The 118,188-nt window shown below is 51.0% G+C and overlaps 1 protein-coding gene across 1 annotated transcript; it reads left to right on the top strand.

Moving 5' to 3' along the window:
• The first annotated feature begins 41,090 nt into the window (after positions 1-41,090).
• TGM2 (transglutaminase 2) lies at positions 41,091-113,600 on the top strand. The gene is made up of 13 exons (XM_053247697.1): positions 41,091-41,321; positions 48,627-48,806; positions 64,551-64,793; positions 67,173-67,291; positions 77,983-78,111; positions 78,762-78,939; positions 88,567-88,702; positions 92,164-92,267; positions 95,932-96,171; positions 96,514-96,783; positions 107,181-107,341; positions 108,278-108,414; positions 110,259-113,600. The coding sequence occupies exons 1-13, from the start codon at positions 41,312-41,314 to the stop codon at positions 110,413-110,415; spliced, it is 2,064 nt and encodes a 687-aa protein (XP_053103672.1). The 5' UTR covers positions 41,091-41,311; the 3' UTR covers positions 110,416-113,600.
• The last annotated feature ends 4,588 nt before the right edge of the window (positions 113,601-118,188 follow it).

Here is a 118,188-nt window from a genome sequence, read left to right as displayed (position 1 = left end):
ATTTAAACATCATCCCCTCCCCACACACACAAACACACTGTGACACACAAAGATTTTTTTTTAAAAACACACATGGGTTTTTGAGGGCACAAACAGCAACTGAACTCACAAGAACATAAGAATATAAAACAGGTCTATTTATGCAAATATTCATTAACAGAAACATTCCAACATGCAATTTAACATATTCCCATCCCTCATATTTCTTTCCCCACTCCCCCCTCCCTCTGCCTCTCAAGCACCCAGCACAGGTCACAACCACGCAGCAACCACACCACCCGGGATAGGACTAAAGCAGCGGGGGGGGGCCCAGGCGGTATGGAGGCCCTGGACTTTGGCCCCGAAGTCCAGGGTTAAGAGCACCACTGGAGGAGTTGTCACAAGGCCCTCCAACTCCAGCTGCCCTTTGAGGAGGGAGGAGGAGCTGGAATTCTGCTTCACTGCTGTTTTTCTGCTGGTGGTATTGTGCGTTCCCGTTTCCTTTTAAAGGTTAAGTTCCTTCTGAGAATGGCATTCTTCAAGGCAGGGCATCACTATACCAAAGGAGTCGATCGCTTTGCACACCCCAGGCCGTGCCCACTCCTCTCGCCCTGCCTGGCTGCCTTGCTCAGCCTCTCCCCCATCCCGGCCCACTGCCACGTTCACCCCAGACGCAGTGCAGGCTGCTCCATTGCCTGCTTCCCCAGCCCAGCCACGGACCAGCCTGCAAGCCTGGCATTCACGCGGAGGGAGGGCAAGGTGAGGAGGCGTGAGGGCAAGAAGTGTCCAGCAGGCTTGTTTCCCACCCCCCACCCCACCTGGACAGGCCCCCACTGACGGCTGGCAAGAGCTCTCTGCCCGCTTGCTAGACAGCATTTTGCTAGACAGCCCTTTGGGGACCGGGAGCCATCTTATTGATTGATTGGCTCTTTCCCTATGTAAACCACTTTGGAAACGGTTGTTGGAAAGCGCTATACAAATATTTGTTGTTGTAGCAGTAGCATCATTTACTGCCATGCCTGTGCCATGAAGTGGTGAGTGGGGCAGTTTCACTGGACACTGCAAAATGTCCAGACTTGGCTAGTCTCATCAGGAGTGCCCCAGATGCAGAAAGTGATCCCACAATATGCTGAGGATACTGTGGAAGAAAACATGGTCTTTATGCTGTGTTTATTATCATCCAATTCTTGCTTTATGGATAAAAGACCGTTTCAGCTGGAAATGGGCCAGAGGGATCGAGTGCAGGTTACAAAGCTGACCAGAATCCCAAAGACCCCTTGCAAAGTTCAGAACATAGTCTTATCTTGTCAAAAGAGGAAATTACATAATTGCTTCAAGTTATATACATATTTAAATCTGTTAGCTGGACATTTGCACACATGTATTAAAACAAGGAACGGGGAGAGCTGGTCTTGTAGTAGCAATCATGACTTGTCCCCTTAGCTAAGCAGAGTCCACCCTGGTTTGCAATTGGATGGGAGACTAGATGCGTGAGCCCTGGAAGAGATTCCCCTCAGGGGATGGTGCCGCTCTGGGAAGAGCAGAAGGTTCCCAGTTCCCTCCCTGGCAGCATCTCCAAGAGAGGGCTGAGAGAGATTCCTGACTGCAACCTTGGAGAAGCCGCTGCCAGTCAGTGTAGACAATACTGAGCTAGATAGACCAATGGTCTGACTCAGTAGATGGCAGCTTCCGATGTTCCTATGTAAGTTACAGTGACAAACCATATTTATCCTGCATGATCTGATTGCTTTAGACAGGGTCATGCAAAGTATAGCTGCTGTCATTGTCTGCTAAGGATTATTTCAATTTCTAGAGACCCTTTCCCTGAAATCTATTTCAAGCCAAACCCCCAACTTGCCACTGCCTGCCTGCCTGCTTGTTTTCTCCTTGCAAAGCATTTCTGCTCAAAAGTTTTTGCATCAAACTAACAAAATGGCTTCGGTATAGTCAAGCAAGCGAAACGATTTCCACAATACCATAAAAAATAATTGAACCTCATGAGATTAGTCAATATCAAACTGACATTAACACAACATTCATTTTGCTGTTTTTGTGCTCAGCAATGAAAGGGAACGTACAAAGTCTGAAGTAAAATGTTTCTGGGACCCCACAATAGGATCCATTTTTCACTAACCTCCTATAACATTCTGGACTTTTGAAGAATCACCTAGAATATCCCAGGCTTCCCGGGAATTTCCTTTTCCTTGCACTTCCTAGGAATGTCCCTCTCATACACGCTTCATAGCAAAGGGTTGGGAGTGTGGGTGTTCCCTGGCATTCCGCCTAGTACATTCTTCCCTGGAGTCGACATGATCCTTGACTTCTTGTAACAGGAACCCCCCCCACCCCCCATTATTGTATCGATCTAAGTGAGAGGGCTGGCCATTGGGATGGGCATGGCCATGGGGTGTGGCTGTTAGGGGGTGTGTGGCTATGGGGCTGTTATGGAGATCACCTGCACTTCTGAATGGGTGACTGCATCACTGCTCCAAGCCACCAGGGGTTAGGAACATCGGAAGCTGCCATAGACTGAGTCAGACCCTTGGTTCATCTAGCTCAGTATTGTCTTCACAGACTGGCAGCCGCTTCTCCAAGGCTGCAGGCAGGAGTCTCTCTCCCAGCCCTTTCTCGTTGGAGATGCTGCCAGGGAGGGGACTTGTTGCATGTTCAATCCATGGCTGCAGCACATGCTCGGCATCTAGAAGGGCCCCAGGTCAATCCCTGGTATCATCTCCAGGTAGGGCTGAGAAAGACCCTGGAGACCTTCTGCCAGTCAGAGTAGGGTTAGGGTTAGGGTTAGGGTTAGGCCCCACAATGGGCTGACTCAGTATGTGGCAGCTTCATATTCATGTACTTGCACTCATAGCAAACTCATAGTGCCTATCGGACATTAGAAGCGATGTGGGTAGAAGACCCAATACAAGGGAAAGGTTTCGATTTATTCTACTTCTATTTGTTCTGCTGTGAAGGTGGGAGCAGCAGAGAGTGAGGTGAGGCCGGGAGCTTTCTCCGCTGCTCTGGGCAGGTGCCTCCATGGCTGCGCTTCCTTTCTGGAAGAGGTCCTAGAGGAGGGAGGGGGCTGGTGAGATTTGGGGCTCAGAGTCATGCATTGGAGCAGGCTTGTGCCCCATCGGCCACCCCCTAATGACCCCCCTGCTTGGACACTCCTTTAGTACACAAGAGTACATAAATGTGTACATTAAAAGCGGGGAAGAAAGGGGGCATGATCTCATGAGGACTGAGCATGCTCAGTAGCCCCAAGGGCTCCAGAATGTTGGAAGTGTCTGTTGGAAGGAAAACAGCCGCAGAGCGTGAGAGCAGCAGGGGAGGGCCTTGGCCTCTGGAGCCTTTAAGCCCTCTGGCATCCACCCTGGAGGAGGGCACTCACTCCGGCTGGGGGGCTGCCAACCTTCTGTTGCAGGTCAGTCTGACTTGTGTTTCTGTGGACTTGCAGCATTGTCCAAGGATGTCCAAATGGCATCTTGGGGGTCTCCTTCTGCGGTGGGATGAAGGGGCTAAATGCTGGAGTCTGCCAAGCCAGCAGCCAAAGGGAGAGGGCCGCTGGCCTGGAACTCACTGACTGGGGCTCTTGCTATTGTGCTTGCAGACCCTCTGAGCTGCGAGGAAGCCCCTCCGAGTTCCCTAGCACTGGCCAAAGAAGCTGCACAGTCTCTTGAGAGGAGGGAAGGAGAAGAAGACGACGACGATGGTCTACATAGTGGCTGTGTGCATTGCACTTGTATCGTACTGGGTTGTTCGGGTTTTGCTGTCATTCTTTGAGAGCCTGGTACTGTCTCCAAAGAAATGGTAAATCATACAGGTTGGTTGCTATAGTGCATGTTGCACAGTAACATGGATATAGAATTTTGGCTTTTGCCCAAGGACATTTCCCTATCAACATATAAAGTGAACCAGAATTGGAACTTGTGTACAGTTCATACCTTGGAGTGGCTGGAAATGGATCTGGTAGGACTTGACTTTTGATGTTCCCTGACCCTGGAATGGGTGTTCATCCTGCAGGAACATCCATCAAACTATGGACATGGCACTGTTTGTTTCTTAGAACCAGATACGTTTTACTGCTGTTAGTAAAAACTGAAGTCCTCAGAGGACTTTATGACTTTTCCATATTTCTAAATGTATTGGTCATATTTAATATTTACTGGATTTTGGTAGCCCAATACCCTTTCTTCTTTCTCAAAAGGTTAGGAATGTGGTTACTGTACTGTCGTTCTATCTTTCATCTTTCAAGATGCTCTGGGGAACACCATAAGCCAATCCTTTTTTTAAACACAGAGCATTAGACAGAAATTTAATAATAGTTTGGTTAGTTTTCATGACCAGGTCCATTTCAGAGGCTTAAAAATCTGGTGCACATGTGACAGCAGCAGATACCTCCTCCTTCCTCAAACCCCCCCACCCAATTATCTCTTGTCAGTTAAAAGATGCCAAATAAACTTTGTAGTATCAGAGAAGCAAACGTCTCCTTACTGTACTTGGCTTGTGGACGGGCCATGCCCATAGCTGCTGTCTGAGAAATGATGACTGTGTGACCATGTGGCTCTCCTTGTGCCATTTTGGCCTTTCTGCAAGTAGCCCTTTCACATCTTGCAGTAGGAGGATGCAGCAGTGCCTGTGTTGCCCTCCACACACGGGGAGCGTTGCACGGTATGTTGGCCCCTGAATTTTACCATATTGGCTTTTGCTCTCATTTCAGTGTGGCCCGCGTGACAGCGAGGGAGACTGCCCATTTCAAAAGACTGCCCATTTCAAAAGCCACACAGCAGCATTTGAAAGAGAATATTTTTGTGTCTCTTCCCCGCCCACGCACACTTGAGCTGAGTCCAGGTCAGACTTTTCCTTTCCATGCCCAGCACAGTGAATTCTTTCCCCTCACCCATCACTTCCTGCTCCCTCCACACTGCTTGCATTGGCGGCTTTTCGTGTGGATCCCAACCGCACACTTTAACTTGGGATCTCCAGCTGCGTCTTCAACATGGCTGGTAGTGTGTACTACACAGCAAGAACTCTGGCCTGTGAGATCACTGATGATGCACGGTAAGGAGTGGAGAGCAGAGCTGCAGAGCTGGCTTGCCATGAGGGGAGGCCGGCCGCTGGATCTGGCCAAGGTCTCGCTAGTCCATCATCCGGTTTCACCATGGCTAAGCAGATGCCTCTGGGAAGCCTCCCAGGCCAAAGATGAAGGCAACGGACACTGTTTTACTACTTTCCCCTCACATCCATCACGGAGGGGCACCAGAATAGAACACCAAAGGGTCCTTCACAAATACGTCCAAGGTAGGCCAGGACAAATCACATGAGCTGTTGTTTTGGGTGAAGAAAGATAAAAATTATCTGTGAAAATATACTTCTTTATAAAAAGAAGAGAAATGGTAAAGGGCACAATCTCTGAGAAGCCCCACTGGAAGAAACTTTGCACCGGCACCGGATAGTAGGTACTGGCTGACGTGCAGGATCTGCTGTCTGTAGCACCGAGGCACAGGAACCGGACAAGTGGACCACCGCGCCTTTCCCCCTGGATTTCTGACTGGAGAGGGAGGCGAGGTCATAGAAGAGTGTGGCCACTGCCTGGCCAGATGCTATAATGGGTTCGTTCCCCCCATGGGCCTTTTACACACAGCAGGCTTTAGCATGAGTTTACCGGGTGGCTTTACTACAAACTTGCAAACTTGTCACAAAAAACCGACAAAAATAGTACATTTTTTAACCCCGGTTATAAATCGGGCTACGCTCTAACACGCAGTGAAAAACCCAAATTGTGTGTGAAGTGCTCCCCAATAACTCGCAGGGACTTTGAGGTAAATCTGGCTGATATGTGAATGTGCACCCTCCGTTCTGGAGGAGATGTGAGTTAAAGGGCTTATAAGCCCCATGTGAAAAACTTCATGGCCAGTTAAGTCCTGGCAAAGGATTGCCTGTATTCACTTGCTGCTTAAACATGTCAAGAACACTAAAGTAAAGTGTGCCGTCAAGTCGATTTCAGCTCCTGGCGCCTACAGAGCCCTGTGGTTGTCTTTGGTAGAATACAGGAGGGGTTTCCCATTGCCATCTCCTGCTGCGCAGTATGAGATGCTGCCTTTCCGCATCTTCCTATATGGCTGCTGCCCGATAGAGGTGTTTCCCATTGTCTGGGAAGCATGCCAGTGGGGATTCGAACCGGCAACCTTCTGCTTGTTAGTCAAGCATTTCCCTGCTGCGCCACTACATCTACTGAAAATATGACTCATCCCAACTTGGAATTAATAAATACAGGCTGTGGGGGATGGGGGTTGCTTTGGAAAAATCCTCAAATTTGTGCTGGTGTCATACAGCTATCACTTTGAGGTCCAGCCCTTGGCCTTCCAGTCCTCCTCTCTATTCTTTTGTGCATGGTTGCTTCCTCCTCTTTCTCCTCCTGGCCCCAAGAGAAGGCCGCGCTGCCAAACTCCTCTGCACCTTCATGGATCCGGCCAGTATTCCCTGGAGCCAAGAGAAGCTGCCAGTCAATTTGTTCTGTCCATGCAACATCCATGCATGCCGGAGATCCTTGGCTTCAACCCGGAAACATTTTGGAAGGCTTCCCAGAGCTAAGAAGAACTCTTAGTAGGAATCCCTGGGTGTGGGATTTTGTGCCCCTCCTGTCTGCATAAATAGGCACCTGGGCTCTGGTGGAGAGGCTTGGATGCCAGCACTGGCAGCAGACGTGCACTTCCCTCTGATGTGTAGCTATTGTTTACCGGGCCTGCCTTGCATGGCTGCTGCACATGCTCTGCTGGCTTGCAGACAGAACCACAGTCCTAGATTTCCCTAAAGTTCAAGCGTGCCTCCTTCATACCCAGAGAAAGGCAGGCATGGGGGGGGGGATGATGGGATGTTCTCTTTCTGTTGTTGGCAAAGGGGAGACGTGTCTTGACTATTGCCTTCTTATCTCTTTCCCAGGATTCCCTGCTCATTGGAGCAGATGCTCATTATGGTTATTAGTGAAGAGGCAGCAGCAAGAGGAGAGGAGTGACAAAGATAAAAGGAAATGTGTTGGACTCTCTCTGGCTTCTGCTGCTTCGTTTTAGGCTTTGGATTAGAGGAGAAAGCTCCCTGGAGGTTTTTCACACATGGCTTTATGCCTCGGGGTATCTGAAGAGCGAATCTGCTTCACAGAAGATTTGCAAGATGTTAACTTGGGGGGATTCATTGGACAGCTCACATAGTTGATGGCTGCTCCACGCATCTACCTGGTCCGGGTTTTCCCTCCAACACAGCGGAAGAGGCGAGAGAGCTTATTAAAAAATAGTTTGACAGCTAAGAGCACAAGAACGAGTTGTCAAACAGCGGGATCAAACAGCACGATGCTTAACCCTTGCCTTTGTGAGTGACTGCCTTCATCACATAATGAAGGCAGCCCCCCACCACACACACCCCTAATGGAATCAGCCTAGACAACAAAGGACTTAGGTTACATCCATTCTGCATATCTAAAGCCTATGTCAAAAATAGCAAGACAGACAGTTTGCAGTCTGTGCTTGTGTTTAACTCTGGATTTCTCCCTCCCCCTTCCTCAACAGAGTATCACCAATCTACAGGAGAGCTGGTCTTCTGGTAGCAAGCATGACTTGTCCCCTTAGCTAAGCTGGGTCCACCCTGGTTGCATATGAATGGGAGACTAGAAGTGTGAGCACTGCAAGATATTCCCCTCAGGGGATGAAGCTGCTCTGGGAAGAGCAGAAGAAGGTTCCAAGTTCCCTCCCTGGCAGCATCTCCAAGAGAGGGCTGAGAGAGATTCCTGCCTGCAACCTTGGAGAAGCCGCTGCCAGTCTGTGAAGACAATACTGAGCTAGATGGACCAAGGGTCTGATTCGGTATATGGCAGCTTCCTATGTTCCTATGTAACACCTCAACCCCAGTGCTTGCAATTGCAAATCACTTAGAGCAGACCATACCCAAAAGAGCTGTCAAACTCCCCTTCTTTGAGTTTCGTAAAAACCCTGATTTACTGGCATGACCACCCCAAACATAACAGAGAAAACTGCAGGGCATATCACAAGCCCTGGGTTATTTTTCAAAAGCCTCTGAAACGAGAGGATTTTTAAAAACCGGACATACTTCAGACTAAGCCAGAATCCACAGCCTCCTTCCTCAGGAAAAGCCACTCTGCACATGCTCAGAGTCCTCAGCCCTGGCACTGGAGCCCAGTGAGCCCCGGATAAGCAGCACTCTGTTTGGAGACGTCTCGGCCTCCCTGAAGAATGTGTGCCTGCATGAGCCCAGCCCGGCATCCATTGAGAAGTCACCAGTAATTGGTCACTCATGTGAAGTCTCTGAAAGGCGACGCAGCAGCAATTCAGGGAAGTCATTCTGCTACGTTCCCCCGAAGCCCCTTGGAGATCCTTGGACCCACTCCACACACAAGTCGAGCTTGGTCTTGTGAATTCTAGCTTATCTCAAGTTATTTCCGGGTTTTTAAAATGCTGGTTCTAAGCTACTTTTCCTGAAAGCGCTGGAGCAAATAGGGAGAGGCACTGAGGCACATTAGCACGCGAACAGGGATATTCTCTTTAGAAATGCAGATATTGCTCTTTAGAAAGCTCCCTCCCCCCATTGGCTAGAAGGAAAACATGGAGGCATGCCATGTGAACCTGCATCAAAACAACACCCCAGAGCAGAGGGGAGGGGCTGCTTCCCTCAATGCCAGGAGTGTGATTCGAGGGGTGAGTGTGCTCACCCCGCAGCATGAAGCCCTGTGCAAATAACTCCCTGGAGTTTTACCTGGCCGTTTACTTGGGTCAATGGGCACATGAGCATGCCCTTTAACCCAGGTCCGGGGTCGTGTGTCTGCTTGGGTTACAGGCAGCCCAAACAGAAACAGAGCAGGGTGCCTAGAGTGCCCGGCTCATGGGGGAATACCCCAATGCACAAGGACTCGTCATTCGGTGCATTGTGAGATTCCTGGCCTCCAGAATGCTTTGTGGCTCACGGCCGTGCCTGTTGTGTGGACGCGCAAGCTGTGCAGCTCAGAACATCACTGAATCGTCTGAGGAAGGGGAGGTAGATGCTATCCTGCCTTCTCCCCCACCCTCCCTGACCCAGCAAAAGATTGTGTGAACAACCTTTGCCACTACTGTGAATGTTTATATACCACTTTTCAACAAAAAAGTTCCCCAAACGAGAAAGAAGCCTGTCCCCAAAAGCCTCACAATCTACAAAGCAAGGAGGGAGGCTGTGCTGGGGATGGATAGGGCCAGTTGCTCTCCATCTGCTCAATAAACCTCCATGTTCAGAAGCAATATACCTCTGTCCAGTGTACAACCAGGAAGAGCTGCTTCCTTCATCTCCTGTGCATAGCCTTCCCAGAGGCTTCTGATTGGCCACTGTAGTTTCCCACCGGGAATGCTGGGCTTAATTAAACTTAAGGCTTATCCACCAGGGCTCTTCTGAAAATAAAATACTTTTTACATTGAATGATGAAAGAAAACTGGAAGAGAGACTGAGCAGTGAGTCCTGAAATGCTGGGGAATTTGTGATAAATCCTTGTTTCATTCATTTCCAGTTCTCTGTTCTGGAGTCTTTATCCAGAGTGATTTATTTAGGGTGGGGAGAGGAAAGGACTTTCTAAGGGAGAAGGAAAGTCCTGCATCATGCAGAATAGATCCAGAAGAGGGAGACATGAGACCAGCAAAATGCCCTTTGGCTAACTCAGGACGAGTGTTCCAATGAGTAATAAGCCCCCATGTGACAACAAATGCAGCACCTCCTCTCCATCATTTTTAGGCAACAAAGTTGTGTTGTATGTGAACCTAACATGGTCTGCCTAGACTGAGTCAGAAGCAGCTGATCTTAAGGAGCTGGGAGGATGCCACAGGTTGCTCCTCTCTCTCTTATCCTGTGGCCCAAGAGCCACACAGCTCTCAGAACATAAGAACAGCCCTGCTGGATCAGGCCCAAGGCCCATCTAGTCCAGTATCCTGTTTCACACAGTGGCCCACCAAATGCCGCTGGAAGCCACAGACAGGAGTTGAAAGGGGCATGCCCTCTCTCCTGCTGTTACTCCCCTACAACTGGTACTAAGAGGCATCCTGCCTTGGAGGCTGGAGGTGGCCCACAGCCCTCCAACTAGTAGCCGTTGATAGACCTCTCCTCCATGAAGTTATCCAAACCCTTCTTAAAGCCATCCAGGTTGTTGGCTGTCACCACATCTTGTGGCAAAGAATTCCACAAGTGGATTATGCGTTGTGTGAAAAAGTACTTCTGTTCATTGGTCCTAGATTTCCCGGCAATCAATTTCATGGGATGGCCCCTAATTCTAGTGTTATGGGAGAGGGAGAAGGATTTATCTCTATCCACTTTCTTCACACCGTCCATTATTTTATAGACCTCTATCATCTCTCCCCACAGTCATCTTTTTTCTAAACTAAATAGCCGCAGGTGTTGTAGCCTAGCCTCATAAGAAAGGTGCTCTAGGCCCCTGTTCATCTTGGTTGCCCTCTTCTGCATGTTTTCCAGTTCTACAATGTCCTTTTTTAGATGTAGCGACCAGAATTATATGCAGTACTCCAAGTGTGGTCACACCATAGTTTTGTATAAGGGCATTATAATATTAGCCGTTTTATTTTCAATCCCCTTCCTAATGATCCCTAGCATGGAATTGGCCTGTTTCACAGCTGTTGCACATTGAGTCGACACTTTCAACGAGCTGTCTACCACGACCCCAAGATCTCTCTCCTGGTCAGTCACCAACAGAACATCTATCTGATGAATGGCCAACCTGGAGGCTTTACACACAGGGCTTCTACCCCGAATCTCCATTGGGAGAGAGAGTGTGTGTTCACACACCAGCCAAACGTACCCCAAAGGCCCTTCAAGATCCTTGGACCCACTCCACACACAAGTCGTGCTATTCTAGCTTATCTCAACGTATTTCCAGGTTTTTAAAATGCTGGTTTTAAACTACTTTTTCTGAAAATGCCAGAGTAAATAGGGAGAGGCACTGACACAGAATCATTAGTATGATAAGAAGGATACTCTCTTGACAAATGCAGTTGTAGCTCTTTGGTACTCTCCCCCTCCCCCTCCTATTGACTAGAAGGAAAACACGAAGGAAAACGTCTGAACTTGCACCAGAAGCAAACCCGAGAGCAGAGGGGAGGGGCAGCTTCTCTCAATGCTGTGAGTGCAGTTCGAAATGGCTCCGCTCAACATTTACCCCGCTGCATGAAGCCTTGTGCGAATAACTCCCAGGAGGCAGCATGGCTCTCAGGTGGGAAGGGAGAGAGGAGCAACCCAGCCGCCTCCTTTAGCACACACCCCTACTCCTTAGGAAAAGCCACTACTATCTAGAGCAGGGTTTCTTAACCTTGGGCCCCGCTGATGTTGTTTGACTACAACTCCCAGAATCCTCAGCTGCAATGGCTTTTGCTTGGGGATTATGGGAGTTTTAGTCCAACAACATCTGGGGGCCAAAGGTTAAGAAACCCTGATCTAGAGTACTGATTGTTCCATAACCTGCCCAATGGCCATGACTGATCTCAGGCTTTTGCAACATCAGAACAACTGGGGTCATGGTTTCTTTGTGAAATGCTTTGCACAAATCAAACCCTGAGGTGGGGGTGGATTCCAGGACAGTTGTGTTCTCTAGGAACACGTTGAGGAGAGTTCAGCATGATGCTGGCACCAATGTGATTGTTGAAATCACTCTAATGGCCTCCTGGAGGCTTTACAGACGGGGCTGTTACCCCAAATCTCCTCCGGAAGAGAGTGTGTATGTGTTCACATACCAGCCAACCCTACCCTGAAGTCCATTCAAGATCCTCGGACCCATTCCACACACAAATCCGGCTTTGTCTTCCAAATTCTAGCTTATCTCGAGGTATTTCCAGGTTTTCAAAATGCTGGTTTTAAGAGAGTTTTTCTGAAACCCCAGAGCAAATAGGGAGAGGCACTGATGTAGAATCATTCAGATGATGAGAGGGAAACACTGTTTTAGGAATGCAGATATAGGCTTTGGAAATCTCCCCCCCTCCACCCATTGGCTAGAAGGAAAAGACGGAGGCATGCAATGTGAATGTGCACCAAAAGAAAACCTGAGAGCAGAGGGGAGGGGCTGCTTCCCTCAATGCCGCGAGTGTAATTCGAAGTGGCTTCGCTCAGCATTTACCCCGCTGCATGAAGCCATGTGTGAATGACTCCCTGGCAGTGGCAGTATTCAGCAGCTTGGGCCCAGAGATGGCTCAGAATCCAGAGCAGCCCCAGATGATTGAGCTTGCTGTGGATGCCACAGTCATGCTGGAAGGGGATGCAGAAGAGTCAGGTTGCAGTGAGTGAAACAGGCATTGCAGGCAGGGGTGGCCCAAGCAATTACATAGGAACATAGGAAGCTGCTATATACTCATTGGTCCATCTAGCGCAGTATTGCCTACACAGACTGGCAGCGGCTCCCCCAAGGTTGCAGGCAGGAGTCTCTTCCAGCCCTGTGCCAGGGAGGGAACTTGGAACCTTCTGATGCTCTTTCCAGAGCAGCCCCATCCCCCTGAGGGGAATATCTCACAGTGCTCACACAAGTATTCAGTGCTCACACAAGCCCATTCAAATGCAAACCAGGGTGAGCCCTGCTTAGCAAAGGGGCAACATGCTTGCTACCACAGGGCCAGCTCTCCTCTCCTAATGTGCTGATGCCTCATGGGTAGGGGTCTGCATCTGCCTGGAGGGGCTGGTGCAAACCTTGGCCCCAATCTGGGCCAATACATGGCCACATGCAAACCTTGGCCCCAATCTGGAGAAAGTTGGCTGTGCTCAAGTAAGTCGCTTTGCAAGTGACAGAGAAGGAGTCATGACTCACAAAAGCTAGTCAGATGGATCTTAAAGCACAATGGACTTTCCCTGGGCGCTTTCCAGACTAGCTGCTGGAACAGCGGCAAAACGCCTCCATTTGGGCAAGTCACATTCGGGATGTAAACAGCAGGGGGAGCAGCCTCACAGCAACTAACAGCCCGAAAAAACAGCAACTTCCTTACGCCTGTACAACGTCCTTGCTCTCCATCGCAGCAATTAAATTCAAAACAATGCATTGGCAATGTGAATGGCACCCTGCTGTCCGCGTGGAGACAGCGGTGTCACGAAGCACACAGATACATCCTGACCCCGTTGTAGGGTCTAGTCTGGAAAGCGCCCAGGAGTGGGACCAAGAGTGACTTTTCAGCAACCGGTTGAGAGCCCTTCACAATCCCTGCTAGCATGCAGCGTGCACAGAACGTGGTGTGCGTCCCAGGCCCCCATGTGTGCACAAGGCCATCCCTGAGCGTAGCCCTGGGCATGCTGCACCACCAGCACCAGCAGCTTTGCTGAGGATCAGCCCAACCTCGGCAAGCAAAAGGGGCATCTCTGCACATGATGAGTGGCTGCTGCTGCTGCTGCTGCCATCATGGGGAGGGCCTCACGGATTGTCCCTTGGCTACGGCACTCAGGAGGGCCGATGGAGCACTACTCAGAAGGATAACCAGCCAGCAGCCTCCCTGGCTTGCACTGACGATGACTCTTGAGCAAAGGTCCTGGATTCTGCGGTCTTCCTTGCAGCATTATCTCTGCTCTGCCTGGGATTTCGGGTGAGTTTGCCTCTCCAGATAAAGAGCCAGAAGCAGATTAGAGCGTTTCCCATGAAGGGATGACAGACGGTTCTTTTTTGCTCCCATAAAGGGATTTTTAAAAAATCAGATTGAGGGAGGGAAAACAAGGCAGGCAGCACGATTGCTTTGCCCCTTCGCTCTGCAGGATTTCGCTGGTCGGAAAAGAGAAACCAGGAGGAGACGTCCTCTTACCACCCTTGAAGATTTTGTTCCTGGAGGTCAGGGAAACGCAGCTGCACCAATATGGCAGATCAGACTCCCTGAGCTCCAGGGGGATTTCCCTGTGCCCAAAGGCATGTGCCCAGCTGAGACCCTGAGCAGCAGTCCCTGGGCAGTCTCTGAGCAGGTTCATCTCAGGGATGAAGAGAGGCAGCGAGAGGGGGAGGGAGCGAGGGAGGGAGGAGAGGTCCAAGGAGGAAGCCCCAGGCCAGCTGGCCTCTTCCTGTGAGGATGCTGAGGGAGCAGCAGCTGCCCTTCTGAAGGGGAGGAACAGAACCACCATCAGTGGTCCTTGCTGAAGAAGTGCCTCCAGGAGAGAGCTTCCTGAGGGGGCTCGGAGGGGGGGGGGAGAGTCGTGTTCCTGCAGTTCTCATTGCAGGAGAGAAGAAGGCATGAGGAGCAAAGAGAAGCCACGGTGACCTTGGGCGGCGGGGGTGGGTGGGGTTGAGCCATCTCAGTAGCATCGCTCTGTTTCTGCTAGAAGGGGTTCTGCTGAAGCATCAGGGCGCTGTCCAGATTACACTCTGTTCAGCAGTGACATACTTTGGCTTGGCAGGATCATTTTGAAAATGTAAACAGCTTGCTCAGCCCAAATACAGCTATTTTATTTGTGACACACATGCAGCATTTGTGACTAATACGCAAGGATAAGATCCAAAAGTAGGCACTGGAAATGTGAACGGCACCTTGAAGACCATGCAGGGTCTGCAAGGTTGAAACACAGGCAGCACGGAAGCACACTTAACGGACACGTAGTGACACTGTTGTAGTGTGCAATCTGGAAAGCACCCAGGTGAGATATATGGGCTCATTCATGATTGTGCTAATTCCAAAACCAGTCAATGTAACTACTCTGGATGCGGAAAAGTCTCCACTTGATGATGTTTCCCTGTCAAGTTTCACACGATAAGACCATTTTATGAGAGCACCAGCTAGGTGGCCAGATCTATTTACTAATTACATTATTTCAGAATGTGATGATGTGTGATCTGACCCCATGGGGGAGGGTATCTTCCATGACCATTTTAGCCTGTAATTACTAATTTGTGTGTGATGGGGAGGGATCACCCATCGGTAACCCTTCCCAGGCCTGGCATCAGGGCAGCTGCAAAGGGCCCTCAGAAGGATCCCTTGCAGAATCCCAAGAACATAAGAACAGCCCTGCTGGATCAGGCCCAAGGCTTCTCTAGTCCCGCATTCTGTTTCACACAGTGGCCCACCAGATGCCACTGGGAACCTACAGGCAAGAGGTATGTGCATGCCCTCTCTCCTACTGTTGCTCCCCTGCAACTGGTATTGTGAGGCATCATGCCTCTGAGGCTAGAGGTGGCCTACAGTACTCAGACTAGAAGCCACTGAGAGGAGACCTGTCCTCCACGAATTTGTGTAAGCCCCTTTTTAAGCCATCCAAGCTAGTGACCATCACCACATCCCATGGCAGAGAATAACATAGATTAGTTATGCACTGTGTGAAAAACTACTTCCCTTTGCTTGTCCTAAATTCCCCAGCCTTCAATTTCATGGAATGACCCCTGGTTCTAGTGTTGTGTGAGAGGGAGAACCATTCCTCTCTGACCACTCTCTCTACTCCCTGCATAATTTTATACACTCCTACCGTGTCTCCCCATCATCACCTCTTTTCCAAACTAAAAAGCCCCAGATGCTGTGCTTGGCTCATCAGGAAGGTGCTCCAGGCCCCGATCATCTTGGTTGCTCCTTTCTGCACCCTCTCTAGTTCTATAATGTCATTCTTAAGATATGGTGACCAGAAATGTACACAGTACTCCAAATGTGGCCACCTCGTAGTTTTATATAAGGGCATATATATTTGTATAAGGGAAACTGCCTTATACAAGTACCCAGAATGAGTACCCAGAATGTTGGGGGGCAATATGCTAAATCATTGTAAACCGCTTAGAGAGCTTCCAGCTATAGAGCGGTATATAAATGTAAGTGCTATTGCTATTATAATGCGCCAGAACACTGGTCCATCTAGTTCAGTATTATCTATACAGACAGGCAGAGACTTCTCCAGGGTTACAGGCAGGAGTATCTCAGACTTATTGTGGGGGTGCCAGATAGGGGATCTGGGTTAGGGCAGATGCTCTTCCCAGAGTGGCCCCATCCTGTAAGGGGAATATATTACAGTGCTTACATATGCACTCCCATTGAAATGCAAACCAAAGCAGACCCTCCTTCGCAAAGGGGACAATTCATGCTAGATCCTTAGCATGAAATTTTCCTTCTTTACATCTGCCATGCACTGAGTTTACACTTTCAATGACCTGTCCACCAACACCCAAAGTTCTCTCTCCTGGTCCGTCATCGACACCTCAGACCCCATCAGCATATATGTGGTGTTGGGGATTTTTGTCCCAACATGCATCCCTTTATATTTGCTTACATTGAACCACATCTGTCATTTTGTCACCTACTCACCCAGTTTGGAGAGATCCTTTTGGAGTTCCTCACAAGCTGTTTTGGATTTCACTACCCTAAATAGTTTGGGGCCTTGCTGCTTACTCCAACTTCCAGGTCATTTATGAACAAATTAGAGAGCACTGACTGGTCCCAGTACAGATCAGGCCAGGGGTGTAGCTATAATTGAGTGGGAGGGTTCAAAGAACCCCGGCCATCCAGCTCCTGAGAGCGCCATAGCTCCATCCCTCCCTATTTTCTCCATTATCTCCCTCATTCTGAGGAGCCGCCAAAGAGAGGGGTGAACACGGGCCACCTCTCCCCTAGCTATGCCCCTGGATCAGGCACAGGCATATTCTCAGTATCCTCTGCCATGAAGACAGAGCACAGAACTCATTCAGCGTCTCTGCAATCTCCATATCCTGCTTAATAATCCCTTTTACTCCCTCATCATCTAACGGTCCAATTACCTGCCTGGTAGGTTTTCCTTCTGATGTATTTAAGGATGTGTTTTTTTAATTCCCCTTGATACATTTAGCTTAATATTGCTCAAACTCTCTTTTTGCCTCCTTTATTGTCTCCTTGCATTTCTTTTACCAGAGTTTGTGTTCCTTTCTGTTCTCTTCAATTGGGCAGGCCTTCCAGTTTCTGAAGGAAGACTTCTTCTCATTTATAGCTTCCTTGAATTTACTTGTTAGCCTTGCTGGCATCCTCCTGGACTTGGTGGTACCTTTCCTTCTTTTGGTATACATTCTAACTGTTGGAAGTGAAGGACTCTGCGCTGGCTCATGCCTCAGTGACAGTGAGGGACAGACTAGTGAGTCAGAGGGCTAGAGGGGTCAAGACATTGGTCATCCCTTCTCTACTGCTCTGACATGATCCCTTTGATATGTAGATCGCTACTCTCAGGGGCTTCCTTCCTTCCTGCCACTTCCTCTTCCCTTTTCTTCTCCTTTGCAACACCCACTCTCCTCTCTCCCTGCACCATGTGTACAGAGATGCAGAAACCATCCCTCTCCATCCAGCTAGATATATAGATTAGAGAGCCTATCTCTCCACTTTCCTATCTAGAATGGAGTTCACCAATAAAGACTACTTATATTGCTTTGAAACTATGAACTGGCTCCAAGTTTCTTTTACTCTCAGCATACACGCATGCCTAGTCAGACTCTGCTGTGTTTTGCCTCTGTGCACTCTGCTGTAATAGAAGGGTATCTCTTACCAGAGAAAATTCCCAACACTAACTGGGCTTCTATTATTGTGGTTTTAAATCAACTGCATGCATTCTGGAGTGAAGAGACTCTCCTGATTTTCCATTTCAGTTTTCTTTTCATCAAACTCCTTATTTTAGAGAAATGACCTCTTCTGACGTTCAAAATGTCGGTGTTAGACTTCCTTGGTGATTCTCTTCTTGCATATATTCTGAATTTGATCACACGATGGTCACTGTTCTCTAAAGGTTCCATGATGCTGGCATCTTGTACCAGGTCATATGCAGGTGGCTTCCTTTCCTGGTGCATTCTAGGGTGAAACCAGGCAAGGAAAGGTGGCATGTTGAAAGCATGTCAGTTTTAAGAGATGTAGGAGTCCTTCTGACTGAGGCCCTCAGCCTGCTGGGACTGCACCTCCTTAGGTTGCCTGGAAACACAGCCCAAACAGGTGGCAAACTCTGAAGAGAGATATGAACCATAACCAAAACTACAGCAGAACAAAGAGGAGATTCAAGAGAGATGCTCCCCCTCCTCCTCTCTGCTCTCAGTTTTCTGAAATCCTAAGTAAATTACAAGGAACTTGAGAAGAAGCTCTTTGAGTCTTTTCAGGCAACGCCTAAGTCTTGGCCCCCAGAACACAGCCTGTGCCAAGACAAATTCCTCCATCAATCCCCCTAGAGCACTCATTTCCCCAAAGCACAACCTGGAAAGTCACAACCTTTTATTAGAAATGCTCAGGAACAACCACATTTGATTTTCGTCTCCATTCATGGCTGAAAAGGGGAGGGAAGGTCTACTTTTTGCAACAAACCTTGTTATTGGTGAGGGCAGACCATTGTACCTGAATCTTGCTTCCTTCCATCTTGTGGCCCACTGTCCCAGGCAGCTTTCTCCTGGTCAAGCTCCAGAAGTGGAACTAGGCTGGGGAGAAAAGTGCTTGAAACGACGGAGCACAGAAAAGTGAGGTGCAGGAAGAAGCGTCAGGAGATCCCGGGGCTAGAACTGGCAACTCGGAGGAGCCCAGTGCCCGGCTGACTGCCCTGTGTGCGGAGCCCCGAGGCTGCAGTCTGGAACATCTTTCCTTGTAGGAGGTGCCAGCCCAAGATTCAAGGGCTTATTTGCAGGGGGTGGGGCTTGTGAGGGAGTTCAGGACAATGTAGGGGGAAGAAGACTCCACTGCATTCCTGGCTATGTTCAGAACTCCATTGCCTTCCTAATGCTGGGATTTCCAAATTTCAGAACCGACATATTTTATATAAAATGAACCATTTCCCAGGTCTTTGGTAATAGATGGTATTACCTAAGGCCATTTCCAAGTTGAGCTAGGTGGAGTTCACCCATCACTACCTTTCTTCTTCAACAACAAAAAACCAGCATTTCATTATACACATTAGAAAAAATGGGCAGGTGGTCCATCAAAAGCTATTAGCCATAATAGTTAAATGGAGTTTCCAGGATCAGAACCAGTCTGGAGAGGCTCTTGCTGGGGTCAGCCTTATGTTACTTTTTAGATTGTGAGCCCTTTGGCGACAGGGGACCATCTTATTTATGACTTCTTTATTTTTCTATGTAAACCACTTTGAGAACTTTGGTGGAAGAGCGGCATATAAATATGTGTCATTGTCGTAGTAGTTTGGCTTGGTTCAGTGGCTGAACTGGACTGGAACTGATCTAGCCAAGCCCAAAGCCAGACCAGACCAAGTTATTTATTTATTTATTTATTTATTTATTTATTTATTTATTTATTTATTTATCTATTTATCTATCTATTTATTTATTTATTTATTTATTTAACATATTTTTATACCACCCAAAACTTACATCTCTGGGTGGTTTACAACAAAATAAAAACAGAAAATAAAACATTAGTTAAAACAAAAACAAAAAGTTTAAATGGTTCTGATCCTGGAAACTCCCTGAGCCACTGGAGGGTTGCTGTACGGGGGCTGGATCAGCACTTTAAACAGAAGCCTCTTTGCTCAGTCCTCAGGGGTTGTGGCCTGGCTTGGATATACTTACAAAGGGGAATCCTTTTATATGTAAAGGGAGCATCCATAATCCTAACGTTTACGGCCTGGCCGGGGAGGGAGATAGCGGCTTCTGTTGGCCTCTGCACCTTTAGAGGAGGCCACAGCAGAGGCCACGGAGGTGGCAGAGAAGCATTGCAGTTTGCGGGGGCAGGGGGTGCTCCTCCAACCACCGCCCCACCTCTGGCCTCCCAAATGACAGCCCGGGCCGGCTGCAGCCCAGTTCGGGCCACAGTGCATGCACAGAGGCCATTTGTGTCGCCATGCAATTTGCCCCCTTTGGGAGGCCGGTCTGAACTCATACTGCCTGGAATGGGCTGGCTCGATGTTGATCCTGGCTCAGCATCCCTAGAACCCATCAGTGTATAGCTGAAATTGGGTGGGGTGGTTTTTTTTGCCCCAATATGCATCCCTCTACACTTGCTTACACTGAACCGCCTCTGCCATTTTGTTGCCCACTCCCCCAGTTTTGGAGAGACACTTTTGGAGCTCCTCACATTCTGTTTTGGATTCCACTACCCTAAAGAGTTTGGTGTCATCTGCAAATTTGGCCCCTTGGCTGCTTACCTGAACTTTTAGATCATTCATGAATCAATTAAAAAGCACAGGTCCCAGTACCGATTCTTGGGAGACCCCACTTCTTGCTTCCCTCCATTTAGAGAACTGTCCATTTATTCCTAACCTCTGTTCCCTCTCCTTCCACCAGTTGCCAAATTATACCTGTCCCCTTCTCCCATGACTGCTAAGTTTACATTATTGGCCACTATGGAGAACAGGATGTCAGACTAGATAGGCTTTCCTGGGGCTGCCATATGGAAAAGTGGACAGGTCTCCTGCAGCTTTGAAAGATGCACAGAACAAGGAATTTCAGGTGCTGCTTGTATGCAAGAGGAAGAAAAGCAGCACCTGCTAAAATTCCTTCCGGGTTGCTTGCAAAGGTACAGGAGATGTGTCCTCTCTCCCATATGGCAGCCCTTGGCTTTCCAGCAAGGCTCTCCTTCTGCTCTAAAGTGTGGCTTTACTCAAGGGAAGGAGGTCTTTGTCGGATCAGTGCCGAGATGGGTGACTGCCTGGGAACCCCTTGGATGCTGCTTTGAGTTCCATGGTGGAAGAAGGGGCAGCACAATACTGCTGCTGCTGCTGCTCCATCATCATCCAAATTCTAGCAGATTGAAGAGCACCAAATGTGGAAAAAGTGCGCTGGAAGCAGAATTACAGGAGCACTGTTAGAAAGGGCTGAAATCAGTTTTGCTGGGACGGAAACAGCACAAGGGGAGTTCTGGAGCAGCCCACTGCATATGGGTGTTCTCAGCAAAGGATGTTCCAGCAAATAAATGGCGTTACTTGATTCCGGGTGATGTTGCTCAGCTACACGGAATTCCGGGCAGAAGTAGGGACACCATCAGGAAGAGGTCCCCTGCCAAGCCCTGGTAATGCCGAGTCACTCCTGAACCGGCCAGAGGCAGCCAAGAGGCAGGCTTCTCCTCCCCCTCCCCATGGCAGCAGTAGCAGGAGGCGCTGAGTTGAAGGAGGCCCGGAGGTGTGCCCAGGTAATTTTGGAGCCTGGACCTAAAGGCCTTTGGAGCGCTCCTCCCCACTGGAGCACCCACACCACACACACACATACCAGCTGCAAGTTAAACATCATCCTGCCACATACACACACCATGACACACACAGTATTTTTAGCACAGGGGTTCTTGAGGGCACAAACAGCGACTGAACTCACAAGAACATAAGACTATAAAACTGGTATATTTATGCCAATATGCATTAGCAGAAACATTTCCACACACAGCTCAAAATGTTCCCATCCCACATCTTTCTTTCCCCGCTTGCCCCTCTGTCTCTAAAGCAGAGGTCACGCTCGGCATCCCGGTGTAGTGCAGGCCAGCGGCACAGCATGGCAACCACACCACCCGGGATAGACAAAAGAGGATTTGGGGGCCCCCAGGGGGTGTGGAGGATGCCCTGGACTCCAGACCCAAAGTCCAGGGGTCAGAGCGCCTCTGGGGAGGCCCATGGTGGAGAGAGCTCAAGAAGCGTTTCACTGAGGGAAAGCGGCAGCCCGCCCACCTCCTTCGGCCCTGACCATGTGGTTGGCTGTTCCTCAGGCCGTCTGGAGGGAGAGCTCAGCTGGCTTCTGCTCTCTATGCAAGGAGCTGCTCGGTTCGGCTGGCTTTTCGTCGCCTGCCTCACACGTTGGCTGCTGCAAGCTGGCTGATGTCATGTAGAAGGGCCAGCCCAAGCTGTGCCTGGAGAGGAAACGTGCTGGTGAGGGCGGGCATGCCCGCCAGGCCCTTCCACAGGACAGAGACCAAAACAAACTCCACTCCCAAGCTCGGCTACGGCTGAAATGCATTTGGGGGAGAACGAGCTGCCTTCTGTCCACATGGGAGTTTCCATACTGTGGACCTTCTCATTTCCATTTGTCCACATGGGGATGTGTATTATTTACACCCGCATCTTCCAATGTCTATGGATGATGAGTCAGAGACTGAGTTTTGGGACCCAGCTGGAAGTGATGGACAGACATGCCGAGAGCACCTCCTGACTGGGGGTGGGGGGGGGGAGGAGGGCGAAAAGATGCAGAGTCCATGCATCTTTTTCCCTACCAGGAGAAAAGAAAGGGAGCGGTTTTTAATAGACAAACAGCCCAGAGAGGAAAGATTAAACTCAACCTGCCTCTGCTTCAGGCAAATTTGGATTTTCAAACCAAATTCCACCCCACGTTGTAGATCAGCAGCAGCAGCAGCTGTGAGGAAGACGCTTCTTGCACGCAGCAGGAGCCCCAACAGCTGGATCGCTCTCACTCGCTCTCTCCACCCGCCCCCACCTTCCACCAACAGACTTGTCCGCTTGGTCTGATCCTGAAATGGAGCCCACCAAGTGGACGGGCTTGTTGGCGGAGAGATGCAGCTGCTTGGGGTTGTAGGTGGGGCAGAAGCAGCAAGGGGGATGGAGCCTGCTTGTAGCAGCGACTTCCCCTCATAGGGACATAGGAAGCTGCCCCATATGCTGGGGTGGGGACAGCAGGCAGTGGGGAGGGACACACACAGGTGCAGCAGCAGGGGTGGGAAGGAGGCAGCCGGCAGATGGGGCAATCCTGTGGGGACGGGGCCTGCTGACACTGCCTCATGGCACAGCCGCTGCCTGAGGCTGTTGCCTCACCTTGCCTCATGGAGGAGCTGTCCCATCCTTTTTGCATGGAAGAGGCAAATTCAATCAAATGAGCCCCCACCTGCAGGCTGACGACCTCCATGACAGCTAAGCCCCCCGGCACACCCTGGAATCTCTGCTTTGGATCAGGTCATATAGGAACATAGGAAGCTGCCATATACTGAGTCAGACCCTTGATCCATCTAGCTCAGTATTGTCTACCCAGACTGGCAGCGGCTTCTCCCAGGTTGCAGGCAGGAATCTCTCTCAGCCCTCTCTTGGAGATGCTGCCAGGGAGGGGACTGGGAACCATCTGCTCTTCCCAGAGCGGCTCCACCCCCTGAGGGGAATATTGATAACAAAGAAGCAGGCCACTGGGCTCTGACTGAGAAGTACTGTGGGTTGGGAGGAGGGTTGGATTCTCTACCAAATTCTCAAAGTTGCTTGCAACATGCCAGGCTTGCGTTCTCCTAATTTCATTTAAAATCACCAAATATGGATACTGTCACGTCTGGGTGGATTTGCAACTAAGGAAGGGAATAAAGCATAAAAGTCTTGCATTTAGCAAGTTAAGGCAGGTTTTGCCTTAACATTCAGGAGCAAGTCTTTTGAAAGGGTTTTCAAAAATTCAGTCCTCAACGTTGAATTTCAAATGCAAAATCTGAAAATATCTGAAACTCCAAACTCTGTTTTCAGCGTATTCTGGGTATGTGGAGAGGGCACTTACTTCACCATTGGCACATCACAAAGAAATGCCTTTATTTTATCATATGTCTGTACCTCCTGACACACGCATCCCTAGGCTGTGTACATCAGTTAAAATGCAACAAACATAAAAACAGAATAAAATGATCAAAACAATTATGATATAAAACCAATTAAAATTAATTAAAAGCCTGAGAAAACAGGTGCATCTTAAGGGTCTTTCAAAAAACAGCCAGAGATCAGACATACTGATTTTAACATTCTAATTTTACATTCTAATTTAGTCATTCTAATCAGACATTCTGATTTTAACAGGGAGTGCATTCCAGAGCCCTGAAACAGCCACAGTGAAGGCCCGGTCGTGAGTTGCCACCAAGCCAGCCGGTGGTTAGCTGTAACCGGACCTCCCCAGATGATCTGAATAGGCAGGAGGGTTCATGACAAAGAAGGCGCTCTTTTAAGTACCCTGGACCCAAGCCATTGAGAGCTTTGTAGGGAATAACCAGCACTTTGTATTTTGCTCAGAAATGTGTGGGATGCATTGGGGGCAAGCAAAGCCTGTACAAAAGGGATGGGCTCCACTTGAACCAGGGTGGCATCAGACTGCTGATGCTTAAAATCAAAAAAGTTTGCAGAGCAGCTTTTCCAATGACACCTGGGGGGTTGCTGACAGGAACTACTGGGAGGTATCTGATTCAGCAAGCAAAGTCCCCTAAAGTGCGAGGGTGCAAACGGTTTGGATAAAACCAAAGGTGACAGACTAGAACCAGAAGTAGAGCAGATGGAAACAAAAAGGTCAAATGACAGAAAGGGAGATAGCACATGCCAATGCCAGGTAAGAGACAATGTTGGAAGTGAAGGACTTTGCACTGCCTCATGTCTCAATGACAGAAGGGGACAGACTAGTGAGTCAGAGGGCTAGAGGGTCAAGACATTGGTCATCCCTCCTCTCTACTGCTCTGACACTATCCCTTTGATATGGAGATCGCTACTCTCAGGGACTTCCTTCCTTCCTTCCTTCCTTCCTTCTCCCTAACACACATGCTTGCCTCTCTCTCTGCACCATGTGTGCACAGAGATGCAGACAGCATCTCTCTGCATCCAGCTAGCTAGCTAGATTAGAGATGCTATCTCTCCACTTTCCTATCTAGAATGGAGTTCTCCAATAAAGACTCCTCATATTGCATAGAGCCAGTGTGGTATAGTGGTTAGAGTGCTGGACTAGGACCGGGGAGAGCCGAGTTCCAATACCCATTCAGCCATGATCCTTGCTGGGTGACTCTGGGCCAATCACGTCTCTCTCAGCCTAACCTACTTCGCAGACTTTTTGTGAGGAGAAACCCAAGTATGTAGTACACCGCTCTGGGCTCCTTGGAGGAAGGGCGGGATATAAAATGTAAAAAATAATAATAAATAATAATATTGATTTGAAGCGATGAACTGGCTCCAAGTTTCTTTTGTTCTCAGCAGACACGCATGACTGGGCAGACTCCTTTGGGTTTTGCCTCTGTGCACTCTGCTGTAATAGAAGGGTATCTCTTACCAGAGAGAATTCCCAACAGACATGAAGTTCTGAAATTCAGCACCAACAAAAGGAAGTATTTTTTCACACAGCGCATAATTAACCTATGGAATTTTTTGCCACAGGATGTGGTGAAAAGATGTGGCAGCTGTGAAAAAGGCAAATTCCATGCTAGGGATCATTAGAAAGGGGATTGAAAATAAAACGGCTAACATTATAATGCCCTTATACAAAACTATGGTGCGACCACACTTGGAGTACTGCGTACAATTCTGGTCGCCACATCTTAAAAAGGACATTGTTGAACTGGAAAAGGTGCAGAAGAGGGCAACCAAGATGATCAGGGACTAGAGCACCTTTCTTAAGCGGCAAGACTACAACACCTGGGGCTTTTTAGTTTAGAAAAAGGATGACTGCGGGGAGACATGATAGAGGTCTATAAAATCATGCATGGCGTGGAGAAAGTGGAGAGAGAGAGAGATTCTTTTCCCTCTCACACAACACTAAAACCAGGGGTCACTCCATGAAATTGATTGCCAGGAGGTCTAGGACCAACAAACGGCAGTACTTTTTCAAACAATGCATGATCCACTTGTGGAACTCTCTGCCACAGGACATGGTGACAGCCAGCAACCTGGATGGCTTTAAGAGGGGTTTGGATGACTTCATGGAGAAGAGGTCTATCAATGGTTACTAGTCGGAGGGCTGTGGGCCACCTCCAGCCTCAAGGGCAGGGTGCCTCTGAGTACCAGTTGCAGGGGAGTAATGGCAGGAGAGAGGGCACACCCTCAACTCCTGTCTGTGGCTTCCAGCAGCATCTGGTGGGCCACTGTGCCAAACAGGATGCTGGACTAGATGGGCCTTGGGCCTGATCCAGCAGGGCTGTTCTTATGTTCTTATGGTGATGGCCACTAGCTTGGATGGCTTTAAAAAGGGCTTAGATAAATTCATGGAGGACAGGTCTATCAATGGCTACTAGTCTGGTGGCTATGGGCCACCTCCAGCCTCAGAGGCAAGATGTCTCTAAATACCAGTTGCAGGGGAGCAACAGCAAGAGAGAGGGCAAGTCCTCACCCCCTGCCTGTGGGTTTCTCAGGGGAATCTGGTGGGCCACTATCTGAAACAAGATGCTGGACTAGATGGGCCTGATCCAGCAGGGCTGTTCTTATATTGTCAGCTGTAGTGATCAGCCACCCCTCCCCCTAAAGAGTTAGCCAGAAGTGAACCCTGTCTTAACTGACAGACTGGTGAACTCTGGGGCTCAGCCAATCAGCACATCAGGTGAATGGGACCTAGAGAGCTGTTGGGAGGAGGAAGGCAGCGATTTGTTAGAGAAGGACACATGTGGTAATGGAAGATGGCGGCAGAAGGATGACTGCAGCTCTTGGAAGATGGAATGGCAGGAGGCTTGAATCTCAACCAGAATTTGGTGAGTTCAAGGAGAAAGGAAGCCTGGGCTTTGGCTTCAGGAAGTTTAGTGTAGGGAAATGTTTGTTTAGTCAGACTTTGCATTAGAAGTTATATTCCTTTTTTGTGTGTTTTGCATATTCCTGATACTGTTTTTATTGTTCACTGGCAATGTAATTAAACTAAGAAACACAAGCCTATGCCCAACCCCAACTAGGGCGTTGTAAAACACTTTATAAATATTAAGGTGTGTCTAAGACAACCTACTAAGTATTTTTGAGTGTAACTAAGAAAGCTAGAAAGCCTCAGATGGAAGCAGTCTGTGTAACTGAAAAAACTTTTTTTAAAAAAAATCTTTTCTTTTCACAAGCCTCTCTGGGTGGGTTTTTTACTCAGGAAAAATAGGGGGGTTTCCTCTGGTGCAAACACATCCTCAGGCATTCAGCACCTATCAATTTCCTCACCACGTGTAGGCTTGCACATGGAAGATCTTTGTATTATTTGTTTGTTTGTTTGTTTATCAAATTTATACCCCACCCAAACTTATGTCTCTGGGCGGCCAGAGACATGTACATGTCTAGTGACAAAAAAAAGCGAGTTTTCCCTAGGATTCCACCCCAAGGCCAGGGAGGTTCAAACTCTGTAATAAAGAGGGACAGTGGTGGCCATTTTTGAACCTAGAAATAGTGCAGGGTGCTTTCCAGACTAGACCCTCCAATGGGGTCACGTTGGATCTCAGAAGTGTGCTTCTGCACTCTCTGTGTTGTGACACTGCAGTCCCTACGTGGACAGCAGGGTGCCGTTCACATTGCCAATGCCTTGTCTCGAATTTAATCACTGCAATATAGAGCAAGGACATTGTATATCCAGCGTAAGGAAGTTGCAGGTTGTTTGGGTTGTGAGTTGCTGTGAGACGGCTCCCCCTGCTGTTTACGTTTTCATTGCGACTTGCCTGAATGGAGGCATTTTGCTGCTGTTGAGCAGCTAGCTGGAAAGCACCCAGAAGAGTTTTAGGAAAAGCCAAGTCATTCAGCTCAACAGGGATGATTCAGCATTTTCTCTCCCTCACGGGAGCTTGCTCTGAGACAAAGTGTGTAATCCGCTACAGGGTGGCAGAGGTGGGGTATTGAGCAGCCGCCAGAGGGCCCCAGAGACCAGGTTTCCCCCCTCTGCTTGCCTTTTCACTCACAGAGTGAGAAGAGCAGACAGATTTTTGTTTGTCTGGTTGGTTTTTTGATCCCAAACAGGGATAGAGACCAGGAAGCCTAATTTTCTTTGTCTGTGAACAAAAAGGGATTGCAAGCAATTGGTAGCTGCCAGGTTCGATGGATAGCTAGGCCAGAATAGAGAGCAGAGAAGGGCCACTGCATGTTTTTGTAGTTTGGCAGGGGAACTCTGCGTGCCCACCCTGCAAAGAAGGCCACAGCAGGAAAAATGATGTCCCAAGCAGAGGAAAGGGCAGAAGTGAACTTGCTTTGAGACAAAGGCTTTAATCTGCTACAGCAGCCAGTGCAGTTCTTTTAGGATTACTGTTATATGGTCTCTTGGGGTTGTCACGGAGACCAGTCTGGCTGCTGCATTCTGCACCAACTGTAGTCTCCGGTGTACAAACACAGCCCCATATAGAGTGCATTACAGTAGTCAAGCCTGGATATTACCAGCATATGTACCATGGTTTTCAGGTCATTTCCCTCCAGGAATGGGCGTAGCTAATGTGTCAGTCAAAGCTGATAAAAAGCACCCCTGGCTTTTGCCACAACCTGAGAAACCAGAGAGAGTTTTGGATCCAGGAGCATTCTCAAGCTACATACTTGTTCTTTCTCTCTCAAGTTCCAACCCCCTCCACAGTCAGTACCTCCATCTTATTTAGATCCAATGTCAGTTTGTTATTCCCTCATCCAGCCCATTACTGCCTCTAGGCAGGCATTTAAGGAGGTTATTTATTTATTTATATTTACATTTATATTCTGCTCTTCCTCCAAGGAGCCCAGAGTGGGGTAAATAGTTATGTTTCTCCTCACAACAACCCTGTGAGGTAGGTAATGGTTATGCCATTACCTGATGAAGTTGATATGAAAAAAGAGGTTTGGATGACATCAGCATATTGAGAACATCATGCACCAAATCTCCTGATGATATGTCCCAGCAGTTTCATGTAGATGTGTCACAGATCACACCATGCTGCCACCACATATAACAGCCCAGTCTCAACAAGCCCCGTTATTTTTATGTTTAATTGCTGTAGCCAGGGGCGTAACTACCATTAGGCAAGGGGAGGCAGCTGCCTGGGGGCCCCCATACCTCGAGGGCCCCCCCAAGGCAAGTCACATGTGAAGTGAGTGTGTGTGTATCAGCGAGGGGCCCATTTTAAAATTTTGTCTCTGGGCCCACTCCAGCCTCGTTATGCCCCTGGCTGTAGCCAAGTAGACTTTTAGGCTTACTCTGGCTGAGTCTACTGAAAACAGCCTCCCAACTTGGGCTGTATTAAAAATTAAGTAGTGTGGTAAAAGCTTTAGGTGTGGGGTGGAGAAAACAGAGACAGAAGCTACAGATTTTTAAATACAAACAAGAACTTTACTTTGGAGGGAAAGTTCAATTTAGAACAGTAGTTCCTTTGGCAAATGTAGTACCAAAACAGCAACCCAATGAGCACAAGGGAGGAGAAAACCATGATCAAAGTGCATCGCAACTGGCCTGTCTAGCATTGGGCCCTAACTTCAGAGTCCCTACCCAGAGTCTTCTGCAATCACCTCAGCTTCTCCAGCAAACCCGGCTTGTCCCTTGTTTAGCCTGAGGTCCTGCTCTCACTTTACGGGTTTCAGTCCCAGACTGCTGGTGAGTGATTTAGCCCTCCAGAGAGAATGACTCTCTCCTAGTGATTTTTCAGCCCTCTTTATCAGCAACTCTTTTCAGTTCTTCTTTCCCACTCCAGCTCTGCAACTCTTTTCAGCTCTGATATCCATTTGATCTTCACTCTGACTCCTTCTGACTCTTCAGTTCTCCAACTTAAACTGCTGTAGGCAGCCTCCTTATATTCTCTAACTTCCCTCCCATTTTTCCAAACCATCCAATCAACTATCCAATCAACTTAAGTTCCCTCCATTTTTTAAAACATACCCAATAAAACCTAACTGTCTCTTCCCTCCAAAACCAAACTGTAAAACAGGAGCTGTGAACCTTTGACCCTCTAAGAAGCTTTCTTAACACAGGGAATAAGTAAGGCAATTGCAACATAAAATATTTTATACATAAAGAGGAGGTTCAGGCCACATTTCTTCACAAGATATTACAATTCATTGAAGACAGTATGGAGTCTTGTGGAACTCCATACATTAACTTCTGCTTTGCATTACCTTTGCAGAGCAACAGTCTCCAAGCGACACCATCTAGAATCTGCCAGTGACATAGGAACAGAACCACTATAAAACAGTGCCACCCCACTCTCTCTGGCAACCCAGAAAGATTTCATGGTGAATGGTATTGAAAGTCATCGAGAGATCCAAAAGGATCTATACAGTCACACTCCCTCTGTCAATACCCACTTGGAGATCATCCATCAGGCCAACCGAGGCCATCTCAACTCTGTTGCCTGCCCCAAAGCCATTTTGAAATGGGTCTAGATAATGAAGCTCTTCTCACGATCGGTGAGAAGAGCTTCTTAGCTCGCTCTCCCTGCAGACAATCAAAAGGCAGCCCTGGGCAGCCGGATCAGCTGCCCACATGCGGGGGCTGTGGGGATCGGGGGCCAGGCGGCCCCTGGAATTTCCAGGATGCCCCATGCAAGCAAGCGGGGCATCCTGGAGAGACCCCCGAGCCCAGAAGGCTGTTTGCATGCCGTGGCAACACACGAGCAACCAAATGAGGTTAATGGAGTGCTTGCTCAGTGGTTCTCATGATCCCTGGAAAGCTAAGCTCCCTTAGCCCGCTTTCCAGTGATCATGGGAATAGCCTCAATCTCTTTCTTCCAAGACTGACTGGAGCACCTTGCCCAAGCATAGAAGATTGGAGACAGGTCTATATCTGGCTAACTCTGAGGGATTCCGTGCAGGTTTCTTCAAGTAAGGTCTAATAATAGTCTCCTAAAGGCAAGGAGGCATCCTGCCCTCCTTCAGAGAGGCATTTATGGTATGCACCAGACCCACTCTGATAGTACTATTGGCAGATGCAATGAGCCAAGTTGGGTAAGGGTCAAGAGAACAAGTGGTAGGATGTACAGTCCGAAGCAGCCTGTCCACATCCTCAGGAGTCACAAACTGAAACTGATCCAATCTGATCCCATAAGAGGGATTGCTGGACTCCTCCCTAGGAGACTCTGCAATAAATGTGGAATCCAGTTATGAGATTTTTAAAAATCTCAATCTGAGAGATTTTATCCACAACCTGAAATCATTAGCAACATCACAGCAGTTGATCGAAGGTTCCAAATTCGAGTTCAAGGGGGAGGGGCAGAACCCTAGACAATTCCGCTGGGCATGAACTCATGGAAGTAATGTGGGCAGAAAAGAACTGCTTCTTTGCCACCTGCATGACCAGAGCATAGATCTTCAAATGTGCTCTGTGTTGTAATGTATTGGATTCACATTGAGTCTTTCTCCACTTGCACTCTAGTCATCTACTTTGCTGCTTCAGCTCCTGTAATGCTTCCAAATACCACGGTACTAATTACGAAGCAGGTCGGAGAGGGCACTTTGGAGCTATTGTGTCTGCTGCTCTCGTTAGTTCGTTATTCCAGGTTTGCCAACTTGAAACCCTTCCAAGGCTTATTGGAAGAGCTGGTCTTGTGGCAGCAAGCATTACTTGTGCCCTTAGCTAAGCAGGGTCTGCCCTGCTTGCATATGAAAGGGAGACTTGATGTGTGAGCAGTGTAAGATATTCCCCTCAGGGGATGGAGCCACTCTGGGAAGAGCAGAAGGTTCCAAGTCCCCTCCCTGGCAGCATCTCCAGGGTGGAAAGAGACTCCTGCCTGCAACCTGGGAAAAGCCGCTGCCAGTCTGTGAAGACAATACTGAGCTAGATAGACCAATGGTCTGACTCAGTATATGGCAACTTCCTATGTTCCTATGTTAATCCTATTGGATCCTATAACTTCTCAGGCGGACCAACCTAATAGGTCCTTCACCCTTGCAGAGATGAGTTGTGGCTGCAAATTCTGCTTTAACCAGAAGGTGGACTACCCCTGACAATGGAGAAATAAATGAGTTTCCACCCACACCACCCTGTTCAGAGCAAAATACCAAATTGAGCATGTGACCAGCATCAACCATTGGTCCCGAGACCATTTAGGATACGTCCACACTTGTCATGGCCACTATAAACTGAGCCTCTCCAGACAACCCAGTCTCAAAGTGAACATTGATTCCAGCACCATCTCTGTAACCAGGTCCGTCACATCAGTGAGGGACTCTGTTGGGCAGTGGGGAGATCAGTACACCAACAGAAGTCCCAGTCGATCCTTGGTCCCTAGGCTCAGGTACACAATGTAGGCCAATTACCCGACAGGGATCCTGGTAAGCGAGATGGTATTCTTGCAGACCCCAGCCACACCACCTCCCCACCCACCTCCTCTCACCTGCTCCACCACAGAGGATCCCGCGGGGATCTGGAATATGCTTTCCAGTTCCTGGTTCTGGAGCTGCAGCTCCGGTCAAGGCAGATGTGAGAGGGAAGGCAGCTATGTCTGCCCCACAGGGAGTCTGACACTAACATTCAAAGGGGCATATTAAAGGGGGGGCGCGCTGAGCTCTCCCTGCCTGACAACCCAAAAGAAGTCAGTTGCCCAAATCCCCTTTTGCATCAGCCCAGCTCCAAAGCCAGAGAGGAGCCAGACTGGAGAGAAGGGCCTGGCGTCAGGGACTGGGGGAAGAAGACGAGGCAGAAGAGGAAGCAGAAGCCATCTCCCTCCCCACTCATGGCCTTTTGATGTTAAAATTAGACCGGATTCACATGAATGGGGCACTCCCACGTTTCAACACAGTTTATGTTTATCCTCCAAAGCATGCAGTGCAGCGGATGCTTCTGCCCACATTACCCTCACAACAACCCTGTGAGGTAAGTTGGGCTGAGAGACTGTGGCTGGGCCAAGGGCACCCAGGACGCTGTGTAACTGAGTGGGGATTTGAACCAGGTTGGAGGCTGACCCCCCCCAACTACTACTCCACACTAGCTCTGAAGAAGCAGGCACGGTTGCCCCCTGCCCCACAACCAGGCATCTTGTCTGCCCCTTAGGAAAAAGCTCATTACTTATGGACCATAAGAAGAGCCCTGCTGGATCCGACCCAAGGAGGCCCATCTAGTCCAGCATCCTGTTTCGCACAGTGGCCCACCAGATGCTGCTGGAAGCCACAGGCAGGAGCTGAAAGGGGCAGGCCCTCCCTCCTGCTGTTACTCCCCTGCAACTGGGACTCAGAGGCATCCTGCCTCTGAGGCTGGAGGTGGCCTTTAGCCTTCCGACTAGTAGCTGATGATGGACCTCTCCTCCATGACGTGATCCAAACCCCTCTTAAAGCCATCCAGGTTGTTGGCTGTCACCACATCTTGTGGCAGAGAATTCCACAAGTTGATGATGTGTTGGGTGGAAAAGTACTTCCGTTGGTTGCTCCCAATGCCTGACAGGCAATGTCCCTGCCCAGGGAGTGGCCGCCTCCACTGCTCTTGCTGGCCACGATGGGTTAAGCGAGGTGAGGAGCTGCCCACCTCATGCCGACTTCTGCCAGGGGCAGCACATTCCCTAAAGTCAGGTGGTGGCCAGGGGTCCCAACCTTGGCTCCCCAGATCTTGTGGGGCTGCACCTCCTGCCATGGCCTTTAGGGGCTGCCCTGAAAGGGGTGAGGCTGAAGGCAGGGGGTGAGGGGAAGCCCCCTTTCCTTGGACATGAAACATCCACAGTCCAGACGTGTGCTGGAAGCCCCCTGTGGGGTCTAGGGCAGCCTGGAGTGTCTCCCAGGGAGGGAGAGGGCAGGCGGGAAGGAGGACAGCTGTCTCCAAGGAGCAGGGCACTCGGCTGAGTCCAAGCTGCATGGCCCCAGAGAGTGTGCAGAGAGCTACTCTGCCCAGTTGGGTGGAGGAAAGCTCTGTTCATGATGCAAACTTTTTATTTTTGAACTTCAACCTAACAACTCAGATATTTTAGCCTGCTGCCCAACAATATCCTAGGGCAGGATGACAAGTAAACCTTCCTGATCTTTTTGAATACTTGCTTCACATATCTTTTAGAGCCTGTAACTTTGTACATTCACTGAAAGAAACTAGGTTTCGAATTCTTGTTTTACCCGAAGGCTGACTGTGCTGATTTTAACTACTGTGCGTGGCCTCCCCACATCACCTGCTCAGGTGCCATGCTTCTGAAGAGGTTTTGGAACATTTTTGATATAATTTTGAGGTCACCCCTGCTTGGGACTAAACAGTGAAGATATTCCCCTGGCGAGGGTGGTGATGACAGCATTACTGATACGAGGCAAGGCGACAGCATCTGGGGCTTTTTAGTCTGGAAAAGTGGCGACTATGGGGAGATATGATAGAGATGTATAAAATTATGCACTGAATAGAAAGAGTGGGCAAAGATACAATTTTCACCCTCTCTCACAGCACTAGAAACAGGGGTCATCCCGTGAAATGGAAGGTTGGGAAATTCAGGACTGGCAAAAGGAAGTGCTTTTTTTTACATAACACATAATCTATGGAATTCTCTGAAGCAGGATGTGGTGATGGCCACTAGCTTGAATGGCTTTAAAAGGGGCTTAGATAGATTCATGGAGGACAGGCCTATCAAAGGCTACTAGTCCGGTGGCTATAGGCCACCCCCAGCCTCAGAGGCAGGATGCCTCTCAATCCAAGTTGCAGGGGAGTAACCGCAGGAGAGAGGGCAGGCACATCCCTCTTGCCTGTGGGCTTATAGTGGCATCTGGTGGGCCACTGTGTGACGCAGGATGCTGTGCTAGATGGGCCTCCTTGGGCCTGATCCAGCAGGGCTGAACTGATGTTCTTATGTTAAAGTAAAAAGGATATGACATTTCAGATTATACAACCTCATTCACCTTAGTATACCAGACCAGGAAAGAACATAAATTTATGCAATACATTTCAAAATCACTATTAAGAGGAAGAATCCATTTCTGTGAGTCATTAGTAACATTAATAGATTACAAAATATACAAAGATAACAACTTTTCTTGGTGTTTGAACCCCACTGTTCCAGCTCCAACAGACCCTTTCCCTTTAACTAAGCCTTTTTCATAGAATATATACTCGTATTTTAATAATTAGAGAGAAAAGGGGGGGGGGGTCCAATGGAAGAATGAGCTATATTTACTTGGGATTTTTGAAGGTAAATGTTTTTATAACAGTGTCCCTAATTTAAACACAGCTATAGGTAGCTGTCAATTTCTATGGGAATCCAGAATTTAATTACCGTATATACTAGAGTATAAGCTAAAATTTTCAGCACCCAAAATGTGCTGAAAAAATCAGCCTCGGCCTATACTCATCTATCTGCCCATGCTAAAATGTCCCCCTGTAATAAAGTACTGTACATACTGGTCACAATATACCCCACTGATGTCTCAGTTAATGTAATTTTATTGGCATTTATTTTGATTATTGAAACTCACCAGTAGCTGCTGCATTTCCCACCCTAGGCTTATACTCGAGTCAATCAATTTTTTTGGTTTCTTAGGTAAAATTAGGTACCTCGGCTTATATTCTGATCGGCTTATACTCGAGTATATATGGTATTGTCTTTTTGATGACTGGTGAAAGTCACTATACCTCAATTATTTCCCTGTTTTAAAACATGACTAATATAATGCTATTATTCCTTTGCGAATACCAAATGCAAATTCTATATCTCAAATGTTAAGTCGACTTACTCCTAGAGTAGCTAAGAAGAAGAAAAGATTAAAAAGAAGGAGATTAAGATGATCTTTTCTTTTTTCATTTAACCAGAATCACAACTTCCCTAATTTAACAGCCAATCTTTGAAATAAGACTAATTACTGAGCTTAAAATATTTTGGGTTTTAGCATTAGTAGGTAAGACCCAGCAAGTTCTACAACCAAGGCCCATAAAGTCAGTGGTCAATATAAATATGCAGCTAACAATAGTCAATCTTCAGTGTTCAAAATTCAGTATATTCTGCAGTAATCCTTGAACCCTATCTAAAAATGTTTAGACATTCATAAATAGTAATAAAAATAAAACTAATAGATAATCGTGTAAATACTGATATAGACCTTCAAATGAGAAAAAGCCAAATCTGAGGTGCGGATTTAACCCCTGTGTTGTATTGAACTTAATAAAAGGTTCCCAGGATACCAAGATAGTTTCATCTGTAGTATTCCGGAGACAGGCTGTCACCTTGGCCAAGGAAGCATACTCCCATAACTTGAGTAACCAATCATTCAGTGTCAGGAGACAGCTAGATTCTTAAGAGGGGCCAGACCCACAGCCCCTACCCCTTTGATAACTAAGCTCAGTCATCATGACCCCTCTAAGAACAATTGGGTTTTTTTTTTAAAAAAAGAATATATTTTTAATAACATTCATCATTGTGCAGTCCTATAAATATGTGTACACATTGAGGATAAATCTCATGGTGGCCAGTGGCATTTAATCCAAGGGAGGTGAGTATAGTCGGGGGTGACCATTGTGGCCGGGAATGATGCGAGTTGGAGTCCAACAATATCGGGGACCCAAGTTTGAGAACCCCTGGAGTACAGGATTGTGGGCTCAATTAAGAAGACACGGAAATTAACAAGATTTAAGTGAAGATGTCAGAGATCACAGTTCTTCAGGAAAGGCAAAGCTAAAATTTGACTCTCCTTTTTCTCCTGTAATCGATACTCATGGGAACATAGGAAGATGCCATATACTGAGTCAGACCATTGGTCTATCTAGCTCAGTATTGTCTTCACAGACTGGCAGCAGCTTCTCCAAGGTTGCAGGCAGGAATCTCTCTCAGCCCCCGATTACCTGATGTGCCTTGTAATCCCCCACCCCCGAGTTACAGTACTACCTGCATATACTTCGTAACTTGTGTGTTTCCAAATTCTTGTGTGTAAATCTTTGTAGATATATCATGTACAAACAACCACTTTGTATATAATTGTGCTTTGGCAACGTACTGTATGCTTTGGTAGCTTGTTGGTTCAATAAGAAAATCTTGTCCTATTTTTTTTAAAAAAAATTCTTGTCCTATCTTGGAGATGCTGCCAGGGAGGGAACTGGGAACCTTCTGCTCTTAGAGGCTCCATCCTCTAAGGGGAACATTTTATAGTGCTCAAACATGTAGTTCCCCATTCATATGCAACCAGGGCAGACCCTGCTTAGCTAAGGGGACAAGTCATGCTTGCTACCACAAGACCAGCTCTCCTCTCCTCAAAAGGCACTGAAGGACTGAGAAGCCAGTGTGGTGTAGAGCAGCCCTTCAAGTGCTGAACTAGGATTGGAGAGAGAGACCTGCCTTTCAGATTGCTCCACCTTGAAACTCACTGGGTGAGCTAGGCCAGTTCCTCTCTCAAACTAGCCTACCTCGCAGAATTGTTGTGAGAAAGCACACTGAGCAGTGACCTTGCATGTTTCCCACGGTGCCACCAGCTCCTGCTTTCTGAGAAGAACCCACTCATCCTCCCTCGCCACCACAACAGTAGTGAGCAGATTTTCCTTGGAAAGCAACAGCTGGGTGCTTTCCAGAGACTGCGAGGGAGGAAGTGGTGCAAAACCTGATGGCTAACCCTAACTGGCTTCAAATCGCCAATAAAGGGAATTTATTGCTTTCCCTCCCCTCCTGAAACAATCCCCCCCACTGTGAATTTGTGCAAGATCACCAGCGGGGGCGGGGAGTGGTGTTTTAAAAAGCCAGTTGCAGAGGCTGGAAGCTTTTGCGCAAGAACTCTGAGGGAAATAAAAATAAAAATAGCCGATTGCAGAGGTTGTAGTGCAAAGCCATTGGGCTTTGATGAGGGGAAGGCGGAGGATTTGCTAGCCATCCAGCCCAGGAACAATGTATACGATCCGCGTGGGAAAGCAGCAGCTGCTTTTCCTTGTGCAGCTGAGTGACAGCCAACCGTAAGCGCCACCGCCCTGGTGCACGCTCCATTCCAGAGCCCTGGAAAGAACCCCAAGCCCAAGACATGAAAAGCATCACTTCGCACAGAGACGGCGGTGGCTTCTCCTTGGAGAGTGTCTGCCTGACCGTTGGCTCAGAGGAGCGTGAGGAGGCTGAAGTCTTTTGGCCAGTAACAACCAGGGAAAACAATGCCGGGTGGGAGAATCAGAGGAAAGGGCGGGAGCACAGCCTCACCAGCCAGGGCTCCCTCTCTGCAGGGCTCCCCACCTCTCCCAAAACAAAGGTATGCCACTCACCAACACCACACACTCACTGGCCACACCATCCAAGCATCACCTGAGAAGACAAGCCCTCAGCCCGCAAGCTCACCTCCAGTGCTCTGGCAGGCCTGTCTGCCCCCCACCGGCCCCTCTTGCCCTGCCTCCCTCCTTGCCTCCCTGCAGACCCCTCCCCACGACACCTTGTGGGGAAATGGAACAAGCCTGCAAACTGTTCTCAAAACTGAGAAAACCAGGGCGCTTTCCAGACTAGCTGCTGAAACAGCAGCAAGATGCCTCCGTTCAGGCAAGTCGCATTGAAAACGTAAACAGCAGGGGGAGCAGTCTCGCAGCAACTAACAACCCCAAAAAACCAGCAACTTCCTAATGCCGGATATACGATGTCCTTGCTCTATATCACAGTGATTAAATTCGAGACAAGGCATCGGCAATGTGAACGGCACCCTGCAGTCTGCGGAGGGACTGCGGTGTCACAACGCAGGAAGTGTGGAAGCCCACTTCCAAGATCCTCTGTGACCCCGCTGCAGGGTCTAATCTGGAAAGCGCCCAGCTACTGTTTTGTGTGAGTCCCTGCTTGGCATGTGGCCAGAGGATAAGACTGTGCTGCGAAGGAGCGTAGAAACCAGCAGGAGCATCTGTACTGAGACTGAGACTCCACTTCCAGGAAAGCTTTGCAGATTCTGCATTTTATTGAAATCTGGAAGAACCTCTGGTTACCAAGTAGCAACAATTCTGATGAAGAATGTCTCAGATTAGCAGTCAATTCAATTCAATTCAATTCCTTTGATATCAGCAACTGATCTGATACCATACCATATGATGATGAACTCGGAGCAGACATTCTCAGTTCCACTTGCTAGCTCACCAGTGGTGAGTGCCGCTGGGCCTCCGGCAAGAAAGGCATCCACCCAACCCCACACAGAACTCCCCCCCCCCACAGGTCTCTTTTCCACTGCCATTTCTGAGAAGAGAAGAAAAAGCAGATATCACTCAAGAGCAGGAGGAGAGGGCTCCTGCTGGGTCTTGCCATCTCCATCTCCCAGCGCAAATGACAGGAGACATGACCAGCATCCCCTCCCTCTAAAGAGTTAACCGGAAGTGAACCCTTGTCTTGACCGACAGGCTGGTGAACTCCAGGGCAGCCAATCAGTACACGAGGTGGGTGGGACCTAGAGGGCTTTTGCCAGGAAGAAGAGAGTTCTTTGTTGGGAGAAGCTAGGCTGGAGGTGCTCAGGAGGACATGTGGCCATGGAGGCTGGCTGCAGGAGGATAACTGTAAGCCTTGGAAGACAGGATTACAGGAAGCTTGAAGTCCCATCTGGAGTTTGGTGAGTTCAAGAAAAAGGAAAGTTTAGTCTAGGGAAATGTTTGTTTAGTCAGACTTTGCGTAGGGAGCCCCTGGTGGTGCAGTGGTAAAACTGCTGCCCTGTAATCAGAAGGTTACAAGTTCGATCCTGACCAGGGGCTAAAGGTTGACTCAGCCTTCCATCCTTCCGAGGTCGGCAAAATGAGTACCCAGAATGTTGGGGGCAATATGCTAAAATCATTGTAAACCGCTTAGAGAGCTCCGGCTATAGAGCAGTATATAAATGTAAGTGCTATTGCTATTGCTATTTTGCTATATTTCTTTGGGGTGTGTGCTGTGCATATTCTGCATACTGTCCTATTATAGTTTACCTGCAATGTAATTGAAATAAGAAATACTAACCTATGCTCAATACACATAGGATGTTACAAAAGCCCCTTTAAACATTTAAGTGTGCATTATGACAACCTCTTTTTGTAACCTACTAAGTATTCTTAACTGCATCTAAAAGCTGAGAAAGCCTCAGACAGAGGCAGTCTGTAGACTACAACTGTTGTTTTTAAAATTCTTTTCTTTTTACAAGCCTCTCTGAGTTGGTTTTTAGCTCATGAAAAGTGGGGAACTGAAGGGGGATTTCTCTGGTACAAACACATCCTCAAATGTCCAGCAGCTATCAGTTTTCTCACCACGTGTAGGCTTGAATGGGGAAGATGTCTGTATCTATCCAATAGCAAAAGAAAGAGAGTTTCCCCTGGGATTCCACGCCAAGCCCAGGGAGGTTCAAGCTCTGTCGATAAAAGGGGGTGGTGGCGGCGGCAGCATTTTTAACTTACCGATAACACAGAAGAGTTTTAGAAGAAGCCTAGCCAGGCAGCTCAGCAGGGATGATTCAGCATTTCTTTCCCTCACATGAGCTTGCCCTGAGACAAAGGCTGCAATCTGCTACAGCCTGCTTCTCTCCTAAGTCCCCTGCTGGTGTGCCAGAAAAGGGTCTGCAGGAAGAGAGGGGGTTGCTGGCGAGCACAAGAAATAGCAGGCTAGTGAGCTAAGCCTAACTGTGTAGACTCCTGTCTGGGACAGAGTTCTGGACATACTGCGCAGCAGGGAGAAAGGGTGGAGCCGTTAAAGAGACTTTTGTGGAGCAAAGGCCACAAGGATGGATAAGATGGGGGCAGAGGGGGACACACTGGAAGCCACTCCTTGTCCGCTCCTCCCACTGGGAGTTTGTGTTTCATGCACAGCACCTCATTGCGACAGATTCCTGTGGCCAGGCTCCCTGCTTCTTGACCCCAGCAAACAAGAAGCCCATGGAGTTAGTTACCCTGATGTAAAGGGGAAAGAGAAAGGCATGTATTAGTATTCCACATCTTTCTCCATCAGATTAACAAGATACTGGCCTGTAATTACTTGGAATGCCCTGCAACCTGGAGATAAGGGAACTTTCCTCAGTCAGGCTGATTGACAGAACCACGGAAACAGGGGCAGGCTGGCAGCTGCAGACTGTTGCGTTCTGCCCTTGGAAATGGCCGGTGCCCCCTCCCCAAGCACACAAGGTTAATTGGACCAAGGGCTGGCTGCAATTGAAGGCACTCCAAGTCTGAAGCCCGGACGTGGTGCCAGGATTGTAGCTATAATCGAGAGGATGGGTCCAAAGAACCTGGGCCCCCCAGCTCCTGAGAGGCCCCCCAGTCAAACCGATGTTCTTCATTATTTCCCTTACTCCAAGGTGCTGCTGGCGAGAGGGGTGAACCCGGCCCCCTCCCCGCTAGCTACACCCCTGGGCTGAGCCTGACTTTGTGCTTGGCCTCCCCATCATCATTTGCGAGGCCCTTCCGAGTCCCAGGCAAGAAGGGTCCAGGGGTTGCGGAGGGAGGGCTGGGCAGGCCAAGGTGCCTCCACTGCTGCGCGGGGGCCCCACCATGCTCCGATCCGTGCCTTGCTGGGCCCTCCGCAGGGCAGGCTTGGGCGAAGGCAGCCCGCTCGAGCGTAGCGGGGGGGGGCGCCCTCCTCCCTCCGGCCAGGCAGGCCCCCTCCCTCCTCGCGGCTGGTCTCTGGCAGTTTGGGCAGGAGGACACGCGCCCCCCCGCCCGTTGCTGCTCCGAAGTGCGGCCCGCCCGAGTTCAGTCCTCGGCAGGAAGAGTCTCCCCCCCGCCCCCCGCGCGCCCGCTCCGGTCTAGCTCACTTTCCCCTCGCTGGCTACCCGGCATCCACCCCCGCCGCCACCCAGCGCGGACGGGGCGGGGGGCGGGTGTGCGTCCTGCAGGACGATATAAATGGGCCTGCGAGTGGGAGGGAGGTGAGCTCGCAGCAAGCGGAGACGGAGCGGGTCCGACCACTGAGCCCAGAGGAGGGAGAGGACGAGAACCAGGAGGAGGACTCCGCAGGGGCCGCCGCCGCCGCCGGGCAGAATGGCCACAGGTACGCCCGGGGGAGGGGGCCACTCCGCCTGCCTGGGGGCAAGTGCTGCTGGCTTCACCCCGGCCCGCCTCGGCTCTGCTGCCTGCCGCTTCGCTTCTCCGCGCGCGCGTCTGCTGCCTGCTGCCTGCGCGTGTCTGGCATCCATTCCGCCTGGAACGCTGCAGCAAGCGAGGCGCGCGCGTGCCGTCGGCGGAGTTCCCTTGAGGACGCTTTAGGCAAACTTTAACTGCCCTTGGGGACGCCTTTCCTGGCAGCTGCTGCCCAAGGAGTCGCTCGCCGTGTTTGGGGGAAAGGGAGAAGCCACCTTTGATCGAACGGCAAAGGGGGCTAAGGTGGAACCCAACAGCAGCACGCAAACGAGCAAAAACAAAACCAAAGTGCGCGAAACCATCTTCCACCAGAGGTGGGATGATTTCTAGGAGTTGTCTGTACCTTGCGTGTCTGTAATAATCGCTGCTTCTAAGTTTAACTGTTGTTTTAGAGCAGTTACACAAACGAGGACTTTTTGAAACAAATGCTTCTTCCAAGGAGGCCGGCAAGGCAGTTGCTTTAAAATGAAACATGTTTATTTATCTTAGAAGGTTCCTGGGCATCCTAGATTTCTCACAGTCCTCTGGGAAGTTGTGCACGAGTCCCACTGCAAGGACATTCCTGCGTTTATGCGCCTGCCTGGTTTTTGTCCTGGGTGCCAATGTTGTCCCAGGAAAGAAATCCACTTTCTCTTTTGCCAGGGCTGCTTAACACACTTGGAAGCTGACCGTCTCCTCCGTGGAGGCAGAGCCAACTCCGTGGAGAAGCTGGGAAAGTCTATGCCAAGAGCAACTAGATGGCTTGCTTGCTTGCTTAAGTGCCATCAAGTGGGTGTCAACTCTTAGCAGCCACATAAATAGATTCTCTCCAGGCTGCTCTGTCTTCAGCTTGGCTTTGAAGGTCTCTCAGTGGTGCCTTCATGGCTGTCGTCTTCGAATCCATCCACCTTGCTGCTGGTCATCCTCTTCTTCTCTTTCCTTCCACGTTTCCCAGCATGATGAACTTCTCAAGGGAGTTACTTACAGCAAGGAAAATGCTGGAGGATCCCTGCTGCTGGGGGTTGTGTGCTGTTTCCACACTACTAGCAGCTCAGTCCCTTCTTCGGTCTTCTCACTTTTAATGGGGAATCCACACCGACAGCGCTGTGGTTAAATTGCTGCGTTCCAGGGTTTGCTGTGTTGTCCTCCCACAGACCTGATTTTCCCCCCTTTTCAGATCTGAGTTGTGGTGATTTCAAAAAGTTAAATCAATTGAAGTGCCAGCCTGCCCATTGTGGACTGGCACAGCTACTGAAAGCCATTGGGGTTCTTGTGCCTTCAGTTAAAAGTTTCCAGTTTGTAAGTCCTGACCTTTTAGTACTTCTTGCTTAATGTGGCAATGGGAGGACTAATCCTCAGCCTGTGAATTATTCCTTGAACAGCCCCTCTTTATTGCCCTGATTGTCAGTTCCACTTGCTGTGGCAGAGGGAAGCTGGTATGACTTTGTTTCCTACATTTTTCCCTTTCACACAAGCACTCTTCTCTTGTGTGCTCTTGTATCATGCTTAATAGAAAGGGCAGTAGGAAGGGATTCTACCAGGGTTCACTGGAGAGAGCAGATATGCAAGATCGAACACCCTTCTCCTTAAAAGGCAAATCTCCTGACTTTGCCTTTGTCAGTTGTATCATCATTTGAGGTCTCCTAAACAGTGTTCTTTTCAGTGGATATCAGCTTTGCACAAATTAAGTTTGCTAGATCAAAGCAAAATTGTTGGCAAATCAACACTCCTCTTCTGAAGTCAAAAGAAAATAAGTCTTGCAAAACCTGAGCTGCCAGCTCACAGTATAACCCTCGCAAGACCTCAGCTCCTTTGAAGTAAATTAAAATTAAATTTATGAAGCCTAAATTGCTGGATAGGTCTGCTCTTAGGTTTTTCTAGCAGATGTGCAAGACACTGAGGTTGTTCTCACAACCTCATGCGGCCACTGGGGAGACTGCGGAGAGGAAGGGGACCTGGTCGTGCGGGCTTCCTTCTGGCACGAAGGACAGCCCACACAGCCAATCACGGCAGGAGGGAGGGAGGAGCTTCCTCCCTCAACTCTGGTCATAGTGGACGCAGCCTACAGTTCTGAATTTGGATGACACGCAGGCTGCGTGGAACCTCGGGTAGGGGTGATGAAACTCACTACAACCCAAGGGCTCAGTTTGGAGTTTAAAAATCCAAACCTCGAGTGGGTCACCTCACGAAACCAGAGTTGCACACATTCGGATGTCACTGTGAGACAATTTCTGCCCCTTAAACTCTGGTTCCATGTTACGTGCAAATGTGGTCTTTGTCGTGGAAGCACAGCATTAGGTTGGATGTTGGTAATAAGTGGTGGTGGTGATGATGTTGACAGCGATGATTACATGATGTGCAGAGCTACATCAATTGAAGTAGCCCTGCAGTGCTGCAAAAGGGCTGGAGCTTTATAGCATTCCAGTCTCGATCTGCGTCCCAGCAGCAGTGGAATGCTGTGCAACCCCCACAGACATGTTCCTGGCAGCAGGAACGGATTTTGCAGGGATGGGAAAGAAGTAAAAATTATGCCCAGCCCCCTCCCCACTGCCACTGGGATGCAGAATTAGGCTGGAGCACAATCAAGCTCCATTCCTTTTGCAGCCCTGCGGGGCTACTTCCATTGAGGAAGCTCCTCTGCACATGTCGGCCACTATTGTGGTTGTTGCTGCTGCTGCACTGTGGTTGCACTGTGGTTGTTGCTGCTGCTGTTATTGAAAGGTTTACCACCACAGGCTATAGTTATGGCCACTAACTTAACTTTTTAAAAGGGTAAGACAAATGCATACCTTACCCAACTGGAGGTTCCAAAGCACAGAAGGGCGTTCACTTTGGCTTGCTGTCATGGCCTCCCTTCAGCAGTGCTAGAAGGCCATTATAGAAAGACCTCGTTTGCATAGTGACTATGCCCCTGTGGCTTAGGGCAGATCGAAACTACTGAGCATGTTCTCCTCTACTGCTTGTTCTATAGAGACATTTGCGCCTCCCTCATCCTTCCATTGCTAAGCAAGTATCCAGGTCATCCGAGCCAATTCTACAGCTCCTTGCTACTCTCCGACTCTTGAGCCTGCCATCACATATAGCGTCGTCAGGTACTGTGCGGCTGCGATCAGCATTCGTCGAGGGGTGACAGGCAGCGGGTCCTATCAGCCTTAATCTGACCCTCGGTGACTCTGGGCAGGCAATTGCTCACGCACCTTATCGACTTTTTATCTATTCTCACTTTTAACATGTAATCACCCTTATACTTTATGCTGGTCTGTGACCGTAATAAAGGTTGATTGATTGATTGACAAATGCATGGTAGAGGAGGAAGAGGAGTTGGAGTTGGTGGCATAGAAGAGGTCTGTCCACAGCTATTTGCTCTGTGCTTTGATATGGAAGCGGCATCTTCAGGCAGTCTGCTTGATGCTAGTAGGTATTGGGTGTATTGAGCAGGGGAGGGGGGAAACACAGACAGGAATGGCTGTCACCCCTGTGCCATGTTTGTGCACACCGGCCTGCTGCTGGATGGAAGCAGAGTGTTGGACTGGGTGGACTTTGCTCTCACATTCATGTCTTAGAATCTGCAGGAGAGCAGAATGATCACCTGGCAATGGGCCAGCTCCCCAGGTTTTAACCAGTTTGACTCAGGAGGTTCCCCAAGCAATGAAATAGCCCTACTTATTTCTGAGCCACTCCATCCTACTCCCGAAGACCCCTGGGGCAAGAGGATCTTCAGCAGTGGGTCGCTGCTTACCCCACCAGGCACTTCCAGGGCTGCAGACTCTTTCACTCCTTCTCTTCAGATTGATGGAGAGACATTGATGTCTCCACTGACATCAGTCTGGAGAATTAATCTGAGCTGGAGAAGAATCCAGGGGCTCCTAATGTTCACCTCTCCTTTGAGATGAGTGTCACCAGGCCCCTGAAGCTAATTTCTAGGACTGAGCCCAGCAAATTTCGCCAACCTCTCTACTCCCATCTAAGCGTGGAGCTCTGAAGTGCAGTACGATGGATTCACTTGAAACCACCCATCTGTTTTCTTCCTCTTTCTCAGATCTGCTGGCGTGATCCATTTGTCTGTCTTCCTGCATGGAATGATTGCACTTCTCTTGAGAGCTGTCAGTGGCTTAAGTGTCACTAGACCGGAACAGTGCTTAATGGTGCTGCCAAATTGTTGCCTGCCCAAGAACAATGGGGCCTGTTATTGCTCGGGCTGTGGGCCCTCCCTGGCGATGAGCCTCCCTAGCGATGAGTGACATTGTGTGTGCTGTGGGTATCATAGACAAGAACGTGCTTGACAGTTCACAGTCCTTTTGCTGGCAGATCCAGGTTTGCTCTCTCCAGCTTCTCAGGAGAGGAAACAGTAAAACCACAAACCGTTGCCTCATCAGCCTGAGGCCCCCTTGAGATCCGGAGTCAGAAGTTCAAGAGTGCGGCTGTGGGCTGACTTGGAAAGGACAAGCCTTTGAACGGAGGGATTTATCCTCCATTATCCCTCCAATCTCTCAAGAGCAGGAAGGTCTGGCAGGGCCATTTGTCTGTGTATCCTCCACTAAGACAGGTGTCCACAGCTTGTGACCAGCTTAAAGGTATCTCTCAGCCACGTGGGCGCAGGAGGAGCTTGAATAGCTTCCTAGTTCTGCTGCCCTTTCTGTGACACATGTGGGTTGCCACTTGCCAGGCATCCTGGCTGCCGGGCTGTTTGTCTTGGCAGGTCACAAGTTGGACAGACTTGACCTTGGATCACGGAGTCTGGTGGTGCTGTGCATGGATTAGGAGCCCATTGGATGGATTGGATGCTGTCTCTTTGCTTTCTCCTTGTGCCACTGAGCCCTCTTGACAGAGAAGGGCATTGTTGACAGGTCCCTTCAGATCCCGACCCACCTCTCATTTGGGGAGGGGGTGACCCCCACATTATTTCATTGATGAATTGCTAGAGCATTCTCCTGCCCACTGCCAAGTGCAGCCTGAATTAATTGGCACGCTCCAGTAGCTGACATTCTGACTAATGAGGAGCTGGAGCTCTGTGAGGAGTGTTGATGCTGCCGCTGAGTTCCAGACTAACACAACACCAGTGTTTCGATGGGAGGGCAAATTTCAACAACTTCCTCACCCCCCAGAAGTGCTCTGTGCCACCCAAAATACATCCCTGAGAGCTTTGTGACCCTCAGAGACATATGTTCAAGTTGGACAGAGTGCTTCTGGGGGAAGGGGGTGGTGGTCATAGAAATTCCACCCACCTGCATGTGTGTGAGCGTGGTTTTAGTCGAATCCATCAGTAGCACTGCTGCTTTGTTTGCAAGCATGTGAGCCAGTTTGCATTTGGATAATTTTTGCAGCTTATTCTATTGTATATTGTCTTTAAATGCAGAATTGGGAATTTAAACTTGTGAAATCTTCCAAGGGGTGGAGAATTGTGCAGAGAGGCATTGCAAAGGTATTTGGTGTCCTAGAAAATGAGCCAGACAGGGAGAGCCATTAAACTTTACTTTGTGCCTTTTCCCAAAGGAAGGTTAAGAGGCAACATGAGTGTAGTTCCTGCTAGAAATGAAGCACGTAGAGGAAAAATAACAATACACAGTTAATACACAGGGTGATTAATGCTTGGAAGGAGGAAGGCCAAGAAGAGGGGGTGGATTCTCTTAGAAGAGGCCCTCTCAGCCTAACACAGATACTGTGGCCACAAGTGTGCTAATAGGCTTGAACTTGCAATGAAATTCCCTGGCCCAAGATTCAAGTACCTTATATTTCCCTTCACAGGGTGGAAAATGTTCACGTCTCCTACTCCTCCACTGAAACTCACAGCCTTTGGAGGCTGCTTTTGGTTAAAAAAGAACATGTTGGGGGAAATTTAATAGTATACTTGTGGCTGTGAGTGTAACATGCAGTTAGGCCTTACTGGCTTTAGAAGCATCTTTGGCCTCTTCTGAAAATGCAGAACTAGATATTTATTTATGTATTTGTTTGTTTGTTTAATTGTTCAGTTTATATACCACTTTTCACTAAAATAATCTCAAAGTGGTTTACAATATAATTAGAACAATGCACAATTAAAGTATAAAAGTGCAGATAAAATACATATAAAAATAATATCTATATGTAATAATATCAGATATTATAAATATAAAAATTAAAAACCTATTTTTTAAAAAGTAATACATAAAACACAAAGGAGCAACAGTAAAAAACAATACTTTCATTTAAAAGCCTGGGTGAAGAGCCACATCTTTACTTGTTTCCTAAAAACTGTCCTGGAGGCTGCAGAGCCTATGCCAGCCAGGAGAGCATTCCAAAGCCTGGGGGCCATGACTGAGAAGGCCCTGTCCCACGTGCTTGACAGCCGAGCTTCTCTGACTGTTGGCATGTGGAGCAGAGCCCCCTCCAACCATCTTGTCAAGTGTGCAGCAACCCTTGGGAGCAGGCAGTCCTTCAGATATCCAGAGCCCAAACCATTAAGAGCTTTAAAGATCAAAACCAGCATCTTGAATTGGACCCAGAAACAAATTGGCAGCCAATGTAGCTCTTCCAAAATGGGTGTAATATTATCCCAGCGGGCAGCTCCGGATAAAATCCTAGCTGCCTCATTTTGTCCTAGCTGCAGTTTCTGCTGCATATTCTTCAAGGGCAGCTCCATGTAGAGCACATTACAGTAATCCAGCCACAGTGTGACTAGGGCGTGGGTAGCAGTTGCCGGATCTGCCTTCTCGAGAAAGGGACGCAGCTGGCACACTAGCCAAAGCCATGCAAACGCACCTCTGGCCACCTCCTCCACCTGAGCTTCCAAAAGCAGAGCCAGGTCCGGCAATACCCCCAAGAGGTGCACTTGGTCTTTCAAGGGGAGTGCAGCCCCTGTGGCTTCCATAGTCCTGGGCACTCTAGTAGTTTGTTTCTGTGCTGTATGGAGGACGGGAACTGACTGTCGAGGAAGCTGTTGTATTTTTGGTTGAGAAACAAACCTGCCATTCTCCTAGTGATCCCTGACTGCAGTTCTCAACCTTGGGTCCCCAGAAGTTGTTGGGCTACAACTCCCAGCATCCCCAGTGGCCTTCAGCCACTATACCTGGGGGTGATGGGAGGTGTATTCCAACAGTATCTGGGGGCCCAAGGTTGGGAATCCCTTCCCGAAGGGACTTGAAGACAGAGGTAACCCAACCTGCAGCTGCTTCTTTGACAACTATCATCTACTGGACGCAGTCACAGCATTGCTGTCTGCCTTTCGAAAACTGTGCACAATTCCCTCTTGGTCTTGCAGATCTACAGCTGCAGGCATGCGACCTGGAATGCGAGCGCAACAACCAGGACCACCGGACATCTGACATCGGCTGCCAGCAGCTCATCGTACGGAGGGGGCAGCCCTTCCTCATTACGCTGCACTTCGCCGGGAGGGGTTATGAGGAAGGCGTGGACACCCTCACGTTCACTGCGGAGACAGGCAAGTGCTCCTCTATTGTGTTGTTCTTATTTATTCTGTGCATGTATATACTGCCTCCACTTGCGGTTCTAAGTGGTTGTCTGTAGCAGGCAAGGAAAGCGGCCATCCTGTGGAGGTTTAGGCCTGTGTACTGTAAACCCATCCATTTTGGTGTGCTTAAGCCTGCTGAAGGCCACCTAATGGCACTGTGGGGCAATGACTTGACTAGCAAGCCAGAGGTTGCTGGTTCAAATCCCCACTAGTACGTTCCCCAGACTATGGGAAACACCTACATCGAGCAGCAGCAACAAAGGGAGATGCCGAAAGGCATCATCTCATCCTGTGTGGGAGGAGGCAATGGTCAACCCCTCCTGTATTCTACCAAAGACAACCACAGGGCTCTGTGGGCGCCAGCAGTCGACGGCACAACTTTACCTTTTCCCTTAAGCCTGCTTAACTGCGCATAAGATAAAGCTGTAGACTTCATGCAAAAGAAGAAAAAGGATGATCGTGATGAGGGGTTTGATGGCAGAGTCTGGAGCCAGTCTCAGCACCTGCATGGAAGCTCTCTCTCCCTCGGAGATGCTGACTGGGCCACAGGCCCTGAAAGAAGGTCTGGATCTGGGCCAGTTGTTCAACCCTCACTGGTGCAAGGCAGAGCTGGATTTAAGAGATGCTGCTGAAAACCTGACGGCTCTGGAGCCCAGGGTGACTGGTTGCTGCTGGGGAATTTGCCACGAGGCATCAGTCATGTCATGGCTTAAAACTTCCCAAGCTGCTCCTGGAGCACAAATGGACAGACAGGCCCAGCCCAAGCAGAAGCAAGGGTTGCTCCCAGCAGAAAACTGTCTGGTCCATGCATCTGATTATTGGCCTGATGGTGAGATCCACCGCCCCATTTAAACCAAAGTGCCATTCAGTAGCAAAATCAGTGTACGATAAAGCATGACAGGGGCTGACATACCTTGCAAGGGTACTTCAGCCCTGCCATGTTGCATGCCCGCAAGTTGCTCCAATTACACAAATCCAAATTTGTGTATTTACACTGGAAATAAGGGGCTCACTCTTGTGTAACATCCTATGCACAATTTGTGCAACTTGCGTGCATACAACATTACTAGGCAGATGTACCCTTGCATGGTATGTCAGCCAATAGCAATAAAAATGCCCAGTCTAAAAAAGGATACACCACAGCAATTAAAAAAAACAACCCTCCACAAAAATCCAGTATCAAGACTGAGGCCAGCACGGCACTCAGGAGAGCACCCTAGGAGAGCATTCCACAGTCTGGGCCCAACCACCGAGAAGGCCCTGTCTTGCATGCACGACAACATGCATGACAGCAGTTTGCCTACAGTTGCCACCGGCTCATCTGGTGGCTTCGCAGGGACAGGCCTTTTCTGCTGCCACCCCAAGACTTTGGATGGGATGCACTCCCTGCTGAAATAAGAGCCTCCCCATTTCTGACAACTTTTTAAACGTCTCTAAAGTCTGATTTTTTTCACCCAAGCTTTTTAACTGTACTGTGGTTTATTTATTTATTTATTTATTTATTTTATTTTACGTTTTATATCCCGCTCTTCCTCCAAGGAGCCCAGAGCGGTGTCCTACATACTTAGGTTTCTCCTCACAACAACCCTGTGAAGTAGGTTAGGCAGAGAGAGAAGTGACTGGCCCAGAGTCACCCAGCTAGTTTCATGGCTGAATGGGGATTTGAACTCAGGTCTCCCCGGTCCTAGTCCAGCACTCTAACTACTACACCACGCTGGTTTTGCATTGTTTTAAAATGTTTTAAGTGGTTTTCATTTTAATCTGTTTTATGCTGTTGTAAACCACCTGGAGACAGAAATTTGGGGCGGTCTACAAATTTGATAGACAGACAAACAGAGCTTCTGCAGGAGTTGGTGGTTCATATCCCACACAGCATCCCATGGCTGTTTTGCACACCACAGGCATTGCTGCCTGTTCCAAATGCAAGTTGTGCAGGATGCCAAAATTGCACAAGAGAATGACATGGGAGAATGATAGAGGTCTATAAAATCACGCATGGTGTGGAGAGGGTGGACAGAGAGAAATTTGTCTCCCTCTCGCATAACACTAGAACCAGGGGTCATCCCATGAAATTGATGGCCAGGAAATTTAGGAAGGAAACAGAAGGGAGTACTTCTTCACACATGCATAATTAATCTAGGGGATTCTCTGCCATGGGTCATGGGATATGGTGACAACTACCAGCCTGGGTGGCTTTAAGAAGGGCTTAGATAAATCCATGGAGGACAAGTCTGCTGGGCCTCTCAGTGGCATTTGATACCATCAGCCATGGACCACCTCTCAGGTATTTCATCTACATGAAACCACTGGGAGAGGTCATTAGGAGGTTTGGAGTGAAGTGTCAGCAGTATGCAGGTGTCACTCAGCTCTACCTTTCCCTGACATCAGATCCTAGGGAAGCCGGGGATGTACTGAATCGGGGGCTGGAGGTGGTGATGTCTGCTCTTCAACATCTGTGGCTGCTTTTAAAAAACAGCTAAAGACCTTTTTATTTGTTCAGGCTTTTACCCCTTAGGGGCTGTCAGGTTTCTCAGCTTTGCTGCATCTGTTTATCTTTTTTATTGTTGTGGGGGGTTTTGCGGTGGGGGGGGGCTTATGGTTTTTACTGTTTAACTGATTTTAAGGTTTTCAGTGTGATCTTTATGAAATTTTATTGTATTTTAACTTTTGTTAAAAAAAACATGGTGTAATTTAACAAGTTAAAATACACTGAAAGGGGGTATAAAAATTGAACAGTCAGTCAATAGCTACTAGTCTGTCAATGGCTACTAGTTGGAGGGCTCTCGGCTACCTCCAGCCTCAGAGGCACGATGCCTCTAAATGCCAGTTGCAGGGGAGCCACAGCAGGGGAGAGGGCAGGCCCCCCTCAGCTTTTGCCTGTGGGCTTCTTGGAGGCGTCTGGTGGGCCACTGTGTGAAACAGGACAAGGGACTGGATGGGCCTCCTTGGGCCTGATCCAGCTGGGCTGTTCTTATGACTGCACCCCATTTTTTCCAGTGGCCGCAACCCCAGTAGCAGCGGCTGGTCCTAATGAATTGGCTTGGGGGGGGCGTGATAGAGGAGGCTGCTTGGGGGGCTCCTCTCTCTCCCCTCCCCCAGCTGAGAGCCGTGCTGCTGCCTGCAGGCTGGCCGTTCGCACAGAAAAACCGGTCTCATCCTTGGTAGTGCTGCTGCTCCTGGGACTTGCAGGGTGCTTTTATCGGGAGAACCGAGCACCAGGTGACAAGAGTGCAATGGATATAAAAAGGAGCCCTGTTGCTCACAGAGGGGAAGGAGCAGCCCTCCCACAGCCCCCCCCCTCGCCAAGGCAAAATGTGGCCCTTTCTTCCAGCAACAGCAGCAGCAGCAGCAGCACTCTCCTCCCCTTTTGGTTTCTGCAGAAATATCTGCTTCCTCCATACAGTCCAGTTTGTTTGTTCAGGATCTCCAGAGCCATTGGCCCTGAATGTATGTTGGAATGTGAAGTTTCAGGAGGACGGCTCCCTTTTCCCGTCAGGAGTCTTTGAATCCCCACATCAAAGTCAGATCTCCCTGGCAAGAGGCGCCATCCGCATTGCCCAGGACAGAAGAATATGAACAATAACAGAAAATAATAAGAGGGGGGAATAAAGGTGTGGAAGAGCTGAGCGGTTTCAGCACAGATGGAAGAATGTCTGGCAGGCATGGAATGTGGAGGGGGCACAGTGATTTGGGGGGAGGTCAGTGCTACTCCTTGGATCCAGCTGTGGTTGCCAGGAGCATTTCCAAACAGCAACTGAACACAGCTTTGGTACACTTCGGCCAGGGTGGGGGGAGTTCATATGAAGGAACCATTTACAGTGAGAAGATGCTGTTCATACAGCCAGTGGCATTATTCAGCTTTGCTCCTGGTGATTCACATACAGGTGAAACTCGGAAAATTAGAATATTGTGCAAAAGTCCATTAATTTCAGTAATGCAAATTAAAAGGTGAAACTGATATATGAGACAGACGCATTACATGCAAAGCGAGATAAGTCAAGCCTTAATTTGTTATCATTGTGATGATCATGGCGTACAGCTCATGAAAACCCCAAATCCACAATCCCAGAAAATTAGAACATTACATGGAACCAAGAAGACAAGGATTGAAGAATAGAACAATATCGGACCTCTGAAAAGTATAAGCATGCATATGTATTCAGTACTTGGTTTGGGCCCCTTTTGCAGCAATTACTGCCTCTATGCGGCGTGGCATGGATGCTATCAGCCTGTGGCACTGATGAGGTATTATGGAAGACCAGGATGCTTCATTAGCGGCCTTCAGCAATTCTGCATTGCTTGGTCTCATGTCTCTCATCCTTCTCTTGGCAATGCCCCATAGATTCTCTATGGGGTCAGGTCAGGCGAGTTTGCTGGCCAATCAAGCACAGTACACTGTATACTTTTCAGAGGTCCGATATTGTTCTATTCTTCAATCCTTGTCTTATTGGTTCCATGTAATATTCTAATTTTCTGAGATTGTGGATTTGGGGTTTTCATGAGCTATACGCCATGATCATCACAATGATAACAAATTAAGGCTTGACTTATCTCGCTTTGCATGTAATGCGTCTGTCTCATATATCAGTTTCACCTTTTAATTTGCATTACTGAAATTAATGGACTTTTGCATGATATTCTAATTTTCCGAGTTTCACCTGTATAATGCGCAGTAACTGATCCGCAGTTACTGCGCATTATATGCATCCTTTAAAAATAGCACTTTGGTGCAGTGCTGGAAACAGCTTAACTTTAGGCAGTAAAGTAAGTTCCTGCTGCAGTGAAGCTGCCCATCTGGGAAACTTCCAGAACTAGCTGTGTCTAGTAAGTTTTTGCATAGAAAGGCAAGAGACACGCAGCCTCCGAAAGACTCCTCTTGAGGAGACATGGCTGAGCCAACTTGGGCCACCTTTGCCCATTGGCTGCACCGGGGTGTGTTTGGTTCGGAATCCAGCAAAACCTGAAGACGGGTTTTAGCAGAGCCTTCCAAGCAGAGGAAAAATTGACTTCAGAGCTGATAACAGACACAAGTGACCATACTTGGGAGAAACATCCCGCATCAAAGAGCTCAGAGAAGAACTCGCAAAGAGGGCTCATTCAGCTGGCAGTCGGGCTTGTGGAGCTGCTTCATCCTGGGCCAGACTGATCACCCATAAAGCCCGGTACTGTCCACTCGGGCTGGCTCTCCAAGGCCACCGGCAGAGGGGGACCTTTCCCAGACCTGGGGAATGTCAGTGTGCTCCACCGCGGAGCTCAAGGAATGGCGGGTACAGGAAGTAGGGAGGCGGTCTTGCAGTGGATGGTCGGGAGGTGGTCTTGCAGTCTTCCTCGTCCCAGAGTACCTGTCTTTTCCATCCTACTGGTCTGTACTGCCTCTGCTTCCCTCAGTGGACCATTCAGCTGCATCCCTCGCCAGGACTCCCCCCCCCCCCCCGACCACCATTCCCAACAACACCTTGCCATCTGACCTTTCCCCTCCGGTTGTGCCTTTTGCCTCGGCTTCCTCTTTCCCCAGCTTCCCCTACCCCCTTCGTCTTCTATTTTATGACAATCCCCTGGCCCATTTGTCAGGTTGGCACATGAGACCACGCTGTGTTTATTAAGCAGCTGGACGGTGTGCTCCCCAACCACCTCTGGTCAGCAGCAGTTCATCCTGAGGGGAGAAGGGAACACCAGACCAGGTGCAGCTGCCTCTGGATTCCAGAAGCCCAGTTGCAGCTGTTTCTCATATCCCACCCGGCCCCCACATTAGGGGTGTGTGAGCAGGCTCAAATTGAGCCAGGCTTGAGTTTGAGCCGGCTTGACTTGAAGGGTTTGGGTCGAACCAAACCGGGCCAGTTCGGTTTGAGCCAGTTCAGAACTTACTGGTAAAGGGGAATCCGGTAAGGGGGCTTCGCTAAAGCTAGTTGGAGCAGGAGGGGAGTACATTTTTATCTTAAAAGTGCTGCTAGCAGTGGCTACGGTGTGAACAGTGGTGGTGGTGGTGGTGGTGGTGGCAGCAGCAGCAGTGGCTCCTCCCCAGCCACAGCAGAGCAGGCAGGTCTGGTTCAGGCCCAATTTGGGCCTCTTCATGTGCATGGAGGTAAAAAAAAAGTGCCTCCATGCATGCCCAGAGGCCATTTGCGTGACCATGCAATTTGTGTGGTCATGCAAATGGCCACTGCGCAGGCGTGGAATAACTCCAATGATGAGCCCCACCAACTAGCCGACAAATGCCTTCAGTGTCGTTGGTTCTTCTGGCTCTGAGCCACCATCACAGACTTCCTGGGGATGGGAAGCAGGGGCGGGGCGGAAGGTTCCGCACTCTTGGCCCTCCTGTTATCTCTGCAGACCAGGCAGCTGGTGGCGAAGTGGAGAGGAGGGCAGGGGAGGGAAACAAAGGGAGGAAGCCCTCCGGCTGGCCTTTCCCACAGCGCTCAGGGAGGCCGGATGGCTTTGCAAGACGCAAACCCCTCTCCCCCCACCTGACCTCAGTTCGGCATCGCGCCAGATGAAACAAAGAAACCACAATGTGCCCAAGCAGGCACAGCTGACACATGTCAACACTTTGTCCAGGGTTTTGTGCATGACCTCGAGAGTGCAGCGTCCGGGGTCTCTGTGCTTGCTTCTGATTTAGACAGAACAAATCCCCATCCTGGTATGGCTTGACTCTGGCAGGGAGTCTCAGCCTGGCACCTTCCCCTCTGCAGCATCATGGTTGGCCTCCTGAGAAGGAGCAATGCAGTGCCATCGCTGTAGATGGACGGGGGGTGGGGAGTGGGGGTGTTGCAGGGCTGAGGGGACACAAGGGGCCAGTTGGGTTCCACTGGATCCTATGAAGCTGACTTTAGCTTGGCTTCCCAGCTTGGAGCAGGCAAAGGGCGGGAGCTCTCAGGCAGGCAGGCAGGCAGGCATTCCCCACTGTTCTCCGCTCTGCAGAGCGGCTTTGCCTCCTGGTCTGACCTCACTCAGTAGCAGCTTGTCCCCAGGAGCCGGAGGGGGGCAAACGAGGCGCAGCTGCCTCTGCTTCCCAGCGGCAACTGGGTCGCTGCTCTCTCTCTCCCAGCTGCCCGAGAGCTGTGCGGCCTGAGATGGATGGCCCGCCTGCAGGCAGCGTGGCTCTTGGGAGGGGCGGGGGGGAGAGAGAGAGGAGCTGCCGGCACTGCCTCCTCTGGCGCCTCCCTGGCTTGTTAGGATGATGAACTGCTGCTGACCTCCCCATGGCGTTTTGCCAGGTAAAAGAGAAAACCACAATATATCCCCAAGCAGATCACAATGGTTCATACCAGAGCTTTGTCCAGGATTTAGCACAGGACCTTAAGAGGACAATATTTTGGGCCCACATGCCTGTGTCGAAGCTACTCCCAGACTGCCGGAGTGCGCTCACCACATCTCCTCCTCCTCCTCCTCCTCCCCACTTCCCAGCCTGCCTGCCACCGGGTCCCTCTTGTCCTCAATGCTGCCAGCACTGCAATGGAAGGAGAGACATTTCTTTACACTTCTTGAGATCTGGGAACTTGCTATATTATTATTATTATTATTATTATTATTACATTTATATCCCGCTCTTCCTCCAAGGAGCCCAGAGCAGTGTACTACATACTTGAGTTTCTCTTTCACAACAACCCTGTGAAGTAGGTTAGGCTGAGAGAGAAGTGACTGGCCCAGAGTCACCCAGCTAGTCTCATGGCTTAAGGGGGATTTGAACTCGGGTCTCCCCGGTCCTAGTCCAGCACTCTAACCACCACACCACGCTGGCTCTCCTATATGCACAAGAGTCACTGAAAACCAAATCGCCAATAACAGAAGATAATATGTCCATCATATCCACTCGCAGCAAACTTAACTGGTTGAGTGCCCTTCGCTCTGAAAGTGAAGTGGGGACACCCAGGGATATGGTATGGTTTCGACATATTTGGGTGACTCCATAGGTATGCAGAAACATGTAGGTTTCTAAATTAAAGTTTAAAAAATGGCCCTGGGACCATCTAGGGCCTCAAAGAATGTTGAGGGCACAGAGACTTTAAAAAAAAGTAGAGTAACTCCTTTGGTTGTCTGGAGAGAGGGAATATTTGGCCCCATTCACACATTACAGGAAACCAGAGTTAAATGGGGCAGAGGTTGGGGCAGAGGTACGTTCAAATGCATGGAACCTGTGCCCCATTGGAAAAGCGACCCGAGGTTTCCCTCCCCAAACTCTTATTTGAACCCTTGGTTTGCAGTAAGTTTTGCTGTTCCTACCTGAGATTAGCAGCCGGCTGCTGCATGTCTGAATGTAGAGGATTCTCTGAAACGGGAGTTGAGGGAGGAAGCTCCTCCCTCTCTCCATTGCGATTGGCTGAAGCCCGTCAGCCAGTTCCCACAACCTCTCCCCACAATCTCCCTAACTGCAGGTTGGGTCCTGTGCAATATATCCAGATGCAGACAGGTAAGCGTGCATATTGAGGGGGGCAGAACCATGGGACCATTGGACCCCCGTTGTGTGCGAATGTGGCCAGTGGCTGCTGCTACTTTTTGACTGAGGGGGAGGGGACATGCTGCTCCTGCCACCCCACCCAGGGCCTTGCTAAAGCCCCCGATTTCTTCATCGTTTCCCAAAAGTTGCTCTTACTCCAAGTCAGACAAATTGTGTGAGTTGAAATCTATGTTTGAGAGCAGTTCAGACAAGAGTGTTGAAAGTGTCTGCTAAAGTGTGTGTGTGGCATGCGGGGTAGGGGGGAGGTTTGGGTGGGAAATGAAGGGCAGGGAGTGGGGGGTGGGATTGGCCTGTTCAGATCGCCAACAGCTTATAGTGGTATTCTGGAGCAAGAGGGAATTAGGCTTGGTTTTTACACATGTGCTGTGTTTGCTGAAAATAAAATTTAAAAATTGGTTTAATTGGTAGCTATAATTGGTAGCTGTATAATACCCAAAATTGGTAGCTGTAATTGAGCAAATGGGTTCAAAGACCCCGGGCTCCCAGGTCCCTGAGGGGCCCCCAGCTCCATCCCTCCCTGTTTTCTTCATTATCTCCCTCACTCCAAGGGGCTGCCAGAGAGAGGGGCGACACGAGCCCCCCTTCCCTCAGCTACGCCCCTGCAAGCACCCCGATTGATCAGGGCCGTCTGGCCAAGGGCAGCTTCCTTCTCCACATGCCATGTTAGTGAGCAAACAGCCCGAGGATGGGTTGGGATTGAACGAGACTTGACCGAACAACCCAAGGCTAATTTAAGACGTGCAGCAGACGACCCACTGGACGGCATTTCGGCTCCTCTGTGGTTCCGTTGGGCTTGCACAGATCATGGAGAGTGACAGAAACCATTTGGCCTTGGGATGAGGGAAGCAAACACCTTGTCCTTGGGGGGGAAGAAAGTGGCTCGCTCCTAAAGCCCCGCAAGCCGATGCCAGCCCCACCCTTGGTGCGGGAACCTTCCCCTCCCAGCTAGGAAGAAGCAAACAGGATGGCCCCTGATTTCTCCGCCCAGCGGAAAGGGCGTCTGTCTCCGACGTCTTGCACACCCCGGTTCCAGGAAGTTTGCTGCAAACCTGGAGCTGGGTCCCGTGTCAGGCCCACATGCCTGCCTGCCTGCCTGCCCCACAGTGGGAGAAGAGAAGCATTCGTTGACAAGCCCTGGGGCGGGGCGGGGGTGATGCTCTGCTCCGGCCGCTCAAAACAAACAGTGCCTGTGGACACAGCCAGGCCCGGCCGGTCCCAGAGGGTCCCCCGCCCTGGAATTCTGAATTAGCAACTGTCTGGCTGAGAGGAAAGGAGAGCTTGCTGGCCCTGTTTGGGAACGAGGAGGAGGAGGAAGGACAGTGATGCCCGTGTCCAGTCCTGGGGGAGGCTGAGTCATGGCTTGGGCGGCTCAGGGCAGGGGGCCGAGGCCGAGCCCCTGCTCTCCAGTCCTGCCAGCAGCATCCCAGCAGCGAGGCTCCTCCGCCCAGGACAAACGCTCTCCTCCACATGAGCTCATCGTGTGTATTTTTGGCCACAGAATCCGACTCCTCAGCCGGGGAGGGGAGGCCGGGAAGGAGCTGGCCTGGAGCTGAGGCCGCGGCGGCGTCACGTTGGCAGCACAGAGAGAGCACACCGGGTGGGAAGGGAGGCTCCCCAAGGGCCCCGGCTGGGAGGAAGGAGGCCAGGTGGGCGGAGAGGGCAGGCGGGCTGGCCGGCCCAGAGCCTAGCCCTGCCGCTTGCGCTGCTCTCCCTCCTGGGTGGGGTCTCCGGAGAGCAACTCTCTCTGCAGGCCGTCAGCATGCGGGCTTCCCCTGGACCAAAGGGGCTGCGGAGGGCAGCGCCTGAAAGGAGCCCTCTGTCTTGCCGGCATGCCGTGGGGCACCCACTGGGGGGGCTCCCAGCCTGGCGGCTGCCGCCTGTGGAAGTTTACAGCGGGACAGAGGGAGGCCTTGTGTTCCCCTCAGGGCCCTTGATGGGGAGGGGAAGCCAGCCGCCCCAGTCGGCCGAAGCAGACCCAGCCCTGCGCACGGCAACCAGCCGCAAGGTTTTCACGGGGTGATTGACTCGGGAGGCCACTTTCGTTATTTTTATCCTCCAGTGTGGAGCCAGGAAGCTGGTCCCTCCTGCCGAGTGGCTGTTGCGGCCCTTCATTGCCTCGCCAAGCAATTGCGGTGTCTAGAGTGGGGGGACAGGCAGGATCCAGCATTGGGCATTGCAGTCGGATGCTCTGGGTCTCAACAAGGCCATCGGTGATGTCTCACTTTTGTTTTTTCCAAACCTCCCCGGCTGGAATTGAGGGATGCCCTCGCGTAACCCCGACTGACGTCTGCACTGAGCTGCTTCCTCAGCTCTGTACTGACGGTTTGCCTTCTTGCCAGGCCTCTGCCGTGTATCTGCCCCTGTCTCTCTGCTCCGTATGCTGCACTTGGAATCATCTGTCCAGGGCTAACCCTTCCGCACACTTTGCACTTTAATCCCTGGCTGCAGGTCTAGCCTGTTGAATTGATTGTATGCTGTTCTGCAGCTGCTGCTGGTGGTTGCTGATGTTGCTGCTGCTGCTGCTGCTATCATTATAGTTAATTCTCTTCGCCAGCCACCAGACATGCATCGGGATGTGGCAAGGCTCTTTGAAGCTGATTGGCTGGGCACCGGTTGGCCTCTTTGAAGCTAATGGCGGCAAGGAGAGGCAGTGGCGGCCGTGCTGGGGAGGCGGTGGCCGGAAGGCAGGCGAAGCGGTGGCCCTGGCCGGGAGGCGGTGGCAGGCCCGGCCGCGGCGGAGAGGCAGCCACACGCCCGGCCACGGCAAGGCGGAGCATGCATGGTGGCGGCAGGCCCAGCTGCAGCAAGGAGAGGCAGGCGAGGCGGCGGGGCTGGCCATGGCCAAAAGGCGGCGGGCCTGGCCGCAGCGGGGGCAGCAGCGAAGAGGTGGTGGCAGGCCCAGCTGCCAGGGTGAGGAGGTGTGCACAGTGGGCTTCAAAGGGAAGGGGTGATTCTCAAAGATCACACCTTCTCCCACTTGTGAGACTTCATGCAGTGCTGGTCTGGATGGGTGTGTCTCTCTCTCTCACTTGTCATTGCACCTGGCCCATCCAGAAGTCCTTTCCTTTTACACTGAGGGCAGGCAGGCAGGCAGGCAGGTCTAGCTGAACTTGCTTCTTCAGGCACGTGATTCTGTCTCCCTTGAAAGGTTTCCCCATCAGTTTTCTGCTTAATCTGATCAAAGCTCCCAAACTATGAGCAATCCATACAATTATGGGGAGATGGCAACTCCAGCAGTGCATGGATTAAGACAGGGCTGACTCCAAAGGGGAGCAAGGGATGGCAGCAGGAGCAGCCCACACAAATATTTCCTGCTCCCCCTTTTGCTCCCCTGCCCACCAGACTGGAACTCTACAGAAAAGTGTCGCACCATGCCGGCATCGGCCCTCTATGGCCCCATAGCTTGAATTCACTACTTTAAGAGGCCTCCACTGTTTAAAGGAGCCCCATCCACTCTCTCCTCTGCTCCAAACAAGCAGCAGAAGCCAGTGCAGCCTGGTAGGCAGGGGGCTCCTCCAGCCCCCCAGGAGCCAGGCCAACCCTTTTGCTCCCAGGAGCTCACCTGGATGAAACCACGTGTGCATGTAGGGGGATGGAGAGTCATCTCCTCTGCAGATTTCAGCTGGCCTGGTGCTGACCTCTCTCCCCACACCAGCCTCTCCTGCCTCATAGTCTTGGACCGGAAGAGAAAACTGGCCTGGAAAGAAGGTTTGGCCTCATCCAAAAAGATAGCATTTTCTAAGAGGACTCTGTCCCATTTTTGGAATAAGTTGGAAATGTCAAGCAAACATCATTAATAAGTTACATAAAGTGACAACATTCATTACCTGCCCCCTAGACTCCTTAAGGTCTAGCCAAACCCTCGCTCCCCTAATGACGGTCTTTGCCGCCCCCTTGGCTCCCTCCTCCCACTAGATGTCCTAGTTGTGCCTGGATTCAGGAGAAGCATCTTACGGTAGGTCCACACTAGCCAGTGGAAGACGCCCTTTCCCCCCCCACAGGAGGGCCTCTGAAGACAGCAGAGCAGGGCTGCCACTGGTCCATGGCTGAGTAGTGCGCTCAGGTGCAAATGCTATTTCAGCTGTTTAGAGCCACCGTGTGGAGCTGGTCTCCGTGGCCACCATGATTTCATGGTGGCACTCCACCATCTGCTGCAGCCATGTTGACAGCCCCCATGCTGAGGCATTGCAGCGTACCAAGGGTGTATCCAGATGGGCATTGCTCAGTTGTAGAGACCCAAAGCCAGTGAGTCAAGTCACCTCCAGCCAGAGAAGGCCAGCGCCTTCTATGCTTGCAGCCGCCTTTGCTTGGGTGCAAGATTCTCCCCCAGACCCAGGTCAGACGGGCTCACCCTCACGAGCTGGGGTGGGGTGATGGTGGTGCTTCTTGGAGCTCGGTTCCTCCCCCCCCCTTCCATCCCACCCTGCTGCCCCAGAGGTAACGAGAGCCACGCTAGCCTGCATGGCTCTACCTGAAAAATGGCCAGCCTGCAGGCAGCGCAGATCTCATTCTTGCGAGGGCAGGGCAGGATGGGAGGGAGACCAGCAAACAGAATTCCAAGCACAAGAGGCCACTGTGCCTGCTTCCCCCGCCCGCCCACCCCGCTCGGCTCATATGTGCAGGCTGGGAGGACAGGCATCTTTCTTCTTCTTCTTCTTCCCCAAGAGCTGACCTGGAGTGGTGAGGTGAGGTAGGCTTGGTGTGGAAAGAGCTGTATACGGTTGCTGTGCTCAGAGGAGGCCGTGTGGTTGTGGGATGCCGGATGCCAGGAGGGGACCGGGGGCGAGGCACGGCGGCACCTGAAGTGCGCCGATGAAACCACCGGGCCATTAGAGAGTGACGGTGCACAAAGCACAGCTTTGAAAAACTCCCTCCTCCTCCTCCTCCTCCCTCCGTGGCTAACCTTGCATCAGACCCTGCCCTTGTTTGTAGCGGGGCCTCTCTGGGTCGGCTTGGAGCAGCAGGACACACCACTCCTGTGTGTGTGTTTGTGGTGCTCTGAGCTCCAGGAGACACACGGAGCGAGCGCAAAGCCCCCTCAGTCACCAGAGGAGACCAGCCCGGAGGCTCCTCTCCTCACTTCCCATCAATCCCCTTCAAGCAGCTGCTCACTCGAAATAAACACTCCGCCATTGGACCATCGGAAGTTCGGCCTGGAAGGCATCCTGGCTGCCCACCAGCCCCCCTCCTCCTCCTTCCCCTCAGAGCAACGGGGGGGGGGGGACAAATGCACATGCCTGGCGAATCGAGGCCTCTCTCATGCCACCTGTGCTCCTTCCCAAAGGCAGACTCTTGCAAGCCAATCTATCCCCCCCCCCCGATTTGCAAGATTTATGCTACTGTCTCGCCACAGAAATACCCTCGAAGCATACAAAGGTGAGAGGTTTAAGGCAACCACCACCACCACCACCACCAGCACAACCAGTCTTAACAACTAACTGGCAGCAATGAAGCCGCCGCTGCAGGCAGATGCAAAGCCAAAGGCACACCAGGGTGGCAAGGAGTGTCCCCTTGTCTCCAGAAAGAGGCAGGGAAAGTGCCTGGGGATGATGGGAGTTGGAGTCCAGCAAGACTGGGGATTCCTGTATTTGAGAGAGATGCTAGGAAAACATCCTTCTTCTAGAATGGGTTCAAAGTAGACCTCAGTGGCTGCAGCGAGTGGCAGGCAGTGCACTCTGTGGGCCCCCTGTGGATCATGACCATGGGCAGGTGGGATGCTTTGACCACCAGAGACAAGATGCCTCCATTCCCCACTGCATATCTAGCCCGAGTCATGAAAAACGTTAGCAAGGCAAACATTGGGGCAGAACAAATGTCCAGTTCAGACATTATGCTGTCGGAGTGTACAGATGTTTGTACACTTGCACATGTGTTTGTGTGAATGACTATTCCTGTGTTGTTTTAAAGGTGAGCCTGGATGATGCAGACCCTGTTAGAGGTTGTTGATTTTTACCCACAATAGGTAAAACAGCAGAGCACTAAGGAATGAGCACACACTCCACTTACAGAGTAGGTAGCAGAGGACGGTTTGGATACTGCAGCTATTTAGAGAAAACACATGGAGATCCTTGTGTGACTAAACACTAAACATTTATTGGTTAAATACACTTAGACAGGAAAGACCTACTTCTAATCTAAAGGACTACATAGTGGATAGGTAAGGAGAGAGAGAGATGTTTCCATCTGCTCTCTAGGAGGGAAAGGAAGGATTGTGACTCAGCACAGGAAGTCATAGGGTAGGGACAGATAGGGAGACCCCGACTCACTGTCTCTACTCCCAATGCCCCTAGTGCTCATTAGGACAGTTGGTGCAAAAGGTCGATGCACTGGAAGTTCATCTCCAACAGACCGTGCAAATGCATGGTACAGATGGAACCTGCGTTCAACACAGCATGTGAATGACTGTCCCTGTGCACACTACACACTCATATGGATGTTGAACATAACATGTGAATGGACCTAGAGACAGTCATTTATCAGAAACAAGGACCAGGAAAGTAGAACTGTCCCTGGAACCTTTTCAAGCTTAACGAACCTTCCAAAGCGGTTTCCAAAAAAGCTTAAATAAAGAGCAACACATCAAGCAACATGTTTAGATCTTTGCACGGTGAGCTCTTTAGGCTCACCTCTTTCGGATCTCCCTCCCTGCCCCCTCAGTGCAAGATGGTTGCTCTGTGGTGGTAGGTGGGGGAAGGAGGGGGCCACCTCCACTGGGGCAGGGGTGCTGGATGGGGGCAGCTTCCCAGCCTGAGTCTCTCGGTCTGTCTCTCAGAAGGTGGTCCCTGGTCACTCATATGCTGCTGTCAATCATGTTGGTCTTAATCTTGCGCATAATTTGGATTTCCCCCCCAAAGCATAATATGTGGGATTTTAGCCATAGATAAACGGTAGAGATGGGAGATAGGACAAGATCCCCCAGATAGCAATAGCACTTACATTAGCACTTACAGATGACCTTGTCAGCCCCGCTCCGAAATTGTACCTGCTCTGTTCTGCACTGTTTCTAAGCATCCAGCTGCATCTGCAAAGAGCTGTTGTCTCAAGGAGTGCCAAAGGCGTGGGTGGGGGCTGGATGAGGTCAAAGAGGATGTGTCAAGGTTTCTCTCCAGAAGTTTCTGGCAATTTCCTCAGCTGGTTTTCCCACCACACGAACACATCCTGCACAGCATCACCTCACTGTGTGTCTGTGGATGGGATAAGTGGAGTTAATCCCTGCACAGAAGCGTTAACCAACTGGTTGGTTTCTTCTTCCCCCACAGGGCCTTGCCCCATTGAGACCTCAGGGACCAGGTCAGCCTTTCCTCTCTCTTGCTCGCTGGAACAGGCCGCCTGGAGCTCAGCAGTGGAGAGCCAGGATGGGGCCTCCCTCTCCGTCTCCCTCTCCTCCCCGCCTAATGCCCGGATTGGCCGCTACCGCCTGACCATGGAGGCCTCCACAGACCACCAAGGCTCCAGCTTCCCCCTTGGGGAATTCATCTTGCTCTTCAACCCTTGGTGCCCAGGTAAGATGTCCACAGGCTTTGCCAAGCCATTGGGTGGGGCTGGAGGCCCAGGAGGAGCCTTCCTCATTTTCCATGCCCACCACCTTTCCTTTTGCATCTGAGCAATGGTGCATTTGGAATTATTGGCTTCCAACGCTTTGGAATCCTGCTCCCAGTTTTGGTTGCTGCATCTCAAAAAAAGATATTGTAGATCTGGGAAAGGTGCAGAAGAGGGAACAAAAAGGATCAGGGGGGCTAGGGGCTCTTTCCTTACAAGGAAAGTGTTTTGGCCTTTTAAGTTCAGTGTGGGGTGGAGTTGACTAAGAAGTGATATGCTGGAGGTTCATAAAATTATACATGAGGCAAAAAAGGTGGATAGAGAGAAGTTTCTCTCTCTCGTAATGCTAGATCCTGGGTTCATCCAATGAAATTGATGGTGATGGGAATCAAGGCAGAACAAAGAAAGAACTTCTTTACACAGTACATAATTAATGCATGGAACTCACTGCCACAAGATCTAGTGGTGGCCGCTAGCTTAGATGACTTTAACAGGGGTTTAGACACATTCATGGAGGATAGGGCTATCCATGATGATTATACAGAACCTCCAGGTTCAGAGGCAGAATATATCTGAACATCAGATGCTTGAAACAAAAAAACAGGCGATCAAGGTGATCTGGTTGACATACTATACATAGAGGCTATTTTCACGATTGCAGAAAATCTGGCTAGCCTCCACTAGCCCAATTTTCTGCAATCGTGAGAACCACCTGGCTCGGCTGCGAGCCCGGTGGTTCTAGAGCGGGTAACCTGCTCAAGTACCCCTCCCCTAAAACCAGGTTTGCAGAGCGAGTGCTCCACAAACCCGGGTTTTTTATCGTGAGTAGCCGTGGTGCGGCTCTGTGCCGTGGCTACTGACGAGGAGACCCCTGGAGGGGAGGTGAAAAGCCACCTCCCAGCTCCGGGGGTCTCGCCAGCATGCCCTGCGCACTTGCGCAGGGCATGCTGGAGCTTCCAGGGGCCCCCAGAGACTGGTACTGGGACCAGTGCTCTTTAACTTGTTCATAATTGATCTAGAAGTTGGGATAAGCAGCATAGTGGCCAAATTGACATATGACGCTAAACTACAGTGGTCCCTCGACTTACGAACTACTCGACATAAGTATTTTTCGAGTTACAAATGGCAGTTTTAGATCCGGTTTTAGATGCAGTTTTTTCGACTTACAAATTTTTAGATGGGGTTTCCTCGACTTACGAATTTTACATGCGGTTTCCTTGACTTGCCTGCCTGTTTACTGCCTGTTTATTCTTGAAAAGAAATGTTCCTGTGCAGTTTGCAAGCCTTACTGGGGGTCTGGGTCTTTTTTCTAGGCTCCGGAACGCATTAATCCGTTCCCAATGCATTCCTATGGGAAACCGCTTTTCGACTTATGAACTTTTCGACTTACAAATGTGCATTCGGAATGGATTAATTTCGTAAGTAGAGGGACCACTGTATGTCATATGGGTAATGAAATCCAAAATGGAATGGGAGGAGCTCCAAAAGGATCTCTCCAAACTGTGGAAGTGGGCAACAAAATGGCAAAGACGGATCAATGTTAACCTAGTGTAAAGTGATGTATATTGAGGCACCACCCACCCCACACTTCACATATATACTGATGGGGGTCTAAGCTGTCAGTGACTGACCAGGAGAGAGATTTTGGGGTCTTTAGTGGAACGCTCATTGAAAGTGTCAACTCAGTGCACGGCAGCCGTGAAAATTCCATGCTAGGGATCATTAGGAAGGGGGTTGAAAATAAAATCGCCAATATTAGAATGCTTTATACATATCTGTGGTGCGGCCATATTTGGAGTACTGTGTGCAATTCTGGTCACTGTATTTTAAGACGGACATTGTAGAACTGGAGAAGGTGCAGAAGAGGGCAACCAAGATGACCAGGGGCCTGGAGCACCTTTCTTATGAAGCAAGTTTACATCATGTAGAGCTTTTCATTTTAGAAAAAAGACGACTGCGGGGAGACATGATTGAAGTGTATTAAATTATGCTTGGAGTAGAGTAAGTGGACAGAGAAATCTTCCTCCCTCTCTCACCATCTTAGAACCTGGGGTCATCCCATGAAACTGAAGGCAAGGGATTTTAGAAAAAGGAAGCACTTTTTCTCACAGTGCATAATTAATCTACAGCCCTCTTATCCACGAGGGCCAGAGCCCCACTCTGCTATTGCCCCCACCACAGCAACTGCTGTCCAGGTACTGTGCCTCTGGGCATATGACTACAGCCCCCCCCCCCCCCACCATGGGCGATGCATATGCCACGTACTGTGAGATGCCCCTGGGAGATCTCCTCCAACCCATCAACTCAGAGCTCTGCCATCTTCCTGCTTTCTCTCTTCCCAGCGGATTCCGTCTTTCTCGAGAGGGAAGAGGAACGCAACGAGTACGTCCTCACTCAGCATGGCCAAATCTACCAGGGCTCAAAGGAGTACATCTATTCCATCCCATGGAACTTCGGGCAGGTGAGTTTCTCTCTGGCCCTGTCCTGCCCTTTTGCCGGGAGCATCTTCTGCATAGGTGCCAACCTCTAGGGTCGCCACCCGTCCTTTATTTGCAGGGACATCCCTTGTTTCCGCCCCACATTGTCTTTCCGTTATGGGATGCCATTTGTCCCATATTTCCAGCGAATGGGAAGAACCTATGGCTCAGATCAAACCGGTTATTTTCACTAATGATGAAATAATTAATGAGCTCCAACTCCCTCCCTCCCTCCCAGAGTACTCTGTGGTTCTGGTGGGCTGCAGGCTTAGGGTTGTCATCAGTCCCATATTGGGGACATTGACAAAAACGTTAACATTAACAGCCCTCATTGACTGGCTAACTTCACATTATCCAGGTATCTGGATCATGAAAATCATGCAAGTAGTCAAGCAATGACTACTAGATGGTGAACATGTGTGAAACCTCTTTTTACTGGCTTCTCTTTCTAGAAAGCAAAATTACATCACACCCAGTTTGGCTAACCATGGTTATATTGATAAGCAGAGGAGAAGCATTCTGTGTTGTCATTTATACCATAGTTTAAGTGGAAAGTGGAAAAACCACACACAGCTCTCAAGCTCCCAGTGACTCCTACGCAGTCCCCAGCTCACGTCCCTTATCCAGGCAGTGGGATGTTGGCAACCCTACCAACCCCTGGATATGAAGTCATGAGCTACACAGAAGCCCGGTGTTCAAGGGCTCCCCACTGACACAGGGCAGGAAACTGCAGCTGAAGCTGTGCCCAGGAAGTGATGTCACGATGGGCAATAGACCGCCTTGCTCATAATTCATGATCCGTAGCCTCTGATAGACTTATCTTCCAGGGGATTAAACACATTCACGGAGGATATGGCAACCAGTGGTTACTTATCACAATGACTGGATGGAACCTCCACATTCAGAGGCAGTATATCTCGGTATACCAGTTGCTGGAGAGAAAGAACAGGGGAGGCCTCTTGCCCTCCTTCTCTGCATGTGGGCTTCAGTAGCAACTGGTTGGCTACTGTGGGAAACAGGATGCTGGGCCAAAGGGATTTTTCTCTCTCACCCAGCAAGCTGCTTCTCATGTTCTTATGACTCATGCGGGACAGACTCTGCAAAAGTGGTGTCAACTGTTTTGCTCAATCCACTAGTGCAGGGATTCTCAAACTTGGGTCCCCAGATGTTATTGGACTTCAACTCCCATAATCCCCAGCCCCAGTGGCCTTCGATTGGGGATTATGGGAGTTGAAGTCCAATAACATCTGGGGACCCAGCGTTGAGAATCTCTGCACTAGTGAGAAGCATAAAATAATTAAAATTAACACCTTTCAATGTTGTTTATTTTACTTATGTATTGGGGATTCCTCTCCCTTTCCAGTTAGAGAAAGCATATATCAAAACAAACCAAACAAACAAATGAATCTTAATTTCGATCTTCGACCAGAATAAATGTTACAAAACAAAACAAGACAAGAAATGTAAATCGCATGAGTAAATCCCAGGGGTCTCAAACAGGGCTGGCGAGATGCTGTGGTGCTGGGTCTACAGCTCGGGTCCCCTCCAGCCTAAAGGCCTCTGGCAGTTGAGGCTGGGGGTGGTGGGAGTTGCAGCCCTGCAGCATCTGGGCACCCACATCTGCGAGCCCCAGAGGAGAATGAAAACGCATCTACAGGAATAAGAAAAACAGGAACCACACAAAACTAACCATGAGCACCAGCCAGCCCAAAAACCTTTGCGACTACCTGGGTGCTTTCCAGACTAGACCCTGCAATGGGGTCAGGACGCATCTCGGAAGTGGGCTTCCACCCTTCCTGCGTCGTGACACTTCAGCCCCTATGCGGACAGCAGGATGCCGTTCACATTGCCAATGCCTTGTTTCGAATTTAATTGCTGCAATATAGAGCAAGGACGTCGTATATCTGGTGTGAAAAAGTTGCTGTTTTTTCGGGTTGTTAGTTGCTGCGAGACGGCTCCCCCTGCTGTTTCCGTTCCAAATGCGACTTTCTCGAACGGAGGCATTTTGTTGCTGATGAGCAGCTAGTCTGGAAAGCGCCCTGGAGGCCTGACGAAACTGCTGAGTCTAATAAGACTGGGAGCAAAGCTGGTTATAACGTTTTTCGTTGTCCCCTGAACACTTTGTTATTAAAAAGGCTAAGGGTTCCATGAAATGTGAGTTTGGCAGATCCAGGATTGAGTCTTTTGTGGTTAACCATAGCAGCGGGGCAGCCCAAATCCCGCTGCAGAGGGGGAGATCCTGTCACAGGTCTCTCACTGCTGCAGTCCGTTTGGCCCTGAAGTTGGGAACAAACTTTACTTAATACTAGCTGGGCCAGGCGCAGAGCATCTGCGCCTCTAGTTTGACCCAGCCATTTCCTCCCGCCTGTTGCCACCATTGCTTTCTTACCAGCCGCCCGTCAGCGCTGACTTTCCCACCCGTCCGCCAGCCACCTCCACCCGGCCAGCCCACCACCACCTCCTCCTGCCGGCACGGCTTTGCCCACCAGCGCAACTCCACTGGCCGGCCACCTCCTCCTGCTGGTGTGGCTCCACTGGCCACCCACTTCTGCCCACCATGCGGCTCCACCGGCCGGCTGCCTCCTCCCACTAGCAGGACTTCGGCTCCTTGTCCTGCCGGCGCGGCTCCACTGGCAGGCCGTCTTTGCTGTTTTCTTCCCTGTCCCCATGGCTGTCCAGCCGTTCTCCAAACTCTCGCAAGAGCTGCCACACATGGGACTAGCCACAGCTACATCTTAGAGAATTAAATATATAGATGGTACAACTCTTAGAGGTTCTCAAAGTTTGGCTCCCTGATCTTGTTGGACTACAACTCCCGTCATCCCCAGCCACAAGCCATTGCGACTGAGGATGATGGGAGCTGTAGTCTCATAACATCTCGGGATCCAGGGTTGAAAACCCCTCTCTTATAGCAACTGATCTCCAACTGCTTGCTGCTTGGGGCTCATCATCATGGCAGCCACGCAGCGCACGGAAATCACTCAGAGACACCTGCTGGACCTCACTAGAGAGATGGCCTCTAGTGTTGGTGGTGTGTTTTTATCTGTTTAACTCTATAGCTCACCTGTCTCAGAAAGAGCACAAAGAAACAAAAAAGGATATATCATGTTTATGGCTAAGGTTTTAAGGTTTAGAAGAGTAAGAGAAAATTGCTATGCTGTCAAGGTTTAAGACAAATAAGAATATTTTTGATCTGGGTGGTTTAAGCAGAATGTTCCTAGTCACTTTCTGTTGTTCACACATATTGATTTTGATGTCTGATGTATCTTCTTAATTACGATATATTTCAAAGCTCAAGTATGAAGCACTCCATCAAATCCATTTCAAACAGTTAAATTAAAAAACAAAACAGGCAGATATGAGTGCCTACTGTGAGGGCCATGCATGGCCAAAGAGATCATCCCACAAAATAAGCTTCACAATTTCCTTTTATTCTTTTAACAAACGCTGGTTCCTGCATCTGAAAATACTGATTCCGGAACTGATTCTGAAATGCTGAGTCTGTGAAAATGCTAAGTCCTGAGGGGGAGGATGAGGAAGTGGAGGTTTGTGTGTGTAGGGATCAAGTGGACATGGGTCATCAACAGACAGACTATAAATCACAAAGCCCAGACGTGGCCAAGGAAAAGTCTGAATAACTCAGATACCAATGCTCACTGGAGTCTACGTAATGTCGTTTCCATCATCAGCACCCGTGTGAAATTCTGCACAGACAAACCTTCCTGGGGCATATGTGAGTTTGGAGACAGTTTCACTGCCTTTCTGGTAGGACCGTGGGAAGCTGGATCTTCTCGTAATAGAGCCACAAAGCTGAGAGGAATTTCTCTCCCCCAGGGCCATCCAAGCAGAGGGCAGGAGATCTCCCTCCAAGATTCAGCAGTGCTGCAAGTGCTCTTAGTGGATGGAATGAATTTAGAAAGACAGAGAGGCTCTTCACAAGCACGTGCAAAACCGGGCTAAGGGAGCCCAGCCCAGTTTTGCATGCACATGTGAACCACCAGGATCGTGCCCAATCCCAGCGGCACCATGGCAGAAAACCCACCTATGGAGCCCCCTCTCAAAACTGGATTTGGAGATCGAGTGCTCTCCTACCCCATTTATGTGATCGTGTGTCAGCCGTGGCTGCTTGATAGACTTGGGGAGGGGAGGGGGGCTCCCCATAACACACTGCACACTTGCGTGGTGCATTATTGGAGCTCTGTGGGGTGCAGAGGGGCACATCTCGCCACCCCGACCCTCGGAGCTGCCAGCAGGAACCGGTGCTCATCTGGGTGGGCGATCTGCAAGTACAAATATTTATTCATTACATTTCTATACCACCCTATCCAACAGCTCTGGGCGGTTTACAAAACCAGAACCAAATGCAATCATTTAAAAATCAAACTTAAGACCACATGACATCTAAACAATTCAAACACAGTTTAAAACAGTTAAAACAGATTTTAAAAGCTTGAAAGGCTCTCTTAGAGGCCTATAATGTTTCTCAACCTTGAATTTCTGCATGGGTGTGTGTGGGTGTGTGTGTGTGCATTCCACAACCCAGAGCAACTCCAGAGAAGGCCCGGTCCCGAGTTGCCACCAGACACACCAGTGGCAGCTGGGACTGGACCTCTCCAGATGGCCTCAACGCGTGGTGGGGATCCTGCAGAGTAACGAGCAGAATACCAGCTTCCCTATTTAGTCAGGAGAAGAGCAACTGAAAACCACTAGGGAGAAACCCGCCACATCAGAAGTCACTGGATCGTCTGGCTTAGCCCGATAATGGTCAAATGCGTGGGAATGAACGTGGCCACTTCTGATGCCAAGCGAAATAAGGGTGGCCCTTCCATGGGGCAAGGTGGGGCAGCCACCGCAAGGGCTGGATTACTGGGGTGTCGGCAGTGGGGCAAGATGCTTCACCTGCCTGCCTCTGCCCGCCCCCGCCATCTGAGAGCCACTCTTCAAGGCCTCCACTCGGCACTGCCCCTGGCCCCATAACGAGCGGGGGGGGGCAGCGGAAGAGGAAAGGGGGGGAAAGACACCCTTCCCTTATTTCCTCTTCTGCTCCCTCCCCCCTTCTGATCTTGAGGCCAGTGGCCAACGAGGGAGGAAGTGAGGAGGGCCTGGGTGTGGGGTGGTGTGGGGTGGGGTGGTGGGGGTATTGCTGCCACAAAGGAGGGGGAGAGGAGGCGGCTGAGGGTGTGGGTGCACACAGGTGCCCACCCAGAAAACCAAGTGGCAGCTGGAAGGGGGCCCTCATTTGGCATCCTGCCTTAGATGCAGGGTGCTTCTGAGCCATCACTGCAGCAAAAAGTCTAATTTTTGTGCCCTTTAAGTGAGCTGAGGGGTTTTCGTGGCGTTTCTGAAGTGTTCGATGAATTGAGAACCGCCATATCACTATGAGATGGTGACCACTGTGGCAGAGGCCCAAGGAAGGAAGAGTTTGCCAGGTGAGGGGAGGCAAAGCCAGCTAGCCCGCAAGCCCTCTGCCCGCCTCTCAGGGCAGGGAGAGCTGAGCTGCTGGGGGCCTCTCCCTGCCCTGGGCGGCCCCAGCTCCCTGCTGCCCCCATGGGGCACCTGCTGTTTGGGCCGAGGCTTCACTGCCCCACGCACAATCCCTTCAGCAGCATTCATTGTTTGGAGGGGGGTTGATGGAGCTGGGATAGACAGAAGTAAAGGGGGGGCAGGTCATGGGCATTTGCGGGGCGTGTGCACATTGTGACGATGCACACAAGAGTCCAGCACGGATCCTCACACCTCAGTTTGGAGCTTTGGAGTGTAGGGACCCCGGGAAGGGAGTCTAAGCACACACAAGGTTTTATAAAGGCCTCCCCCGCAAGGAGGTTTTCCCGGAGTCAGGCAGAGGAAGGCTGGGCTTGTCAGAGCAGCTGAAGCTGGGCTGAGCCTTTGCCAGGCCCAGCAAGCATCTCCTCCACCCACAGCACTTTGGTTGCCAACTTGTGGTTTTAAAAATACCCAGTCAGTGGGTGGGGCCTGATGAGCTTCCGCTGGGTGAGGAGGGGGCAGAGGATGGTGGATCCGGTGGTGGAATCCAAAGGGCTCAAAATAACAGGAGTATCCAACACAATGCCTCACACTGACCCTGAGGCGGAAATACCAACAGTAGGTGAACTGCTGACAGGCGTCCTTTCCCCGTAAGAGCGTCCTGCCTTGTGGCTGACAACCTTCCCCATCTCCTTTGTTCCTTCCATGGGGTCAGACTCAGGAGGCTGCTCCACAGAGCTCTCCGGCCTTCTTCTCGGCGGTTTCTTGGCAAGCTGAGCTGAGCTGCACAAGGCGCCCCCGATAGGCACTGCATCCGCCTCTCAGGCTCTCCTGGGTTGGAAGATAAAGGCTGCTCCTGCATGCCCAGGTTGTGGCTTCATGGGGTGGCAGCCTTTAAAGGCAAAGTGTGCCGTCGTTGAGTCGGTGTCGACTCCTGGCGGCCAGAGGGCCCTGTGGTGGTCTTTGGTAGAATGCAGGAGGGGTTTCCCATTGCCATCTCCCACACAGTCTGGGAAACATACCTGCGGGGATTCGAACTGGCAACCTCTGGCTTGCTAGTCAAGTCATTTCCCCGCTGCAAGGAAAGGTCTGTTGTGCCTGTTCAGGCTGGACTCTGTTGTCCTGTCGCCTTCATATGTTTGCCTTCCTTGAGCTGCAGAGCCTTGAGGAAATACACAAAACCTCCACCCCCCAAGTCCTTGCCATGCCTTTGTGTACTCCGTAGGAGAAATCTCTCGGAGGCCGATTGCCAGACATCCTGCGACTCAGCCTGCCGGTGGCAGAGCTCAGCAGCACTCACGTAAAACCTCATCCCAGGAAGCAAACTGATGGGGAGGACAAGTTTATTAGCAGCCATCAGCCATGCAAGCGAGCTTGCGGTCTGGAGGAAGTCTGCCCTTGAGTGAATGACGCCCGGTGTTAAAAAGTACTTCCTTTAGTTAGCCCTAGATTTCCTGGCAATTAGTTTCAGGGGATGGCCAGGGAATACAGGGCCAACAAAAGAGAGAGCCAGCGTGGTGTAGTGGTTAGAGTGCCAGACTAGGACCAGGAAGACCAAGTTCAGATCCCCATTCAGCCTCATGAGACTTGCTGGGTGACTCTGGGCCAGTCACTTCTCTCTCAGCCTAGCCTACTTCACAGGGTTGTTGTGAGGAGAAACCTAAGTATGTCGAACACCGCTCTGGGCTCCTGGGAGGAAGAGTGGGGTATAAAATATAAAATAAATAAAATAAATAAAAGGAAGGCATTCCCCACACAGCAGCACATCATTAAGTTATGGAATCCTCTGCCATGGGATGTGATGGTGGCGACCAGCTTGGGTGGCTTTAAGCAGGGCTTGGACCAATTCATGGAGGAGAGGTCTATTGATGGCGACTAGTCTTGATAGTTATGGGCTACCTCCAGGTTCAGAGGTCGGACTCCTCTGAATGCAGGTGGCAGGGAGCAGCAGGAGAGAAAGGCACGGCCCTCCTCCTGCTGTGGCTCCCTGCAACTGGCATGAAGAGGAGAAGGGACGGGCCTTACTCTCCTGCTTGTGGGCTTTTCGGAGGCATCTGGTGGGCCTCTGTGGAAAACAGGATGCTGCTGGGCAAGATAGACCTTGGACTTGATCCAGCAGGGCTGTTCTTAGGCAATATGAGTTGCTGGGGGCAGCAACAGGCCTCACTCCCTGCTTGTGGGCTCTCCTGAAGTATCTGGCTGACCACTGTTGGGAACAGGAAGCTGGGCAAGATGGATCCTGGAAATGAGTTCTAAAACGTTAGCAGGCAGGAAAGCAGCACAGGACCTGTGGACCTTCCCCCTTCAGAAATGGCGCCGGTGGCAGTCAGGGTCTTGCCTAGAAGTTAAAACTCTTATCCTTGAGCTCCAAACAAGAAAGCACAAGGCGAAGGCAGCAGCAGCAGCTCATTCTAAGGAGCCGAGGCAGGGGGGAGGGTGCCCAAGGAGGGGCAGCTGCCTCTGGTTCCCAGCAACTCCACTTGTGCCTGCCTCTCTCTCTCTCTCTCTCTCTCTCTCTCTCTCTCTCTCTCTCTCTCTCTCTCTCATCCCACTCGATGATTAACGAGAGCCATACTGCCTGTCTAGTAGAGGTGCATGGCCTAAGCTCTACCTGATGAATGGCCAGCCTGCAGGCAACATGGCTTCCATTAATGCTGGGGTGAAGCGAGAGCCGCTGGGAACCCGCGGCAGCTGTGGCTCATCTGGCGTCCCCCGGCTCGTAAGAATGAGCTGCTGCTGCTGCTGCTGGGTGAAGATCTGCTCCCTTCCGGGTGATTTAAAGATCGTGTCTAGTGGGTGGCCCCCATTTTCGTTCATTTGTTCACTAGAATAAATGAAACGGGTCAAATGCCTCCAGGGTGGAAAAATGAGTATCATCTATCCAGTGCATTAGAAAGCGGATAAAAAATGATCACCAGAATTATTTTATTCATTTTTACATTTATACCCCACTCTTCCTCTAAGGAGGCCAGAGCTGTATACTTGTTTATGTTTATCCTCATAACAACCCTGTGAGGTTGGTTATGCTGAGAGATAGGTGACTGGCCCAGAGTCACTCCATGAGTTTCATGGTTGAATGGTGATTCGAACCCAAGTCTTCCCAGTCCTAGTCCAACACTCTAACCACTATAGTGGTTTGAGGTCAGGGTTTGAACTCAGGTCTCCCTGGTCTTAGTCTAAGATTCTAACCACTATACCACTCTGGCCAATTAACCTGCTAGATATCGCATCTAAGATGAATACTCGATTTCTGCTCCATAAACTGATAAAATGAATTGAAACCCATTTGGGTTATCTGTGAAGAACAAGGAAGTTTTAAGAGGGGATTTAGCAACATTGATCAATGTTTTACCTTTAATCATATTTTTTAGAAAATATACCAAAAAGCACTCTAGGCACCATTATACAGCTTTCACTGATCTGTCAGCTGCCTTTGATTTGGTCAGGAGAAATAGATTATGGGGAAAATTGCAAAGGACAAATGTTGACTGTAGAATCTTATGCTTAATTGAGGAGCTCCATAGTGGTATGCAGATGAGGGTTAAAGCCAGTGCAGACATTAGGCCTGTGCACATACCTAAAAGTTGGGATCGGCTCCAAGCCAATCTAATCCAACCCTGAAAATGTTGGTTCGGAGGCCTCCGGACCCATCTGAAATTCGGAGTAGGAGTTGGGAATACCTAAAATAATAATAATAATGATAATAATAATAAATCAAAATAACTGCAAATACCCACTGTAAACCTGGAACAAAAATAACACAACAGCAGAGAGTCACACGGAAGTGATGTAACAACAGAGAATCCAAGGAGAAGTGATGTAATCAGAGAGTCTCAGGAGAGACCTGGAAATCGGTCACATGAGTTTAAAATGGGATAAAAGCTTTTAAAAATGTGTTTTACAAATCAGATTTAAGCACAGGCAGACGGGCAGGAAGAAAAGAGTATGGCCCCCCCCCCGCCGCAATTGCTGGAAAAAGAGAACGGCTTCTTCTTCATCAACCCCACCACCAGTTAAGATCATCTGGGGAGGTCCGGTTGCAGTTGCCACCAGCTCAGTTGGTGGCGACTCAAAACCGGGCCTTTCCTTGAGTTGCCCCTGGACTCTGGAATGCGCTTCCTAATGAAATTAGAGTTTCCCCTTCTCTGAATGTTTTCAAGAAGGAACTAAAAACATATTTGTTTAGTCAGGCTTTTAGTTTATAGTTTTAAAGCTTCAGTTTATAGATTTTTAAATTGTATTTTAAATTGTTTTAATTATGCTAATGTTTTAATGTTTTTTATATTGTGAACCACCCTTGGACTTTTTTGTATAGGGCGGTATACAGATGTAATAAATAAGTATGCAAACGTAATGAATAAGAAAGAAAGAAAGAAAGAAAGAAAGAAAGACTTGTCCCTCCATTTGGAGCTCTGGAAAGCTCTGATTGGGGAGGGGGAGGGTTCAGAGAAATCCAACCCAAACTAGACTGGCCAAGTTCGGGTTTGGACTCTCTCTGAATCCCTCCAATTTTGGCAAAATTGAACCATGTCCAATTTTACTGACCTGACTTTGCACAGGCCTAGCAAGCAACTTCCTGACTGCAGCCATTGCTACCATAAGAGGAGTGGAGCAAGGCTGTATTTTGGCTCCAACGTAATTCCATATCTGCATTCATGATAGAACTAGCTTCAGTTAAGCACCCAGTGTCTGTAATTATTAATACAGGAAACTTTTCATTTTAATGTACACAGATGATGTCGTTTTAATTTCTCTTTCCCAGTGGAGACTTAAAAACCTTTTCGGTAGATTCCGTGAATACTGTGAACTACAGCAGCTGACACTAAACTACTCTAAGACCAAGGTTATGATTTTTGGCAAACGTGGCCCAAGACACAAATGAAATATAGATCAGCATGAAACTGAGCAAATGCGACCCTTCAGATATATTTGTGTTCTATTCAATGGAAACAGCACAGGGAATCCATTAAACAGTTGACAGGTTTTGTCCATTATACTTAAGTTTTACTGGAATGGTTTGACTGAAAACTCTTCCGATGTTTCATCTGAGCAGGACTCTCCAAATTCATGTCACGGTTTTACACCAGGCAACATTTTGCGGTAGCTCTCTCAACTACAGCTTTCAGGAATGAGGAATACTGTATTCTACGCCCCCCTCCCGTAACATTACTTGGTCCTCTTCTTCCACTAGTTTGAAGATGAAATTGTGGACATCTGCCTCCAGCTGTTGGACACCAACCCCAAGTTCCTCCGGAACCAAGACAAGGACTGCTCCCGTCGCAACAGCCCTGTCTATGTCAGCAGGGTGGTGAGTGCCATGGTGAGTTTGGAGCTGAGTGGGGAGGGGCAATGGGTGGTCCTTCAGACACAACTCTTCAGGGCCCTGAAAAGACTCTCACCATCGTAGCAGTGTGTGCTTGTCCCACATGCTTGTTGACTTCCCCCCAAAAGAAAATGTCCTATTCTCAGAGTGACTTGTGTTCTACACTTTAAATTAAAGGAACACTTTAATTCTGCAACCTGTATAAATTATGGTAATTGAGGAAATCACTGAAATTCTCATATTTTGCATAGTTCATTCTGCAGTTTGTCAAAAAAGGCACAAGATTTGTTTGGTCCTCAGACTGAAATTTAAAATTGAGATGTGAACATTATGCAATCTGAAATTTTGGATTGTGAGAATTCGGTCAAATTTCAAATTATTATTGACTGAATTCAGAGTAACTGGCCCTATCCACCCCCAGCACAGCATCCCTCCAGTGGCTGTTGCTGGTGTCTAACGTGCTTCTTTTTAGACAGTGAGCCCTTTGGAGACAGGGATCCAACTTATTTATTTATTATTTCTCTGTGTAAACTGCCCTGAGCCATTTTTGGAAGGGCGGTATAGAAATAGAATGAATGAATCTAAGTAAACTGTCCCATTGGTCCTGAGTCTGAGGCATGCCCCCTCTCTTTTGTCTTGGGATGCAGGTGAATTGTAATGATGACCAAGGCATCGTGTTTGGGCGCTGGGACAACAAGTATGAGGATGGAGTGAGCCCCATGACCTGGAATGGGAGTGTGGACATCCTCCAGAGGTGGCGGAAGTATGGGTGCCAGCCCGTCCGATATGGGCAGTGTTGGGTCTTTGCTGCTGTGGCCTGTACAGGTGAGAAATCCACACAGGAGACAACTGTGCTCTCTCCTTGGCTCAAAACGTAATTCCTCCAGGCATGAGGCCCACCGGTGTTTGAGGCTCAATTACCATTATCAGGAGCTCAGTCATTCTTCCCTCTACCTTTCTTTTTCGACCAAAGCCAGCCCTGCTGGGCCAGCCGCACATGATCAGAATAGCGAAAGTGTAGAGGCAGGGTAACACTTTCCCTTCTAGAAGTTGTCCAGCTCAAAATCCCCAATTTTTCCCAAGTCAGAGGAAGAGAGACAAGAGAAGGCCTGGGGCCTCACTCCCTCATATGTTTTCCCCACATGGGGATCAGAGCAGCTTGGAGAGGGGGTCCCTAAGCTTCTAAAGGACTGGAGAGGTTAAGCCCCCTCTCCCCACTTGTCCCCCTGATCTGATCTGGAGCTTGCCCAGAGCTGCTTTGGGTGAAGAGAAAATACGGAAGGGAAAATCCCAGGGCCCAACAGGTCATGCCGTTTGAGCCTCACTCCGGCCTTTTTCTGGACATGCAGCCAAATCTGGGGGTAGAAAGGACTGAACCACTTTAAACTGCTGCTAAGACATCACATTTCTAATATACCCCTCTTTAAAAAAACAAAAGCAAAACCCTGCAAATAAAATGCTAGCACATCAGCTAGAGAGGCTTTGGCCTGCCCCTCTTCTTGCTGTCCTAATTTTCTAGCTGCGGGAAGTTCTTTTTCTGGGGTAGGGAACAATCCTTCACCTGTGGCAGTGCTGAGTGTTTTCCAGATGACATGCAGCAACAGTTTCTCAACATGTCTGCTGTGAGCCCCTCCGCATTTCCCATATTTCGACATTGTGGTCACTGCGCTGTCACCAGGGTGCCATCCATATTTCTGATGCCTTGGTTTGGGTTTTATAGATGGGTTTGGGCCCTGTAATGGTGTTAAACGGTTGCAGGAAAGCGCTGTGTTTTTCCATTGTAAGGAAGTTTGTCCCGTGTTTGATGTGTTGCTGCATGGCGTTGTCTGAATGGTTTGCTTGGATTTGCCGGTTTTTACAGCTCCTTTCCGCCCATTCCTGAAATAAAGTTGCCACTCATGTAACATTTTTTAAAAAAAAATTCAATGCGAGTTCTTGTGCAAAGGTGCAACCCACAAAGGTGCAAGGGTGCAACTTGTTTCTCATCTGCTTTCGGCTTTTGATTTCGATTGCTCAGGCTTTTCATTAAGACTTGGGTTGTTGTTTTTTGACACATTCATGCTGTGGATTTGTTGGCTCATTCAGCAGAACGAGGATCTGTTGATATATAAAGGCACACCATATATTTTTCTTAATATATTGTTGCCTTGGTTTTTCATTTCTGCTTTCAGCCCCCCAGATTTTGGTCACATTTGTCTCTAGAATTTGAAATGTAAAGCCAATTTTTTTTCTTTAAAAAAAATATTCTCTCTCTCTCTCTCTCTCTCTCTCATGTATTTCCACTCCGTTTCATTTCCACTTTTGTCCTTGGCTTTTGATCCCATTGGTCTCATGCCCCTCATGTTTGGTGCTTCTGCTTGCGCAAAGGAGAAAGTTGTTGCACCTTTGCACAAAACCACCAAGAATTTTTTTTTTAAAAAAGAGTTCATTTCGTCAGCAGTTCCCCAGCCCCCCTGCAACCCTATTGTCTGGAAATTGGGGAGGGGAGGGGCAGTGATTGCGATCCAGGTGGAATATGGACACCTCCTGCCTGGAAAATCCACTGCAGTGGCAAGCGGCAACCAAAACCCTGTCATGTTGCCTAGAAAACTGCATCAAAGCTGCTGCACTTGCGGTCTCAAATCACTGCCTAATTCCGTTGCACCTTGTAACACTTTAACCGCTGCAAATCTTGTAGCCCAGAAAATGCCCTGCCTCAATCAGTCGGGATTTTATTATTACCAGCTACCTACAGAACAAAAGCAATGCGTGTTGAACATCAGCGGCTGTGTAAGAATGGCGATGGCCCCCACGCTCCGCAGGGTAGTGCGGGCAGTTCTGACTCTGAGCCGCCTGCGCTGCTGCAAGGCCCCCTGAAGTCAGTGCTGGCCGTTTTGCACAAGAGCCCCAATAAAGTCCACTCTGTGAGTGTCACGTACATCCCCCCCCCCGCCAGTGTAAGTAAGGCTCCTGAAGTGCAGGGCTGCTGCTACTTTTAGTATTTGTGCTCTTGTGCAAGACGGCTGGCGCTTCCTTAGGAGCCTGCAGCAAAATGGGGGCCTCAGAACCGCTCACATGGCACTGGGGAGCATACTGGCCAATATTTCAACAACTGGGAACTGTCCGACATGAGTCCCATCCAGACAGGCGGCTCAAAGAGGAGAGCAGATCGTCCGGACTTAAACAGAGGCGTCAGCAAACTCTCCCTGGAGTCACACAGAAGCATGTCTGAGAGAGACTCTGTCTTGCCAGGACTGTAGTGGTTGGGGGGCCGAGATGCCTCTGAAATGGCCTTCCAACGCCACAGAGGGCATCACCTTGAGCCTCGCCCAGAGAAAAGCTTTTCTGCATTTTGTCCCGGTCAGAAATCTCAGCTAAGGATCCCAATCCTTGGCGCCTGACAAACTCAGAGCATGGGCCAGCAATGAACAAGGCTGTTGAGAGGGGGCTAGCAAGCTCTGCTACTCACCCTTCCCTTCACCATTGGCAGCTCGTCCTAAAGAGACGGGGCGGGGGGGTGGGCGGGGGTAGCATCAAGTGAGACTCAGCTGCCTCTGGTTCCCGGCAGCCTGATTGTGCCTGTTTCTCCTGCCCTGCCCCGCATTAATGGGAGCTGCACTGCCTGCAGGGTGGCCATTCATCAGGTAGAGCTGTGCAGGCTTAGCCTGCGTGAATGGCCAGCCTGAAGGCAGCATGGCTCTCATTAATGTGTGGGGTGGGCAGGATGGAAACACAGATGCAACCAAAGTTGCCATGAACCAGAGGCAGCTGTGCTTCTTTGGCAAGCCCCGGCTCATTAGGCAATGTCCGTGCTAAGAAGCAGGGCTGGGACAAAGCCCAAGCAGTCTGATTTTCTTCAAGGAAGAAATAAATCAATCTACTCAAGTAAGATAAGCAAAGGAATTCACAGCATGATAGGAACAGAGATGGAGCCAAAAGGATGATGTGAGTCTTCCGGCCAGGGCTGATCAGAAGTTTGCACTGCTTGCACTGAATCCCATGTTCAGAACCTCCCCATGAACACATTTAGGGGTTAGAGATGGCTGCACTTTTCCTATATTGGAGTCCAGGCCCCAAATCCAGACTGGAACCCCATGGAGAAGGTGGGATGCGAGCTTGGCCTTATCAGCCTGGAGGGTGGGAAGAAAGAACTTGACATCCCTTGCGGGGCGGGGGAGGGAATGAGCGGAGAACCGTCTTGTGAGTCTACATCTCTCCGAGCCGTGAACTGAACAGCCAAATATGTGTTGGGGGCTCTTTGTTCAATAGAAGGGACCGTCCAGTTGCCATTTGTACAGCCAAGACAGCTCGCTGCCTGGGGAAAACCAAAGCATGGGATTTCTCATAGCCGACAGAGAGTTGACCCTCCCTGCAGCAGCCTGAAAAACCAGTGAGAAGATGACTCCAGCCGACCCGGCTTGGAGATAGCAAGACAGCGTCCAGCTCATGCACACGACCCTCGGGAAAGCAGGAGCCGGCCTGCCTTCCCTGGCAGTTGGGCGGTGGCTGTTCCTGGCTTTGCCGTGCCCACGCGCTCTCACAGGAGTGGTGGTGTGGCGAAGGCAAGAGCTGGGCGTGGGAGGACTTCCCCCTCCCGCATCCCAGGGTGGCCCACGTGACGAGTGCGGCGGCTGCTTGCATCAGAGATGCTCAGCATGGCTGCTCCCCCCCCCCCGCTTGCTGGCTGAAGGGGTGGGAAGCCACTGAACCCGGCAATGATCGTGCGCATGATTGCCAGCCGGGGTTAAGCGAACCACCAGGTTCCTTTAACAACACAGGTTTGCTGAACCTCAGCTAAACACTGGGATCAAGAGCAGGGCTAGGCACCGGGGCAGCAGCACTGGGGTTGAGCTCAATCCTGCCGCTTCACACGCGCAGCCTAGCTCTGTGTGTGTGTGTGTGTGTGTGTGTGTGTGTGTGTGTGTGTGTGTGAACAGCCTCGCCAGCTGCATAAAGAAGAACAGCCAATTGGAGGAGGGGCATCAATCTTGCTAAGAACGTGGGGCAAATCTGCAGGATAGAGCCAAGTCAATCGTGGTGAAAGCACCCCTTGGCCCTCCACGCTGCAGGCCCCTGGGCTGTGGTGCTCTGCTCTTCTTGTTGTGGGCAATTATTTATGGAGCAGAGTATTTTGGGAGCTCACTCACTCCCATTGCAGCAGAAGTTAACAGGGTCTCAGGGGCAACAGCTTGTGAATGATGAACATGGAGATTCATGTAAGGTTGAACGAAATAATCTACTTTATTCAGAAGTCCATGATGATAGGAAAGATCTGTGTCTAGCTGCTGGCTACATAGTGGTGGTGAGAGAGAGAGAGACTTATAGAAGCCTGGGGCTCAGAGAGAGAACTAGAAGCACTGTGGGAACCAGAAGAAGAAGAAGAAGTCAGCCACTCCCAGGAAGTTTCTGAGGACATTCTGTCAATAGAAGGGATATAGAGGCAAAGATAAACAGGCAAGTAGGAGACCCTCACTATCTCTACTCCCCAATGCTCCTAGTGGTCATTAGGGTCACTGGTATGAAAGGTCAATGCCATCTGGAAGTTTTCCACACCCAGCTTTTAACCCGCATCTCCTCTGGAATGGAGTGGGTGCGTTCACATATTGGGCAGATTTACCCCAAAGTCCCTGAGAGCTCTCGGGGAGCACTTCACACACAATTCAGGTTTTTCACTGCTCATTAGAGTGTAGCCCAATTTATATCCAGGTTTTTTTTTTTTTTTTTAAAAACAACTTGTTGCATCAGGTTTTTTTTGGCTAGCATTGAGTTCTCAGTAAAGCCTCGCAGAAAACTCACGATAAGCCTGCTGTGTGGAGAACTCCCAGGAGCTGGATCTCCAACAGTTGTGGTATCAAGACCTTATCAAGAACAGTTGTGGACATCTCCATGGAAAGATGTCCCAGTCTGTATCACTGCACATCCTCTGCTTTGGAGCCCTGTGGGATGGAATCCTGTGCACACACTCGCCTGGGAGTCAGCTCCATTGTCCACAGCTGATGAAACATGCGTAGGATTACTCTGGCACACCTCTTTTACTACTCAGGACCCACTACTGCTTTATTGCCTACTAACTGGGCAAAGAGCACCTTTATAAAGTGGCAGCTCTCTTATATTTTAGCAGAGGGGGGAGCCGTTGTCTCTGTTCAGCCCAGGATAATGGCTCTTGCTTCAAGACTTGGACACTTGGGGCAGCAGTTTTGGGAACCAAATTAATGTCGTTTCACAACTGCACAGCAGCTGGTTATCTCAGATGACCCTGGAGAAGGTCCTGAATTTAATCTAGAGAGCGCAATTGTGCCTGGAGACAATGAGAGAGGAGCAGACACACACTCCCACCCACCCCATCTGGTCCAATCACCACCAGTCTGTTCTCCGCTGATTGCTGAAGTGGGGGCCAGGCGCTTTCAGCTGGCCCCACTTGGCAGGAAACTGCAAACATGTTTTTTTTTAAAAAAATGCCTTTGCAGAGTTTCCTAATTTGTCTCTCTTGCTGAGCCCATGCTCTGACCCCATGTGCCGAGGAAATGCAATGAACGAATAAGGAATACGCTGTGGAGAGTTGGCTTTCTGAGGAGACAGCAAAATAATTCAACTGGCATTAGATAGGAGGCGTGTATAAGAGAGTTTGCATTCCTCCTTTAGCAAAGTCCCCTGCTAAGTCCAAACTCTGATAGAAGACCCTGGCTTCACAAGTGCTTCTCCAGCTAGCTAATCCATACATGTGGAGATTAGCCCTGTCAAATCGAGCAGGGCGGCTTCTAGATGAAGCCGCTTCTACGCGAAGTGCTTAGCCGAACAGAGATCCTTCATTCTCTCGCTTTTAAGGAGAATCCAGGCAGCTTTTTCAAAGGTTAAAACATAAATGTACTGTCAAACTGTACCATACACAGATGGACAAGGGTACTATTGAGGCTTTCCTTTTTTATTCTTCTGTATTTTCTTATATTAAATTCTTTTTCCATTTTCATTGAAGTTTTTCAGGGCTAGTGGCTCTTGAAATAGTATCTTCTTCCTTCCCTTTTATTATAAATGGCTAATCCATTGCTTCCTGTTCAGTTGCACTGGCCTCCACATTTTTGAATTACCCAGATTTAGTCAATCCTTGTTCGTGACTCTCTCTGTGTGCTAATTGCTGGTTTAATTGCTGGTTTAATTGCTGGTTTCGTCTTTGTAGCCAGAGCACTTTCTCATTTTTTAAAAATTAAATGTGAGTGGACAAGGGGCAGCTAAATCGAGAGTCAGAGGTCACTTTGAAAGAAACAAGCGAGGTGGAAACTGCTCCTTGAAGCGGCAAGGAGAAGGGGGAGGGTTGCTGTAACCAGGCCAGCCTGTGGGCAGCGCGGCTCTTCTGAATGTGGGGTTGGGGAGGGGAGGGGAGAGAGAGGAGCCAACGGAGCTCCAGGAAGGAGAGGCAACTGTGCCTCCTTTGGCACCCCCATCACCACCACCACCACCAGCAGCGGATCATTTGGATGAGCCACTCTCCTGGCTGTAATGGAGAGAACACTGAATGACCATGGCAGAAGGATCATGACCATGGAGATGGGCACGGCCGGGTGTTTGTGTGGAACCGCCATGTAAATTCTGCTTCCAGCGGATTGCAGAAAAGCCTGCCCAGCGGCACTAAAGGGCCCCAGTGTGGGAGCAACCCTGAGCAATGAAAACAGCCCACGGAGGAGGACCCATTGGGGCCGACCTATTTCCCCAGCCCTGACTTTGCCACCAGTATGCAAAGTGTGAGAGGGATTTGCAGGGAAGACTCTACAGGAGGCTTGACACACAGGGCTTCTGCCCCGAATCTCCTCCGGGAGAGAGTGTGTGCGTCCACACACCAGTCAAACTTACCCCGAACTCCCTTCGAGACCCTTGGACCCACTCCACACACAAGCTGGGCTTTGTGGTGCAAATTCTAGCTTATCTTGAAGTATTCCTGGATGTTTAAAATGCTGGTTATAAGCGACTTTTCCTGAAAATGCCGGAGCAAACAGGGAAAGGCACTGCCATAGAATCATTAGCATGATAAGAGGCATGGTCTCTTTGGAGATGCAGACCTTTCTCTGCAGGGAACTCTCCTCCCGCACCACCACCACCACCACCACTGGCTAGCACTGATGCCTGCCATGTGGACTTGCACAAATGAAACCCGAGAGCAGAGGGGAGGGGCTGCTTCTCTCAATGCCACGAGTGTACTTCGAAGTGGCTTCGCTCCACATTTACCCTGAAGCCTCCAGGGGAGTGGGATGCTTCAGCTGCCGTCTACCCACAGCTTTTCCTCTGCAACCCCTCCCCTGGCTGGCTGCCCCCTCTCGCCCTGGGGAAACAGAGCTGAGAATAATGACACTGGAATCAGACCATGGATCCATTGGGACCAGTACTGTCTGTACTGATGGGCAGAAGCTCTCTAGGGCCACAGGAGGCACAGATCATTCCCAGCAACTCTAGGCCTGCTGTTTTTGCATTAGTGCCAAGGTGCTCTTGCACGACTGTGAGAACTCAACATTACAACGTGTGTGCAATGTCAGCCATCGTCAAGGGTAAATAGCTGAAATGATACTCTGTTTTGTTGAATATACATGAAATACCAACTGTAGTAGAGTAATCAGATGGCAACAAAATATTGTATTCTATGATACATGTCTCATCCTTTCTATGCATGTTGTGATAAAAATGAGAGAGAGAGAGAGAGAGAGAGAGAGAGAGAGAGAGAGAGAGAGAGAGAGAGAGAGAGAGAGAATCCAAACCAATGCAAATATTGGCAGATATGCCCGCTGCATCCATTTCTTGAGATGAACGACCTCAGAACAGTGATACATATGCTGGTAACCTCCAGATTTGACTACTGCAATGTGCTCTATGTGGGGCTGCCTTTGTAGGTAGTCTGGAAACTGCAGCTGATACAGAATGTGGCAGCCTGGTTGGTCTCTGGTCATTTTTATCTTTTTATTGTTAAATTTATACCCCGCCTTTCATTAAGAAAATCTCAAGGTGGCATCAAGAAAATCTCAAGGTGGTCATCTCAGAGAGATCATATTATTCCTATACTAAAAGAACTATATGGGCTTCCAGTAAGTTTCCGGGCAAAATGCAAGGTGCTGGTTATGACCCATAAAGCCCTAAACAGCTTAGGCCCTGGGTATTTAGAAGATCGTCTTCTTCGCCATGAGCCCCACCATTAAGACCATCTGGGCACTTTCCAGATTTGCCTCTACAATAGTGTCACTACTTGTCTGTTAAGTGTGTTTCCGTATTGCCTGTGTATTGACATAGCAGTGTCAAGGCCTGGCCAACTGCCAGGGAAGATCACGAGACAAAGTGAAGCTGCTGAAACTGGATACGGCTCGGGAAGTTCGTCTTGACCGGACTTGGCTGCACACTGTCGACACAAGGGATGACGAATGTTGCTTTTCAGCAGTGAGTAGGTGACATGATTTATAGTGCAAGCCGAGAGCTCCCAGCTGGCAGGAATTCAAGGCTTATCAGCCCTCTGCAATAGGCGTTTGCTTCTCCTAATAGTCTCCAATTGATCCCTGCGTCTCGTGACACGCCGCTGTTGCAGAGTCAGCGGGGGCTGGTTGCATAGTTCTTCTTCCGATTGGTCTTTCACGATTTCTGCTGCCTCAGGTTGTTGCGCCTGTTCTGAATCATTAGCCACAGCTGTTTCATGAACACTGACAGCCGGGCTCTGCCCCTCAGACACTCCTGCATCGCCTGGAAAGTTGACAGCTTCCCCTTCCTCCTTGCTGTCCGAGATCAAGGGCGTGACAAGCAGTCCCTGCGCTTGCCAGCAAGGTGTGTTCACTTTTCCAATGCCTTCTTTCGGGTCTTAGTGCTGCGTTACAGTCCTACAATGTTGTTTAAAAAATAGCTGTATTTTCCCATTGTAGGGAGTTTTGCTCAAACTGGAAAAAACTCTCTCCCTGCTGGTGGCTTTGTGTAACACCCTTTAATCACATTGTCAATTCCATCCCACCAAGCCTAAGCATTTTACGGTGGTTGTAGCCTGTAATCTGGAAAGCGCCCTGGAGAGGTTTGTCTGCAGTTGCCACTGGCTCATCTGCAGTTGCTGCCCGGAGACTCTGGAATGCACTCCCTGCTGAGATGAGAGCCTTCCCATCTCTGACAACTTTTTAAAAGTCTCTAAAGACTCCCCCCCCCACCCAAGGTTTTTAACTGGACTGTGGTTTTAAATTGTTTTAAGTTTTTGATTTTAAATCTGTTTTATGTTGTTGTAAACCACCCAGAGGCATATGTTTGGGGTGGTCTACAAATTTGAAAATACACCCACACACACACGGGCGGTGCCTTGATTTCCTTGGGTTTGCAGTCCTTGGGGCAGGGAGAGGATAAGCACACCTCTCCCCCCCCCCGTCCACCGCTTTCCCATTCCACAGGCTGCGAGGTTGGGATGCCGCAGCATTCAGCCACAGTTCATGCCAGTGCCTGACTGCCTTTCCACTCTCCCTGCTTCCCTAGTGCTCCGGGGCCTCGGAATCCCCACCCGCGTGGTGACCAATTACAACTCTGCCCACGATACCAATGGCAACTTGATCATAGAGCAGTACTTGGACGAGAACGGGAGGTTGCAGCAGGGAAACCGGGACCTCATATGGTGAGTGGGTATGGTGGGGGGGGGGCAATGTTCCCTGGAATAGGGGTTCCCAGACATTGTTGACTACAGCTCCCAGCATCCCCTGCTGCAGTGACCTTTGGCTGGGGACAATGGGAGTTGTAGTCAGCAACATCCGGGAATCCCTGTTCCAGGGAATACTGGTGCAGGCTGATCCAGCATACAGGTGAAACTCGGAAAATTAGAATATCGTGCAAAAGTCCATTAATTTCAGTAATGCAAATTAAAAGGTGAAACTGATATATGAGACAGACGCATTACATGCAAAGCGAGATAAGTCAAGCCTTAATTTGTTATCATTGTGATGATCATGGCGTACAGCTCATGAAAACCCCAAATCCACAATCTCAGAAAATTAGAATATTACATGGAACCAAGAAGACAAGGATTGAAGAAAAGAACAATATCGGACCTCTGAAAAGTATACAGTGTACTGTGCTTGATTGGCCAGCAAACTCGCCTGACCTGACCCCATAGAGAATCTATGGGGCATTGCCGAGAGAAGGATGAGAGACATGAGACCAAACAATTGCTGAAGGCCGCTAATGAAGCATCCTGGTCTTCCATAACACCTCATCAGTGCCACAGGCTGATAGCATCCATGCCACGCCGTACTGAGGCAGTAATTGCTGTAAAAGGGGCCCAAACCAAGTACTGGATACATATGCATGCTTATACTTTTCAGAGGTCCGATATTGTTCTATTCTTCAATCCTTGTCTTCTTGGTTCCATGTAATATTCTAATTTTCTGAGATTGTGGATTTGGGGTTTTCATGAGCTGTATGCCATGATCATCACAATTATAACAAATTAAGGCTTGACTTATCTCGCTTTGCATGTAATGCATCTGTCTCATATATCAGTTTCACCTTTTAATTTGTATTACTGAAATTAATGGACTTTTGCACGATATTCTAATTTTCCGAGTTTCACCTGTACACTTAGGAAGGATTTCAGGCCCTCAAGTCTGAGAGCCTTTGCAATGATGAGGTTATGTGGGTTCAGATCCCATACTCTGGCCTTGGAGGAACTGGGGCAGGTACCTTTCCGTATGTATTTAAAAGCTTTCTGCCCTGCTTTCATAAAATCTCAAAACAGTTCACAACTTTAGAAAATTAAAACAGCCAGGAGCATTTTCAGACAGCAGGCTTTACTGTAGGTTTGCTGCGAGACTTTACTGTGAGTTCAAAGTTGCCCAAAAAACTGAGGCAAAAAGTGGATTTTTTAATCCTGGATATAAACTGGGCTACATCCTAATGCACAATGAAAAAGCCAAATCGTGTGTCAAGTACTCCCTGATAGCTCGCAGGGACTTCGGGTTAAATCTGGCCGATATGTGAAAGCACGCCCTCCATTCCAGAGGAGATGCAAACTAAAAGCCCTGTGTGAAAAAGCTCCAGGCAATAAAACGGTAAAAAAAATTATACAGTCAACAGTCAGTTACAGCAATACAAGCATCCATCCAGAAGGCAGCAGAGGCACCTTCCGAGAGAGAAGGCCCCTCCAAAGAGGAGACGGACATGATTCTGGAGGTGCAGGTAGCAGGAAGTTGGATGCTGGATCCTGGTCATGGCAACAGCTGTTGGTGACATTCATGACCAGGATCCATAACCAAGTTGCTCTGCAGCATTGCAACCACCTCTGGAAAGATCTGACTGCAGTTTGAAGTACTCGTGTCTTTGTTTGATGCTTCAAAAATACAAGAGGTCTGAGTGGTTACAAACCTCTTTTACATGCAAAGTGAAGACATCAGTGAGAGCAATTGAAAAAACAGAAATGCAAGGAGATGCAAAACTGAGTAGTAATTATTGACTGATATACAAAGCAAGAGTGTGCCAGCACAGCAAGAGAGCAGCCTAACAGAACTTCCCAACTAACTGCTCCAGTGCATTGGGGAGAATTTTGGACACCCTCCCCTTCCCCAAGAAGCCCTCTGTGCCACCAAAAAAATATGTCCCTGAGGGCTGTGCAACCCACGGGGACATCTTTTTGGGTGGCACAGAGGGCTTCCTGAAGAGAGGGAGGGTATCAAAACTTGCCCCTTCCCCACTGCTCCGGTTCATCCTTGCTCTGACTGTCAGTGCCAGCAAGGGGAAGGAATAGGTCCTTGGTCCATCTGTTGCAGTATTTTCTACACTGACTAGCAGCAGCTCTCCAGGGTGTAATAGAAGGGTTTTTCGCCACTTTACTTGGGAATGCTGCCAAGGAGTGAACCTGGGACCTTCTCTATGCAAAGGGCCACTGCACTATGGCCACTCCCTCTTGTATGATGCGGAACTGAAATGGGCCACTTCACTTGCCTGACAACCAAGAGAAGCAGGGAATTGGAGAGGAGAGCTGGCCTTGTAGCAAGCATGACTTGTCCCCTTATCTAAGCAGGGTCCGCCCTGGTTGCACATGAATGGGAGGCTAGAAGTGTGAGCTCTGTAAGATATTCCCCTCAGGGGATGGAGCCGCTCTGGGAAGAGCAGAGGGTTTCAAGTTCCCTCCCTGGCAGCATCTCCAAGATAGGGCTGAGAGAGATTCCTGCCTGCAACCTTGGAGAAGCTGCTGCCAGTCTGTGAAGACAATACTGAGCTAGATGGACCAAGGGTCTGACTCAGTCTATGGCAGCTTCCTATGTTCCTAACCAGGTGGGTGTACTTAATGCCTTTATAACCAGAGCAGTTGATACCATATTCACCCAAATAGAAGGTGAGACTGAATAAGAGGATGCCTCCTTAAAAGAGGGGTCAAATACAAGCCGTACCTGTATTTATCCAAAAGAAAGGGCCTCTGAATTTAAGATGACCGCCGCCCCCCCCCCCCAATATTTGACAGGAAAGAACCGGGGGAAACCCCTCATCTTGGATTCGGGTAAATACAGTATCTTGCGACAGAAAAAATAGGAAAGGAAATTGTATGCTTTTATGCCACTTGGTCCCATTCCAGATTAGCAAAGCCTTAATTCTGGTGCCCTATTAATGGTGGTTTATGGGATCTGCTGCTGAGACTTTGGCTACCTCATGTTGATGTACTGAATGTCAACTATTGTACTAAGCACAGGGGGCAGGAATTCCTGCAGACTGCATTTCAAGCGTTCCCACCTCCAGCCCCTGTACAATTAAAGGCTGTCCACATTGAATGTTTCTGCTTTTGATGTGCTAGATACTGATAAAACCAGAGCCTTCGTCAGCCAAGTTTTTGCTGTCGGTTATCTTGTACCGTTAGTGTGCCTGTATCTGGCAAACCCTGGCATTTATCAGAAAGCACCTAAAAGAGTATTCCACAGGTGGAAGCCGGGAGTTTATCAAACGGGGGGGGGGGGGCCTGTGGAGCCGCTCTGGAATGCTGCAACCTTATGAAGGGAAGCATGTGCGGCATGCAGCTCCTGGAAGGCAGGGAGGGGAAGCATCCCAGTGATATTCATTCTCTCTCTCTCTCTCTCTCTCTCCCTTCCACAGGAATTATCACTGCTGGGTGGAATGTTGGATGGCCCGTCCAGATCTCCCAGCTGGCTATGATGGTTGGCAGGCTTTGGACCCAACGCCTCAGGAAAAGAGTGAAGGTACTTGTGCCCAGCAGTAGGCTGCTCTGGCCCATAAGCCATGAAAACACTGGGAAGGGTCTGTGCTAATTTCCAGAGATACAGGCCAGACAATCCATAGGGTCTGTGCTCATTGTCAAAGATGTGTTCCTCCAGGGGCCTTTTCTTCACCCCATATTCACAGCGTGGGGTGCATCTTCTCACAAAGCATGTAGGAGGGGTCACTAGGGATGTGCAAAAAATTTCGGGCACAGATCGATCTGTGCCCGAAATGAGCAATTTCAGGTGATTTGGGGCTGAACCGAATCACCCTCGATGTCCCCCGATATTTTGGGGGGCCGAGCCGAATCACCCGAATTTCGGGGCCAAAAAATTCGGGTGATTCGGCTCATGACCGATTTTGGGGGATTTTTTGAAGTTTTAGTGACTTTGGGGCAGTTCGGGGGCATAGAAAGGGAACTGGGAATCAGCCCTTTGCCCAATCCTCCTGAAATTGGGGTGGTAGCTTCCACCCATTCGGCACTACCACCCCACCCCAAAATTTTGCCCCTGGGCCCTTTCCCCCCGAATCAATTCGGATTCAGATTCAGATTAAATCTGAATCCGAACCGAATCAAGGGTGATTCGGGTGGCCCATATTTGGGCACAAAACAGAACAGGGGTGATTTGGTTCGGGTCCCGAACCGAATCACCGAAAATCTGAATTGCACACCCCTAGGGGTCACATTCCTGAGACAGCACATTTTGGAAGCAGTTCTTGAGCAGACAAGGCTCAGACCAGGGGAGCTTTGCTTCCTGGAGCTTTGTGGACAGGAGTTTGCAAACTGATATCAAATGAGTTTTGTGTGGAGTTTAGTGGGAAGCTGTGTGGGGAGGTACACAAGCTGTCCCCCTTTATCACAAAGGAGACATCCAGAATGAAAAGGTGAGTACTTCCACACTTCCTTGGAGGACAGAGCTTAAAACCTTTAAATAGCTTACAACTAATTAAGACCTAGCTTTCTGGTTTAAAAAAACCCTATATATATCCTAAATAGCCAATAAAACTAGTTGTTAAGGTAGAATGCCGGCAGGGGAGTGGGTGCTTCCCAGTGTACTGCTTAGTGTTGCATGTAAGACTGTCTGCCTGAGGGGCAGACGTCGTGGATCTGTGCTTGGTGCAAAGAGCTCCTGGCCCTCAGGGAACAAATTAGTTTCCTCAAAGCCAGGTGGCTGACCTGGAGAAGCTGGAGGAGACAGAGAGGTATGTGGGTGAGACCCTCAGGGATATGATAGAAGCATCCCACTCCCAGGCTGACAGCTCCTCTGCTGTCATGGAGAATGAAGATCTTGGGGAAGGAGGACATTGGTCTGAGGAAGAGGGGCATGTTCCCTTAGAAGGGACCCCTCCTTACTCCTCCAGGGGGTGGGGGCCCCCTAGTACTGGGTGATTTGATAATTAGGGGCATAGAGAACTAGGTTTGTGGCCCATGTGTAGACCACATGATGATTTGCCTGCCTGGTGTGGAGGTTGCAGACACCACACACTGCCTAGATAGGCTATGAGGCAGTACTGGGGAGGAGTCAGCTGTTGTGGTACATGTTGGCACCAGCAATGTTTGGAAATGTAATTTGGAGGTCCTAGTAGCCAAATTTTGGCTGCTAAGTAGCATATTGAAGTCTAGGACCGCCAGGGTATCGTTCTCTGAAGTGCTACCTGTTCCATGTGCATGGCCACTGAGACAGGCGGAGCTGAGGGGTCTCAATGCATGGGTGATACGGCGGTGCCAGGAGGAGGGGTTTGCACAGGGATACATTGGGGGGCAGGCAAGGCCTGTACAGAAGGGGCGGGCTCCACATGAACCAAGATGGAACCAGACTGCTGGCACTTAAAACCAAAAAGGTTGCAGAGCAGCTTTTACAATGACACCTGGGGGGTTGCCGACAGGAACTGGGTGGTGTCTGGTTCGGCAAGCAAAATCCCCGAAGGTGCGAGGGTGGAAACCTTTCAGATAAACCAGAAAGGGACAGAGGAGAACCAGGAGTAGAGCAGATGGAAGCACATCATGGCAGCTGCTGGTCAAAAAGGTCAAATGGCCGTAAGGGAGATAACACACGCCACCGCCAGGCACGAGACTCGACGTATAGGTGTTTATATACCAATGCAAGAAGCCTCTGAGCCAAGATGCACAATTAACCTATGGATTCTCTGCCACAAGATATGGTGACAGCCAACAGTCTGGATGGCTTTAGAAGGGGCTTGCTTGCTTGCTTGCTTGCTTGCTTGCTTGCTTGCTTGCTTGCTTGCTCCCCAGCCTCAGAGGCAAGATGCCTTTAAATACCAGTTGCAGGGGAGCAACAGCAGGAGAGAAGGCAAGCCCTCACCTCTTGCCTGAGGGCTTTCCAGAGGCATCTGGTGGGCCACTGTGTGAAATAGGGTGCTGGACTAGATGGGCCTTCTTGGGCCTGATCCAGCAGCAGGGCTGTTCTTACGTCCTTATCTTGCTGCTCTGGACTGGCCACATTTCCAGGTCTGAGAGGAGAAGAAAGCCATCTGCCTCTCCTTGCAAAGATGGACGGGAGGGGGGCTGATGAGGATTCCATGCGCCAAGGACCTGTTCAGGCCATTTGTAATGCAACAAGCCAGTTTTGTGGGATCCAGATGGCCTCTCTCAGGGAAGAGCTGTGGCTCCAGGGCGATCACAGTTTCCCAGCACTTAAGCCACAGGACCATAGATGGGAGGAGAAGATGTTTTCACCCAGCTTAATCCTGCGGGCTGGAGTGCTGCCTGGAATGTGGCTGTCACACATCACTGATGACAAGCCACACAATTCCCACACTCCGTCTTTGAACCATTTTGGGACCATTGAAATTTTTTCTAATTGCCGTCGTCATCATCATCATCCCTACAAGGACTGACCTCTGTCTCTTACGGTACCACTGCAGTGCATGAGCACCCATATAGCCCTTTGGAAAGGAAGAAAAGAGGGGACACCAGCAAGCCATTCCTGCCCCAAGAACTAGGTCTGGCCAGCAGCAGCTCATCCTAAATAAACTAGGGGGTCACCAAATGAGGTGCAGCTTTCTCGAGAGGAGAGCTGGTCTTGTGGTAGCAAACATGACTTGTTCCCCTAGCTAAGCAGGGTCAGCCCTGGTTGCATTTGAATGGGAGACTAGAAGTGTGAGCACTGTAAGATATTCCCCTCTGGGGATACAGCCGCTCTGGGAAGAGCAGAAGGTTCCAAGTTCCCTTCCTGGCAGCATCTCCAGATAGGGCTGAGAGAGATTCCTGCCTGCAACCTTGGAGAAGCCGCTGCCTCTGGGTAGACAATACTGAGCTAGATGGACCAAGGGTCTGACTCAGTATATGGCAGCTTCCTGTGTTCCTATGTTCCTGGCAGCCTATTTCTCCCATCTCACCCTGCCCCCTTGTTGACAAGAGCCATGTTGCCTGCAGGCTGGCCATTCGTCTGGTACAGCTGTTCAGGAGCTCTACCGGATGAATAGACAGTCTGCAGGCAGCGCAGCTCTCATTAATGCAGGGGTGGGGCAGGAGAAGCTGCCAGTGCAATGGACTAGGATGAGCTGCTGGTGGTACGGAGGTTGATTCTGGCCTCGTTGCTGGAGGTTGGGCCAAATGGCGGCTTCCCTCTATAGGCTGCTTAAAGTCCATGCTGCATGTTGGCCATACTTTCCTCTCCCCAGGAGTGTATTGCTGTGGTCCTTGTCCAGTCAAAGCCGTCAAAGAGGGACACCTCAAGTTGAAGTACGACGTCAAGTTTGTCTTTGCCGAGGTCAATGCAGACGTGGCTTATCTGATGCTCCAGAGTGACATGTCCCGAAGGAAGACCATGTCCTCCACTGTGGTGGGCAGGAACATCAGCACCAAGAGCATTGGCAGGGATGCCAAGGAGGACATCACCCACCACTACAAGTACCATGAAGGTACCAGAGGAGGACGCCTGGAGGCATCGGGGGGGCATGGGAGGGCCAAGGAGCTCACGAGGGTCATAGACATTTAGAAACGACGTGGATCCCCCCACCACGGCCACATCTCCCTCCCTCCATAAGAGGGCTCCAGCACATGTGCAGAATCCCTCTTGGAATTTAGCAGTGCAGGGAGGCATGTGATTGATACAGAGCTTAGCTAGCCCAAAGGCAGGCATCTGGCAACGTAGGGGAAGGGCCAAGGGGCTGTGGGGAGCCGGGCTTTGGGGCTGTGCAGCACCTGGCACACACCGCGGGGGCCCCACAGGAGGTGTGACGGTTGTGGCTCCCTTTTGGCAGGTTCCGAGGAAGAGAGGGAAGTGTTCACCAAGGCCAAGCACCACAAGGTCCCCGCACCAACCGAGGAGGGCTTGAAAATCAGGATCAAAGTCTCAGAGGGGATGAATAACGGCTGTGATTTTGATGTCTTTGCCGTCATCAACAACAACACGGATGCCGAGCGGCTCTGCCGCCTGATGTTTGGTGCCCGCGCGGTCAGCTACAATGGGACGCTGGGGCCGGAGTGTGGCTGCAAGGATCTGCTCAACGTCACCCTGGAGCCACATGCAGGTAAGGACAGAAGGGGACTGAGGAAGGACCGCTCCTCCTCCTCCTCCTCCCCCCTTCCTTCCTCCTCCCTCTTCCTTCCTCCTCCCTTTCCCTCCTCCTCCTCCCCCTCCCTCCTCCTCCTCCCCTCTCCCTCTTCCTCCTCCCCCCCTTCCTTCCTCCCTCCCTCCTCCTCTCCCTCTGCCCAGGATCCCTCTTGAAAGCCAGCCAGCCAGCCAGCCACTCCTCCCTGCAGGTGCCCCCCATCCACATGAAATTCCAGGGGTGGGTGGGAGGTTTACTGCAAAGACATAAGGAAGCGGGCTGGGCCTGGCCAGAAGGCACCACATCCGGCTTGGCAGGGAGACAGCCAAGACCCCCTCCTCGTTGCTGCTGGGCGCTTTCCAGACTAGACCCTGCAATGGGGTCAGGAAGCATCTCAGAAGTGGGCTTCCACACTTCCTGCACTGTGACACCGCAGTCCCTACGCGGACAGCAGGATGCCGTTCACATTGCCAATGCCTTGTCGCGAATTTAATCCCTGCAATGGACAGCTAGGACGTCCTCGTATATCCGGCGTAAGGAAGTTGCTGGTTTCTCGGGCTGTCAGTTGCTGCAAGACTGCTCCCCCTGCTGTTTATGTTCTGAATGTGACTTGCTCAAACGGAGGCAATTTGCTGCTGATGAACAGCTAGTCTGGAAAGCGTCCTGGGGAGGGAAGACGGCTGAAATGAGATCCTACTCCATTTCTGAGTGGAGGTATTTGTTTCCTGGTAGTATTTCTACCCTGCCTTTTGCACAAAATAAAAAAACCCTGAAAGGCAGTTTTACAATCAAGACAACGCTTAAAATGCAATAAAAAGCATCTATGAAAAGCAGCCAAGAAAAGCAGCAGTTAAATTTCAAGGAAAGTGGCAGGTAAACCGCCATCAAGAGCCTTTCAAGGCTCGAGCGAACAGGCTGGACTTTGCCTGGTACCTCGTCTAGTAAGGTCAAGTGTGCCATCGAGTCGGTGTCAACTCCTGGTGCCCACCGAGCCCTGTGGTTGTCTTTGGTAGAATACAGGAGGGGTTTCCCATTGCCATCTCCTCCTGGGCAGTCTGAGATAATGCCTTTCAGCATCTTCCGATATCGCTGCTGCCCGATATCGGAGTTTCCCATAGTCTAGGAGACACACCAGTGGGGATTCGAACCAGCCACCTCTGGCTTGCTAGTCAAGTCATTTCCTGCTGAGCCATTAGATGGCTAAATGGCACTTTATCTCATGCCTGCAAACTGGGCAAAGAGGCACCTTTTTAACGTGGTGATTCTCTTTATTGAGCAGGGGGAGAGTAACTGACCCCCCTCTCCGGCCCCAGCACAGCATCCCTCCAGTGACTGTTGCTGGTGTCTAGCTCATGTTTCTTTTAGATTGTGAGCCCTTCGGGGACAAGGATCCATCTTATTTATTTATGATTCCTCTATGTAAACTGCTGTGGAAACTTTTGAAAAGCAGTATATAAATTGCTCCCCATCCGCCTGTGTTTTGCCCCAGGGCTCAGCTCCACAGTAATCTTTGCCACAGCTCCATTTCCTCTCCTTTAACATTCTTGCTGGGCTTTCTTGGGGAGGGGAAGAGAGTTGCAGTCATGAGGCATCAAGAGCTCAGACGGATTCTTGGAAGAGGAGCAGCACATAAGGAGGAAGGTTGCCAGTGCAGAAACAGCAGAAGACGACACCTCTGAGGCAGGGATACCCAACCTTGGGTCCGAGATGTTGTTGGACTACAACTCCCATCATCCCTGGCCACAATGGCTGAAGCCCATTGATGATGGGAGTGGTAGTCCAACATCGATGTTGGGAACCGCTACTCTAATATTGCTAACTAGTTTTGAGTTCAGACTCATTCATGGGCACTGTAGTCCACACTGGAATTACTTTGCAAGAGGGAAAACGGAGCCCTAGAGAAAAAAGCCTTCATTCAAAAAGTGTGGGGCCTCATAAAGAGCAGGCAGCATCCTGGTTAGTTAGTTATGGGTAAGCACCATTGAAATCAAGGAGACAAGTTAGTCATGGCGAACTGAAGCTCCGTTCAGTTTCCATGGGACTGAGTCATGACACACCGGCTCCAGATGCTGCCCACGATCTTTATAGTGCGTCTTCTCTTCTTGGGTCTCTTTCTTTTTTCATGACGTTTCCACCCTTATGGCTGCCAAAGGGAGCTTTAACATGTGTGGACAGTGCCAGGGAAAGGCGTGCCTGGAGACATCTGAGCAAGCCTTCCAGCGGTCATGGGGTTCAGTGCTCTCTCCCACATCGAGCAAAAGCAGAAGAACCGATTCCAAACCTGCACGCATATTCCAGCATGTTTACTTTGAATCATGCTGCATCCCAGATCCTCTCTTCCCTGGAACCGAATTGGGGTGACACCACTATGGTGGTATTTCCTGGCGTGCAGATTTTTTTGCATGGAAAGGACCACATGGGGATGATAGAATAATGGAAAGACACTGTGTAGAACTGGAGGGGGATGGTGTGTCTGGGTCTCCATGTGGGTGAGGGGTTCATGCAGGCGCCTAATAACTTTGGAGGCTGTCCTTAGAGGGTATCGCTTAGGGAAGGACAACAGGGATCCATTTGGAAAGCAGGGTGCAGGCAAGCCATGCCCCAGGCAGGCAGGCCATCTCTCAGCTTCCTGCTGAGCTCCACCTCAAGGTTCTAGACGGTGATGTCAGAGTCTTCTTCCCCGTCGCTGTTGGTGGGGATTCTCCTCCCAAACATCCCATCTCTCCAGGTAGCCCCTCTACAGCCAAGGTTTGCCTTCCTGCCAGGGGCCCCAGGGCGCTTTCCAGACTAGACCCTGCAACGGGGTCATGACACATCTCTGAAGTGTGCTTCCACCCTTCCTGTGTCGTGACACCGCACAGTCCCGACGAAAGTGCCAGGGTGCCGTTCATTTGTCAGATGCCTTGTTTCGAATTTAATCGCTGCGACTTAGTGCTATGAAGTTGTTTATCCGGCGTAAAAAAGGTGTTGTTTTTTCGGGTTGTTTGTTTTCACAAGACTGCTCCCCCTTCAGGTTTTACATGTTGAAAGTTATTTTCCTGAATGGAGCATTTTGCCGCTTTTGAGTGGCTAGTCTGGAAAGCGCCCAGGAGTGGTTTTGGGCAGAGGGGGCAGGCAGGAGATCAGGATTCTTAGCTTTTTTTTTGAGGTGCATACACCCAGCTTATTTGAAGGGCAAAGAATAAGGTTCTGATCAATCAAATTCAATATTGTTAAAATGGATTTATCACAATTGTACATTCGGTTGAACTGAAAACTAGAAACCTAAGAATGTGTAACTGTTCAAAGTGAAGTACTACTACTTACAGATATTTATTTACCACTTTTCAACAAAGTACTCAAAGTGGTTTACATAAAATGATGGTGGTGGTGGTGATGAGGATAACAACAATAATAAAAAGATAGATAGATCCCTGTCCCCAAAGGGCTGACAATCTAAAATTATGAACGTCACAGAACCATGGAGTTCAGGGATGGGACGCTCTTTCTATGATCCGGCTGATTACCTGTCTCATGAGCTTCTGAGAAGGAAGGGGAGGGTAGCACTGTACTGAATACAGCCTTTGGTAGAAAGCTCTAACCTTTGCATATATTCTTGGGAGTCAGATATAATCAGCGGAGGCAGGCAAAGATTTCCCATTTCATACCTCTGCCTGAGAGCAAAGAGGCAACTGTGAATTTGCAGGCTTCTGCTTCTCTCCCTGTTTACAAATCTAAAGGTCTGCTGAAGAGAATGGAGGCAGAGATTTTTCTCTGAGTAAGAACAAGTGGTTGGGATAGTTTAGAACTAACCACGTGACCCACCCACCCTTGTCATTTAAAGCTAAAGTTGTGCCGTCGAGTCGGTGTCGACCCCTGGCACCCACAGAGCCCTGTGGTTGTCTTTGGTAGAATACAGGAGGTTTTTCCCTTTGCCTCCTCCTGCGCAGTCTGAGATGATGATGCCTTTCAGCATCTTCCGATATCGCTGCTGCCTGATATAGGAGTTTCCCATAGTCTGGGAAACACAACAGCGGGGATTCAAACTGGCAACCTCTGGCTTGCTAGTCAAGTCATTTCCCCGCTGCGCCATTAGGTGCAGGCTTACCCTTGTCATTTAGTCCTCCAAAAAAGTAGGAAGGCGGATTAGAACCACAGTGGGCAAAATGTCCCTTGGGCACTTCTGGAAGATCTCTGGGTGATCTGTGGCATTTTGGCAAGGGATTCTGACACCCGCTTGTTTAACAAGAGCAAAACCGGAAAGGCCTTTGAAATAACGGCAATGATACAATATGCTGCTGGAGCATAGAAAACATGGGCTGGGGGACCAGGAATGGGTCTTTATGGGAAAGGACAGCAGCCGATTAGATTCCTGCGCTGAGCACCTGCTCCAGGAGGCAAGCCGGAGTCTTGGGGCCTCTTCATTTGCAGCCCCAAATGCTCTCAGTGGGAACTGTGGGAGCTCTGGCCTCGTTGGTGCCTGCCTGCCCTCCCTGCCCTCTCTGTGCCCCTGTGCTCAGCGGCAGCTGCTCTCAGCCTGCATGCCCAGTGTCTCCGCCCCTGCTGCTGTTTGCAAGCTGCCTCTCCGTCTGGTGGATCCATCCCAGGCTCTGGAGGTCTAGGAAAGAAACAAGATCAGGCGCGGTGGGGGGGGGGCGGGGATGGGGCTGAGTCGTGTCACTGCCCGGCTACAAGGCTGCGGTTGCTTCACTTGCTCTTGCAGGTGCCCAATGAGTCTGCAGCTTGTTTGCTTGTGCACACTTGTGCATGGCTTGGGGCGTTTCCCTCCCTCCGTCTGGCTGGCTGGCTGGCTGACTCCTGTGGGCTTCGAGAGACGTTCCCTTGGGCTGGCTTGCATCGGGTGGCAAAGCAGTGAGTACTTGGGCCGGAATCCACACCCTGGCCAGCGCAGTCTGTGCAAGCGGAGAGGGGCATCCCGCCCCCCCCCCCCCAGCTGGCCACTTCTTGTCCTTTGCAACTCCAGGCCAGTGATTGATTTGATTTGACTTGATTGATATGCTGCCCTTCCCAAAGGGGCCCAGGGCGGTTTACACTTAAACCAGAAATACAGAGCAATTCAAATCAGGAACCAGCTACAAGCAGATTACCATTATGATTCACACTGAATATCACGAGAAGCCTGCCAGGCGAAAAAGAAGGGAAGACGTGTGGCCCCATGTGGCTCGTGGGTGCCCCAGCAGCTGGGGCCTCCGTCCAGGCAAGCCAGGAGCTGGCACTGGGGAGCGATGGGCACATTCCTGGTGCCAGCAGTCACGGCATGCCCGGCCTGAGGCCAAGCCGCAGAGCTCCGCAGTCCTGCCAGCGGCCTGCCTGGGAGGGGGAGAGGGGAGCTCAAGGGAGGCTTGGTTCCCTGCGGCTGACTCTGGCCCCCGGCCAGGCGTGTCGCGCTCCGCACATGGCTGAGGTGGGGGTGTCCAGACAGGCACGGCTTGCCGGGATCCTGCCTGGGCAGCAGCGTGTTGTGCAGACAGGCGTGCGAGAGGAAAGGGGGCCGGCAGGAGCCGCCTCTGCTTCCCAGCAGCAGCTCGGGTGACTTGACTCCTCTGCAGGCTGGCCATTGGTCCGGTAGAGCTGTGCGGTTAACTGCCCAGCTCTCCCTGATGACTGGCCAGCCTGCAGACAGCACAGCGCTCGGGTGGGGCAGGAGAGAGGGGAGCAACTCACGCCAACCCTCTTTGGGCACACACACACACACACACACACCCCGGGCTGCTGCACCCCCCAGCTCAGTGTGAGGCGTCAGGAGGGCCGCCTCGTTGCGTGCCAGTCCAACACGGAGTCGCTCTCTTCAGGCTGGGACTGTGGAGAAGAGACACACTGGGAGAGATGACCCCCCCCCCCCGCCCCTGCCCCACATCTGAGCCCTCTGGAGATGGCATGATGAGGCTCACTGCAGCATCAGCCCCGGGGGGGGGGCCAGGAGGGTGGAGGCATGGCACCACCATTCCCCGCTAGGTCCTTTATTCTCGAAGAAGAGCTTCTTTGGCGGGGGGGGGGGTGTTCCCCTCCCTCCTGCTTCCCCAAGTGGATGGCCATTGGCCTGCAGTTCCCTCCTCTTCCCCACAGGAGGCAGGCTTCCTCTGGCTTTGCCAGGGGCATGTAAAACCTGCTGCTGCGGCCAGGCAGGTGGGCTCCATGCCAGAGTCCTCTGCTGAACAAAGGGGAATCAGAGGCCAGCAAAATGGGGGCTGGAAGAGGCTGGCGGAGCCTCCTGAGTGAAAGCAACGCCCCCTCCCCTCCCCCCCCTCCCGCCGCGCCCACATTTGCGGTCTGGAGTGGGGCGCAAAAGCCGGCTCGGGCAAAGCACAGGCTGTCGTGTTCACGTCCCCGCAGGGACTGGGGCAGGGCAGGCTGCGAAGGCTGGCCGAGAGCCGCTTCTGAACGGCTGGTCTGAGCAGAGCCCACCCACCGGAGCAGGCGGCTGCTTGTGCCCAGGAGGGGCCGCGCTGAGGGCCCCCCCCGCCAGAAACACAGCAGCCCCCCCCCCCTTGCCTGCTGGCGCCCATGGGCCAGCCGGGCCGATCGGCTCAGGGCTCTTCAGAGGGGCGCAGGGGTTCGCAGTCTTGGCCCCCAGCTCCGGCCATGGTGGCGGAGGATGAGGGGAGCTGTAGTGGAACCCCGTCTCGGGAGGCCCCGGTTTGGGAGCCCTGTCCCACTGCTGCGTGCCCACCACCTGGGGACCCCGACCAGGAGGGAGCTCCTTCTTGGGATTCCAAGGGCCTGTTGATGTCCTGGTCTGCGTGGTGCTTCACAGAGAGTGAGGAGAGAGGTCCCTGCCCCAAAGGGCTTCCTTGTGCTGATTTTCGTTAGCAGCCTGAAATCCACACCAGATGGGAAGCAGAGACGGAGCGGGGAGGGTCTGGGGAAGAGCTTTGCTTGGCCCCATGGGATCCTGCTGGGTCCTGGTCAGCAGCTGCCTGCTCTCTTTCCTGTTCCCCATCCAACCTGGCCCCCTGCCCGAAGCCTCCGGAGTTGGCTGAGCACAGGGTGCAAGCAGGGCACGGTGCTCCTTGGCGCTTGCTTTGGGCGGCGGCGGCTCTGATCCGTGCGCTTGGCTCCCCTGCAGCCTGCCTCTTCCTCCCCCTCTTCTGCTGCTGGCTGTGGATGCTAAGCGGCTCTCTTTGGCCAGCTGCTTTGTGCTGCTCCTGGCTGGGCCTCCTGGTCTCCGCAACACCCACCACCCCGAGCAGGTCAGCTGCCCATCCAAGCCGGCCCGTCCCTTTGAGCCCCTGGAGATGGGCCCAGCACAGACCGCGCAGCGCCTCACAGGCAGGCCGGGACTGGTGCGGAAAGGGACGCTGCTGGGCCCCTGCCCCCCCCCCCCCCGCTTCCTCGCAGAACAGAAACTGGCCTTCTAGGTCATTCGCAAGGGGCAGGGCCATCGGGTTTGGGGCACCCTCCGCCAAGCGTGACTTGCCTCCCCCCCCCCCGCTGCTGTCCAGCCAAGCGCGGGGAGCCCTGGCGTGTGCAGCTGGAGCCACAGAGGCTGCGCTTGGGCCGGGCTGAATGACCAGCCCATGCCGGTTTGAGGATACCAACTGGGAGAGAGTCCTCAGTCTGTTGTGGGGGTCCACTCCTGCCTGTGGGCTCCCCAGAGGCATCTGGTGGGCCACTGTGGGAAACAGGAGGCTGGACTCGATGGGCCTCCTTGGGCCTGATCCTGCAGCGGGGCTGTTCTGAGGCTCTTCCACTCTTAACCCTGATGCTGCTGTGGATTTGGAAATCCAGGCTGAGCCCATTTCTTTTGGGAAATGAATGCTGAGGCGGGCAATTTGTATTCAAAGGAAGGAGTGCAGCTCATGAGACCAGCCATTTATTGGGGGCTGCTGCTGAGGAGGTGCAGTGAGCAAAGACAGCTGTGCATGGGGGGGGCAAGATGTGCAAGCCCTTTGGGGAGCAGCAGGGGGCAGGATGACACCTTACATGCTTGCACCACTTGTGCAGTGCTTCAGGGGGGCAATCCAAGAGGGAGAGGGGGGATAATGGGCCGCGCAGTCTTCTGGCACTCTTTCTGCGGGGCCCACTGAATTGGTGCCCTAGCTGACCACCTAGTTCTGCCTAGTGGGCTGGCCGGCCCTGCACAAGCAGAGAGAGCATCATCCTGATCAAGTGATCAAGTCTCCGCTGGAGCTTCAGGGGTGTAGCCAGGAGGAGGAACCCGCCCTGCCTGCCTCCCAGCCCCTCCGCCCCAGGGTGCATGTCAGCAGACCAGGATGGTGGCAAGGAGCACATGGACTGGAGTGAACTGGGTGCCTGCCAAGGATCCTGCATCCTCAGCCCAGCATTTGTCATTGTTGCTCAGGCACCAGGCACTGGCTCACGCACCCCACACACACACCCGGCCCCCGCATGGCCTTGGTTTTCTCAGGTAGCCAAGAATTCTGGATTGCACCCCTGGAGAAATGCCCTCAGTGCTAATCAGCTCCTGGGAGGAGGGTCAGAGTGTCTTCACATGGTCAGAATGCCATCTCTGCCTTTGCCTCTGAACTGCTCCGGCTTTTGGTCTCCTCCAGGACTTCTATTTTTAGTCCAAGCCTGAACAAAAGTAGCTGAAGAAAGGAACCATGGGAGTGAAAAGAGAAACAGCAGACTCTCTCCGCCTGACCCTCATGCTGGGCATCTTCTCACAGATATGACATATTTTTTTCCATCGCTGGGAAGGAATCCAATGCACTTTGATCCAACATGTTCTCTCTTCAGCGGAGCTATTTTTGACGGCACTCTTGCATTGGGGGGGAAGCAGAAACCTTTTACAAGTTCAGCCTTTGCTTGACCTGCCTGCGTTAAGTGCTTCTCGCCTGAAAAGCCATTAAGAAGAGTTTGGGAAAGATGTGCAACCCAGGGTCAAGTTCCGCAAGGAAACAAGGCACGTCTTAGCAGAGGCGAGATGCAAGCCCAGGGTCTGGGCGAGGTGACCGTCAGGGCTTCTGATTCCTGCCTGGCGCCTCCTGGATGCTGCCCCACTGCTTTGCAAGCCATAGCAGCTCATCCTAACAAACCAGGGCGCTTTCTAGACTAGCTGCTCATGAGCAGCAAAATGCCTCCGTTCAGGCAAGTCGCATTTGGAACGTAAACAGCTGGGGGAGCAGCAGTCTTGCGGAAACTAAAGGTAAAGTGTGCTGTCAAGTCAATTTAGACTCCTGGCGCCCACAGAGCCCTGTGGTTTTCTTTTGATAGAATACAGGAAGGGTTTACCATGGCGTCCTCCTGTGCAGTATGAGAGGATGCCTTTCAGCATCTCCCTGTATCGCTGCTGCCCAATATAGATGTTTCCCATAGTGTGGGAAACATACCAGCGGGGATTCAAACCGGCAACCTTCTGCTTGTTAGTCAAGCATTTCCCCTCTGTGCCACTTAAGCTGACTTTTGCAGAAACTAACAACCCGAAAAAACAGCAACTTTTTCACACCTGATATATGACATCCTAGCTCTATATTGCAGTGATTAAATTAAAAACCAGGCATTGGAAATGTGAACGGCACCCTGCTGTCCGCATAGGCACTGCAGTGTCACAACGCAGGAAGTGTGGAAGCACACACTTCCAAGATCCTCCATGACCCCATTGCAGGGTCTAATCTGGAAAGCACCCAGCAGGGTGCCATAGGAAGCAGCTGGGCCTGCTCTCCCCCCCCCATTCAAGAGCTGCACTGCCTGCAGGCTGGTCATTCGTCAGGTGGAGCTGCACGGTTATCCTTGGAGCTCTACCTGACAAATGGCTGGCCTGCAAGCTGATGCTGGGAAACAGAAGTAGCTGTGCCTCCTTTGGCACGTGCACACGCACACACACATACAGACAGCCCAGCTTCTTAGGATGAGCTGCTACTGCATTATTGGTGGTGTTGTGGGCAAAGTGCCTGCAGATGCCCAGCTGGCCACAAGGAGGGGAGCCTGGCTGCTGCTCAGAATAGCATCTCTGCCTCCTGGGGGCATCTGTTCTCAGACAACGAGCGATACGGAGTCCTGGTGCTCAGGGGTCCCCTGCTTCCAGCAAGCAGCCACTGTGAGGAGGAGCACGGGCAGGGAAACGGAGCCGGGGGTGTCACGTCATACGCCGTCTGCTCCTGGGCGTTGGTGCGGGATGTGGGAAGAAGGCGGCACTTGGAGCTGGCGGCCTCGCCATGCCTACAGCTTGTCCTTGAGCCTTGGGAACAGGGTGCCCCTCTGGACAGGACGGCCAGCTTGTGAGGCTTTCTCCGGTGGCGGTCTTGGGGCTGGCTGCTCCAGTCCATGGGGCTAACCTGGGTTTGCACCAAACAGGCCAGCATCCCGTGGCCACAGCACCTCTTTCCTTTCCTGGGGGATGCTTCTTCCAGCTTGGGAAGGGAGCAGGAGTCTGCCGCCCAGCTCACATGGCCTCCCTTCCCTTGCCCTGCCAGAGAGGATGATCCCCCTGCGCATCCTGTATGAAAAGTACGGCGACTGTCTGACGCAGGACAACATGATCAAGGTGATGGCTCTCCTCACGGAGTACGAGACCAAAGAGGCCGTCCTCAGCGTCCGGAACATCCATGTGAAAAACCCAGATATCAAAGTCAGGGTAAGGCCAGCCTGGACTGTCCCTGCCCAGCCCACACAGAGTTGCCGGGAAGGTGGCAATGTATTGCCAGTTAAGGCAGTGAGGTAGCCAGGCCGCCTGGGCAGGATCAGGGAGGGAGGGAGGGAGGGAGGAAGTTAGTTTCACTACAAAGAAAATGAATTTCAGCGTCTTAGCTGTGCAAGTTAAGCAACATCCACTTCTGTTATCCATGGCAGAGGGACAAGGAGTTATTTTGACTTACTTCTCTGGGCTACAGTCCTTGACCAAAGGGCTTGGCCACTTGCCACGGCCTCATGCAGGCTACCTTGGCCGCCTGGATCTCCCTGGGCTGCCGATCATGGAAGCACGTTCCCTCATGGTTATAGCAAGTCCTTCTGCAGACTACCGCTGAGTTTTGAGTTTAACCATGAGAGGGGGCTACTCCGGGGTGGGACTTCCTATCCACTTTCGGAGTTGTAACCATGAGCGACATGGTTGGGAAGGAAAACATCTGAATGGGGCTACTGTTTCCCCCCCTTTTCCCCATGTTGTCCCAGGAAATGCCATGGGTGCTCCTGGGATATGTAGTCTTTTCTGAGGCTGTGGCCGTTGTGAAAGTGTTCAGATCAAAGTGAAGCATGCTGCCTTGAAATTGGGCTGAAAGGAGCCGACAGAAATCAGAGACCCTTGGGAAGCTCCAAAGTGTTCCACAAAGTGAAGCAACCCCTCTTTGCATAGGCCTCAGATCCTGTTCCCCTCTCAGCCCCCCTCCCCAAGGCTTATTCCCCCAGCTGGCCCCAATCGAGGCCACGGGAAGTCACTGTGACTGCTGAGTTAGATGCAGCTGAGGACTCTTGAGACCGGCATATGTCCACTTCAGTGCTGGGGCAAATGGGCCAACCATGAATTGTGTTGCTGGGTCAATTGACCAGACTTTCTCCTCCTGTGCCAATGCAGATCTTAGGAGAGCCTGCTCAGAAGCGCAAGCTGGTGGCCGAGCTCAGCCTGACCAACCCTCTTCCCATCCCCCTGAGTGGCTGTGTCTTCACAGCAGAAGGTGCCGGCCTCACGGACGGACAGAAGACCCAGGAGCTGTGAGTGTCTCCCCCTCCTCTGGGGTTCCAGGCTGGGAGCATTTTCACAGAAGACTCTCAAAAGGGCCACTGTGGCCTGAGGCAGATGGGTTATGTATGGTCCGTGGTAGGGGCAGCCCTTCCATGAGGCGAGGTGAGGCAGGTGCCTCAGACCGCCAATTGTGGGGCCACCACTGAGGCGGCAAGATCCCCTCCTGTGCCCCCTTTTTTAAAAAAAGGGAAAGTGGGAGGGTGCATACAAGGAGGGCACCTGCCTCAGGCACACAGCCTCAGGCACACAGAGCTCCCGAGCCACCGCTGGGCCATGGGCAACATGCTTGTCTGTGTCAGCGTTCCATGTGCACCCGCCCGCTCCTGCTTAAACTCACTTTAGCACAGGAGCGCCAACCTGGATATCGCAACCCTGCACTGCATTCTAGGGACTCAGGAGGGACCCTGCAGACCTACAGAGTTTTAGCAGCAAGTCCTCTGAGGAAGCACCTTCACTCACTACCTTTGGGGTCAAAGATCCAATCTTCCCCCCCTGAGCTGGGAGAAACCCATAATTCCTGTTGGCTGCAGACACCAGCTGGGCATAGCATGGATTGTCTTGTCGCTCCTGAGGTCATCAATCTGCTTCCTCCTCTCTCTCTCTAGACTCCTTGAAACAATTTTTCAACATTTTAAGATTTGGTTTTAAAAGGGAGCATAAATATACATTTCATTGAATAAATGTGTGCATATGGCTCTTCAAAAAAAAAAAAACCCTTTAAAAGGATGGAGAGGCCATCTGGAACAGGGGTGGCAGGTCGGGGAGGAGAGATAGAGACAGTCAACATTTGGTTCACTGGCAAGAGGACATTGGTGAATGGGTTGTGAATGGAGGCAGAGAGGTGTGGACTTGGGCCATGGGAGGAGGGGGAAACGGTGGCTGCCATACTGCACAAGGACGAGTCAGCCCAGCAACACTGCATGCACAGGTGCAAAAATTGCACAACGGTTGTTATGCAAGAGCAATTCCCTTCTTTCCAGTGGACTTACTCTTGTGTAACAGTTGCACAATGTTTGTGTTTGTGCAGCTTGCATGCACACAGTGTTACTGGGCTTACATCCCCTTGCCCAATATGTCAGCCAGCCTCGGCATGCCTCAACATGCACCTGAGAGGTCTGTACAGTCCTTTAAAAGGAAGTGGTGAGGAGTGAGCAGAGCTAAGCCGAACAGAGCTGTTGAGCAGTGCCATGCTAGGCATGATGCTGATCATGCCGGTTGGCCTTTACACATTTGCGGTTTATGGGGTCAGGATTAGGGCTACAGCAGTGGGGTGGGGTTTTTAGCCCTTTGCCCTGCTGCTGCTGCTGCTGCAGCCCGCCTGGAAATGCCTTCCCTCCGGTGACTGCTCTGTCTGTGATTTTTGGCGTCACTGATGTGATGTCCACGATGCCCAAGCTGCTCTGCTCAGAGAGGAAGGGGCTCCCCTTCACTGCCTCTGTGCTTACCAGATGCTGAGGGGGACCTGGTGCCCCGCAGCCTGTGGGCATTCTGGAGGCATCTGGCTGGCCAGTCCTGGTTGCCACATTGGAAGAGCCTCCTTTGGGGTGGCCGGCCAGTCAGCCAGCCATGGGTGCCCCATTGGACTAGTCTGGCCAGCAGGGCAACTGTCCAATGCTTCCCTTGCATGGCTGTGATCCCAGCCCCCTTTGCAGCCATCAGGTGGCTATCTTAAAAGTGCGGGTGCCACTTGGCTCTCATCCTCTCTCCCACGGCCACCAGAGAGGAGGATGGGGAGAAGTGTGGGGAGGGGTCAGTGTGCAGCAGGACTCCCAAAGGCGGGAGGTGCTGATGGCCTCTTCCACTCTCTCCGCAGGGACTCCACCATCGGGCCGGGCGAGGAAGCCAAAGTACGGGTGGACTTTGTCCCGCGGCAAGCAGGCCTCCGGAAGCTGGTAGTGGACTTCGAGAGCGACCGGCTGAAGGGGGTGAAGGGCTACCGGAATGTCATCATTGCCCCCCTGCCCAAGTGAAGCCCCCCCCAAGGGGGGAGGGGAGGGCTGCTTTGCTGGCCTTGCCCACGCCCACCGTGAAGAGCCTCTTGTCCTGCCGGAAGCGAGAGGATCCCCACAGCAAAGGTGCCCAACGAGAGCCGCTTTCGTAGAGACCCCACCCCCCACTCCGCCATGGGAAAATGTTGCAGGTTACCCCCACCCCACCCCACCCCACCCCTAGTGCTTTTTTCACAGGGTTTAATCGGAAATTGGAAAGTCCAGAACTGAACCAACCATTCTAGAAGGAACTTTGACAAAATGTGAAGGGGTGTTGCTATCACTGAGCGGATGGGTTCAAAGAACCTGGGGGCCCCAGCCCCACCCGTCCCTGTTTTCTTCATTATCTCTCCCCCCCGAGGGGCCACTTGGGAGAGGGGTGAGCACGGGCCCCCTCTCCCCTAGCTACGCCTATGGATTCCACCAGGGAGGGAAAAAGCAGGAGGAATGTCCAGGGGCGGGAGGTGCCTTATTGCTGTTTGCTGGTAGCAACCGTGGGTATCGTTTTTTTCTTTTTCTGGTCAAGGAGCAGGCCCGCACATTTCGGCCACTGGGGCCATCTCAGGGGACCAAGGCTCCTCGCGAGTTTTGCCAATTCTACTCCCCTAGAGATGGGAAAGAGGCGAGAGCATGGTTGCCCTTATAGCCTTCTCTGTGTCCGCACCTCTTCTTTATCCCTTCCACACACCCCCCCCCCCAAACGATTAGGGTAAAACTGTAGTCAGTTTTGCCCACTTCTGCAGAAACCCTTTTGCAAAGGGTTAGGGTCAGGGTTAGAATAATAACGAACCAATGGTTGTGCTCTCTCCATGGAGTAATCTTCGGAGGACGTTCTTGCCAATTTTCATTTCCATTCCTCTGATAAGTTTTTATAGCAGGGTTTTTTTGTGGGTTTTTCTTAGTATTTTTGAAACTTTAAAAACCCCACTGCAATTGGGCTGCTGTAGGCCTGATGGTCAGGACAGTGCCCTGAAAACAGAAGTGTCTCTCTTCCAGCTCCCGGGATGCAGACCCTGCTGTCAGAAATCCCAAGGAGCATTCATCTCCCCCCCCAACCCCCCAGGTGGTCCTGGCCACCTGAGATGGCTCAAGTGCCTTTGCAAGCAGCTGTCGAAATAGTGCCGGAGGTGCCAAGCCGCCTCCTAGCACCCAGATCCACTGGGCTGCCATTTGTGCTCCCAGAATGCCTCTGGAGTAATGCTGCATCGTGATGACTCCGAGGAGATTTCCAGGGCAGGGCAGGGAAGGTGGCTAGATGGAGCCAAGCTGTGGGGGCGGGGGGGAGGAGGAGGCCGCCTGGCACTCCCAGTGCTCCTTCTGCTGGCACCTGCAAAAGTGCCTCTTGAACTGAAAAAGAAAGAAAAGGCATGAAAGAGTTCCAAAATGGCGGGGAGGGTGCCTGCCGCTGCCACCCCTGCCCAGTGGCCAGCTGCCTCCCACAAGACCTCCATTGCTGTTCGTGCTGACCCCCTCCTACAGGCTGGGCCCCCGGCTACCAGACATAAAGCAACATCAGAACAGCCCTGCTGCGGGGTCAGGCCCAGGGAGACCCATCTCGTCCAGCCTCCTGTTCCCCACAGTGGCCCATCAGATGCCCCCTGAGACGCCCACCGAGGGCAAGAGCTGAGGGCATGATTCCCTCTCTCCTGCTGTGGCTCCCCTGCAACAGGTATTTAGAGGCATATTGCCTCTGAGGCTGGAGGTGGCCCACAGCCATCAGACTAGTAGCCACCATGAATCTGTCCAAACTCCTTTTAAAGCCCTCCGAGCTGGTGGCCATCACCACATCCCGTGGCGGATAATTCCATAGATGAATGATGCGCTGTGTGAAAAAGGTCCTTCCTCTTGCCGGCCTTAAATTTCCCGACCTTGACCAGCCTTAATAGTCCTTGAGCTGAAGCAGCACACCCAGCTTGTAAACAAAAAGGCACAGCAGGGCAGGGCAGGCAGCCCCCAGCAGACGGACGGCTCTCGGTCCCCCTCCAGGGAGGCTTCGAGGGAAGCAGCCATTGCCCGGTGAGGAGAAGACTGCCAGAGGTAGCCCCCGGCTTTGGCTCTTGGCCTCCCTGGCCATTGGCTGCTGAGAGCTGGTTGCCAACTCCTTTTGCGGGCTGAAGCTCCTGTGCCTGGCAGCTGCGTGACAGACCGCAGGTCTGCAGGTGAAGCTTTATCCCGGAAAAAGGGGTTGGCAGCAGCACTGCCAGGGAATGACAACGGAAGGGAGAGCAGCTCTCCCGGTGGGCAGCAGGGCTGGAGCAGAAGGGCTGGGTGGAAGGGGAGGGAGGGAGAACCTAAGAACAGCCCTGCTGGATCAGGCCCACGGCCCATCTAGTCCAGCATCCTGTTTCACACAGCCAGGAGGAGCGTTGGGCGGTGCCTGCACTTTGCTCCGGAATGGGCTCCTGCTGGGAGAAGGGAAGAGATGCTGGATCCGCCCCAGCCAGCTCCCGGTCGCCTTGTGTCTTCTCGGGTTACAGTTGCTCCCTTCCCGAACCGAAGCGCTGCCGCCAGAGCCCGCCTGTTTGGCCGGAGAAAGAGGAGCCCCTGCGCCTGCTCTCTGGTGGGCATCTGGAGCGGCAGCACAAGGGTGGGCAGCCTGAGGCTCCCCCGTAGATTGCCGCTAGGGGTGGGGTGGGGTGGGGGGAGTTGGGGTCCCCGGACAGCTGGGCTACCACTGGCCACCCCTGCCCTTCAGTGTCTCCAGCACTCGGGTGGGGCGCAAGGGGGGCTTGTCAGCTCACAGGAGCCTTTTTCCCTGCTCCAAGAAAACAGAGCCTCATTGACCTGAGCCACCCGACCCACGTAGCTTTCCCCACGCAGACTCCAGAGATTGCGTTGTCCAGTTCCAGAAGGTCCCAGCTATTCCCTGCCGAGAACCCCCTGCGCCTCCCTGTTGTGCACGGCTGTGTTTTTTTAAAATATAGATATATATATGCCAGTCTCAGTGTAAAGGGACTGAATAATGTGAGCAATCTAAATGTAGAGATCTATTTTGCCTACTCTAATATAAGAAGCAGTCTTGAATGTCTCAAAGTGGCAGTTGACTCACTTTCCTAACCTTTTCTAGCCAGCGTCCTTTGCAAATCCTGTGTTTCTACAGCCGGATGCTCCACGGATGCAAATGGACAATGCCATTGCTGAATAAAGAGTTTGGTTTTGCAACTTCACCCTGGCTGGGGCTCTCTTCCTAGCCCGTGCTGTGTGACCTGAATGGCTCTCCCACTGCTTACGGCTCTTGCTGGGTGCCAGCTTGCAGTCGGCAGCCTTGCTCTAGGGGAGATGAGCCTCCTTTGGTACCCTCAGGCCACCGATTTAAGATGGAGAAGCACCTGCCCCATTACAAATCACACTGCCCAGGAAAGAAGGCATTTGGGAGAGGGGGAGAAGGTTCCGCTTCCTTAGTTGGGGTGGCTGCAAACTGAAGGCCTTTTGAACCTTGGTCTGAGATGTCTGCAGCGGCCTAATCCTTGCCCCAGTGAACTCCAGCCCAGAGCGCAGGGAGGCCGGATTCCACAGAAGGGCTGAGGCTGAGGCAGGCGGCCGACTGGGAGAGCAGCTCTAGCAGATCGGGAAGCTCTTCTCCCTTTCTCGACAAGTGTGCACCCACGGCTGGTCCATACCGAACATTTTGCACTGATCCCGAATGGGGCCTTCTGTGGCCCAGCTCTCTGTCCCTGGGAGGCAGAGGAAGAGCTTTCTTGCTCTGGTTTGAAACCTGGCAATGTTCCTAGTGAGGCTCTGCCTGCCTAACTAGAGAGGGGCTCTGTGCCCCCTTTGGAGAGGTGACAGCTTGAGGGGTGGCAGCCACTGTGGGGAAGGGAAAGGCTGCATGGAGATATAGTCCCCCACCCCACCCCACAGCCAAGGATACAATTGCCAACACCAGCCGCTGGGCACATCGACTTGCCCCCAGTAAAAAAGCTCACACCAGATCCAGAAGTTGTGTATAAATGCTGCTGCCCGATTGCCCGTGCTGAGATTCAATCAGTGTGGCAGCAGCCCGGCCCTGCCGACCTGCTGAGGGCAAAAGCAGAAGATCAAGAGCAAAGCACTAGCCCAGCAGACAGCTAATTGCTCTGATTTGGAAGCAGATGAAAGGCCTGGAAACCCAGCCGAAGAATGACGGCTGCCAGCCGGACCCTTTTTCAGCTGCTGATGCTGCCGCCAAGCAGCTCTTGCTCCTCCTCTCCACTCCTCCAATTAGCACGACAAATGAGCTCCGGCAGGGAAGGGAGCAGCCGGCAGCAACTGCCCTTTATTTCCTTGCTGGCGTCCTCACAGGGCTGTCCTTGGAGAGCCCTGGCGAGGGGGGGGCGGGCCCGGGACAAGTCAGCCAGTGTGGGGGGCCCCTTCCAGTTAATTCTAAGGGGGGTTTAAAGAGTGGGGGCCCGGGGCGGTCGCCCTGCTTGCCCTGCCCTAAGGACAGCCCTGCTGGCAGGCCAGTGCCTGGGTGCCTGCAGAGGCCGGCAGCAGGGGCTGCAGCAAAACCTAGTCCAGGGCAGGCTGGTCCACTCCACGGTTTGGGGGCTGCTGGGAGGGCCCTGATCCGTGGTGGTCCTGTTTCAAGCAAAGCCGTGTGTTTTCTGGCTGCCAGGAAGAGGCCCAGAGGTCATCCCATTGGCAGGGGGAGTGTTGCACCTTCTCCTGCCCCCATTCCTACACCCCCAGGGCAAGGCCTTGTTAGGTGCCATGGGGGGCACTGCTACTGCCCCCCCCGGTCCAGTTGCCATGGCAGTGTGGCGTCCAGGTGCAAACAGCAGATCCTTTGCCCAAGTTGTGTGTTGCTCTGGGAATCTCCTGCTCTGCCTACTGGCAGGTTGGCCCTAGGAGTGGTTGGGGGGGGACGACTGGGCCATGTTTGGCTTGGGTGCCTCCCTCAGCCGAGCAGCACAGAGCGCCTTCTCTGCTGCAGCTGGAGCTGCACAGGATGCTCCTTTGCCAGGCCGAATGCCCGGCCTGCACAGGTGACCAGTGGATGACCAGCCCCTGCTGGCGTGGGGAGACAGTGGGGGAGAGGGGGGAGTTGCTGGGAGCCCGCCCGACACCCTAACCCTTCCTCTATTCCTCAGGGCTGGCCAGCCTCTGTCTCTCCACAAGGCAGCTCTTAAGGGTGTGGCGCAGGGTTTCCCCTGACTCTTGCTCTCCCCGGGCTTGCGAGAGCAGCTCCAGTATGTCCCGCTGTTAACGGAAAGGCTTGTGGCTGGAGACCAGTGCTCCCTCTGATCTCTTTCACCTGTGTGCAGAATGAGTTTTGTTCTCAGTGGCGGCATCAAGGCAGTGAGCACGAACCGTGTGCACTCAGAGTGGGGCCTTCCTGATTCAACCTGAGCAGACTCTCAATTTAACTGAGCAAACATCAGAAGTTGTGTGAGTGCAAGCACAGGCACTGCTGGAGACGGCCTCAAAAACATGGTTGGCATCATCATTGTGCTCACGGCTGTCTTTCCTTGGGGAAGGGTCCAGTGGCGAAGCATTGTGTCTCTCCCTGCACATGGTCCCAAATCCACTCTCAGGGAGGGGGGGGGAGGGGAAAACCCTGCTGCTGCCAGCCAGAGTAGTAGCCCAAGACAGGACTGGGCTAGATGGAGCAGTGGTCCTGCTCAGGACAAGGCTGCTCCATGTGCTCCGAGGCAATGAGAGACGGAGCCTCAAAGGTGCCCTGAAGACAGACTGCACTGAACTCCCAAGTGCCCTTGAGCTGGACTCCCAAAAGGCTTCTGACCAAGTCCCCCACCAAAGGCTCTTGCATAAACTTAGCAGTCGTGGGATGAGGGGCCAGGTCCATGTGTGGATCAGTAACTGGTTGAAGGACAGGAAACAGAGGGTAGGGATAAATGGAGAGTTTTCACAATGGAGGGAAGTAAGAAGTGGGGTCCCCCAGGGATCTGTCCTGGGACCGGTGCTTTTTAATTGATTCATCAGTGAGCTAGGGGTAGGGGTAAGCAGCGAGGTGGCCAAAGCTGCAGGTGATTACACAGAACGACAGCAATGAATGCACCACTGCGAGACCTGAAAGGCAAAGTTGAAGACAGATCATCCTGGAGAGAACCTATCTATGTAGTCACTAAGAGTTGAGACTAACTTGACGGCAATCAATCAATCCAATCAATCAATCAATCAATCAATCACACAGAAAGTTGGCCACTAATAATGATCACCACCACCACCATTTCAGGCCTGACTAATCACAGCTCACATCACACGACTTTGCCTCTGGGCTGCCCTCCAAGCAACTGCACCAGACAAGCCCAAGAGGATGACACTTCAAGGGATTTCAAGGGGTCCTGAAGTGGGTCCTGTCCGCACCCTCTTAAGGCGGCCACCGCCCAGCGTCCTCTGGCTGCCGTCCCTTCGGGGTGGGTACGCTGGAGCTCCTCTGGCTGAGCTCCCCCTCCCCACCGGTTCCTGGCAGCTCTCCGGCCTCACTGGTTGCCGGCTTCTCTTCCACAGAATTCAGCAGAGGTGCCCAAGAAGGCAACTCAAGTGCTCAGCATTCCCGCAGCAGGGATTCAAGACTTTCCATTTTGATGGCCTGCAGGGGTGGGGGGTACTGTTTCTCTTGCTTTATTCTTTGTTTTTGAAAGAGAGAGAGAGATGTTATTTTGTTTTCATTAGGAGCTGTTTATGATGATCCTGTTTTCATGTTTATGCACAGAGTCATTTGGGGATTTCTCCCCCCACATTGCCTTGGGCTATTAGATAAGGCCGCATATAACAACCCCAAGCCATAAAAAAGAGGGAAGCAAAGATTCTGCACATCTGGCTTGTCTGGGCTCCCCCCCTGCAGTCTGACCACCACAGCCTTTTGCTTGACCTGGAGGAGGTTGGCTGCTCAGCTGCCACATCTGGGCTGTGTCTCCAAATGAGGGGCGGGACGGGGGGGGGGAGAAAGCCTTTCATGTGCTTCCCAGGACAGAGGACACATCTGCATTCCGGATTCTCTTTCCTTCTTTCAATTTAGCGTTTTTTTTTACATTTTGTATTTTACAACATCTTTCCCAGTCCCCCCCCCCCCACACACACACACCCTGCCACCGAGCCCAGCCTTCCCTCCCCCCCCAGCACTGGTTGCGGGGAGACGAGAAAAGAAGGAGAGATGGAAAGAGAAAGAGGGAGAAAGAAAGCAGAAGGGGAGGGAGGGAAGAGGCGAAGGGATACTCACCATTGCACTAGGAGGTGTGGGCAGATCAGTGAACTAAGAATAGTTCAAGGAAGTTGTCCCACATTTCTGGCCATTCATCCAGTTTGCTGGCTTCTAAGAGGGCCCATTTCTCGCGTGCCGCTAACTCAAGCAGGCCCTGCAGCCAGTCCTCACGTTCTGTGTATCCTCCTCAAGCAACGGATCACCCAGGTCTGGTGGGAAGAGCCAGAGGCCCAGGAAGCAGCAGCAGCAGCAGCAGCAGCCGGCAGAGGGGGAGACCCTCCGCTGCTCTGGGCCTCCGCCTGCTCAGCAGGGCCAGCGTGCAGTACTGGAGAGCAGCAGGGGGCCCAGCAGCCTCAGGTCCCCAGAGGGCGCTGCACTACAACTCCCATCACCCCCAGCCACAATGGCCTTTGAGCACGGTGTTGGGGGGTGATGGCACTTGTAGTCCAGCAACTCCTGCTTTAGACGATCTCAAGGCCACACAGCTCTCCCTGAGGAATGGCCAGCCTGCAGGGAGCGCAGCTCTTGCCACGGCTGGGGCAGGGTGGGATGGGCCAGAGAGGAGCAGGCGGAGGAGGCAGCCGCCACCACACTTCCATGGGCGCCCCCCT

The sequence above is a fragment of the Hemicordylus capensis genome, chromosome 4 (genome assembly GCF_027244095.1).
Source record: "Hemicordylus capensis ecotype Gifberg chromosome 4, rHemCap1.1.pri, whole genome shotgun sequence".
Classification (NCBI taxonomy): Eukaryota; Metazoa; Chordata; class Lepidosauria; order Squamata; family Cordylidae; genus Hemicordylus; species Hemicordylus capensis.
The sequence above is the reverse complement of the archived record's forward strand: the minus strand, read 5'-3'. Positions and strand labels throughout refer to the sequence as shown.

Coding starts and splice junctions, on each gene's coding strand:
- TGM2 (XM_053247697.1), top strand. Junction 64,794..67,172: donor CTTCAACCCTTGGTGCCCAG/GTAAGATGTCCA, acceptor CTCTCTTCCCAG/CGGATTCCGTCTTTCTCGAG. Junction 88,703..92,163: donor GGAAACCGGGACCTCATATG/GTGAGTGGGTAT, acceptor TCCCTTCCACAG/GAATTATCACTGCTGGGTGG.